This window comes from Strix aluco, chromosome 2 (genome assembly GCF_031877795.1).
Source record: "Strix aluco isolate bStrAlu1 chromosome 2, bStrAlu1.hap1, whole genome shotgun sequence".
Classification (NCBI taxonomy): Eukaryota; Metazoa; Chordata; class Aves; order Strigiformes; family Strigidae; genus Strix; species Strix aluco.
This window is the reverse complement of record NC_133932.1, coordinates 137,391,929-137,513,824: the sequence shown is the minus strand read 5'-3', so window position 1 is coordinate 137,513,824 and position 121,896 is coordinate 137,391,929. Positions and strand designations below refer to the sequence as shown.

At 55.8% G+C, this 121,896-nt stretch overlaps 3 protein-coding genes across 22 annotated transcripts; 2 read left to right on the top strand and 1 right to left on the bottom strand.

The window, feature by feature from the left end:
• Window positions 1-902: 902 nt before the first annotated feature.
• Window positions 903-19,480, bottom strand: PGAP2 (post-GPI attachment to proteins 2). 17 transcript variants are annotated; one of them, XM_074816622.1, is made up of 6 exons: window positions 17,223-17,585; window positions 16,844-17,018; window positions 14,309-14,579; window positions 10,663-10,757; window positions 2,547-2,655; window positions 2,036-2,444 (listed from the first exon to the last, which is right to left on the bottom strand). In XM_074816622.1, exons 1-6 carry the CDS (start codon window positions 17,459-17,461, stop codon window positions 2,314-2,316), a joined length of 1,020 nt encoding a protein of 339 aa, XP_074672723.1. In that variant the 5' UTR covers window positions 17,462-17,585; the 3' UTR covers window positions 2,036-2,313. The 17 variants fall into 17 exon arrangements, with proteins under 17 accessions (XP_074672717.1, XP_074672714.1, XP_074672720.1 ...); XM_074816621.1 differs by having other exon boundaries at window positions 10,651-10,757; window positions 17,223-17,584; XM_074816624.1 differs by having other exon boundaries at window positions 14,309-14,561; window positions 17,223-17,582.
• A 293-nt stretch (window positions 19,481-19,773) lies between these two features.
• On the top strand, window positions 19,774-62,859 carry NUP98 (nucleoporin 98 and 96 precursor). Of its 4 annotated transcripts, none has more exons than XM_074816606.1 (34): window positions 19,783-19,934; window positions 20,809-20,934; window positions 23,447-23,550; window positions 24,300-24,401; window positions 24,607-24,786; window positions 25,509-25,648; window positions 26,739-26,846; window positions 27,486-27,669; window positions 29,019-29,179; window positions 29,973-30,110; window positions 30,692-30,779; window positions 33,398-33,490; window positions 33,903-34,043; window positions 36,203-36,336; window positions 38,643-38,830; window positions 40,041-40,157; window positions 41,656-41,960; window positions 43,113-43,226; window positions 43,961-44,099; window positions 44,378-44,555; window positions 44,892-45,056; window positions 49,263-49,439; window positions 50,835-50,988; window positions 52,305-52,722; window positions 54,086-54,315; window positions 54,620-54,889; window positions 55,480-55,637; window positions 55,825-55,968; window positions 57,046-57,188; window positions 57,731-57,952; window positions 58,867-59,108; window positions 59,880-60,034; window positions 60,515-60,626; window positions 61,568-62,859. In XM_074816606.1, exons 3-34 carry the CDS (start codon window positions 23,478-23,480, stop codon window positions 61,765-61,767), a joined length of 5,373 nt encoding a protein of 1,790 aa, XP_074672707.1. In that variant the 5' UTR covers window positions 19,783-19,934; window positions 20,809-20,934; window positions 23,447-23,477; the 3' UTR covers window positions 61,768-62,859. The 4 variants fall into 4 exon arrangements, 3 of the variants coding, with proteins under 3 accessions (XP_074672705.1, XP_074672707.1, XP_074672706.1); XM_074816605.1 differs by having other exon boundaries at window positions 20,809-20,938; XM_074816604.1 differs by lacking the exon at window positions 20,809-20,934 and having other exon boundaries at window positions 19,774-19,934.
• Window positions 62,860-63,872: 1,013 nt separating this feature from the next.
• On the top strand, window positions 63,873-67,545 carry LOC141920077 (neuronal acetylcholine receptor subunit alpha-10-like). The gene is made up of 7 exons (XM_074816760.1): window positions 63,873-63,954; window positions 63,999-64,185; window positions 64,232-64,491; window positions 64,777-64,922; window positions 65,693-65,847; window positions 66,146-66,678; window positions 66,824-67,545. The coding sequence occupies exons 1-7, from the start codon at window positions 63,873-63,875 to the stop codon at window positions 67,306-67,308; spliced, it is 1,848 nt and encodes a 615-aa protein (XP_074672861.1). The 3' UTR covers window positions 67,309-67,545.
• The last annotated feature ends 54,351 nt before the right edge of the window (window positions 67,546-121,896 follow it).

Here is a 121,896-nt window from a genome sequence, read left to right as displayed (position 1 = left end):
CGCCTTTGTTCGCTGGTGCCATTCCGGGGGGGCTGCGGGGGGCCGGCGTGGGCGAGGGGGCCGCCAGGCAGGGTAGCCACGGCCACGGCCCGTCCCTGTCCACCCTCCCACGGCCGTGGTGCCCTGTGAAGTGGGGGGGCCCCCCCTTGGACCCAGGGGACCCCCGTGACGCATCCCAGGGGGGGGCTGCACCAAACCCTGTGCCACGGCCACGTCCTGGCTTCTGCTCCCCGGGGGCTGCATTGGCCACCAGCCCCTGTTGGCCACAAGCCCCCGTAGCATCCGTGGCCCCCCCTGCCCCCCCACGTCGGGGGGGGGCTGGGCTGGGGTGCAGGATGTGGCCCCCGGGGCTGGGTGGGGAGCGCAGCGGGTGGACACACACCCCAGCGCTGGGGCTTGTGTCCCACAGCCCAGCCCCAGCCCCCGGGAGCCGCATCCTGCACCCCCCAGCCCCGGGGGGGGCCACATCCTGCACCCCAGCACTCAGGATCCGCACCCCGCACCCCAGTGATCTGCATCCTGCACCCCAGCACCCGGGATCCGCACCCCATACCCCAGCCCTCCACTCCCCAGCACCCAGGGGCCAAATCCTGCACCCCAGTTCCCCAGGATCTGTACCCTGCATCCCAGCGATCCACATCCTGCACCCCAGCACCCAGGATCTGCACCCCAGTCCCTGGGATCCACACCCCACACCCCAGCCCTCCACTCCCCAGCCCCCAGGGGCCAAATCCTGCACCTCAGCACCCACACCCTGCACCACAGTGATCCACATCCTGCACCCCAGTTCCCCGGGATCCGCACCTCACACCCCATCCCCCAGGGGCCACATCCTGCACCCAGCCCACCCCCACGCTGACCCGGGGTGCCAGGGTGGAAGCACTGTAGAGTTTGCCGAGAGCTCACAAAAATACTCAGCACTTTATTTCAACCTCCAACACCACACGCACGCGGGGAGGCGGGGGGGGACACAGCCGGAGCCCGGCACAGTGCCGTGGGGACACGCGTGACGGGGACACATGTGATGGGGACACACGTGGCCAGGGCCACCACGAGGCCAGGAGGCTCCGTTGAGCCCCGGGAGCGCAGGGACGAGCGTGGAGACATCCCGGGGGGGACGGGTGGTGGCATCTGCCTGCGCTGAAGGGCCGTTGCAGGGCCCTGTGTTGGTCCTGGGTGGCCCAGCGTGGCGCGGGGTGAGTCCTGGCACGCCCAGAGCCCCCCAGATTCCAGACAGTGCCAACAGGCTCAGCCCTCCTGCCCGTTCTGCTGGGAGTGAGCCCTGGGCCACCTCTCCCAGCAAGTCCCCTGTAAGTCCCCTCCCATCCAAGCCCCCCGCCCCGGCAGCCACAGCCCGCCGATGGGGGGGTCCCTGCCAGCACCCGGGGCAGCAGCAGCACGGCTGAACCCCAAAAGTCACCAGCTTGAGCCCAGCGGCACGGGGGAAGCCGTGCGGGCCTCATGGCGAGGACCTCCAGCACCAGCCCACTCCCCTTCCTGCCCAAACTGGGGCACCCTTTACTTGCCGGGGGGGCTCCCGGGAAAGGCAGAGCAGGAGAGGGGGGATGCTCCGGGCGTCCGCTGCGCCCCTGCGCTCCCCTGCCTCCCGCGCAGCCTGTGCACAGGCCCACGCCTTCCAAGACGCTCCCGTTCCCGGCACCGCGGGCACGGATGGGCCAGGATGCTGCCCCAGCCCCGTCCTGGCCCCCCCAGGGCCAGCCCCCCACCACGGCTCCCGGGCTCACCCCAGGCTCGGGAGGAGCCTGGACCCAGCCCCGTTGCAGCGGCTCCAAGTGCTCCGCTTTGGGGGTGAAACCAGAGGGATGGGGGGGCAGCAAGTGCTCCTTCTCCCGAGGCTGCTTTAAGCTTCGAGGCCTCAAAAGGCACCAGCCCTTTTTTGAGGCCCTTGGCCAAGGACCCCCAGCCCCGAGGAGGAGCCGTGAGAGCACCCGGGCAAAGCAGGGGCAGGGTAAGGCCCCCCCCATGCCCCGACGCTGGGGGCAGAATCCTGCTCTGCCCGGAGCACCCCCCCAAGACACAGGCAGCGGGTACCTGCCCCCCTCCTCTGTCCTCCTGCCCATCCCAGTAGCTGGCAGGGAGCCAGGGCAGGGGGTACCAGCCTCGGGGGTCCCCAACAAGAGCCCCCAGCTCCCCCATAAGAGAGCTCCGGGCGCAAGCAGGGACCACGCACAGATTTGCGGGGCGCAGGACTCTGGGACGATCCTTGCGGCAGCTCCACGGCAAACACCCCGGTCCCAGGGGCAGCAGGAGAGGGAAGGGGGGGTCTCTGCCTCCCCCAGGGGAAGAGCAGCCCTAGAAGTGCTTGTCCTCCAGCAGCGAGCTCACCACCAGCTCCTTGTTGCCGAAGTCCCAGAAGGCCGTCATGTGGAAGGCCATGTTGGAGAGCACAACCAGGTACTCCAGGAAGGCGAAGATGGTATAAACTGGTGGAGAAAATGCCGCGGGTGAGGGCGAACCCACGGCCAGATCGGCCCCAGGAGCCGGGGGGGGAATCTCCTGGGGCACCCCCCAGCCCCCTGCCTTACCTCCGGGGCCGCAGTACCAGTTGTGGTGGAAGTAGACGCACACGGCAAATGCAAACGTGATGAAGGTGAAGAAGAAGAGCAGCTGCTTCCACTTGTACGACTTGCGCTCCTGGAACAGACCAAGAGCTGGGTCACAGCCCCCACTGGCCCCGGTGTCCCCCCCAGCCCTCTCCCTCCTGGCCCCTGTGGACCCCTGAGACACCGGAGCAACCCCCCCCCGCCCCATCCCCAGGGAAGCTCTGCCCCCGCCCTGCCGCAGCCCTGGGGGCCCACAGGCACTGGGAGCCCCCCTGCACCCCGATTCCTTGGGCGCAGCCGCCTGGGGAAGGACCGTGGCTGCTTTGGGATTGGGCGGCACGCGGGGAGGGGGGGTCACGCCCAGATCAACTGAGTGGCTGCTGGGGTTCCTGGTGGCGGGGGGCTGCGGCGTTGCCAAGCGAGAGGTAATGGGAGCCACGGGGGCCTCCGGGTGATCCCGGCCGCCTGTCGCGGTGCTGGGACGCGCTCGGGGCCGCCGCAGTGCCCCGAAGACGGGCCGAGGGCTCTACCAGACGGTAAATCCTCCCGGCTGCGGACGGGGTGGCTGCAGGTTACCCCGGCTGCCCCCCGGGGTGCTGCCCAACCACCCTGGCACGGGGAATTCACCGGCGGCGTGCGCAGGCAGTGAGAGCACCCCACTGCTCGCAACTGCGCCGGGGAAGGAGGAAACCACATGAAGGGGCAGCAGCCCGGGCGGGCGCCGTGCCGGAGACATCGCACAAGCCGCCCTGGCGCCTTGGGGGGGGCCCCCATCCTGCCCCCCAGCACCACCTCCGACAGTGCAACGGGCGGGAGCAGAGCACGGGGGTGCCCCCCCCGTTTGCTGCTTCTGCGCTGGACCCCCCAGAAAAGGGGGCAGCTCTCTCCCCCCTCAGGGGGCTCCCCCCAGGCCAACACCCCAACCGCAGGCTGCCCCCCAAAGCTGGGGGGCTGCGGTGGGGTGAGCAGGGGCCCCCCCAAACCGTGGGAGGACGCCCCCAGCATCTCCAGCCCAGCTCAGGGTGGCCGACACGCTGGGGCAGGGGGTCTGGAAAAGAGGGGGTCACCCCCAAAACCAGGGGGCTGAGGATGCCGTGGACGGCCCAGACACGGGCTGTTATTTCTGTTTCAGGGTGGGAGGGGAATTTCCCCCTCGTCTGACGTTTCACGTGAGACAAAAACCTCCATTTTCAGGGACTGCTGAGAATAAGGAAAATTTAAATTGCCCCGTCACACTTTCCATCGCCCTGTGGAAAGCGCCGGGGCAGGCCCAGCCAGCACCCCGCGAGCGCAAACAGGTCACGGCAGGGAGGAAAACCCAGAGAGGATGGACGGGCTCGTGGTGGCCATCTGGGGCCACTGGGCCACCCCCACCTCCACCCCGCGGGGCCCGGGGAAGGCCCCTTCCCTCTCCCCAGCAGCTCGGGGACCCTCTGGAGTGCGGTTTCCCGCAGGCAGGAGCAGGCAGCCCTGCCTGCCAGGAAGGAGGAGGCAGCAGGGCTCAGCCGTGAGGGTGCGGGGCCAGTGGCGCGGGGTGGGGGCCAGTGGCAGGGGGTGGGGCGAGCAGCGGTGCCAACCCGGGAGTTAAATAACAGCGGGCGGCCGGGGCCGGGGCGTTATGTAAAGTTTCACAGCGGAAAAGCGGGTCACAAACAGCCCTGTTTTCACCCCGGTCCCACGGCGGCGGAAACGCCTGTGTGGCGCAGCGGCAAGAGTCCCGCTGTGCTCCCATGCACTGCACAACACTGCACGGTGTGATACAGCTCTGCACTGCATCGCTCTGTGCTGTACTGCACAGCACTGCACCCTGATACAGCACTGCACTGCATCGCTCGGTGCTGCACTGCACAGCACTGCACCCTGTGATACAGCACTGCACTGCATCTCTCCATGCTGCACTGCACAGCACTGCACTGTGTCATACAGCACCATGCTGTGCTGCACTGCATCGCTGTGTCATACAGCATCACACCGTGCTGCACTGCACAGCACTGCATGGTGTGGTACAGCACCATGCTCCCCTGCACTGCATCTCTCCATGCTGCACTGCACAGCACTGCACCGCACCATGTGATATAGCACCATGCTGTGCTGCACTGCACTGCTCCGAGCTGCACAGCACTGCACGGTGTGATAAAGCACTGCACCATGCTGCACTGCACAGCACCACACCGTGTCATATGGCACCATGCTGTGCTGCACAGCACCACACCATGTCATACAGCATCACGCTGTGCTGCACTGCACTGCTCCATGCCACGCTGCACAGCACTGCACGGTGTGATATAAGCACCACGCTCCTCTGCACGGCATGACACCATGCTGCACTGCACAGCACCACTGCACAGCAGTGCACCGTGCGATATAGCACTGCACCCTGCTGCACTGCACAGCCCCGCACCATGTCACACTGCACCACACCGTGTCATACAGCATCACACTGTGCTGCACTGCATGGCACTGCATTGCGCCGTGCTGCACCACGCAGCACTGCACCGCGCTGCACTGTACGGCGCTGCAGTGAGCTGCATCGTGCAGCACTGAACCGCACGGCGCTGCCCCACGCAACTGCACGGCGCTGCCCAGTCCCCGAATCCACGCCCTGCAGGTGGATTTAAGACACCCCCAGATTCCTTGCGAGGGGCTCCCCGTGAGCTGGCGGCCGAAGGCTGGGGGGTCCCAGGCAGCCGAAACTCCCTGGGTGTCCCCGGGCCCCCCGGCAAAACCTGGCATTAGGGATTAACACAATTATCCGCTTGCCCCTATAATCCTCGGTCAGGCTGGGCCCAGCCCAGGGGATCGCAGAGGGCACCTCTCCAGCCACAAGACCCCAGAGATGCAGGGTCAGGGTGGCCATTCCTGCAGGGACACCCCTGGGGGTTCCACAGCAGGACGAGGGGCAGGAGACCCCCAGGTTAGTGCCCTAGGTGGTGGTGGGGGAGCTGGCGGCTCTAAGCAGCCTGGCAGGAGGCTGAAGCTCCCCCCCACCTCCAGCTCCCTGTGAGGAAGAAAAGAGGGATAAGAAAATCCCAAGGACGTGGGATGAGTGGCTGTGAAATGCTCCAGACAGGTGCTGAGGCGGGGAGGGTGGTTTTACAGCCTGGCAAACCCCGAGGGAGAGCGGTGCACCCCTCCTTCCCCAGGAAGGGAGAACCTTGACCCTAAGCCTGACACTATCCCTAAGCCTGACCCAGCGCAGTGCAGTACAGAACCTGCTCCCCGCGGAGCTGGGGCAGAGGGACACACTGGGGCTGCTGGGCTGGCACAGCTGCAGCTGGCACTGCTCAGCTGCCAACCCTGGCTCTGCAATTTCCTCCTGACAGGACAGACTGGGGCACCCGGTGTCCCCTGCAAGCCCCTCTGCTTTCACACAGCACCCCCCCGAGCCAGCCCTGTGTAGCTGGATGCGTGTCTGGCCCAGAAGACCGCAGGCAAATTATATTTAGTCCGGCAGCTCGCAGGCTTTGAGCTGAGGCACGTTCCCCGTGCACACGGAGGTGAGTCAGGAGAAGGAGGCCAAATGATGAGGGAGAGGAGGAGACGCTGCCCCGAGCCTGCGGAAGGCTCCTGGTGTCTCCTTCCCCTGTCCCAGGGGAGCCCTCAGCCCCACAAACCCGGCTCCAAGGGCTGGAGGATGGCTGCTATGAGCAGGTAGGTAGGAAACACAGAGCCTCCTGCTTCTTCCACCGCCTCCAGAGAGGAAGAGGAGGGACCCTGCGGAGTTCACCCCCCAGGAATGGAATGGCAAAGCGATATTAATTCAAACCGCAACAGCGATGCTCGCCGGGGACCTCCCGACCACCTCCCGCGGGGCACGTGGCACCCTCAAAGCTATGTGTTGCACATGGGTCCCAGCTCCCCCTCAAGCTTTTCTGGCTCCTTTGTGGTGAACCCGAAGACAAACTGCCCCAGCACTGAGAGCACGGCGCTGGGATATTTATAGAGGGCTTGTGCGAGCTACCGCAACCGCCCCCATGGGCCAGTGTCACCAGTGCTGGCTAGGCAACGGTGCTGCCGAGGAGGGGGGCTGAAACCACACGTGCTCACCGACCGCACTCGTGGTACCCTCTGCACGGCTCCAGCAGCAGCTGGAAACGCAGCTTGGCTGTCCCGCTGCGGCAGCGCGAGCAGGAACGGCTTAACGGCGCTGAGGGCGACGAGCGGCCGCAGAGCGAGCAGGGCGCCGGCCTGGCGACGGCCGTGCGTGTGTGTCTGTGTGTGTGTGTGTGTCCCCGTCCACTGGCTGGGGCAGGAGGCAAAGATGTTTGCAAACAAGAAGCGAAAGCGCTTCGCTCTGCTGCCCCGCTCGTCGCCCTTGCGGGGGCAGCGCTGGCTGCGGAAGGAGGGTTTGGGAGGGCGCGCAGTCGGCGCTGAGGAGGTGCCAGCCGGGGCAGCACCACGCCAGCCCCAAGGCCTGGGGGTGCTCTGATTGAGCCACAGCTGGAGGCTCTCCGTTTCCCTTTTTCCCCTGAGCTCTCTTCTCCGCTTTGCCCCTTCCCCTCCTCCTTTCCTGCTTTCTCTTTTCTTCCCTCCTGTGGCGCTTTATTTTCCTTTCTCTCACTCTGTGCCACCTTGCAACTGGAAACCGTCTGTACTTCCCCATTACGAACAAGTTCCTCAGCACCTTCCTGCCCTTGCCAAAAGGCAGTTGCAACACAAGCTCCGATGAACGTGAGGCTTTTGCAAGACCAATTCCTGTCACTCACATGCAGAAACTCCAACAAACCTGGGGAGCTTTGCCCCCTCCAGCAGCACTACAAAGTGGGGCCTGAGCGCAGACCCCCTGCTCTCTCTCCGGAGCAAGCGGGAGGAAGGCTGGGTCCAGCCTTCCAGCTCCTCGCATGGTGTTTGTCCTGGAGACGGTCCCAGGTTTGGTCGTGGAGAACCTGAACCCCCCAGGGGACCCTCAGTGGCTTCCTCTGCTCCAGTGTGGAGGGAAGGATGGGAAACTGCAGCGCCAGAGTCGTCCCCCTCTCCCGTCCCCTCTTGCCACCGCCGGCTCCAGGGCTGGGGGTAGCAAAGGTGAACCAAAAAACCCCCCAAAACCCGACAGGAACAGAGCCAGAACCTGGCCCCGAGACGCCGTGACCCGCAAGAAGAGATCACTTGTGCCCTGACCTAAAACAGCCCCACGAGCCTCCGCCTTGGCCACTTCTCCCTGCTCCTGCTGAGGCCGGCAGTTCCTGCTGGCCACTGGGCTCGGGGCAAGGAGGATGTGGCGGCGGCAGAGCCAAGCAAGCCACAGTGCTGCAGGAGCCGGGCCAAGCCCGCCAGCGGCCCCGTGGAGCCCCATGTGCAGCCCAAGGAACCCAAATCGTGGGATAAGCCCCAGGAGAGCCTGTCCGGCCTGGAGGAGCCGTGGCCCTGCGGGATTCGTGGCCCCGCGGGTGTGATTCACAGCAGGAGCCCAACTCGCCCATCACGGGACACTGACGGAGCGACAAGGTGGATCAGCAGCACAGAGATAAGGGCGAGCGGCCACTTATCAGAGGATGCCAGTCGCGGCCGCGGGCCCAGCGGCGTGTCAAGCCCTGGGCCCGCTTCATCCAGATACATCCAACCCAACGGCTGTGCTGCCACCCCGCTTTCCTTTTCGGAGGAACTCACCCGTCGCCCTCGCTGCCCGGGCGACAGCTCCATCTGCCGACACAGCTGGCCCTGGGGTGACAGCCAGCTTTGGGGGGGCCCCGTGCACCGCTGCAGGCAGCTCCCCTCCATCAGCAGGAGGAGGAAGCTGTGCCGAGTGATGACACCAGGCATCACCGTGCCCCCCCGCCCCACCCTTCCACCCCAGGACACATCCTCCAAGGGGACAAACGCTGCTTTGCTGGGCCTGGGCACGTGCCGTGGGAGCTCCCCAGCACCGCTCAAGCCCCGCGGCATCAGGGAGCAGGCAATGAGGGCAAGCTGCTGCCCTGCCCGCTGCAGCACATGGCTGGAGCTGCTGTGGCTTGGCAGCAGCCCCCAACCCAAGCAGGATGGCAGGGGGGGAACAATGACACAGGTTCGCTGTGCCCCTCATCCCATGCTCAAACAAGCCGCCCAGCAGCACCAGGGCAGGAGATGCACAGGCTGCTCTAGTGCCAATGGGCACATGAGGGCCCTGGTGACAGCACCAGTGACACCATAGGCTTTGGGGGCGCAGGCTGCTCCTCCAGGGCAGCCCCGGCAAGGCCACCACACCCCAGCAGCTTCACGGAGCAGCCCTGGACCTGCAGACAGACGGGACGGGCTCTGGACAACCATGCCAGCACCTCCCGCCTCGGGAGCGGGTGATGAACCGGCCCGGGCAGGTGACACAGAGGAGGAGGGCAACCTGAAGTGCTGCCAGATGGCCTAGGGCACACGGGGTCAAAACACTGCCACGGGACTTGGCTCCTGGTGCTCCAAAGCATGAACTTGGGAGAAACCCACCCAAATGACTCCCTGATGTGATCCTCCGGCTCTGATAGGTCAGGGTTAGGCTGGAGCTCTCTGCCTGCAGCCCCTGCGACAGGCAGTGACGCGTAGCCACTGCCAGCAGGCTCAGAGCCCAGCCCAGGGAATGGCCACCCTGCCCAGCTCACAGCCAGAACATGGTTTTTTAGCTCCTGTGAGCTGACAGCGGGACTAAGGCTGCCGCTAACATGCTGCAACCCCAGCTCAGGGGCTTGCTGCAGCACTGCAGCCTGCAGAGGTGCAAGAGGGCTGCTCAGGGAGCCGGCGTCTGAGGTGCAGCACTGCGGGAGGAGATGCAGGGGCTTGGAGTTCTGGGGGAAAAAAAAAAAACAACCAAACAAAAAAAACCCCCCAAAAACCCAACAACAAGGTAAAGAAGATGAAATAAAGGAAGCTGCAGGAAAACTGCCAAGGAGCAGCTGCTGAGCTCCCATTATCCCTGTATCACCAGAGATGCTTCCCAGCAAGAGAGGGGAACCCCACGATCTCCAAAAGCCCCTTTCCTAGGGAATCTTGCATCCAAACTGCTGGAAAGAGGCTTTTCCAGGTCTGAAACGAGCCAGCGAGGGGACGGGCTCGGTGAATTGCCGGAAGTGGATGATAAACAGCCAGGATGGAGCAGGAACCTCAGCTCTGTAACTGTCCAAGCAGACCCCACGCCCAGCACTCATCCTGCTGGGACACACGTGGCATGTGTGGGCAGACCCCGAGCACAGCACCCACCCTGCCCTGTACCCCAGTATCCCTTTATCCCTATATCCTGTCCCTTTGGAGAGACTTGCTCCCAGCCCACACCAGCTTCCCGGCCCCAGCTAAGGGCACACACCTCCGACAGTTCCCCCTGAGCATCTCTGCTTTGCAAAGTGATCACCTTCGTGGGGTGTCACGGCCCAGGGAGCCCCACGGACCCTTCCCCATTTGGGAACGGGGACTGCGGGACTCAGACTGGGAATTAGCTGGGTGAGATGCTTCCCCGAGGGGAAAAGGGCAGAGCAGTGCAGGGAGCCCGGAGACTCAGCAGTGCCGAGCATGCCAGGGGCACACAGGGGCAGAAACAGCTTTCACACAGGGAGTTTCAAAGCTGCGTGTCCTGCCCTGCCCTGCCCAGTGGTGGCTGCGCTCATGGCACAGACCAGCATCCAGGTGACGGAGCCAGAATTCCCAGCTGGATCCTGACCGGCAAGTCCCCGAGCCCACCAGGCCCCTCGCAGAGACAAGACCCCCAGCCCCGCTCGGTGCAGCAAGTCCTGGAGGTATCACAACATCTGCTGCTGCCAGCCGTTCCCCATTTGTGAGACCGGCAGATTCCCCAGCACAAAAAAAGGTGATTTCAGCTCAGAAACGGGCCTCTGTGGGCAAGGAGAAGGGGCAGCAAACCTGACCCACGGGGACACTAATGGGGCAGTTTTCAAATGTCAGCTCCAAGCGAAAACCAGAAAATAGGAAAAGAAAAGATTCCTCTCCACTTTGTTTTGGCAAATCGTGAATTCTGGTGGCCAGGTTTCCCAGTTTCACCTGGTGGCGTTCACTTTCCTCCAGGTTGTGTCACAAGCCAGTGACAACCAAAACCGTCCCCCCCGCCGCCAGCCGGGAGCCGCCTCCCCAGCACCCAGCACTGCACGGAGAGAAGAAAGAAAAGTTTCTGTACCTCGGGACTTACTGTGTGTTTCTTAGTCATTCTCCAGAGGATGCACGTCAGGAGCATGTGGCCCAGAGCCGACGTGATAAAGACGATGAAGGCATTTTCGTGGATTGCTGAATCAACGAGACAACAGGTTTCCTGTTACACCCGAGCCAAGAGCACGAGGGGAACGCGGGGCTTTGGGGATCGCTTTCTGCGGGACGCGGTCCCGCTGCGAGTCCCAGCACGCGGGAGATGCTGGGTCCCCAGTGCGAGCAGCCAGCCGGGGCCCCGGGGACTTTGTGGGAGCCAGAGCCCGCTCCCCCCGCAGAGGAGGGGAAGGGGGATTTAAACAAAGCTGCTCGTGCATGTCTCGGGGCTCCCTGTAAGCCCGGGGCTGGAGGGGGGATGCGGGCTGCTGGAAGATTTATCCTAAATATGTCAGGAGGGTGATTATGTGCTTCAGCACCCGGTCTGAGCATCTCCACTGCCCCACACGGCTCTGAACCTTGGGCACCCCTGAGAGCAGCTCAGCATCACCGCTGTTCTCCTAGGGACGGGGAAACTGAGGCACGGAGTGGGGGGGGTTGCGGAGTGAGCCAGTCCGAGATGCAGGAAGGGCCATTTTCTGGCCTCCTGCATTATCTACCTGCCAATTAACAGCTGCCATCAGCCTCCTCGCCAGCACCGAGGCCGCCTCTGCATCACTGAACCAGCACAGATGGAGGGTCAGGCTGGAAATGCAGCACGAGCAACACAGCTCACGGAACCCCAGAGCCACACACCAAGCCCACGCGACTTCAGGCGAGTTATTTTCAGAGGAGTGCTTTGACTGAAGAGACTTTCCCAGCCTCTTCTCCAAGAACTGAACCACAGGCTGAATCCCCAACCACCTGAATGTAAGAAACGATCTTCCCTGCTTCCCCTCTTGGTACCAGGGGACGGGAAACCGCGCAAGGAGCGACGGTAAAGGCAGCAGCTCTCAGAGGTGAAGGTGTGAGCCATGTCCTGCCAAGGTGATTAACCTGAGCCTGGTTCTCATCTCAGCACGGCAGCTGAGGATTGAAACTTTCCCCACAAGCCTGAGATTAGCCTGTAACAAGGATCCGAGAAAACTGGGTTAGCCTCAGCTCTCAGCGCGGCTTTTGCCCAGCCGCTCTGCCGCAGCTCGGCCTCCTCCTCGCAAAGCTCTGCCAGGCAGCGCCGTTGGCCACAAAACGAGGTGCAGGCAGAGCCATTCGGGTGACAGTGGGGTTTGAGGTACCCAAACCTCAAAAGAGCATCTGAATTTCTAAGGCCACACTCCCTGAGGGGTCGGAGAAGCCCCATGGGCAGGTCTGTCTGCAGTTCTGGGCCACGGTGGGGCAGCTGGGGACACCGGCCTCGCCGTGGGGGACAGGGAGGGCTGGCAGGAGATGAGGAAGGTGAGCTGGGACAGGAAGGTCCCATAGACCATCAGCTGGAGGTTCATGTCCAGCCATCCCAGGTCATTGGGCTCCACTACAGATGTCCAAACGCACCCTAAAGATTAGAGGAGGTCCCAGGGCTCTGCTCGCGACACTGCAGCCTTGAAACCAGTGGGTATACTGGTGAAGGCTTACTGGTGAAGAGCCAGTGGAAGCCAGTGAGCACCCGATCGGTGGGAAGCATTGTTAGACCGACAGCCGGTGTGCCAGTGACACAGACTGCTCTGGGTACGGCTCCTGAGCGACGAGCGGGGGAGCAGGGAGGCAATAACCACCCCACGGCAAAAGACAGAAGCATTTGGGCACGGGAGAGCTGTCAGCTGCCTCGCCAGCCCCAGAGGTGCCGGGGCTCACGCTCTCATCGGCTGTTTTTCCTGGACAGACTGTCACGTTGGTGGGCAAGACACAACGTCTCCAGACACCCACTTTGGCAGGGAATCGGGACAGCACCAGCGCTGCTCCACACTCTGGATGTGGAACCCTGCTCCGACGGCAGCTGGGGGGAGCCTCAGAAATCATTTGCTTGGTTGTCCGTGCTGGGGCTGGCCCCTCAGCCCCATGGGCACATCCCCAGCCTTCCTGGAGGGCTCCGGTGGCCGCAGCCCGTTCCAGTCCGTTGCTCAAAGCAGTCGCAAGGTGCCCTGACCTCCTCCGCATCTGCCTTTCGAGAGCTTGTTTCACAGAATCCCAGAATCACCAAGGCTGGAAAAGCCCTTGAAGCTCCTCCAGTCCAACCATGAACCTCACCCTGACCGTTCCCAACTCCACCAGATCCCTCAGCGCTGGGTCAGCCCGACTCTTCAACCCCTCCAGGGATGGGGACTCCCCCCCTGCCCTGGGCAGCCCATTCCAACGCCCAACAACCCCTTCTGCAAAGAAATCCTTCCTAAGAGCCAGTCTGACCCTGCCCTGGCGCAGCTTGAGGCCATTCCCTCTTGGCCTGCCGCTGGGTCCTTGGCTCAAGAGACTCATCCCCCCTCTCTGCACCCTCCTCTCAGGGAGTTGGAGAGGGCCAGGAGGTCTCCCCTCAGCCTCCTCTTCTCCACACTAAACCCCCCCAGTTCCCTCAGCCGCTCCCCATCACACCTGTGCTCCAGACCCTGCACCAGCTCCGTTGTCCTTCTCTGGACACGCTCGAGTCATTCAATGGCCTTTTTGGAGTGAGGGCCCCACCTGTTGTGAGTTTCCCTCACCCACTGTGAGTAGGAAGATACTCACGGCACAAAACCAGCTGCACCCCTGCCCCCCCTCAGCTCCCTTGCTGCGAGGAGACAACCCCTCAGCTGTCAACCTCCCCTCACCAGCACCGCTCCAAACCTTCTCAGAGCTCTGGCCTGGCCTCTCTTTGCAAGACTTTGTGACTACATCCTCCAGTGTGGTCCCACAGCCAGACACAATGTCTATCATCATCATCAAACTGCGCACAGGGACAACGCAATGTCCATCACCATCGTCAAGCTGCGCGTGGGGACAGCCAACACAGGGCTCTCCTGCTGACAAGTCCCAGAACTGGGTTTGTTTCTGCTGCAGCAGCACCACTGTGGTGGCTCAGGGCTTCGAGTCCTCTCAAGTCAAGCCCCGGTGCCTCCTCCAGATCTTGGGATTAAGCAGCGGCTGGCTATCATCACCAGCGCTTCAATTCATTTCAGATGAGACCATGTGGGAGAAGAGCATTGCCCAGCCTATCGTGACTGTATTTCACACACGCTGACTTAACCTGAAACATTCTGATTTTGTTTTCAGGTCAACAGAAGAAATTTTACCCAGCCAGTTTTGCAGGAGGGTATTTAAACCGCAGCTGGAACAGAGCGCGGGCTGGAAGCCAGCAGCAGCGGAGACAGAGCGGACAGCAGGGGCGAGTGCTAACCTGCCTGCGCTCAGCTGCGGTGAGACGCGTTAAGCTGAACCAAGCACTAAAGTCTGACCTAGGCTTGATACAAAATTTCAGCCTACGGTTTCGGCCAACGATCAGCAACCAAGAATTCTGGGAAGAGCACGGCTATTTGCACATTATGGATGTAACTTCGCTCAATAAATACTAGTTTTAGAGTTATTAATACTAACTAATAGTGCTTTTTTTTTTCTTTTACTGTTTTTTTTCCCTCCAAACTGACTACTTCCACAAGACTGGCATGAAGCAGAGCTCTGCTAAGCCTCGCCAGCCACGAGCAAGCCCACCAGCATGATGGTCAGCGCAGAGCGAGGGAGGAGACACCTACCATAGTTCTCCGAAGAGGACACGTACGTCAGGAGAAGGAGGGCGAAGTTCTCGAGCAGGTTGAGCAGCAGGTTGAAGTGGCACAAGCACAGGTAGCGGGGGTGCGAGCAGTGGCAGCTCTGGTAGTGGTTCCAGTAGGCGAGGGCCACCAGGAAGCGGGGAGCTGAGTGGAGGCCGATGCAGAGGCGCCAGACGTAACGCTGGGGGGTCTCGCCCCCGATAGCGGCGCTGATGGAGGGGAGGTAGTTGGGTACCTGGAGGAGAGACAGCACCTCGTGGGGAGAGGCACAGGGAGCGTGTCATATTGTCAGATTTACAGCTCTCCAAGACGCTAAATTTTTTTCTTTTTTTCCTAAATAAGTTTATTCCTATTTCAAAAGCCAGGTCACGTACCGTGGCAGCAATGCTGGTTCATGCCCCAGGACCCTGCAGCCCCCGGCCCTGCCAGGACAATCTGGTGACAGAATCCCAGAATCATCCTGGTTGGAAAAGACCTTGAAGATCATCGAGTCCAACCATTAAGGTCACACTGACTGTTCACAGTGACAGCTTTACACTTTTAACCCTTATTCTTTCCCTTTACTCACTCGCGGCCCCCTGCGCGTTCTCTGCCCCCGTGTTTGCGGAGAGAGGAGAGAAGGGTGAATGGTTCTGTCAGCCCAGCACTGACGGGGAGAACCAATAGCAACAGCCTGTAGAAGAATTTTAAATACAACCTCTGGTATATTTGAAATAGATTTTAAGGCCCAGTGAAACGCGTTCAAGACTGAGGGATCTTGTAAGGCAGCCAGAACGCTGCTCCACAGGCCTGAGAACTGTTCTTAGCCTGCTGCTTGGATAGTCCCAACCCAAGGCTGGCTTAAAACCCAGTCAAGCTGATCCTATAGAGACAGTTTTAACAAAGGAGGATTAATTGACTAAACACAGGTGCTTTGCTAGATTAAGAGAATTTAGTACATAGAAACTGCTCCCTCTACCCCAGCATTTCACAGAACATCCTGAAGTCTCTCAGAATTGCACGAGATGAAAACTAGTGGAAGAAAGATGAAGAAGATGATGACCCAAAAGATGACCCTGAAACTGAAGTAAGAATTGGAACAGAACGATGAGAATCAGCTGGAGCTGGGGAATAAAATGGACTTTGGAAACCGAGGAAGAATTCTGAGAGTTCGGGGGAAAACACCAAAGACTTTTGTATTGCAGAATGTTATGTAGAATCATATACAGAGGGTGGTTTTTGTCAGGCACGGCCACTCCCTGAGGTGCTGGCCCAACTCTGAGATAGAGATACCCACAGGCTGGCGAAATTCTTTAACAAGCCAGCAGAGACAGTGTTCAAGGACAAACATAAAAGCAGGAAAACCATCAATGCAGCCCTGGAATAAACTCCCGACCTCGAGTTTCACAGCTCAGGGAGCTCCTGAGGCAGCCACAGTTCCTATGCACCGGGTAATTCACTCTTCCACCATCCTGCTGGGTCTCCCCTGGAGCCCCCGCAGCACTGTGCCCCACTCCGTGTCCTGCGGAGGGACATTCCCCACAACGGCTGCTCTCACGGCATCCAAGGAGCCGGTTCCTCCAGCAGAACCTGCCACCTCCACATGACATCCTCTGCTCCTCACCCTGGCAGAGGGGCACAGTGGATCCCTGCTTGCCCTCTCCAGCCCAGCCAGGACCTCAGAGGTCTCTGTCCCACCTCTCAGCCCACCGCCCCTTCCCGTGGGCAGTTGAAGATACCCCACCCACCACCCCAGGAGCTGCCTGACACCTTGGAGCATCCCTGTGGCCCTGCCCCAGGCACCCACATCACGAGGCGGAGACGGAACCGCGCGCTGGGCATGCACATTACTTATTTCTCCAAATCAAACCACCCTGACGTTTCATCGCTCCATCCCCCGCCACCGCCTCCCCCTCCCTGCGCCAGGAGCTGGGCATGGCCATCAGCCTGCATCACCTCACTGCGTACGGCCCCGGGAACAGCACAGACCCCAGAAAGCCCCAGGGGCAGCTCCTGCTGGTGCGAGGATGACTCCTGCCCTCTCTTCCCAGCTTGTAACCACGCTTGTGCCGTGGCTGCTTGAAAGCCCTGGGCAGGGGGGACCCCAATCACATCCCTTTTGGAAATCCAGGTGGTCCCTCTGAACCTGAGCCCACCAGGCACGTGCTTGTGACTCCTCTAAAGAACTCCAGTAGATCTGAGGGCAGCAATTCCTTTTATAAAAGCTGGGCTAACTCTTCCACAAGACATCTACCTGTAGCTTCACTAGTTTTATTCCTTATCACAATCACCACCAATGTCAGTGCAGACATCGGCCTGACCAGTCTGCATTTCCCCAGGTCCCTTTTAAAAAGCCAAAAACCTCAGTTGCCTGTCCCAAGGCATCACAAACGCAATAAAATAAAGCAGCTCGTTCAAGACTCTGTAACACTTCTGGTGGGAAAGCCCAGAAGAAGAGAGGAGCCCTGCCACCCCACCTGCTGCCCCAGCCGAGCAGCTGCCACCTCGGAGGACATTTTGCTGATGAGAGTCACTTACCCCGCAATGGGTTGCTGTCGTCGCCTGGAAATGGAACAGCAGAGACCAGATCACACAGAAAAGGAAACCAAAGAGCGGGCAAAACACAGTCCCAACGGCCAGCGTGGTAAAACGGAGCCGGAAGAGGATCCCGTCTCGATCCAGGGGCAGCGGTACCTGTAACATCTTGATGGACCTGAACACAAACAAACAAGTAAAGGTTTGATGGGGATTCTCTGTCCTCCTGCAAGGTCCAGCCCCAAGCGGCCCTGGGCAGGGATGCACACACAGGGCTGGCAGAGACAGCCTCTCACCCCCGAGTTTAACCACCGCGCAGCCCTAGGACGGGCATCAAGGACAGGCAGCACCTTTGAGGAGACGCAGCGAGCCCGAGACTCACGTACAACAGCGAGCAGGGTCAGAGCAGCGGCCCGCACGCAGCGGGGAGGAGCAGGCAGCGGGACGTGCAGGCAGCGGGACGTCCTGCACGGTGCTGCGGACCGCGACACCGATCTGGCTGGAAAGGCACGTGAGCGCTTCTCGGTGGGTCACGTCTATCCAGACGGTTCCCGGGCTGTGCCCAGAGCTGCCCGTGCTGACGTAGCAAGGGTGCTGCCTGCTGCCGCTCCTCCACCGCATCCACAACCGCCCACCGCACCGTCCTCGCTCGCTGCCACCACACGCACGGCCAGCACCGTCCCAGCCGAGCGCTCAGCACCTTTACAGGCAAGACTCCGGCTGCAGGATCAGCACCTCGCAAGCCCCACACCTTGCACAACCGTAAAGCCGTTGCTCATCAGGTCGGGCAAGCCGGGACAGGCGGTTTATCAAGCCCAGCAGCTCAGGGCTCTCCATCAGCTCAGTCCCAACACTCGCTGGCTGCGATCGCGCCCTCAGCCACGACTGTTCATTCTTGAACCGTCCCACCGCCCTTGGCCGCAGCCCAGCTGCCCTCAGACCACCGGGGTCAAAGCCACGTTAAATCAGGTCCGATCATCACACGCGTCTTCCTTTGAGCTCTCCTCCTGCCACGCCTGGCCCCGACATCTCCTGTCCCCTGTCCTGGCAGGCTCCCCCCTGTCCGGGGACAAGGGCCACCCTGCAGCCCCAACGCAGGACTGCGACGTTCCGCTCTGGTTCTGGCTCCCTGCCCTCACCTCACACACCGCTCCAGGACAAATCCGATTTATAGACAATCCCACAGAAGCCAGTTACCAGTCTGGGCAGCTGCCCCCAGGCAGCGCAGCCACCCCCCTTCTCCAGCACCACAAGCCCCCCTCCCTCGGCGCAGGGACGGTCCCCACCAGCACTGTGCCCCCGCCCCAGCAGTGACAGGCTATGAAAAACACAGCTCAGCCCCCTCGCCCGGGGTTTTGTGTCGCTGCTTCACAGGCTGCTGCGGCGGCAGGTGGGGGGGATTTATTTGCAGGATGAAAGCAAAGCACAAGGGCAGCTCTACCGTGGCTCTGTCGGAGCCCTTTGGGGCCGGGATGGCAGCAAGCTGGCCCGAGGAGATGGGGAGGGGGATCCCCCAGCCCCCCAGGAGCAACCCCAGCCCCGAGGGTGTCGGACTAAGGCCCGGGGTGGGGGACCGGGACCCCCAGCACCCTGTACCTCCCTCGAGGGGGGGGCTCAGCTGGGGGGACACACTGCACACCGTGTCATGGGGATGGCCCTGTGCGGGGGGCACGCACGGTGTCCCCGCCATCCCCAAAAAGGGAGCCCCCGATTAGTCCCCATCCTCCTTTCACAAGCGTCTTACCCAAAGGGGGCAAATAAAAAAAGCAAATCTTGTGTCACGTGCTGAATAGCCCCCAGGCTGCCCCGCACCAGAGGCCCCAGCACCCCATACCCCTTAGAGACCCCCCCGGGCCAGGCTCCAGCACCCCTGGGACCAGACTCCTCCCGAGACCCCCCCCCGGGCACCCCACATCTCCCCCAGAGACACCCCGAGGGGACCTCACAGTGCTGTGACCCCTCTGGGCACCCCATATCGCGCCCCCCGCGGCTGCCCCGCGCCCCCACCAGAGACATCACCCCCCACCGTGCAGCCCGCATTCCCCCGAGCCACCCCCCCCTCCAGAGCCCTCACAGTGCTGTGACCGCTCTCAGACACCCCACATCCCCCAGAGACACCCCCCGGGGCATCCCCCCACCCCCGAGACCCCCAGGACTTCACAGTGCTGCGAGTGACCCCCCCCTGGGCACCCCTCTGCTTCCTCAGACCCCCAGAACTGCACCGCCCCCCCCCCCCCCAACCCCGGTTCCCCCCCAGCCCCGCACCGCTCAGCCCCCGCCGCGCCGCTCCATGACCCGGCCCGGCACAGCCACCACGCCCCCCCCGCCTTCTTCTTCTCTCTCCTTCCTCCTCCTCCTCCTCCTCCTCCTCCTCCTCCCTCCGCCCGCCCCTTCCTGCGGCTGCAGTCAGGCCCCCACCCACCCCGCACCCCCACTCAGGGCCTTGCAGCTCCACGCCGGGGCCGGGGCCGGGGCCGGGGCCGGGGCCGGGGCCGGGGCCGGGGCCGGGGCCTCACCCCGCCTCAGGGCCGCCCCCTACCGACCACGCTACCTCAGCGCCTCCTCACGGTCCCTTTAAGGCTCTTGGCCCCGCCCTCTGCGCCGCGCTACGTAAGCGCTCGCGCGCTGTCGGATTGGACCGATTGGGACCCGGTTGGGAAAAGTCCCGCCTCCAACGCCCCGGATGTCGGGGCGGGGCTCCGTCGCGGCGTTCCGGACCCTTCCGCAGAATCAGCCCCACCCACTCCGCCGCGTCAGACCAATCGGCGCTCAGGGCGCGGCGGACATACAGCGCTCTTCACCCAATCAGCGAGAAGCACTCTCTGTGCCCCGAGGGGCGGGAGCTGCCTCGCTTTCAAAGGGCGGCAGCCAATCAGCGCCGGGCGCGCGGGGGCGGGGTCAGCCCGTGGGGCGGGCGGCGGCGGGCGCGCGCGGGGGCGGTTGGGAGGCGCGCGGGGCCGAGTGACGCAGCTTCCCTCCCCCTGCGAGGCGGCGGCGGCGGCACCACGGGAGCGGCGCGGTGAGGTCCGGCCCGGCCCGGCCAGGCCCGCGCTGCCGTCACCTCCTCTCCTCTCCCCTCCCCTGGGCGCCGGCGGTGAGCAGCGAGGGTGGGGAGGGGGCGCAACGGTCGGGGGGGGCGCCTCGCGGCCTTTGTTTTCGTAGCGCTGCTCCGGGAAACCGGGCCGGCCTGGGGCCGCCGGAGGTTGGAGGGGCGCGGGGTGGCCCCGGTTTGAGAGGCCCGGAGCGGGAGGGAGGGCTGAGGGTGAGCGTTCAGCAAGGGGGGAGCCGGGGGAAAGGGGCGGGTGGGAGCCTGCGGGCCCCGCTCCGCCTGCTTCTTTTTTGGGGGGGGTGTCCCCGCGGGTGCGTGGGGAGCTGGCTCCTGCCGCCCCCTCCCCCTTGTTTGGGGGCTTTCGGTGGTTTCGGTTTCTGGTATCGGGTTGTGGAAGAGGTGCCGGGGTGTTCATGAGAAGGGGAGCGAGAGGGGGCCCGGGCTGGGGGTGATGGCGGCAGGAGAGCCGGTAACGCTGAGGGGGGCTTTGTTGGGGGGAGGGCGCGGGAAGCGGCGTGGTGTGTTTGGTGAAATGCCGGGGTAACGGCGGGCCTGTCTCCAGCGTGTTAACTGCCGTGGGTCTCCGGGGGTGTAAAGGCTAGCTATCGGGAGAGTTATTTAAAGTTATGTTAATGAATTAATTGCGTTCTTTGGATGTGGGTGGAGGTTTATGTAATATTACTGTAAAACTGTAATTAGAGCCCATCAGGAGTGAGGGGATGTCTCCTCTTCGCTGGGGATGGTGTTCAGCAAGTGGGAGAGGACCGCTGGATAAAAAATCCCCAACTTCTATTAATCCTGCGCCAGTAGTTCTTCAGTTCTCAGCTGCTGCTGGTGTTCCTGCAGTCAGGGGCTCTGAGTGGGTTTTCATGGCACGGCTCGGAGCCCGTTTGATTAACACAGCGTTTTATGTGTGCAGTTGTGAGCCCGGTGTCTGCCAGCAGTGTCCGCCTGTTACTGGCCTGGGTTAAAGGGGCTCCGGTGTGTCTGTGGCATCAGTGACCACCTCAGGCCCACGTTGTGTTTTGGCTGAACCTGAGGGTCGGTAGGTAAGGACGGGCGGGTGTCAAAGGAAAACAAAGCTTCAAACCCCCCGGGAGGGTGAAATCTGTTAATAACTTGTTTGCGCATTAGAAAATTACGCTTCGGGTTTTTTCTGAAATAGAAGTTGGTATTTAACAACCCTCGGTGTGCTGACTTGGGAAAAGCAGTGGCATAAATCAGGGGAGCAGTGGAAGGAGAGGGGTTTTATGAATTGCAGGTAAGGTTGAGAGTAACAGGATTGAACAAGAACTGAAAACTGTGTGGATCCTTTGTGGCTGGCCTTTGGGGAGACTTGCTTTGGGGCAAGGTGACTGAAAATAGCTTATGGAAATGGAGAAGAACATAGCTGAGGTGGGTGTGAGGAGTTCAAGCAGTGTGCTTGCATCAGGCACTGGGATAAAATTTATCTTACAAGTGTAAAAGAGTAGGTAGAGTTTTGAAGGCACCCTCGTAGGTGAGGTGTAGTGTAAGGGAGAGCAAGTCGTGAAGTTTGGGGTATTGGGAGGTGGGTGGGGGTGATGGATGTTCTCGGAAGCCACATACAGTCCTGCTGGAGCAGAAAGGTTGGATTTTGAGGGAGCGAACGGGAGGTGGCTCAGCGATTTGTCCTGTGATCCAAAGCCAGGTCCTGCTGGAAAATAAAAAGCAGCCGTGGCACCGCCAAGGCGAGGTGCTTAAGGGAGAGTTGGAAGCGCAGCTGGGGGTATGCGTGGCACGGGGAGGGATGCAGCATTGCCCTGTGTCCCGCAGAAGGAGCCTGTTGTGTGGCAGGCAGTGTGCTCTTCCAGGAGGCAGCTCTGGGCTTGGGGTGCTCTGACAGTGTGTCATATCCGCTTTTTCTTTCTTATATACCAGAATCTTTTTATTTAAAATACTCTTAATGTGTGTAAGAAAGTCTGTAACGACTCGTGTGTATGAGTGGGCAGACTCTTAACACCACAAAGTCGTGACATACCTGCTGTTCTGAGTAGCTGAATATTACCCAAAACATCTTTTGAGTTACTCTCTAATATAAGTGTCAGGTAGTGCTTTGCTCTTGCCTGTTTTAGTCTCCGGTAGTGCTGGGATGGCTGCAGAGGTGTGGGTAGCTACGAGTGCTCAAAATCCAGATTTGACTGTTCCCAGAAGAGATGGGATGGGGTTTTGGGAAAATAAATACTTAGGTATTTCATGGATGGGCAGATAGATTTAGTGATTTTGCTCTGGAGGGGTTGTGCTGGGCTGCACGCTGAGTACACGCATGCTTCCTTTGGGTTAGGAGGATCTAAAAGGGGTTGGAATTGGGGAGCTCTGGAGAAGCTGTCAAACCTGGGCAGGGGTAAAGGTTTTGAGTTTGACTCAAACTGTTGGCAGCCAAACAGAGAATGCCTGATAGGAGTTTATTGCTCTCCTGGAAAACCTAAACAGAGTTTAAAAAAAATGCCAAAATGCTAAAAGTTAGTGTGTCGTTACATAAAACAGTGTTATTCTAACATGATAGTTTTGTAAATCTCCTTGGTATGGGCCGTGTCTTACAGTTTTCTAAACTTATTAGTTCTGCACGGCTGTGGATTAGCTAATGCTGCCAACAATGGATTTTTTTTTTCTGGATAATATTGGCATTTTCAGTGGTGGGGCTAACAGGTGTTAGCCCCAGTACAGAAAAAGACTACAGATTTCTCTGGAGTATGGCTAAGGATCTGTCATGATTTTATTTTAGCTTGTTTGCTTTTGTTGTAAAAAGCTGTAACATTGTGTTTGTCCTTGGAGAAGAGATTGGAGTGAGGTTGCATTACTAAATGTGTCTGTAACTGAAAGGACAGGTGTTGTAAAGATAAACGGGGCCCCTGCCTAAATGGGTAAAACTCTGATGAACAAGTATTTAAAAACAACTTTTAGAAAGTTAAAATCCCGGTGCAGCCCCGTGAGCAGTCGATGGGAAGCAGATGGAAGGTGTATTCCTGTAATTCTTGTGCAGAGCATTTGCACTTCTCTTGTTTGAGGGAGTTGGCAAGTCGGGTTTAACTGCAGATCAGCCCTGGGAGCGTCGTGGAAACGGCTGTAGCCCCGTGCAGAGCCCTGTGTGTGTTCTCGGAAGCGTTCCGGCGTTGGAGCATCTTCCAGGCCTTGGGATGGCTGAGCACAAATGAGTCTGCGTTACCCAGCGTGCATCAAACGTGGTAGAAAGAGATGTGGGAAGCGCTGTTAGTGTTAGATGTTCTAGAGGGTTTTGTTGAACACACGGATCAGGGGAGTAGTTGAATTTATTAGTGTTTTCAGTCTGTAAGGCGTACAGAAAATCTAGCCATCATTAAGGGTGGAAGGCAGCTTACTTGTGGTGTCACGAAAGTATTCGTGTTCTTGCCCTGTTTAGGGTTCTGACAGTGTTTTAAATTGCTTAATGTGACTTAAACATGCTGTCATGCGTTTTATGGCTTAATTACTCAAATTAGATTGCTTACATCAACAACGAGGAGGATGAGGAATGAGTTTGCAAGATAAACTTTAACTAAAAGCTGAATTCTTCTTTCTAGGTTTAGGGGAATATCCTGATACATCTTGAAAATGTTTAACAAATCCTTCGGAACTCCATTTGGAGGCAGCACTGGCTTTGGGACAACCTCAACTTTTGGTCAAAGTAAGTAATACATCTACGCTGAGCTTTCCATGAGTCGGGTATTTTTTCCTGGAGGTGCAGCCAGAGGGTCAGACAGAGGCGGTGGTTCTTGGTGTGGGCTGGAATTGGATGCAGCTGGGCTGTCCAGCTCGCTCGCTTTGCGATGAATCAGGTTCAGGAGCCCTGGGCTTCTCCACTAACCAGGCTTTTAATTTGGGTAGATACCAGGATGCCATGTACAGTCCTTGAAACTTCCGTTTATAAAAGGAGTGGAAACTCAGATGGTTAGTTCAAGGCTGTCTTGAGATTCTTTCAGTCAGGACTGGAGTACACTGGGAAAACTTGGAAGGGAAAAGCATGTAATCTGAGGAGTGTCTTCTGGAGATGCACATTGTGAATACCCCAATGAATGAGGTTTTAGCCATTAAAGCAGACTATAAACTGGTCTGTGTGCTCTCTTCGTTAGGAGGGAAAGGCAATAATTCTGTTTATATTGCTCCTAAACCAAGGTATGAGAAGACCCGCTTCCAGGTGCCATAAAAAGTGTCAGAGCAGTGTCTTTACCTTCTGTAGAAGTGGCTGCCTCAAATATTGTAGTCTTTTGCTTCGAGAGCTCTGTATGAATTGTAGCACTTCACGTACCCCAGCCTCTGGTGTAGCGGCAGTGATGCACAAGCTTCTTTGGGGAAGCTAAAGAGGCGGTGACAGTGTTTAGTTTCTAGTACCTGTTTGGTTTAGATGGAACCACGTTCTAAATGCTGATTTTTCAGATGCTGGCTTTGGCACTACGAGCGGAGGAGCGTTTGGAACATCAGCCTTCGGGTCGAACAGTAATACTGGAGGCCTCTTTGGGAGCACACAAACAAAACCAGGTATTGCTGGGTTAGGGTTGTAGGGGAACGCAGTCCTGAAAGAAGGATGTTATAAAAAAAGGTGGAGGAGAAGGAAAAGGGGGGAAAAAACAAATGCAAGCAACTGTCAACAAAAGTAACAGAAAAACCCAACCAAACAGAAAAAAAAAAAACCAACCAAGGAACTGATGATTGCAAATGATGATTGGTCTGTTTCTGTCTTCAGGAGGGTTATTTGGCTCAACTACCTTTAATCAACCAGCCACCTCCTCCACAAGCACCGGCTTTGGCTTTGGAACATCAACGGGGACATCAAACAGCCTCTTTGGAACGACCAGCACTGGTGGAGGCCTTTTCTCATCTCAAAATAATGCTTTTGCCCAGAATAAGCCGGCCGGGTTTGGAAGTGAGTAAAAGTGCTGCGTCTCTCTTGAACGTTGCTTATTTTCTCGGCTTGAAAAGCACCGAACGCTGGGTGTACGTGTGGACCTGGCCCCAGCGTTAACGTGGGGCTTTGGTGGGTTTGTCTCCTGAAGGATATAGGGACGTTATTGCGGGCCACGGTAGCCAGGAGTGAGCCAGGTGTGCTGCAAAACCTGGAGCTGCCGTTCTAGCCGTGGGTGTTAAGTTGAAAAAGGTGGTCGGCTGGCATTTTCTATTCCTAAATATCTTTTGGCGCTGCTTGGTTTTAGCTTTTTATTCTACTGTTGTAGAGCAGTTACTGGTTTTGCTTCTGGCACTAGAATGCTTGAAATGCCTCTTAAACTCTGCTGTAATTCCCCGAAGCAGAAGCAACTGCTTGCAGACCCCTCTGAGAAGAAAAACGAAACCTCCCTGATTCCCTTTATACACATCGTTTTCTTAGCATTGTCAGGAGTAGAACGAAGTGGCTGCCGTGGTTATTCTGGTGTTCCCTGGGGTGATGAGTTAGGGACAGACTTCTACAGCAGAATATTGCATGAGCAGACTATTGGTTTCCAGCACTGCTATAAACTTTTTTTTTCCTAGCCATTTCTTCCACTTCTAAACTATTTTGTAATTTGAACAAAATATTAGGGTTTAAGTTTTAAAATTCAGGTTTCTTATAGTACTGATGCTTTTGTTTTGTTTATTTTTTTTTATTTTCAGATTTCGGAACCAGTACCAGCAGTGGGGGTCTCTTTGGAACCACGAACACTACTTCCAATCCTTTTGGGAGTACGTCTGGCTCTCTTTTTGGCCCAACTAGTTTTACAGCTGCTCCAACTGGCACGACCATTAAGTTCAACGTAAGTTCTAGCTTTCCTTTCTTAATCAAGCCTGTTTGCTGTAGGAAGCATTATGTTTTGGAGTTATTTGTGTAGTGTCTTGGTCACTGAGCTGAAAAAAATGAGCAGTTCACATGCAGGTGTGCAGTGTTCTGAAATGATTTGAAAACATCCCCTTTAGTGGAACTGTTGCAGTGGAAATAGGGTGTATAATTAACTCTGAAGAACTAGACTTTTTTTTAATTCTGAATTTGACAAACTTCTCAAATGCTGGGGAGTGATGCCCTCTCCAGACTTGGTAGGTTCACTGCTGTCTTAAAGCTGAAGAGGTAAAGCAGCTTTTAAAATGGAGCCCTCTCAGGAAGGTAGGAAGTGCCATTGAATTCAGGGTGAGCAGCACTGACAGCAGTGAGGGTTAAAGACGTCTTGGATTGGGTCAGAATAAATTTAGTGCTCTTATAAGTCAGCATGACTTTGGAAATGTAAAGTGAAACGTGAGGACTGATCCCCTGTGTTTGCTGGGTGAGTTCCCTTTAAGAAAGGGTTGAATAACGGAAGTCCTGTGGCAGTTGAAACTAGAGGATGGCCAGGAAAAGCCATCGTGGAAAAGGTGTAACTGGTATCTGCTGGGAAGAGGCTGCCTCTTTCCCAAATACTGGCTCCTGCCAGTCTCGGCCCTCTTCATGTCTAGATTGAGCTGATTTAACAGACCGAGACTATTATGGGTTGTAGACAGAACTGTGACGATAACTTGGGCGGCTGGAGCGCCGTTGAGGCCTACTTTCATAGTGCGATTTAAAAAATGGGGGATAACAAAATCCACGCATCGCCGGAGGATCTGGATCACAGATTTACGTAAACTACTTTTAAAGTGAAACTGAAAAATAACTGCACTGTGTTTTGAGTGTCACTGGGGTAAATTCCACTGCTGATTGCTACCGAACGTGCCTCGTCACTGGGTGAGGCCAGTGCTGCCCAGATGACAGTAACACCCCACTTCAGGTCCTGTGCTAAATTTAGGTTTTAACAGCATCTGCCCAGAGAGTACTAATTGTATTAACGAAAGTCTGTCTGGATTTTAAATTTGATATTGTAACCTCTTCTCTTGCAGCCACCAACCGGTACAGATACTATGGTAAAATCTGGAGTTAGCACCAACATCAATACCAAGCACCAGTGTATCACAGCTATGAAGGAATACGAAAGCAAATCTCTCGAGGTCAGTCGATGAGTGTTCGGACATGCTTCCCCTTAGCGGGGGTTTAGTAGAAGTTTTTTTGACTGTAATAAGTACCTTCTGTGCTCATTAATACCAGTACAACCTTCGACATCTGCATCGCTCGCAGAAGAGACATATCAAGTAAATCACTTAATGCATCGCCGTATTAATGACATTTGTTTTTAAATGCTTAACACTGCAGTTTTGGAAGAGCTGAAATTCCATCTCGCTGTATAGCAGAAGGGCGAGAGCTCCTGTCGGGAGCGATCCTACACTGCTGAGATAATGGCAGAATCTCATACAAAACTCAGATGTTTAATAAAAACTGGTGTTCCCAAACATTTAGCCATGAAGCCTTTCCATTCAGGTTGACTGACTTGAGACTTCAAAACAGGTCTTCTATTCAAAAGATCTGAAAAAGCTCTGAGAAGTAAAATTGAAGCCCAGGCATGAACTGCAGAGCTGTGTCTAAGTTTAGGTCCTGTTTATGGTGTCCATTTTAAAAATTGAGGCGTTACAGCTTTCCTTGATATCCTCACCCTGGAGCTGGCTCAAGTGCTGTGTGCACGTGCTAATGACGCTGTTCTGACCTTACCCTGTGTAAAAGAATGTGTAAAGAACTGGATTTCCCTTTACTAGGAGCTGCGTTTGGAAGACTACCAGGCAAATAGGAAAGGGCCCTCCAATCCCGTCGGAGCAGGAGCGGCTGCAGGCTTGTTTGGGTCTTCCACTGCTACATCAAGTACAGCTACAGGACTTTTTGGCTCTTCTACTACTAATACAGGCTTTTCGTACGGACAGAATAAAACTGCTTTTGGAACCAGTAAGTACTGCCTCTCCCCTGTCATTACTATGACCGGATATGCAAATAGTCTGTTAAGCTATTTAAAATTCTGTCATTAAAAAAGACGAGGAAACACTGGTGTGAGCTCCAACTTTTACTAGTTGCATTATCAACGTGCAATAATCGGGTTCTTTGCTGTAGAAATTTCTGTTTACTCTGCAGGGGTTGCAGACTTCCTCTGCATCCCCCAGGTTTTGCGGAAGCCAGTTCATTAGGGCAGCTGGCTTTACAAGGAAGTCAGCTAGTTCCCACGGGTGGGTAAAACAATTTGGAGTAAAACCACCAGAGTGTTGCTAATGATCAGTAGGGTGATGGCATCAGGTGGTTAATGGTGGAGTCAAGATTCTGCTTCCGCTAATGAGCGAACATAAATTCCCTGGAACTGGACAAGTTAATTTATAGTGGCTTAACTAGACTTTGCAGAGCTTTTCTCCGCAGTGGATCAGGGTTGGGATGTGGACTTGTTATATGTTGTGTCGTCCTGGTTCCATGTTGTCTGTTTTGACATCATTGCTCAAAAAGTAGAAGGTATGAAGTAATTAATTTACATAAATGTGTAGTTGCAGGTCAGTTGTGCCAACCAGTTAGTGCACCTTTTTGAACTTAGTGTAAAATAGTGCTGAAAAGCTCAAACACAACTGATAATCTAAAAGTAAGTGAGTATTTGTCTTTGTGGAGTTACTGTGAACAGAAGATCAAAATCCTGCAGTCTGCAGGAACAGAAGCGACTGTCTGCTGTAAGAAAGGCTCTGCTCTCTTGGGTTAGGATTGTGTCTGTTCTTAACCATGGGCACTGCTGGGCTTGCTTGAGACTTGTGTGGGTTGAGCTGAGCTGCTGTCCTCGAGAAAGACCAGCGTGAGGAGGAGCAGAAGCTCTGGTCTACGTTTATACCTTTTTTACCACACGTAAACAGCCCTCCTCCTTTGGGGAGGAAAAGGGAGGCGGTGTTGAAGTTGAGGTAGAAGTTTCTGTAGCGGGAGTTGTGCAGGTTTTAGAGCAGAGCCACTGCCTCCCCAGCGAGCTCTTTCCAGGCGCTCGTGGCACAATTTGCTTTGCACAGTGGAGACCAAACAGGCCGTATCAGAGCTGGAGCCTTTCTGGTCAGCTCTGTTTGTGAGGGAAACTTGCTGGTCGTGCTCGGGTGTTGTGCTCACGCTGGCTGTGGGACAGGGAGGACCCGATGCAATAACCAGTAATGACGACGCTGAGTGTTTTGCTGTTCTGTTGAATTGAAACATCTTTTCTCCTGTTTGAATCGAGGGTGGAAATACAGTGGGTTTGGATAAACACTCGAGGGTTTTCTGACCAATGTGTTTATGTGTTGTAGGTACGACTGGCTTTGGAACAGGAACAACAGGGGGGCTTTTTGGTCAGCAGTCTCAAACTACAAGTCTGTTTAACAAACCATTTGGTCAAGCCACAACAACACAGAACACTGGCTTTTCTTTTGGGAATACCACTCTAGGGCAGCCGAACACGAACACAATGGTAAGATAAATTGTTTGAACCCTTAAAGGTGTGAGTTGTGGGTAGGTACTCCAGCCAGGCACAGGGGGCTGCGATACAGTGATTTAGATCTTCCTCAAATTGTAGTACAGCTTCATAAAACAGGGATGCAGAGCTTTGAACGCCACTGGCTGAGCTAGCAGCTTCTTGCCAGTCAAAGTTTTTCATTCATGAGTGGACAGCATTACAGCTTTTAACAAGTAACTTTTCCTGTTCCCTTCTTTAAGCAGTCTGCTCTCTATCAATTCAAGTATTTCCGATCACGTTCACACAGATAATATAATTCCATTATTAACATTCTGTGGGAACTCGTTAACAATTCTGTACTTTCTGGTGACTACTGAGCAGCATTCATGGACTCTTTGGATGGAGACGTGCTACATAGCTGTAACCTGTTGCATAGCTAGGGGCTTTGGCTCCAAATATTCTATATTCTCTCTGAATATATTGTGACTTCTCCCAGAAAACCCTGTGAAATGTTTCTTTCCCATCTCCCTCACTCAAAGTGATGAGGAAATTCCAATATCTTTTTAAGCTTGGAGCATAAACTCTCTGATTTTTATTATTATTTTTTTTTAAATTTCCTTTTTGTTACTGATTTCTCAGAGAGTGACTAAAGCTTCTGAAATGCTTTTCACCCACCTTCTTCCCCCAGCAAGAGGGATGATGTTGTAGCATCATTTTATTAACTGACTCTGTGTGTGTGTTCTGTTATCATCAGTGCTCGGCTTCGAAAAGCTCTGCGGCGTTATCTTAACCTAGTTCCTGTTTGTAGGGTCTCTTTGGGGTAACCCAGCCCTCGCAGCCTGGAGGCCTTTTTGGGACAGCTGCCAATACAAATGCTGGTACTGGATTTGGAACCGGAACTGGTCTTTTTGGACAAGCCAACACAGGATTTGGTGTTGGCGGTTCGGTATGTCTGTACCTTAATGATAAAAAAAGATGAATAAAATGAGAAAGGAAAATAAAACCAAATAGCTCAGAGTCCTCTTGCTGGGTTTTGGCCTCCATGAAAGTCACTTTGTCTTAAGAGTTAAGATGCCCAAGATGCAAAAATAGTGTGGTTTTGTGTAAACTGAAGGGTACAATAGAAGCATGTGTAATAAAACTAATGTTGCAGAAATAATTTTTTTAGCAAGTCATGTGTTGAGTGATAAAAGACAGCAAGAGGGATGGAACATCTCACTGCCTGTGTATTGCTGGGGATGCCTCAGTGCGGTGTTGAAAATACAGGCGTTTAAATTGTGATGATGACTTACCAAGAATCGAGTTCATTCTTGGTTATTTAGTCTTTTTTGTTTTAATAAAGTGAAAATACTTATTTCCAGAAGGTGCTTGCCATGTACTAGTGCATGCGGCTTGTGAATAACACACCCCTCTTGGGAGTCTGGGTTGTGTGCTCCGAGTTGTGCTTGGTGTTAGTTCTGCTTTCACACTACTGCAGGTTTAACGTCAGTCTGTCAGGTTTAGAAATTCGTGTTTTCTTCCTTTCAGACCCTGTTTGGTAACAAACCTGCTGGATTTGGAACCACCACGACCAGCGCTCCCTCGTTTGGAACAACCACTGGTGGCGGGCTCTTTGGTAACAAACCAACCCTGACTTTAGGAACCAATACAAATACTTCTCATTTTGGTACATATTTAAAAAAGTGGGATTTCAGTCACTTAAAGCTATACTGCATATACCACACACCTGGCTGCTGAATATCGCGTGCTAAATGATTGTGAATGTTAAGATTCTCAGGTAAGCCGTGCTTCTGATGCATGTTGCTGCAGGGAAACATCTTGGGTGCTGTTCTACACCTTTCCTCTTGGTGTACTCGCTGCCTTGAGAAGGGAGATAGCTAAGTAAAAGTACTGCTCTTCCAGTGAGTGCGTAAGGGAGACTGTAAGCTGTAGTTGACAACTCTTCAACTCAAAGAATTCATACAACATAGGGGTTTGTTAAGAGGCTGCACATGCACTCTGGTCGCCAATCACAGAATCACCGAATCGTTCAGGCTGGAAAAGACCTTTGGGATCATCGAGTCCAACCCTCAGCCCAACTCTACAAAGTTCTCCCCTACCCCACATCCCCCCACAGCTCATCCAAACGGCCCTTAAACACACCCAGGGATGGGGACTCCACCCCCTCCCTGGGCAGCCTATTCCACTCTCTGACCACTCTTGCTGGGAAACATTTTTTCCTCATGCCCAGTCTGACCCTCCCCTGTTGCAGTTTAAAGCCGTTCCCTCTTGTTCTGTCACTAATTCCCTGGGAGAAGAGACCAGCACCAACCTCTCTACAACGTCCTTTCAGGGAGCTGTAGAGAGTGATGAGGTCTCCCCTCACCTTCTCCTCCTCACACTGAACAGTCCCAGCTCCTTCCATCGCTCCTCACAGGATTTATTCTCCAGGCCCTTCCCCAGCTCGTTGCCCTCCTCTGCACTCGCTCCAGCCCCTCGAGATCTCTCTCGGATTGAGGTGCCCAAAACTGGACACAACCCTCCAGGTGTGGCCTCACCAGTGCAGAGCACAGGGGGAATGTCACCTCCCTGCTTCTGCTGGTCACACTATTGCTGATCCAAGCCAGGATGCTGTTGGCTTTCTTGGCCACCTGGGCACACTGCTGGCTCCTGTTCAGCTGCTTGTCAATGAGAACCCCCAGATCCTTCTCTTCCAGACAGCTCCAGCCACTCCTCCCCAAGCCTGTAGCCACGCAGGGGGTTGTTGTGTCCCAAGTGCAGGACCTGGCACTTGGTCTTGTTGAAGCTCATCCCGTTGACATTGGCCACCGATCCAATCTATCCAAGTCTCCCTATCTTCATGCAGATCGATACTCCTGCTTCACTTGTTGTCATCTGCCAATTTACTAATGATACATTTTAAGGAGGCAAAGGAGGGCTGAAGGAAATGGGGTAAAACCAGTGATACCTGTAGCTTTATGGCAGGGACAAGGAGATCCTGCACTGGAGTGAGGGTAAAATGAAACAGTTCTGGTTTCACTGGTAGCTGGTGTTGTCCTTCATGGTGTGAAGGATCAAAGTCCTGAAGAACTGGGTCTGGTGCTAATGTTGGCCTCTGATGCTGCTGTTAGAGAGCTGGTGTGGACTGGGCGTGTGGTTGAGCAGGAGAAAGGGGCAGTGACAGCTCAACTAAATGACAGGCTTCCTTCACTGGACTTCTGTTGAAATCTGCTTTGTTTTGGTTTTTTTTCCTTGACTCAGAGCAACAAAACTGTATTCCTGAAAGCGAGCAGGAGTGGGGTTAGGACATCTGTCCTTTGGTGGTTTTTCTTTTTTATATTTTAATATCAACAATAAAGTAAAAAATGCAACTAGCCTGCCAGAATAGAGGGAAGAAATGGTAAATTCTGGCTGCCAGGGCAGCAGCTCTGCGAGTGCAGTGTCATTGTGGTGACCAGCCTTGGGCAAACTGTTATAACTGTATTTGTGACAGTCGCTTCCAGGTCCCTTGGGCTAGTGTTGTCCGAGATCTTCACAGCCACCTCAGTGTGCTGACATGGTTTGGTAGGGAACCAGACTGCTGCAGTGTGGTTTTGTTTGCCTGCGTTACTTGCAGTGGTACAGTTTATAGGAAAAACGGAGTTTGGTCCTGAGGTGATTCTGCTGTTGGTCCACGACTGCAGTTTTCTAGTTTAATTCTGTCTTTGCATACTAAGCAGCCATAGGATGGCTTCAGAGTTTCCGTTTAAGAGCTGGTCTGGCTCATATTAGATTTGGATTGTATTTGGTTACATTAGAGGTGTGCCTTTGAACTGTGTGCTTGTACAAATCTGAGTTGTTAGCCGCTTTGTGGGCGCGGATCAGAGACGTCCGTGTGTGGTATAAACAGTATAAAATGGGATTTGTTCCTTCCAGGCAGTTGAGGAAACTTAATACATTTTGTTGCCAGATATGGCATCACGTTCGTTCTGTCTTTCAGTAAAACCCTGAAGTTTGTAACAAATCGAAAAGCTTAAGAAGGCAAAGCAGTATTTTCCTGTACTGATGTTTTCAGTATTATGTTAATGACTCAAATACTTTTTTTTTACCATTGCAGTCCCCCCTTGCCACTTTACCTTGCACTGTTGTGTCAGATTTGACCTTAGCTGTGGCAGGGCTGTCTTTGAGCCGGTGATGCTTATTTATTTGAATACTTGTTTTTAATTTCATCTCTAGTAGTGTTAGATTAACGAGCTACTGCTTCTGTTCTTGAAGGTTTTGGTGCCAACACTGCTGGAAATAGTTTGTTTGGAAATAAGCCTGCAACTGGGACTCTGGGAACCGGACTTGGAACAGGGTTTGGAACAGGTAAATGGTTTATCAGCTTATTTCACGTCAGCCTAAGCACAGTCCTCAAACTTCAGGGAAAATACAGCCTTGGATTACTTGCTAACTAATGTGTAAAGGCTGTAGATGTTTTAGCCTGAAGCCTTGAATCTCAGCCTCAAATCGGAGCCAGGCAGAGCTTGCTAACACAATGCTAAGTAACCGTTCAGAAATGGCAGGCAGCGCTGCTTATGGGGTGGGCAGTGGCTCAGAAAACTGGTGGTGTCCTCTGTGCTTGAGGCTTCTCATCACACGAGTCTTGAGTGTCTGCAGCGTTCATGAACATGTTGAATGTTTCTTGCAATTTAATCAATAATTGATTCTTTGTCACAGGATAAATTAGCTTGTAAGTTTGTCACGGTCTTGTAAATGTTGGTCATCTCTCCTGCTGCAGCTCTTGGGGCAGGACAGACTTCTTTATTTGGGAACACCCAGCCTAAACTCGGGGGAACACTGGGAACGGGAGCGTTTGGAGCACCAGGGTTCAATACATCAACAGCTACTCTGGGCTTTGGAGCCCCTCAGCCTGCTGTGGGTAAGTACATTCACCCGCGTCCGATTGCTGCTTCCTCCATGTTTCAGATGTGCCCGATCCCAGGAGCACATCCCACCCCAATGCTTTGCTTCGGAGGGGAAAAAATGTTTGAGTGTCTGTTTGAGGCCACTTCTGTTCTCAGTAGCAGTGCAGACCACATTAATAACATCTTTTTGTGCTAATTGTATGTATATATTTTTAATTCAGACTTGCTTACCATTACTAATAGTTGCAGCTATTTTAGAGCTTTGTCTTCAAGATTACTGACATATTTCCCATCATTGAATTTGGGGCAGCAACAGTAGGTGCTTACAGGGAAAAAAAAAAAAAGGGGCAGTGAAGGGTTAGCTTCTCCAGTGTTTCCTGATAGGATAGCTAGAGGGACTTAACTATCAGGTATGCTGTGCTATTGGGGAAATTAACAGTCTTTAGCTTCGGGCGCTTGCGCTAACATTTTGTAAGTGAAAATGTCTGCCACGTCCAGCAGCGTTCCCCTCGTTTGGCAGATGTGAGCACTTTGAATGGCCCCTGAGGCTGCCATTTCAGGAAAGTGATTTTAAACATGGGGCAGGGGAACAGTGATGCACATGTGGCACGCAACACTGTGTGGGAAGACAGGCCCAAGAAAACTGGGGGATGTTCAGGGATCCCCTCCTCTGAGCTCAGGAGTGTTCCATCCCAGTGAGTGTGAAGTCAGGTAAAGTGGCAGGTCCCAGCAAAGCTCCAACACAAAAAGGAGGCTTAAAGGAGGTGCAGACGGGAGCAGGTAGTCTGGGAGGAATACAGAAACGTTGTCTGAGCATGCAGGGGTGGGTTTAGGAAAGCCAAAGCCCAACTGGAACTGAATGTGGCCAGGGATCTCAAAGGCAACAAGGAGAGGGCTTCTCTAAGTGACAAAAGAGGTGTGGGGGTGGCTGATGGGCCTGAGGGTCATGTTGCCATGCAGAGAGACCTGGGTGGGCTGGAGAAGTGGGCTGGCGGGAGCCTTGTGAAGTTCAGCAAGTGCTGAGTCCTGCCCCTGGGGAGGAACAAGCCCAGGCACCAGCACCTGCTGGGGGCCGATGGGCTGGAAAACAGCAGCCAGAGACGGGCCTGGGGGGCACCGAGGTGGCCACGAGCAAAGGTGGCCAAGGGCGTCCTGGGCTGCAGCAGGAGATGGCTCAGGGGGTCCCACCCATGTACTGCAGGGAGGGTGCCAAGAGGACAGAGCCAGGCCCTTCCCAGTGGTGCCCAGTGCCAGCAGCAGAGGCCGTGGGCGGACGCTGGAACACGGGAGGGTCCCTCTGAACATCAGGAAACACTTTTCAGTGAGGCTGCCCCAGCCCTGGTGCAGGTGGCCCTGCTTGAGCAGGGGGCTAGGAGAAAGGTGACCTTCAGAGGTGCCTCCCTGCTCCTGGAAACACCCCTGAAAGTAACTTCTATACCAGTTACGACAGGCAGAATGTGATTGAGGGGAGGTACATTCTCATAGTGATGAAATACTCGGTGTGTTGCAGTCAGATTTTATATATTTCTGTCTTGCTTTCATCATACATCTGTATTTCTCATGCTTGTATCTCCCTTGATGTAAATCATTGTTTCTCAGATTGGTTGTGGTGTTCTTTGGGAATGCACAGATTCAATCTGGTTTTCTTAGAATTAAGCTGCTTTAGGTTACTCGAGGCACTTCATAGCGTGAACACTTAAAAGTATTTTAATGGGAGTTAAAAATAGTTGCTAGAAGACAGACAAAATTAAGAGGCCGTTGTTGTAGAGGGGGCTCTAGATCTGTAAGTTTGATTGCGATAGCAAGAACATCAAAACTTAGCATCACAGGTTTTTCTTTTTTCCTTAAAAGATGTTTCAGAAGTCAGATGTATTAGTGAAAGGTTTTGGCAGGCCAGGCTCGTTCTGCCGATCTGTAGCTCTCCATGTCCTCAGCTTTTCACAGATAAAAACTTACTGAATGTGGTTGCAGATTCTAATGAAGGAATAATGGGATTTCTTCCTTCAGACTGCTGCAGAAATGGCGACTGAAGAGCAGGGGAAAGGAATGCTGGAGGTTGTGTAGAAATTTGAGTTCCTGTGAGGAGATCCTCTGATTGGAGGCGTGTCTGTTCTACCTACCCTGGTTCTATTAGGAAAACAGTTAAACCTCAAAAATTATGTTCTTTTTATAGCACTGACAGACCCAAATGCATCAGCTGCCCAGCAAGCCGTCCTTCAGCAGCACCTCAATAGCTTGACTTACTCACCCTTTGGAGATTCTCCGCTCTTCAGAAACCCCATGTCAGACCCAAAGAAGAAAGAAGAGGTAAGCGCACGTAAACGTTAAACTCACTTTCGGAGTGAGATTTGAAACAAATTCATGTTCTGTGCTCACTGTCTTCACTTAAGTACGCAGTGAGCAGCAAAACAAGTTGCCGTCTGTACGCTCATACTGGTGCAGTGGCCTTTTGTGCCCTCTAGGATGCAAACTGCTTATCCTGTGGCTTTTTTACTGCTTTTGACTACATCAGAGCCTTGGCTTTGGGGTTTTATGCTCACTGCTGCTGGTTGAGAATAGAGATGGGTAATTGTGCTTGGAATATTTTCAGTGCTTAGCTTGAGCTTTGCTTATGACATCTCTTATGACAGTCCTGTTGGTTTGTTTTAAAAGACAACAAAACAAATCCTTTTCAGACTTTTTTTAAGTGTTAAGGGAGGTTGTAAATGGTGCATTCCAGGGACTAGAGATTACTGCTGCCCAGCACAGAGCCCACCAGCACAGCTGGCTGCCTTCAGCAGCACCCACGTGTAATGCTACCAGGGCTCCTGTAAAACATAACTGTACACAGCCACCTCCCCTCCCTCCTCTTTGGCTAATAAGAGTTGAAGTTCCCTGGTGAAAACACATGTGGTCACGCTCTCTAGACTCACATTTGTGGACCCCTCCAGCACTAGTGTGGCCCCTCTGTTCATCCCATAGCCCTGCCCAGGTCATGAGCCCTCTTACCTGCTCCCCAGCGCAGGCTGGTCCATCCTGATGCTGCAAAAAGATGCATGTGCTCACTCATTTCATGAGCACCCTGTACTCACAGATCCCTCAACGCCAGCATGAGCCTTCTGCCTCTCCAGTAGCCCTGCTGGGACCCAGGACCTCCTCCTCGTGGGCTAGTTCAGCTTGAAGCCTGCCAGTGAATTCCATATGCACACTCCCCCCCCCCCCCCCCCCGCTTGAGGTCTGGGGACAATGGAGGTTCTGTGGATGTTGCAGACACCTTCGCTCACCCCAGTCCACCACCAGTAGCTACACCTGGGGCACACACTGGTCCCATCCCAGGGACTGGAGCACAGACCTTCACATGCTCCAGGCACCGAGGCTTCCCCTCAGGGTGCCTGCACCCGCCCGTGGGACCCCAGTAGCTGTCCCCAGATTCACTCAGCCCGGACAGGAGGTCACAGAATCATTCAGGTTGAAAAAGCCCCTCGGGATCATCGAGTCCAACCCTCAGCCCGATTCTGCAAAGTTCTCCCCTACCCCACATCCCCGAACAGCTCATCCAAATGGCCCTTAAACACACCCAGGGATGGGGACTCCACCCCTCCCTGGGCAGCCTATTCCACTCTCTGACCACTCTTGCTGGGAAAATTTTTCTCCTGATGTCCAGTCTGAACCTCCCCTGTTGCAGTTTAAAGCCGTTCCCTCTTGTTCTGTCACTAATTCCCTGGGAGAAGAGACCAGCACCAACCTCTCTACAATGTCCTTTCAGGGAGCTGTAGAGAGTGATGAGGTCTGCCCTCACCTTCTCCTCCTCACACTGAACAGTCCCAGCTCCTTCAATCTCTCCTCACAGGATTTATTCTCCAGGCCCTTCCCCAGCTCGTTGCCCTCCTCTGCACTCGCTCCAGACCCTCGAGATCTCTCTCGGATTGAGGTGCCCAAAACTGGACACAACCCTCCAGGTGTGGCCTCACCAGTGCAGAGCACAGGGGGACTGTCACCTCCCTGCTTCTGCTGGTCACACTATTGCTGATCCAAGCCAGGATGCCGTTGGCTTTCTTGGCCACCTGGGCACACTGCTGGCTCCTGTTCAGCTGCTTGTCAATGAGAACCCCCAGACCCTTCTCTTCCAGACAGCTCCAGCCACTCCTCCCCAAGCCTGTAGCCATGCAGGGGGTTGTTGTGGCCCAAGTGCAGGACCTGGCACTTGGCCTTGTTGAAGCTCATCCCGTTGACGTTGGCCACCGATCCAACCTATCCAAGTCTCTCTGTAGAGCCTCCCTTGTAGTCCAGGGTGGCCCTCTCCAAAGCTCTGCCTGTAGCTGCTTAACGGCCTATCAGTGAGTTGACTGGAGACTTTTGGTCTTCGGTGTTGTTTCCGCTACCTGTTGTCAACCAGCTTTGGGTCTCTGGTTTGGTTTGTTGCTTCCCCTTTATCCCTTTTGCATTTTTGTGTAGTTGAGAACGGTTGGTGTGAGGTTAATGGTTGGACTAGATGATCTTCAAGGGCTTTTCCAACCTCGATGATTCTGTGAAAAGGTCCTTGACTGGAGAGCCTTGAAGTGGGCGCTCTCACCCTCCGCAAACCCTTACAGTAACTGGAATGAAAACTCCAATTCTTCATCTTTTTGTTTCAGAGGCTGAAACCAACTAACCCAGCAGCTCAGAAGGCATTAACAACACCCACCCACTACAAACTGACTCCGCGTCCGGCGACCAGAGTGCGACCGAAAGCCTTGCAGTCAGCTGGCTCTGCTAAATCTCATCTCTTTGATGGTCTTGATGATGACGAGCCATCCCTGTCCAATGGTGCATTCATGCCAAAGTTAGTTTTTCTTTTGTGTATGTTGGAGGGAGGAGGCGGTGCGAGAATCTTCTGATCGGATTAAGTAAACTGCATAGTGTCCTAAATTTCATGACTGTTTTGTAACCTGGTTCAAATATGAATAGGGATAACAGTTTTTGTGTAACATTTGAATAGAAATATTTTCTGTAGGGGAGGTGGAAATGGTCAGCTTAAACTGTTCAGGCCAAATAAGCTGTAAAATGAGGTCAGCCCGTGATTGGAGCGAAGCTTCTATGAAGTCATGGAGGAATATTACAAGGAGAGCCCGTAGGGTGTCATACTTCCTGCTTCTGAAGGAGAAGTGTCACTGGGTTTGCTAATGCACCTCGTATGAAGAAGGCAGATTTCTGACGTTTTCATAGCCCGGCACTGGTTCTGGTTCAGATACACAGATGTTTGTGAGAAGGGAATGGTGCTGCTGTGGGTCTGCCCTGCTGAAGCTTTTGGTTTCAGTCTTCAAGAGCACCGGTGGCAATCGAATTGAAAAGGGGTTTGGAAGGCTTTGGGGTTTAGTTAAAAACAACAACAACAAAACACCTTTGGAGAAAGATGCATCAGTCCTTGAAAGTACTTCTAAGCATAGGCTTTTTTAAAAACATTTAGTGACTTGGGTGAACTTGGTTTGTCTTTAATTTAGCCTGAACCATCTGTTCACTTCCCTGGGAGAGAGCGGGGTATGGAATTACTCGGGTGTTTTATTGAAAAACACCAAATGAACAAAAGATCAGAGCAGAGGGGTACTTGGATGACTCTGAGTGTAAGTGGTGATGTTCGGTGGTCTCCAGCCTGCGGGCAGCGAGCCCTAGCCTAGCCCTTGACTTGCTCCTGAAGGGACCCTGGAGTGAAGAACCCCCGGCATCCATGGGCCAGACTTCCTCTGCAGGGTTCTGTGCTTCTGGGGAGAAGCTGTTTTGTAAAACAGTTAATACTGTGCTTTACTGAACTTGGGTTTTGAAGCTTTCAATGACTTGTGGTTTTCATTCTTACTGATAAACCAAAGCCTTGAATTGAATTCTTAGAAGAGTTTTTATACCTCAGCTACTGCAGTGCTCTTACAGAACGCTTGATACGTTCTGAGTGCGGGAACAGGTCACACAGCTGGTTCCTGGTCCCTGGAGCATGTGAATTAACACGAAATACAGATTTATGCAGTGGATATATCCAAATTTCTCTCTGGTGTTTTATTTAGGAAGAGCATCAAAAAGTTGGTTTTGAAGAATCTCAACAGTAGCAATCTCTTCTCACCTGTTAATCGGGAAAATGAAGACCTGGCTTCTCCTTCAGAGTATCCAGAGAATGGAGATCGGTATGTTGAGTCATCATGCAGGTGTTTATACTTAGGAGAATGCAAACTGGTTATGCCTGTCTCTAAATTATTTTTAATAGAATAGGTAGTTATTTTCAGGGATGTCGTCTCAGCTGTTCTTTGGAAGCAGCTTGACCTATTGTGAGATTCATTTCCTCTTAAGCTGTATATTCTTCCTGTGTGGTCACATACCAGTGGTATCCATTCAAAATGAGGAGTTCCGAGAGGAATGAACTCTTTTCTGGATATTTTCTCTTCATTCCCTGTAGCAAGAAACTAGGCCATTTCTTGAGGAAGCGATAAACCTGACCCTGAGGTGAGAAGAACCTCTCCTGCTTAGTCCTCAGTAATGTGGGAACTGCAGGGAAGCTCCACTGATCCAAATGTCTCATAACAGTGTTTCCTACATATTAAAAGGAGGAATATCTAAGGCCGTATGTGTTCTCTGCATGCTAAAATGAGGACTCTCTAAGGCCATCTCTTCCCCCCAGATGCCTGAATACTGACTTCCTCTAAAAACCTGTGGCCATATTTCAGATGAACTCCTTTTTTTTTATTATTTTTTTAAATCAGAGGCTGGAAAAATTCCTGACCAGCTCACCATTTTGATTTTATTTAAAGCAACTAGAAGAAGTGATTATGGGAGGGGGAACCTTGTTTCTGATCACCTTAGTCCTGACCTGGGCGGTTCATGACGGGGCAGAGGTGTTTGACTGCGGTGCCAGCAACCGGGCACAGCAGGCAGCTCTCTGAAGCTGGAGTTTTGGACCGACTGTCACTAGAGTGTCCTCAAGTTTGATTTGATCACGGTGCCTGCAAGACTTAATGATCCCATTCTTCTAAAGCTGTGTGTATTTTGGGCACAAAAGTCAGTGACAGTCTGGTTCACAAGTTGTTGAGTTGTTCAGGTTGAGGTGACCTGGGGAGGTCTCTGTGCCTCATGCAGTCTCGGTGCTGAATTCAGACCTGTTGTTGGGGACTTTGTCCAGTTGGGGGGGTCTCAAACCTCTGTGGATAGAGATTCTGCAGCCTCTCTGGGTCCCTGTTCCAGTTCTTGACTGTCCTCATTGATTTCCCTGTTTTAATTTGACTTGTTTTTTTTCTCATCCTTCTGCCACACCTATCTGTGGAGAGCCTGAATTTTGTCTGGGCTGTTGGAAGGCTGCTATTACACCCCGCTGCAAGCCTTTTCTCCAGGCTGAGCAACCCAGTTCCCTCAAGCTCTCCTCATGGGGCATGTGCTTTAGTCCCCCAGCCATCATGGTACCCCTTTCTCAGTCTTACCACTATCTTGTAGTGGGAGCCCAGATTAGATGCAGAATGGCAGAGGGTGTCTAACAAGGGCAGAGGGAAGAGAGCAATTGCTTCCCTCAGTCTGCTGACTCTGCAGTTCGTGTGGTGATCCTGTTTGCTTTCTCTGTGAAAAGCCAGCAGAATTGTAATGTTGACATAAGTCCCTTAGAACTAAATAATTCAACTTTATTCTTCATTTCTTCAGGTTCTTTTTGTCGGTACCTCCCGATGAAAACCACAGACAAGATGGTGAGCGAGAGGAGGAGGAGGACCATCATGAAGTGACGAGGTTTTACACTAACCCCATTGCCAAGCCCATCCCACAGAGCCCAGAGAACACGGTGCAGAGGCACCAGAACAACGTGGATGATAGCATTGTGGCTCTGAACATGCGGGCGGCCTTGCGAAATGGCATGGAAGGCAGCAGTGAAGATGCCTCGTTTCATGACGATTCCCTCCAGGATGAGCGTGAAGAGGAGCCTGAGACCGTGCATCATCTGCATCCTGCAGGTTAGACTCTGCCTGGGCACCGGGCGTGTAGTTCCTGACAGCTCTTCGTGCACGCCTCAGTAAAGTTCTCTTTTGCTGTTTTAGACCCTGAGCTTTTCCTCTTTTCCCTTCCCTCCTCTTCAGAATACAGATCTTGCTTTTCAGTCTCTTACCTAGTGCAGAAATTTTCTCTGCTGAATGAATGAGCAGTTAAATTTCATCACCCAATTTTATCTTAGATTGAGGTAGTGAGATGCATGAGAGGGAGGAGGAGGAGGACCCAATCTGTAAGTGTTCTGCGGTAGTAGACTGAGTTGACTGTCATTCCGGAGCAAGATCTATCTTAGAGTTAGAAGTCTCATACCTGGTAGTTACCAACGTGCAAACTGCCCTGTAGGGTTTGCCGGGAAAGGAACGTGGTTGTGTCTCTATAGACCCATCGTGCGTGTGTTTTCAGTCCTCTCAATTCAGTCTCAGGGTTTAGTAAAACTGGAAGTGATGGAGAAGTGTGAAAATGTGATGAGGGGTCTTGAGTACCTTTCCCTTAACTAAGACTTAACAGCTGTTGAAGAGGTGGGGACATATGTTAGAGGGTTGTTTGGTTTTGGTTTTTTTTTTTAAACTCGTGAGTGATCTGGAGAAGGTGAAGAGGAAAAGCTTTGTTCATCCTTTTAGGTAATATGTGGCATCTGATGAAACCAGCAGGTGACGTGTTCAAAAGAAAGGTCTTCAGGCATTTTGTAGATGCAAAAAGCTTTTTGTGAATTTTAAAGATCATTAGGCAGGTTAATAGATAAAAAAAATCATTGGAGGCTGTTAAATGTAAAAGATGCCGCATCTTGGTCAGCAGGTGCTTGAGCCCCCAAATTATTAAAGCTGGGAGAGTGTTTCTGACAAGTGTTGATGTATGTGTTTGCATTTTTCCCTTTCCCTGCACACCTACTGATCCCTGACAGGTTGCTAGGCTGGAGGAAGCTGGCATAGCAACTGTCTGAACTTTCTCTGAAGGCTGTGGAAATAAGGCAGTTTGATTTCTCTGGGTTTGTTGTGCTCATTCTCAGTTCATTCGGGACCTTCAGTTCAGGCTTGCAAAAAGAAATGGGATGAAACTCTGGAAATGTTAAAGTTGACAGCTTGCTGTGAGCCCGGTTCTCAATGGATTTTCTGGTGTAGGAATTGTTCTGACGAGAGCTGGCTATTACACCATCCCGTCCATGGAGGAGCTGGCCAGATTTACCAACGACAGAAACGAATGTATTGTGACAGATTTCACCATCGGCCGCAGAGGTAAGTGCTGGCAGCTCTTCTAGGGGCTTGAAGGGTGATTTTACAGCCACGGAACCCAAATCTGAGTGCTGTGCCCTCGGTAGGATTGTAAACGGTGCAACGGTGCCCTTGCACTGTGAACAACTCGCATCAAAGGTTTGTAAAGTCTCAGTGTGTGGTACTAACAACCAGTGTTACGGGGCGGCTTGAGAAACCTGACTATGAACAGAACAAAAGCACCTGCAGCTTTTGAGGTGCTGCTTGTTCTTAGACACGAGAGTTGTAAAATCCAAACTTGCTGGAGCACCGAAGCAAACCTGAGTTTTCAAATCTTAGTTGCTATCTACGCTGAAGCTGACTGAGCTGTAGTGAAGAGCCTTCAGCCCAAACTCCATTCTTTACTGCTTTTACTTTAAAAAAAAAAAAAAAAAAATCACGTGGTGTATACTATTTTTTAAAACACTTTTTGTAAATATGCTACAAAGCTGAGGGTACACTTAATATTTGTGTTGGCAATACGAATAGCCAAGTGATAACAAAAAGCTTTCTGTGCAAAAGAAATGACTATAAAGTGGATAATGCATCTTCAGTATTTTCACACTGGGAAGGAGGAGTTGCTTGTACGTTGTTCTGGAGACATGACAGAGCCAGGAGTGAGGTGGGGAAAGGAGGAGTACAGGAGTACAACAGGAACGGGGATTCTCTGCCATGAGATCCTCCGTGGACAAATTGGGATGGTTTGTTTTGTTTTGCAGGTTATGGATCAATTTACTTCGAAGGAGACATAAATCTGACTAACTTAAATCTGGATGACATTGTACATATCCGTAGAAAAGAAGTTATTGTTTACCCCGACGATGAAAGGAAACCACCTATTGGTGAAGGTTTAAATAGGTAATTTTTAAATGTGTGTGGGGCCAGTGGCTAGTAAGGGTGTTTTTTATAGTACTGACAATCTACTGTGTTTGCAGGCGGCCACCAAGAAATCTAAATCAGAGATGTGCACTCAGATTGCAGCATTACACAGTTATTAGATACTTGCAAGTTTCTGAACCAGAAACAGGGTTTAAAAGCTGGTTTGAGCCCACGTTTTCTTTTTTTTTTTTGTTGTATACTCCAGTAGCTTTGTGCTGAACCTTCTTGTCTCTTACACTTTTGCCTGTCTTTAACAGACGAGCAGAAGTTACCTTAGATGGAGTCTGGCCTACAGATAAAACGTCTCGTTGCCTGATCAAAAGCCCTGAACGACTGGCAGAGATGAATTACGAAGGCAGACTGGAGTCTGTGTCTCGGAAGCAGGGCGCTCGATTCAAGGAATACCGCCCAGAGACCGGATCCTGGGTCTTCAAGGTAATGCCTTGCTCTAGCTAGAGTGACTTACAGGAATACTGGAAGTACTCTGAAGTTAGAATCTCCTGAGAACTTGTAATTCAAACTTTGCTCAGCTTCTGTAAAGTATCTCACATCCTTCAGCTGGGTGCAAACTGTCCTCACCGAGGTGATCACAACTTCTTTGGGTGGCCAAAGACCTGCCTATGGCGGATGTTCTTGGTCTGTCCAAAAGCTGAATTTGTTCCGGCTGTGTCGGGTGGACAGTTACCCCAGCTCCTTGTTCAGACCTTTCTGAAATGGCTGCCTGAAATCTCTTCTCCAAGCTGTGACCTGTCTGCCCTTCTCGTTGCGCAGGTGGCACACTTTTCCAAGTATGGCTTGCAGGATTCAGATGAGGAAGAGGAAGAGCATCCTTCCAAAGTGGACACAAAGAAGCTAAAAACTGCGCCTGTGCCGCCCCCAGGGCATCTGCCACCCCAGCAAATGACCCTAAACGGCAAGCCAACGCCTCCGTCTCAGGTAGAAGGAGGACAGTGACTAAAAGGGAATTCATAAAATGAAATTTGAAGAATAGCTGGTGCCGAGGGAGGGGTTGTTGAAGTAAGGAGTAGCCTGGAAACCGAAGAGCAAAACCTTACCCAAAGTTGCACTAGTAGTAGCTCTTCTGACCTCTTGATGAGTGTTTGCATGTTCTTTTTCATTAAGATACTTGACATCTCATACTGGGGATATGTGGGGGATGGGAAGGCTTTAAACCCTTGTTTCTTGTTTAACTTCTGGTCTAGATTGAGTTTGGCATATTTGCACCACTTACAGAAGAAAAGTTGGTTTTTGTGAATATTGAGTATATGCTATAGAATTATAACGCCTTGTGCTGCCTGCCTTGAGAATGACATTGTGCGCTAATTTGACTCGACCATCATTTAGTATGCAAGACTGTACGCTTTATATTTTAAGAATGTGCTCTATTTTTATTAAAAATTACTTTTTTAAGGCTGGTTATATGCTGGATTTTTAAGTGTATTTGGGTTGGATGTGACCGCTTCTAAAGCTCTGTAAAACATCCCCAGCAGTACGCCTCTGTCTGACCCAGGGAAGGTAGTGCTTTAGCCAGTTCATTGGTAACCCCTTTAAACCTCTCAAATCTTCACATTCCGTTTCGTGCAGTCTCTCAAATCTTACATTTCGTTCTGTGCAGTCTCTCAAATCTTACATTTCGTTCCATGCAGTCTCTCAAATCTCTACATTTTGTTTAATTTAAAATCAAAATTTCATTTTTAAAAAAATCCCTTTTACATGAGTTTAAAGGTTAGTCTAGCTGCAGCTGATGCGCTTTTCCAAATGTGACAATATCCAAATGGCAATATCCAAACTAATTACATTTTCCAAACGTAAGTAGTTTGGGGATTGTCAAGGTAAATTAGGAGCTGCTTCATTGTGGGTGAAAAAACAGCCTATTTGGAAAGCATCCTGGCATTGAGGGGATGGAATATCCTCTTTATACCAGGTGTTAATGGTAAATGTTTGTGAACTACCTGTAGCTTTTTGAAGTAACTTGTTAGAAAACACAAAGCAAGTGCAGAAAGCAGAATATTTTTTTCCTTTTTTTTCCAAAACTGGATTCTCGATTGCCTAGGTGTGAAAGTTAAACCTTCAGCAGGTTAGGCGTGCTGGAGGGCTGAGCAGCTGGCCAGGACGTGCTGAGGGGGTTTTGTTGCGGTGTGTGAGCAGGCTTTCTGCTTTACCCTTCGGTACTCCGGGAGCGCGGCGCAAGGCGATCTCCGAGCTGGCGGCTCGCCGAGGCGTGGACCACGTGCCACCGTGCCGCTTGGCGGGTGCCCAGTGTTCGTGATGTCTCATAGCACGGGGAAGCAGAGGAGGAGGGTTTTATTTCTGCATCTCCAGAGTCAACAGCTTAAGAGGCAGTACTGTCACATAGGTCAAACACTTTATTTTTTTCCTTTTTGTTGTTTGTACGGGGTCTCGTTCTTTCGAAACCAGGAGGTGTTACAGTAGCGTTTCCCTTCGTTGGCTGATGGTTTTGTGTAACTTAGAGCCCTCTGGACAAGGGTCTGTTCCTAGTGTTGGGAGACAGAACAAACCACACTTCATCACTGCTTGTGCAAAACAACAGTTTCATGACTGTTGTGGTAGGACGATACTAAATAACTGAGAATTGGTTTTAATCTTACGTAGTCTGCGAGCTAGTTATAACCACTGCAGAAGTGGCTCTGTGTGAGCCATTCCAGCCCCACCGCTTTGGGTCGGAGGGCCTGAAGCGAAGGTCTGGCGGCAGCAGTTCACTGAAACACCTTTCGGTAGAGCCAGCGGCGCGAGTCCTGACCCCCACTGACAGCACAGTCCACTGTTGGTGCAGAAGGTTCTCCTGTAGCCACAGCTGAGGTGAGCTGCCACCTCTCCTACGGATTCTGCTTCGGCAGGACCCCGCATAGCGCACCGCTGCTGCTTTATTGCTCCTCCTGCCTCAACCGGCTAATTAAAACTTGCCAGTTTATCCCACTCTCGTAAGGTAGATGGCTGAAGTATTTGCATTTTGAGCTGAACGCGTGGCTGTTGAACAGCCTCGCCTGTCTGTACCGCTTCCCAGTTTCCCTTCTTGTTCAGATTACTGGGGACCAGAGCTGATGTTTTAAGCAGTCAAAAATATTGGGAATATGTGTCACTTATTCAGACCTGTCTTACAGATTCAAAAGTAGTTGGCAAAACCTTGCCCGGGTTAATTAACCTCTTTGACTTGCATACCGTTAACTAAGGTTTTTGTTTCTGAAAATAGGAAAAACATCAGCTTCGTTGCCCAAACCCCTGAGAAACAACATAGCATGGCTTAAAAGCTTGCCAAACTCTTGGCATGTAAAGCATCTGAAAATAACATTATTTAGTCTGTAGGAAGCATTTAGGATCTAGAGTTGAGGTGTTTTTCTTCCCTCACTAGCTTGAATATTAATGAATTTATTAATGTTGCAAGGTCCCCGGGAAATAGTTACACCAGGGACCTGGCTGCATTAAAGCACAATGAAGGGAGTAGTGAAACTTTTGTGTTTCTAACCATATTTTGACTTGTAAATCTGTTCCACATACTGCTGGCATGCTCAGATACCGCCAGCTAATGCTCCTGCCGTGTCTGCCGTTAAGTTCTATCTTTACAGAACCCCCAGTCTAATTTTATCTGCCTCATCGGATAACCTTCATCGCGTTTCTTGGCAGATTCTAATGAGCTAAGAAGCAGCCATTTGAATATGCTCTTAAATTCCTCAGCATGATTTCCAGTGACCTGTCTGCCGCGGTTTCCTTGCTCATATATTTGCATCGCTCCAGAGTGTTGCTTCAGCAGTCTGTTCGTGGTTGCTTCTGGAAGCCGCGTGAGCTCTAAGCATGAATTTTTCACAGGATGCTCATATCTAAGCAACAGGCACTGGTTAGTCTGGTGCACGACCAGCGTGTGCTGGTTTGGGATTTGACCCCCTTGGGAACCACCCCAAGGCCATTCCGCTAACGTGGCCTGGGCCAGTTCCTCTCGGACCAAGTGCCTTTTTTCACCTGGCCTGTGAGCTGCACAATACCAGCAAGGACTGGCCCCCTCCAGGGTTTTTTGTCCTGTCAGACAGTTCCTGACACCCGGTTGAGTGGCTCACGGCGTGCTTGGTGCCACTGAGGGGGCTCCCCACTGTCCCTGCGGTCGGCGAGCTGGGCGGAGGGGGCATGAGGACAGCAGCCAGAGTTCATTTCTGATGTCTGCTCCTTGGTTGTGCCAGCTGAAGGTTTTCTGGCCCTGCCTGGAGTGTGACTCCAAGTTGTCCAGAGCGATGAAAGGTGCGCAGAGGTCACCTCCAGCTCATCGCAGAGGTGATGCCCTGTGATTGCCTTCAGAAAACTCATCAAGCTGATTCTTCCTCCTGCCTTGGACTAGCAGTAGAGTTGTGAAATTGAGCTGCAGATTGGGAGAGAACTACTGTATTTAACTTTTGAACTGCTCACATGCTAGCAATAAGTAGAATATCATTGGAAAATCCCTACAATTTTCCAGTCCAATGTCAGTTATGTCCTGGTTTAAAATATAAAAAAAAATAGTTTGACACATGCGTGTGCGTGCACACACCCTCTGTGACAGTCTTATGTGATCTTGAAGGGACTCAAGTCTTAAAAACTTCTACTAAGTTCTCTGTGAAATATAGACTCGATGTTTTTAACTTGTGCTACCTCACAGTTGGGGAGACAAAGCAGGTATTACAGTGACTCATCTGCTCACCAGCACCAGTGGTACCACAGTTAATGCTGGAGAATTGCTGCTTTTAAACTGGTTTCTCAGTCGTCTTAAAACATCCGAGGCACAGGAAACTTTGTGTAATAGCATCTTGAGTGAGAAGGGGAGGAAGGCAGAATGCACAAAACTCTTCCTTTTTGTTGGTCGTATGCGAAGTGGAAAGCTGAAGAATAGTTTCTTAAACTGAATGGCAGAACTCTGTAAACTTCAGGAGGGCGTCCCTAAACCGTGACTTCTCCTTCGCTTTAACTTGCACTGTTACAACTCTGAAGAAAGCGGGAGTAGGTTATAGATACTCATCCCTAAACTTAATGTGGAGTCTTGACACAAGCAAGGGAGTACTCCGCTTCGTTTGCAGGTGATTGTTGAAACTTCCAATACTCTTTCTCGGGGAACTGTTGCAATGTGGTGTTGTCTGACGTGGCCTCTGCCTGTGTCCACAGAGCCCGGAAGTGGAGCAGCTGGGCAGGGTGGTGGAACTGGACAGCGACATGGCGGACATCACCCAGGAGCCTCCCCAGGACTTTGCTGTGGAGGAGAGCACGGTAGAAGAGCAGGAGGCAGTGCCTGCCTCCACTCACATCGCGTCGACCCTGGGGATTAACCCCCACGTCTTACAGGTGAGGCTCCTGCAGTTTCCCTTCCCTTTCGGAGAGGAACATGAGCCAGCAGTGTGCCTGGGTGGCTAAGAAAGCCAACGGCATCCTGGCTTGGATCAGCAATAGTGTGACCAGCAGAAGCAGGGAGGTGATAGTCCCCCTGTGCTCTGCACTGGTGAGGCCGCACCTGGAGGGTTGTGTCCAGTTTTGGGCACCTCAATACGAGAGAGATCTCGAGGGGCTGGAGCGAGTGCAGAGGAGGGCAACGAGGCTGGGGAAGGGCCTGGAGAATAAATCCTGTGAGGAGAGATTGAAGGAGCTGGGACTGTTCAGTGTGAGGAGGAGAAGGCTGAGGGGAGACCTCATCACTCTCTACAGCTCCCTGAAAGGACGTTGTAGAGAGGTTGGTGCTGGTCTCTTCTCCCAGGGAATTAGTGACAGAACAAGAGGGAACGGCTTTAAACTGCAACAGGGGAGGTTCAGACTGGGCATGAGGAAAAAATGTTTCCCAGCAAGAGTGGTCAGAGAGTGGAATAGGCTGCCCAGGGAGGGGGTGGAGTCCCCATCCCTGGGTGTGTTTAAGGGCCGTTTGGATGAGCTGTGGGGGGATGTGGGGTAGGGGAGAACTTTGTAGAGTCGGGCTGAGGGTTGGACTCGATGATCCCGAGGGGCTTTTCCAACCTGAATGATTCTGTGATTCTGTGACTCGGTAAAGTTTATCACTAACTTCTCAGTTTACCTCCCCAAATGTATTTGTATCCAACTTGTACTAAACTATACATTGCACCTGTAGTGTGATTCAGACTTACTTCGGACTCCTGTGTGTCTGTGGTAAACAGCCAAGAAAAGCTTCATGCAGAAATGAAAGTCATCTTAAGGCTAGACTTCAGTTCTCCAGATTCTGAAGGGTGGGCAACATGATAAGCTAAACTACTACCCAGCCAGGACCAGCTAAAGTACTGCCCTGCCTCAGGACCAGCTTGTGGCAACCAGGGTCATGACTGGAGGTTTGGTGATTTTATTTGTCGACAGGATGGTACCTGGAACACTTGCGGGCTTCTGCCTGTGTTTTTGATTTGTAAGGAAAAAATAGTGGAGTTATTACTTAAGCTGAAAAACAAGTAGATAGAGCTAAGATATAAGAAAACATGATTATTTTAGGACTTCACACCCATCCTAACAAGTACTGTGACACTGATTTAACGAGTAGTGTGTAGAAGGCTTATCAGCTGACGAGCTTGCCTTCGGTTCCCGACTGCGTGCCTTCGCTGTTACTTGAAATATCGGTGGCTTCGTTTGGTCACGTGCAGCACGTAGAAGTTCTCTTGGTTGGGAAAGGAGCTGATGAGATCAGCTACCTGCTGCTGTGAGTGATCGATTGCTAACGAGCAGGCTTGGCTTCCCACCTTTGTTTAGATTATGAAAGCTTCCTTGCTTGCTGATGAAGATGATCTGGATTTGATCCTGGATTGTTATGGTGGGAAGCAACCTGTGAAGATGGATACTTCTCAAGAGATCTGTTCGCCGAGGCTCCCTATTTCAAAATCACAAGGACAGAAAAGATACTCAGGTATTGTGAGAAACCACATTTTGCTTGAAGAAAGAGTTTAATGCTGATATTAACAGGCAAAATGCCATCACTGGCTGAACATATGGCAGAACAGTTGGGTACTGGGGTGGGTTAGCTTTGGCCAGCAGCCAGGTGCCCACCCAGCCACTCTCTCACCCTCCTCAACAGGATGGGGGGAGAAAATTGGATGAGAAATGGGTTGAGATTAAAACAGGGAGATTGGTTTGCTTGTGACAGTAACTGGTAAGCAGTCTTGACCTGACTAAAATGAATTTATTGCCAGTTAAAATAGTTCTGGGTAGTGAGAAACAAAGACAAAACAACACTTCCCTACCCTGCCCCCCTGCCCTTTCCCAGGCTCAACTTCCCTGTTCCTGACTCTTCAATCTCCTCCTGCCCATTCCAGGGGGGTGTCAGGGATGGGGAAGGGGGGCTGTGGCCAGCCCATAGCAGCTCCTCTCTGCCACTTCTCCTTCCCCACACTTTTATTTCCTCTGTTCCAGCAGGCACCCTGTCCCGAGGGCTGTGGGGGCAATACCTGCTCTGATGCCTGGAGCACCTCCTTCCCTCCTTCTCTGACCTTGGTGCTTCCACTCCTGTTTTCTTTTGTTTTTTTCCCTGCCTGTGTGGCATTTTCTGCCCTTCAAGATCTCACAGAGGCACCATCAGCTTTGCAGATTGGTTCAGGGCTACCACAAGTTCCCCTGATGGGCTCAGCTGTGGCCTGTGCTGGGTCTGGTGTGGACACCAGCTGTGTCCTGCACAAGGCAGCCTCTGGCCTGTTCTCACACCTGTGGCCCCCCCACTACCAAAACCTCGCCATTTACACCCAATACATCTACTAACTGGTGATGTCAGTAGGAATAATACCTCTTACAGCAAGTATGGAGTTACTTCCTGAATTAAATGGGCAGACCTGAGATATCTCTGTGGGGACAGTTTCAGGCCTGTTTGTGTTAGTAGCAAACAGCATCTGCTTTCCCCATGAGATGCTTCTGTTCCACTGGTTTAACTATGCCAATATCTGTTAAATTAGTCCCTTCTTTGGAAACTGCAGGTTTTGGGGTGAGGCTGTACTGTTCTTGGTGTAATACCACATGCTTATGTTTGGATAATGCAAAGCAGGCTGTGCACGGTGGGCTTTGCAGTTCTCGGTACTGCAAGTAATCCCACTTAGCTATGCCTTACCATCACAAACCGGCAAATGTTTTCCCTGGCTGCTCAAGAAGTACTGAAATACCTTAGAAATACCAGAAACGTACTGAAAAGTGACTACCCCCATCACTTAAAACGTTCTTCCTGCTTCTTCCCTCTAGTTGGTGGGCTGCTGCAATCCAAATTTGCTAACATCATTTTCCAGTCACCGAGTGCTACTCTGCAAGATTTGAAGGGACCGAGGACTTTGAGCAGCCCCCCCGCTGCCCCTTGGTCGGCGATTTCTCCGTTAGCGCCCGCGTTCCCCGTGCCACCGGCGGTGCCTGAGGTACAGATGAAAACTGTTGGTGTCCGCAGGCAGCAGGGGCTGGTACCCCTGGAGAAGTCCATCACCTACAGAAAGGGGAAGCTGCTGATGGACATGGCGCTCTTCATGGGGCGCTCGTTTCGTGTCGGTTGGGGACCCAACTGGACTCTTGTCAATTGTGGAGATCGGCTGAGTAGATCAAGTGAAATGGAAGATCTTCAGTGTGAGTCGGTGGAATATGGATTCCTGCCAGTGCCTGTTGTTCCAAAATCGTGAGTAGTGGTTTCCTTTGGGATGGTTCTGACATACTCTCTCCATTTCTGACAGAATTGTAGGTCGATAATCCTTCTGATTTGCACAAGTGGTGCAAGATGTGTGACCAGCAGAAGCAGGGAGGTGACAGTCCCCCTGTGCTCTGCACTGGTGAGGCCACACCTGGAGTGTTGTGTCCAGTTTTGGGCACCTCAATCCGAGAGAGATCTCGAGGGGCTGGAGCGAGTGCAGAGGAGGGCAACGAGCTGGGGAAGGGCCTGGAGAATAAATCCTGTGAGGAGAGATTGAAGGAGCTGGGACTGTTCAGTGTGAGGAGGAGAAGGTGAGGGGAGACCTCATCACTCTCTACAGCTCCCTGAAAGGACGTTGTAGAGAGGTTGGTGCTGGTCTCTTCTCCCAGGGAATTAGTGACAGAACAAGAGGGAACGGCTTTAAACTGCAACAGGGGAGGTTCAGACTGGGCATGAGGAAAAAATGTTTCCCAGCAAGAGTGGTCAGAGAGTGGAATAGGCTGCCCAGGGAGGGGGTGGAGTCCCCATCCCTGGGTGTGTTTAAGGGCCGTTTGGATGAGCTGTGGGGGGATGTGGGGTAGGGGAGAACTTTGTAGAGTTGGGCTGAGGGTTGGACTTGATGATCCCGAGGGGCTTTTCCAACCTGAATGATTCTGTGATTCTAAGATTATGTTAGTTGTGAAGATTTCCTTCAGGTTGGTACTTTACAAAAAATCTGTATCTCAAAGACCTGGAATACCGGAGTAGTCATTTTCTTAACAAGGCAATAGCACCATCGTCCAGCAAAAGGTTAAAGAGAAAGTTCAAAATTGTCCAGGAAACATCTAATCTGCCACTGATTCTCCCTGAGGATATCTGCCTTAGCTAAGAAATTACTTGTTTAACATCTGAATTCTCAGATACCTTCAGTTCTGCTTGTCTGTAAAGCAGCACATGGGCCTTCTCTGGGCTGTGGAACTCCTACCTGAACTGGGCTGGAGCGTAACTACAGATGTTCTCCCCTTTCAGTCTTCCAAAAGGCTTGTTGGGTCGATGTTCTCCAGCATACCTGGTTTGCTGGCAGATTGAGGCACTCTCACAAACGCGCTGGGCTGTGGTAAGGTGTGCTAATTGCCTTTTGAGAGCTTGAAGCACTGGGTGGAATGAGGTTTATGTGCCAAAGTCTGATTTTTTTCAGTCCCAGACTGCATAGGCAGGTTTTTCGTATGTCACTGTTGACCTTGGATCACACTGTCATGGTGTTAATTAGGACAGGCTGCACAATGCAGCCGCTCAGTGATGGCTGCAGCTCACTTGCGTGGAGAACAGTTCAGAACATGACTACCTTTTTTGATGATCTTTTTTTCTCCAGGCTCTCGGAATCCTCTTTCAAGGTTCATGTGGAGAAGCTGAGCTTAGAACAACGGAAGATGGACCGACGCAAAGAGCTGTACCTCATCCCTCTGGAGATAAAGCTGAAACACAGCACTGTCCATATGGATGAGCACTGTCCTCTCCTGGCGCCCAACCCAGGAGTTTCTGCCATCCACAACTACGCTGACTGGGTTAGGAAGGCAGCCGAGGATCCCGCTGGGACCGAGAGTGAGTATGGAATAACTCGTTTCACAATGGGGATAATCTGGAAAACTGCCGAGTTCAGATGAATTCCAAGTTGCATCTGAGCGGTGAAGTGGGAATAAAACAGAAAAACTGACTGTACCTCAGCGTTCTTTCTGAAAGCATAAACATGGTTGGTGGCATCTGGGGGCTCGCTGACTTCCCGCATCAACTGGTGACTGTGGGATATCCTTTAAGATATCCTACAAGGTTGCGCTCGTAATCTTCCATGAGTCCTCTCTAAATATTCTTCTGTACATTTCCCCTCCTGATGACTCTGTCCTGACAGCTGTTGTGAAACACTGGTGCTTGGCATGGACTTTATGTGAAGCGATTTGGGGGAACTTGAAGGAGTTAGAAGCCAGCTTGGAGGAGCCCAGCGAATACATCCTGGCCCTGGAGCGCAGGAAAGCCTTCTCTCGCTGGCTGTCGGAGACGGCGGCGGCACGGATTGAGGAGGAGGTCTCTCTGTCCCGCCACGGCAATCACGTGGAGGCTGTGTTCAGCTGCCTTACTGGGAAGAGAATCGGTGAAGCTTGCAGGCTGGCGCAGCAGTCAGGTAAGATGCTTAAATCTCTCGGCTTTTTGGGAGAGGGAGACACATGAAGAGAATTTAAACTTTGAGAGCCGATAGTAACCGACCACTCTGTGGAGTTTTCCCTCGTCAGACAGGGGTTAAGGTGGGGGCTCTCTGCTCCCTGCCTGAGTCACACTTGCCTGTCAGCTCTCCTCTTAGGAAGCGATGCTGTGTTGCATTTGGAACTGTTTTTTTTGTGTCTCCTTTGGATGGTTTTTAATTGGCTGTTATTCTTAATTGAGCTCCTGTTAAGCTACTTCATGTTTGTTTTAAAACTGTACGTTTCCAGAGCCTAATGGCTACTTGCATCTTGGTCTTTTATGTCACCTCAAATCTTAAAACTTCTCTGTTCATTTGTGTCCTTTGGGGAGTCTGTCCTTCCCATTCCTTTGCTTTCCCCCCCCATCCCCATTCTAGTAGGTGCATGAGTGCTTTATTTGATAAGAAATTGTGCACAAAACCCCGTGGTGCAGCTGTAGGCTGATGGGAGGGTGCCCCACGACTCGGGAGGAGGTAGCTGTGGCCCTGCTTGGTGGGAGGATTTGCCTGACACTCTGCTGTCTCCTGTGCAGGCGACCACAGGCTCGCTCTGCTCCTGGCCCAGCTGGCCGGTAGCCAGCCCCTCCGGGACCTCCTCACCATGCAGCTGGTGGACTGGCACAGGCTGCAGGCGGACTGCTTCATCCAGGAGGAGAGGCTGCGCATCTTCGCTCTGCTTGCTGGGAAGCCGGTGAGTTCTGTCACTCAGCTGTTCTGTCTTCCCCTTCCTGACAGCAGCACGCTCGAGCTCTAACACTCCACCACAGCACGTGCTACGCAGCAGGAAAGGTGTACAGGACCTGTCTGTTTTATTAAATAACCTTGCGCTGTTGTATCGTGTGATAAATTTAACTAAACTTGGTGATTTGTTTCTTCAGGTGTGGCATTTATCAGAGAGAGTAAGTGTCAACGTGTGCTCGCTGCTGGACTGGAAGCGTTGCATGGCTGTCCACCTCTGGTACCTGCTTCCTCCCACAGCTTCCATTTCCAAAGCACTTGCCATGTACGAGTCAGCGTTTCAGGTAGGTCGGTCATGCCTGGGTGAAGGGAGATCTTACTCGGTGCCACCGACTGTCCCATGCTGCCCCGAGACCTCTGTGAGCAGCCAGGGATCGCTGCGGAGGTGCCGAGCGTGGAATTGCATACGGGTTTGTTATTTCAGTTGTCGTAGCATCAGATTCCGTCCCTGGCTTTAAGGATGAGCTTTTCAGCAGCGCAGTTTGATAGGAATGCTCCTTCCCCTGCTGGAATTGGGAGTAAAGCACTGGGGTTGAACTTGCTGGTAATTCTGGTCACTTGAGCAGCTTGGGCCCTGCTCTTCAGGGGTGCTTCAGGGTGTTCCAGTAGCGACTTACTTGAAGCGACTTACATGAGCCAGCAGTGTGCCCAGGTGGCCAAGAAGGCCAATGGCATCCTGGCTTGTATCAGCACTAGCGTGGCCAGCAGGGACAGGGAAGGGATCTTACCCCTGGACTCAGCACTGGTGAGGCCGCCCCTCAATTCCTGGAGGAAAAGCAGCTCCGGCTCGTTTCCAGAACTCTCCGTAGGAGGGCTGAGAAGGAAATCAGCAGGATGCGGAATGCTCTTCCAAACCCAGATCTGTGAAAATCCCAAGAGGATTTTGGTGACCCCCGAGTGGTTAGGTGGTGTGAAAGACAATAGTTCTGCAGTTCAGCGCCCTGGAAAACGGTTCTTGTCGACTCGGTGCGTTCCGTGCCGCTCGCTTGGGCTGTCCAGGCTCTGCTTAGCCCCAGAGGGAGCGAGAGCTTGCAGGGCTGCGCTGTGCTTCCATCCCTCGGCTCACGTATGGTTTTCCAGCTGTAAAATCATTCAGGAAACATGCTGTGTGTATGGGAGAGCTGACTATACCTCCACGTGGCAGCTTTCAAGAGCTCAGTGGGGGATGAAACGAAGCCTGCTGAAGCATTCTGGGTTTAGTTTTTTTCTTTTTAGGGTTCATGTTAGTAAGTTTTAACTGCAGTGCAGTAGGATGCACCACGTTGGAGCAGAAAGCGTGCTGCTGAGCCTGCCGAGCTGGGTGGGATTCAGATCTGTCCAGAGCACTGGCTTTAAACTTGCTCTTCAAATTATTTCTTTAGAACACACCGGAGTGTGAAAAATACGCCTGCTGTCCTCTGCCTCCTTACCTAGAAGATTCTGGTTGTGTAACTGAAGACGACGATAACGCAGGAAGACCTTTGAGAGACGTCTGTTTCCATTTGTTAAAACTCTACAGTGACAGGTAAATGGGTAAATAGTTCAAAGACGACTTAGAAAAGCCCTGATCAGTCAGTGACTTGTTGAATTCACAATCCAGGGGCATGAAATCAGCTTCAGTGTTTACCAAACCACTTGCAGTAGCCAAAAATCTGCCTTGTGTGGACACTCATGGTGACGCTGTCACTGCTGGCAATGGTACAGATGATGAAACTTAAGCTTTGGAGCGTGTTTGTGGTTTTATTTCCTTACGTGTTTTCTGTGTCTGAAGAGCGCCGTAATCTTGCTTCACCGTAGTTGCCTTTGAGGCACTGAGGAATCTGCAAGAAGAACACATACAAAAGAAAAGATTGTGACAGTCTGGCTGCAGACCTAAGAGCAAAAGGATTTTAGCAGTTACTCCTATCTTTTTAAAACAACCAAGCAAACAAAAAAACCCAAAACCCCACATAAATCACATACATGGAATAACTGGAGGTGGGTGAAGGGCAAGAGCTAAGCAGCACCGATTTCTGATTTTATGTGGACACAATTAGCTCTTTCTGTTACAAATCTCTTTCCCTACAGGCACTATGATCTTGACCAGCTGCTCGATCCCAGGAGCATAACGTCTGACCCTCTGGACTATCGCCTCAGCTGGCACCTGTGGGAGGTGCTCAGGGCCCTGAATTACACCCATCTCTTCAAGCAGAGTCAGGGCGTGCTCAACGCCAGCTACGCCGCCCAGCTGGAGAGCGAAGGCCTTTGGGAATGGGCTGTCTTTATACTGCTGCACGAGCCTCACACGCAGTGAGTAAAAGATTGTATTTTCCTTGAAAATAATGCGATTGCTGCTTTATGGACCTGCTGCGTAGACCGTAACTGTCACGGCTTCTCTCACCTTGAATTGGAACTGCGTGGCTGGAGAACTTCATGCCATGAGTGAAAATTGTGTGCTAGGATTACAAAGGGGCATGAATAATTCTGCTTAGTTAAATGTCTTGGTAGATGTTGAATCGGGTTGTATTGTAATGAATGACTGTAACTCCTGAACTGTGCCACAGAAGCAGATCTCCTCGTCGTTTTGATACCCGGTGGCCGCGTGGCTCGTCTCCGGCTCAGTGAGCTCGCCACGTTCAGGAACGTGTCCTGAAAACATCATTAAAGCAAAATATCGTCAGTGTTCCCACTGGAGCTGAACAGATGGAAGTGTGTTTGAGAGGAAAGCTTGGGAATCGCCAAAACGCGCATTCGGCTTCTGTTGTGAAATACAGACTTCACAAAGAGTTGTTTTAAACTTGTGAATCGTACATCTTCTGTGCAGAGGTGTCTCCTGCTGTTAATGTTGACAGCCACCATTAACACATGGAAATAGAATTTTTTCCAACCGATAACTTCAAGTAGAGCCTGTATATTGCTTCTAGGGGCCTGGCTTATACTTAGATGTTTTTAAGCTTAGAATATTTAAGATCTTACAGAACACTGGTGATGGGTTTTCTTAGTGGTTAACCTGTACTGAAGGAATTCAGCTGATTTTAGAGCTTTCCTTAACGTCCTACAGTAGGGCTGTTGGCGGCATGGCGAGGCTGGCGCTTGCTACGCCCGTGCCTCCCCCGTGGCCAAAAAATACAGTGCAGCCCTCAGCTGCTGGTATCGAAGTGTCTTCTGATGGAGGGATGTGAAGGATTGCTTGCTGGGGTAACGCCTCGTCCTCTCTTCCCCAGCACACGGGAGAAAGCAGTGCGGGAGCTCCTAAACCGGCACTGCGCGCTCGCCGAGACCCCCGAGTCCTGGGCCAAGGAGACGTTCCTGACGCAAAGGCTCTGCGTCCCCCCGGAGTGGATTCATGAAGCAAAGGCGGTTCGAGCGAGGATGGAGGGTGACAAGCATAAAGAAGCCCTCTTCTTGTTCAAGGCTGGGCACTGGAACCAGTGTCACAAGCTGGTTGTCAGGCACTTAGCCTCAGGTGAGTCTGCTCTCCTGATTTGTTTTATTCTCCTCCGAACGGCGCACACAGCTGCAGCCAGAGCAGATGTCGCTGGGTGTTTGGTGACAGGAAGGGGTAGGGCTGTGCTGCTAGCAAGGGGGTTAGAGTGGCTGGCTGTTCCACAACAGCTCTTGCTTGCTGCCTGGCGTGATAACTCCCTGAGAGGAGGGTGCAGAGAGGGGGGATGAGTCTCTTGAGCCAAGGAACCAGCGGCAGGCCAAGAGGGAATGGCCTCAAGCTGCGCCAGGGCAGGGTCAGACTGGCTCTTCGGAAGGATTTCTTTGCAGAAGGGGTTGTTGGGCGTTGGAATGGGCTGCCCAGGGCAGGGGGGGAGTCCCCATCCCTGGAGGGGTTGAAGAGTCGGGCTGACCCAGCGCTGAGGGATCTGGTGGAGTTGGGAACGGTCAGGGTGAGGTTCATGGTTGGACTGGAGGAGCTTCAAGGGCTTTTCCAACCTCCATGATTCTGGGATTCTGTGATGGTTCTTCACTGCAGCCGCATGAGAAGGGCTCAGCCTCTGCACATCCCCCTTCCTGGGCCAGAGGTGCCTCAGGGAGCGAGGGCAGCAGTGGCGTTCTCGCAGCCCCCATCCTGTGGGTGCCCCTGCTCCAGGGAATGGGGTGCCCTTACACTGGTGGGGTCAGGGAGTTACAAAACTACCCGAGAGTGTAGTCCCTCGGTTGCTTTTTCTTTAACAATGACTTGTAAGAAACTTTTCTGCTCTGTTACTGATGTGCTTGTTCTCTCTAGATGCTATTATTAATGAAAACTACAAGTACCTGAAAGGATTCCTGGAAGATCTTGCTCTTCCAGAGCGTAGTGCACTCATCCAGGACTGGGAGGTGGCAGGGCTGGTCTACCTGGATTACATCCGTGTTATTGAGATGCTCGATAGGATTCAGCAGGTAACAAACTAAAACAGTTGTGGGTTGTTTTTTTTCCCTACAGTTTGGAAGCTCACAGGGAGTCTCGCTTTTGGAACAACCTTTTACTCGCTGCTCAGTGCCCTTTGGCGTTTCCCTTTGGCAGACGCTGGCAAACAGAATATGGTGCATCTCTGAAAAGACAGAGGTTTGGTGATGCTGTCCAGATCAGGTGTGGGCTCTGTCCTGCAGATGGGCTCTCTGGAGCATGACGGGTTAGTGAAGGAGAAGAAACACGATCAGCGGTTAACTAGCTAGTTAGCGGGGAGTCTGCCTGTCAGTCCCCTCTAGTTGAGTTCCAGAATTCCCATTTCCCCCACTCCAAGTGGTAACTTTAAGCAGGTTTTAGTGTAGACCGCCTTCTCTTGGATGGATTTGGTTTAGAGCACGCTCGGCCGTCCGCCGGCGGTTCTGCTGAACCTTTGGGTGACGCGGAGGCTGATTTTTCTTCTTTGCTTCCAGCTGGATTGTTCCACCTACGAGCTGGAGCGGTTACATACCAAAGTGACGTCGCTGTGCAACAGGATAGAGCAGATCCAGTGCCACAGCGCCAAGGACCGCCTGGCTCAGTCGGGTACGGTGACACGGGGACACTGATAGCCAGCAGCCCCCTGGGGACGCTGGTTTTACAGCCTCACCCCGCCCCTGCGGGCTGTCGGTGTGGCTGTTCCTCAGCCTGTGGGATGGGGAGGCTGTGGGTGGGGAGGTGAGCCGGGGGCTGCTCCAGTACTTACCCTGCCTGCAGCTCTGCCAGGCAAGCTCCTGTCCTTGCTCCCGAGGAATTTCCCCTTGAATCGCTGATAAACTCACTCCAATTTCTGTGAAAAACAAAAAAAATCCTGCCACACTCACTCCTGTGCTTGCTCCCAAGAAATTTCCCTTTGAATTGCTCCTAAATTCACCCCAAATTCTGTGAAAAGTGAAAAAAGAATCCTGCCAGGCGAGCTGCCATCCTTGCTCCTGCGCTCGCTCCTGTGGAATTTCCCCTTGAATTGCTGCTAAATTCACCCCAAATTCTGCAGTAAACAAAAAAAAATTCTGCCAGGTGAGCTCCTGTGCTGGCTCCGGTTGAATTTCCCCTTGAATCGCTGCTAAATGAACCCCAAATACTGCAAAAAAATAAATCCTGCCACGCTCGCTCCTGCGCTTGCTCCCAAGAAACTTCCTCTTGAATTGCTGATAAATTCACCCCAAATTTTGTGAAAAATGAAAAAGAATTCTGCCAGGTGAGCTCCTGTCCTCGCTCTTGCGGAATTTCCCCTTGAATCGCTGCTAAATTCACCCCAAATTCTGCAAAAAAAAAAATCCTGCCACACTCACTCCTGCGGAATTTCCTCTTGAATTGCTGCCAAATTCACCCCAAATTCTGTGATAAATGAAAAAAAGTCCTGCCACGCTCACTCCTGTGCTCGACTTTCCCCTTGAATCACTGCTGAATTCACCCCCGATCCTGCCGTACCCGAAACCGAGCTGTGCCGCCGCCGACGCTCCCTTTTCTCCTTTCTCTCCCCGCAGACATGGCCAAGCGCGTGGCCAACCTGCTGCGCGTGGTGCTGAGCCTGCAGCCCCTGGCCGAGGCCACCCCCGACCCCCAGCGCGTGCCCCTGCGCCTGCTGGCCCCCCACATCGGGCGCTTGCCCATGCCCGAGGACTACGCCTTGGAGGAGCTGCGCGGCCTCACCCAGTCCTACCTGCGCGAGCTGATCACGCACTGAGCGCCCATCCTTCCACCGAGGGACAGGTTTTGGTTTTTTTTCCACCCTTCGTTAACCCTTTCCCTTGTCTGGAGGACGAACCACCTCTCTGGCCGCACAGGTTTTTCTGTTGAAGTTTTTTAAAAAAAAAAAATTTATTCCGTGGGCTGACGCAGGATTTTTTTTTTTTGTGTAACCTGGGGGAGCGGTGAGACACGTTGGACCTTCCTGCCTGGCGCCGTGCCCCACCCAGCGCTTTCTAGAACCGAGAAAGCCCATCCTGCCCATCCTGCCTGCCCAGAGCTGCTACCTGGGGAGGGGGCAGGTCCTTCCCCTCCCGCGGTGGCGGCGCCGAGGACATTTCAATGAATTCTGGGATGGTTCCATGGGCAGATCCCCCCTCACCGCGCACCCCACCTGACCACGAGTGGGCTTTGAGCAGGGCTTTGTGGTGAAAATGTGCTGGGGGGGGTGTGGGGAGGGAGGGAAAAAAACCCCTTTCGGAAGCGTCTTTTCATCTTGGTAAGTGGGGAGCCCGCTGCGGCGTTTTGCTTCTCTGTCTCCTGAAGCGAAGCTCCTCGGGGCAGGTGACACCCTCCCCGCTGGCCCTGCTGCGCTCTGGGGCTCCGGGTTTCTGCTGGGAGGGGGCAAATTCTGCGCCGAAAGTGGGGGAAAAAAAAAAACCACCAAAAGTGATCACACACCCCCCCAACTCCGTTGACATCAAGCAGAGCCGCTGTCCCCCCCAGGACCATCCTGCCCGTGACCCCCCAGCCGCCTCCCTGTGCTCCGCTGTGTCCAGCCTCTACTCTTGCTCTGTTTAGAAACCGACTATTTTTGGAAGAAGAAGAAGAAAAAAAAAAGACACAAAACCAAACCTGTCTGTCGGTCTGCTCTGATTTCAGGGTTACTGCAGCGGCCCCTCCTGCCACGGCTCGCAGTAGCCAGCGGCTTCCAGCCCGCCTGGTGCTGCTTTGTGTTGGCTCACCGAAGGTCTTGATGCATGAGGGTTATATAAAGGTTTTTATTAAAAAAAAAATATAAATAAATGATCTAGATTATTTTCCTGTCTTTTTGAAAACAATAAATAAAATGTTTATAGTATTCTCACTGTTTCCTTTGCTTTTTACGCAGGATTTCTGGTTGGGAGCCCCGTGGCTGTGTCTCGTGGCTCTTACTGGTTAGACTGGGTTTAAGCAGACTTAAAGGATGGGCTGAGCCAGGAAGACCCTTTGGGAAGGCTGCGGCACCCAGGGAAGCTTCCTTTGGAGCTGTGGAAGAAAGTGGGAACAGCAGGAAGAAAAGCGGAGAAGGAGGGGGGGAGCTTGTGGGGAGCCCCAGCCTGGTGCTGGGCACCTCCTGTGGTGTGAGGGAGAGGAGGGGGTGGAGGCCGGGGGGGTGCTGAGAGGGGATGGTCGTGGCTTGGAACAGGGATTTCTGGAAAGGGGAGGGGTGAGCTGGGGTCCAGCTTCATGGCAAAGGGTGAGAAGCACTTTTCTGTGCAACACAGAACGGCTTCAGGCTGAAAACTGGTGGGGGGTGGTGTCCAGAAATGGGTTAAATAAACCACAGACGATTATCCTGGGCTGGGCACAAATCCACACCCCAAGGTGGGGCGACAGCGGGTGCCCGGCCCTCGCTTCTGGAGAGGGGGCTGGGGGGGTCCTGCCCCCCAGTGAGGGGCACGAAGCAGCAGCAGTAGGTGGCCCCGGGCGTGCGGCGCGGTGCGGGGAGCCAGGGCAGCCCGGCTGCGCCTCTTCCATTACCCTAATTGCGTCTCTGCAAACCCAGCTGCTGCCCTGAGCCGAGGCTGGGACACGGGGCCGGGGATCAATAATTCACCACCTGGAAACAAAACCTCCAGCCTTAAAACCTATCAGCGCCTTGCTTGGCATCTGCTGCCAGGGATCAGTGTGGGAAAGGTGCCAGGGAGGGGCCGGGGGGGAGCGGGAGTCAGTGGCCTCTCCCACGGTCGGAGCTGGGGAGACGCTTCTGCACCCCTGCGGCAGGGACCTCTGCCACTTGCTGCTTCGTCTCCTGGGTCATGTCCCTTAACCTCCCAGGATTTGTCCACAATGGGAATAATCTTCCCTTTCCTTGCTCTTTAACTGAGACCGGAGACCGGGATGTCCGGCACCACGGTCCCTCCGCCCTGGGCCCCACAGCATCCGCCCTCAGCTCTTCCCACCACCCCCTGCCAAGGCCTCAGTAGGCTTCAGCGCCCCCCACGTCTCCCTGATTTCCACCCTGAGGTTTCCTTTTCCAGCTTGCTCTGAGCCAGGATCGTGGGGAGCAACCCCCAAACCCTGCAGCCCCCCAAGCCCTGAGGCACCTGGAGACGGTGGTTTCCAGAGCACGAAGCCGCTGGCGGCTCCAGGCAGGCAGAAGCTCCAACAACGCGGCGAGGAGCGACCTCGTCCCTGCCTGCTCCAGCCCACGGCACGGTCCTTGTCACCACCCAAACCCCGTCCCCGCCCCCTGCCAGGTCCCAGCTGGAGACCCTCCATCCTCCCCCCCACCACCACCTCCACCACCACAGGGCTCGCTGCACCGAGACCGTCGGTCCCTGGGGGGGGCCCTGTCCCCCCCCGCCGTGTCCCAGCCCTGACGTCACCCTGGCGCTCGCAGGCAGCACGGCCCCCCCCGTGTCCCCCGAGATCTGCACGGGGCGGGAGCGCGGCGGGATGAAGCCCGGAGCTGGCCCTCTGCTCACCCTCTGCCTCGCCGGCTGCCTCCTGGCCCCGGGTAAGCGGCGGAGGGGGTGGCGAGGGGTGCTGACCGCCCCCCCTCACCCTGGGCCCGGGGAGAGGGTCCCCCGAGCCCTGCGAGCAGCGGCAGCCCCGCACATCGGGCAGCCCTGAGTGGGGGACGGGGTCGGAGGGGTTGGGGAGCTCGGGCTGGTGGCGAGGAGGGACGGGGGTCCCCGCATGCTCCCCTAACCCCGCTCAGCTGGTTCCTGGGGGTCTCTAGGGAGGGGTCTGGCTGCACCCTCAGCTGCAGCCCCTCCAGCCCCGCTCTGGGTCCCTGCAGGCTGCCAGGGGGCTCAGGGCAGATTCGCCTACAAGCTGCTCCACGACCTCTTTGCCAACTACTCCAGCGCCCTGCGGCCCGTGGAGGATACAGAGCGGGCGCTCAACGTCACCCTCCAGGTCACCCTCTCCCAGATCATCGACATGGTGAGTGCCACTGGCACTGGCGGCCCAGTTCGGCCAAACTGGGACCCTCCCCGTCACACACCTGGCCATGGCTTAGCGGGGCTCTGCTCTCCCACAGCGGGTCCTGCTCATCCCTCGAAACTAGCCAGGACCCCTCAAAACCAGCCCAGCTCCCCTCGGGTCAGCTCAGACCACTTGAAGACAGCTCAGGCCCCCCCAAAACCAGCAGAGCCCCCCTGCAGCGTGGGCTTGCATGAGGGAACTGGGGGGTTTAGTCTGGAGAAGAGGAGGCTGAGGGGAGACCTCATGGCCCTCTCCAACTCCCTGAGAGGAGGGTGCAGAGAGGGGGGATGAGTCTCTTGAGCCAAGGACCCAGCGGCAGGCCAAGAGGGAATGGCCTCAAGCTGCGCCAGGGCAGGGTCAGACTGGCTCTTAGGAAGGATTTCTTTGCAGAAGGGGTTGTTGGGCGTTGGAATGGGCTGCCCAGGGCAGGGGGGGAGTCCCCGTCCCTGGAGGGGTTGAAGAGTCGGGCTGACCCAGCGCTGAGGGATCTGGTGGAGTTGGGAACGGTCAGGGTGAGGTTCATGGTTGGACTGGAGGAGCTTCAAGGGCTTTTCCAGCCTTGGTGGTTCTGGGATTCTGTGACTCAGATCTCTCCACCCCCACCCCAAAAGCAGCACCCTTGAAGGCAGCTCAGCCCCTCCAGAACCCTCGCAGAGTGTTGGGGACTGACGGGGGGGTGTGGGTGGCACCAGGGTCTGTCCCCTGCACCCACCCGCTGCCCTCGGCAGGACGAGAGGAACCAGGTCCTCACCACCTACCTGTGGGTCCGCCAGGCCTGGCTGGACGCCCACCTCGCCTGGGACAAGGACACCTACGGCGGCATCGACAGCATCCGCATCCCCAGCAGCTACGTCTGGCGGCCGGACATCATCCTCTACAACAAGTGGGTTGTGCTGGACCCCCCACCCCCTCCCGCCCCCAACGGCTCCCGGAGCTGGGAGGGCTCAGGCTGGGACTGGGGAGGGGCTGCACGGGAGGTATTTCCAACCTTGGGGCTGCACGGGGCGGGTCCCAGTGTGGGTGATGAGGGTGGGGGGGGCCAGCACCACCGAGCCCACACTTTGGGGGGCAGGGTGATGCAGGGAGGGGACACAGCGTTGGGGGCAGGCGCTTGGCCCTGCAAAGCCCTGGCCCACGTGGGGCTCGGGGCCATCCCGGCCCTACGGCCGTCCCTCCCCCAGCGCTGACGACCGCTTCGGTGGCTCAATGGAGACCAACGTGGTGCTGCGCTCTGACGGGCTCATCATGTGGGACTCGCCTGCCATCACCAAGAGCTCCTGCAAGGTGGACGTCTCCTACTTCCCCTTTGACGGGCAGCGCTGCCGCCTCACCTTCGGCTCCTGGACCTACAACGGGAACCAGATTGACCTCCACAACCGCCTGGACACCGCGGACCTGACGGATTTCGTGGAGAACGTGGAGTGGGAGGTGCTGGGCATGCCGGCCACGAGGAACGTCATCACCTACGGCTGCTGCTCCGAGCCCTACCCTGATGTCACCTACACCCTGCTCCTCCGCCGCCGCGCCTCCTTCTACATCTTCAACCTGCTCCTGCCCTGCATCATGGTCTCCTTCCTGGCGCCGCTCGGCTTCTACCTGCCAGCCGACTCGGGGGAGAAGGTCTCACTGGGGGTGACGGTGTTGCTGGCCCTCACCGTCTTCCAGCTGTTGGTGGCAGAGAGCATGCCGCCCTCGGAGAGCGTCCCGCTCATCGGTGAGCCTCGACAGCACCCAGAACCCTCCCATGGGACCCACGAGGGGATGGATGGGCAGCACCCATGCGAGGGTGGCTGCGGCGTGGGGAGGGGAGGGTGGGGGTCTCTACCCCTTCGCAGCATCCCTGTCCGTTGCCCACGCAGGGAAGTACTACATCGCCACCATGACCATGATCACGGCCTCAACCGCGTTGACAATCTTCATCATGAACGTCCACCACTGCGGCCCGGGGGCCCGGCCCGTGCCCCCCTGGGCCAGGCGGCTCATCCTGCACCACATGGCCCGGCTCTGCTGTGTCTACGAGGTGGGCGAGAGCTGCAAGAGCCCCCGGCGGGCTCTGGGCGAGCGGGCAGACGGAGGGGACGCTGCAGGGCTGGGGGAGAGCCCTGGCGAGGGGGAAGTGGGTGCTGAGGCCAGAGGTTGTCCCCGGGACCGCTGCCTGTGCCACCACGATGGGCTGCTGAGGAACGTTGGCTACATTGCCGGCTGCTTCCGACGCCACCGAGCCGCCCAGCGCCGGACCGGCGAGTGGAAGAAGGTGGCCAAGGTGATGGACCGCTTCTTCATGTGGGTCTTCTTCCTCATGGTCTTCCTCATGAGCGTGCTGGTCCTGGGCCAAGCTGCCTGACGGCCCCCTGGACGCATCACCCTGATGCACCCACTGCCCACAACCCCCCCGCCCGCTCTGGGGACGATGGTGGCCATGGGTGTCCCACGAGAGTGGCTCGTCCCTGGCCCCCCCATAGCTGCAGGGTGGGAGCTCCACCAGCACCAGGCAAGAGGAACCTGACAGCGGGACCGCCACCCCAGCCAGGGCCACATCATCCCATTCCACGTCCCACCCAAGAAACCCAACAAAAACCAAATAAACCCTGGACTGTGTCCTCCCTCTCCTGCCGGAGGGCTGGGGAGGTTGCGGGGTGTCACTGCCCTGAGGGCTGGCGGGATCCTTCCATGAATGGGGCTGTGCCCAGCCCTTGTGGCGCCATCTGGAGCTCTGCAGCGGGGGGGGGGGGGGGGGGGGGGGGGGGGGGGGGGGGGGGGGGGGGAGTGGGCAGAGCATTTCCCGCGAGGATTGGTGCAGCTCAGGGGGGTTTCCCATCCCCCAAAACAAAGCCCTGTGGCACCCCGAGTTCTAGCTGCTGCTCCCGGGGGTGCCGGTCCCTGTCTGGCCCCGCTCCGTGTCCCCCCAGCATCTGCTGCCCTGCCCAGCCAGAGAGACGCTCCGCTGCATGGTACCTGGGGGCATATAGCTGGTGAGGGCATAGCAGGGGGTCGGCCCCTGACCCGCAGAGGGGGTCAGGAGGCAGGGCGCAGGCAGGCACAGTCCCTGCCTGCTCTGGCAGGAGCAGCTCTGGGCCAAGCAAACGTCCCCCTCGTGGTGCTTACGGACGCGGGGCCGGACCAAGGGGACGAAGCCCCGGGGGAGCTGGGAGCCAGGACCTGGGGGAGACCCGGCAGAGGAGGGGGGGGTCAGCAAGGGACCCAAAGGGGAGGTTTGGCAAAGGGACGGGGAGAAGACGCGTCAAGGTCTGGGTGGAAGAACCACGGCACCAGGGATGGAGAAAAGATCATTTTAATTTTTTATGATATCAGGGAGGTTCCCAGCCTTACACCCCCGTCTGCTGTCTCTGGGGTGCCCGTTGCTCCTCTGGGACCAGCGTTGTCACCTCGGGGGCTTGGGGAAGCAGCAGCAGCAGCAGGACTGTAAGCACTGTTACCAGCAGGCCTTGAGACACTGTGGTGGTTTAGCCCCTGCCGGGGTCTGAGACCACGCGGCCACGCTCTTCCCCCAAAAAGGGAGTGAAATACAAAGCCCCGAGGCTGAGGTAAGGAGAGGTTTAATACGACAGTGCAACAGCAACATAAAAGTAATAGTGATAACAATGAACAGAGCAAAATATCTACCAATACAGCAGTGAGAGGATGGGTTGTACAAAACCACGCGCTCCGCTCTCTCGCGCCAGGATGTCACATCCGCATGGTGTATGAATAGCCGGGATAGAGGTCCCCCGCACTGCTAGGGAAACTTAACCCTATCCTGACTACACCTCCAGAGCCGGGCACTCCTGTCCGGTGCCACGTTGTTCCTGCTGATCTTGTCCCAATCCACAGCCTCGTCTGTGTCCAGGAGCCCCCGTGGCAGCTCCACTCTCTGCCCATTGAGCCACATTTTGGCTCCTGGCCGCAGCAGCTTCGCCTCCACGTCCCTGCAGGTGGGGGGCTGGATGCCCTCCTTGGGGAGGGTCTCATCGCCGCCCGCTGTTGCGACCAGCCCGATTGTCCTCGGGGCACTCCGGGATGCAGAAGCAGCTGTCCCCTGATGAAATGGAGCCACTCGTTGAGGAGTGAATCCAATGCGGCAGATACAAGCGCTGCCTGGGTGGGACACAGAAGAAGCTGTCCAAGGAAATGGAGCTGGACATCAAGGGGGGGCTTGAGGAGTACATCCTCCTGGGTAGCCGCTGCCACAGGTCGCCCGTGCTTGGCGCCTTCGCGATGGCACTGCAGAGGAGCAGAGGGAAGTGAACCTGCTGCACCCCACCGGCCCCTCTGGCAGGACAGGCAGGGCACGGGCTGAGGGGCTGGGACAGGATCTGGGGTCTCCCCCGGCACTCACCATGTCTCCAGGGTCGGTGCGGGCTCCTTCATTCCTCTCTTTGTTGGTGGAGAAGCCGCCCAGGAAGGAGATGGAGTTTGCTCAGGCCTGCCGTGGGGTGTCGGCTGTTTGCAGGGTGCTCGGGGCCGCGACCGCTCAGCACTTGGCTTCTGCCTCTGGGCTTTCGCTCTCCTTCTGCAACGTTTCTCCTTTTTCCTCATCCCCTGCAGGACCCCAAGAGCTGGGTGAGACGGGAGCAGCTCTCAGGCCCACACCACAGCCCCCACCACCACCCCACAGCATCCCACCCCCCCAGCACAGTGCGGTGCAGCGTCACCTACCCAGAAGCTCTTGGCCCTCGACACAGTATTGCTCAGGACGAGCAAGCAGGTTGAGCATCAGTAGCGGGAGCCTCTGGGCCAGGGTGGGCCCCTTGCCACGTGCCATGACTGAGGCCCAGTGCGACTGTGGCCTTCTATATTGGGGCAGGCGGGCGGACCCCCCTTTGTGACATCACAGGGTGGGCAGAGCCCCCTTTGTGATATCACAGGGCGGGCACAGCCCCCCTTTGTAACATCACAGGGTGGGCAGAGCCCCCTTTGTGACACCCGGCAGCCCCCCCTGCCACGCCCTTCCCCCTGTGAGGGGCTCAGGAGGAGCTGGAGTGTCCCCCTCGAAATCAGGGACCCCTGTGTCGGCACGGCACGCTTGGAGGCTCAGAGCCAAACCGCTCAGGTCCCCGGGGCCAACGTAGCTGAGAGACCCCGTAGCTGAGGCCAGGCCCCGGCGCGTTGGGACGTGGCGCTTTCTGCCTGCCTGCGTGTAACGCCCGAGATCCACGTAGGAACCTTCACGGGACCATTTTTGTGTCCCGTCCCAATGCGGGGGGAGCGAGTAGCGGGGCGTTGCCCGCCGATCCCTCTGTGCTTCCATACTTGCCATTTACTGATCAGCACTGGCCAAAGGAACGACTGCATCCGCTCCAGCTGAGGGACCTCTGACTCTTGTGCCACAGCGACGGCGGCTCTTTTTCTGCCGCAAACTGAGGTTTGGGTGTTGAGTGCTGAAAGCTTGGATTTGTGAGCTCAAAGTCTCAAGAAAAGGGGGGAGCGCATGCCTGCTAGCCGATGGCTGCCAGCAGTTGGTGCTCATTGCTGTGAGGGGCCTCGGACAGGATTGTGCCCAAGGACGTCATTTTTGCAGCTCTGATGGGTCTTGATACTGGGCCTGGGGTCTCCATACTGGGCCTGGGGTTCTGTCACTGGGGCTGGAGTCCGGATAGTGGGGCTGGGGTCTTGCTCCTTGGGTGGGGCCCGATCCTGGTGCTGGGGAGCACCCACCAGAGCCAGGGGGTGGCAGCTGGATTGTGGGGCTGGATTTGGGGGTGGGGGTGCAGATTTTAGCGGGGGCTAGATGCTGGACTTGGGGGGGAGGATCCTGAACTGGGGGTTGGGTGCTGTGCTGTGGAGTGGGTGTTGGGCTCAGGGAGCCCCTCCCCCTTACTCCCCAGCCTGCCGTGAGCTCTTGGCTGGGGTATCCCTGCAGCCCCCTCCAGCACAGCGGGGATCAGCCCCTCTGCCTGCCGCCCTGTATTAAATGTAATAAGTTGCTTTAAATTCTACTGAGTTGTAGTAAGTTGTATTAACTTGTAGCGGCCAAAATAATTCACACGTCACAATGTTCTTCTTTCTTTCTGCAGGGCAGGGGCTGTTTATGTTCTTTAATATCTCTTTTTCTCTCTTCTTACATTAATTAAGCACCATTAAGCACCACCAGCAAGAACGTGGCGACCCAGACAGAGCAACCACGCAAACATGCAGCAGTCCAGGTCCCAGGCTGCAGGGAGTGCCTGAGCCTGTCAGTGCTGTTGGAGGGCCGCAGTGACAGCGCCTGTGTGCGCTGCGACCAGCTGGATGACCTGCTCAGCCTGGTGGCAGAACTCAAAGAAGAGGTCGAGAGATTAAGAAGTATTAGGGAATGTGAAAGGGAGATTGATTGGTGGAGTTCCACCTTGGCACCCATGAATCAACAGGAGCAAGTAGAGGCTCCAGGCAAGGCAGGTGATCCCTCACCCTCATGCTACCAGGCAGAAGGAGGGGACCTAAGAGATGAGGGAGACTGGAAACAGGTCCCTGCTCAGGGAGGCAAGAAAATTCTCTCCCAACCTCCCTCACGCTCCATGGTGTCCCTTCACAATAGATTCGGGGCCCTGGAACTTTTGAATGAAGACATGGAGGAAGAGAATGAGACAAACAATGAGGAAGACCAAGGACCACCAAGGCCAGGTCACTCTAGAAAAGGTATTAAAACCAGCTCTGAAAGGAACCCCAGAAGAGTCATTGTAGTGGGGGACTCCATTCTGAGGGGTGTCGAAGGCCCCATATGCAGACCAGACCCGTATCATAGGGAAGTCTGCTGCCTCCCTGGGGCCCGCGTCAAGGACCTCACAAGAAGACCCCTCTCTAGTCAAACCCAAGGACTATTACCCTCTTCTGGTTTTTCAGGTAGGTAGCGACGACATTAGCAGGAGAAGTATTAAATCAATGAAGAGAGATTTCAGGGCCTTGGGGAAACTGATCAAGGGGTCGGGGGCACAGGTTGTGTTCTCCTCCATCCCTCCAGCTGGGGGGATGGATGAGGATGAACACCGAAGAACACAGCAGATGAATTCGTGGCTTCAAGACTGGTGTCACCGTCAGGGCTTTGGTTTTTTCGATCATGGGTTGGTATACAGGGCACCAGACCTCTGGGCGTTAGATGGGATGCACTTGTCCCAGAAGGGGAAGAGGATCTTGGGGCAGGAGTTAGCTGGGCTCATTGACAGAGCTTTAAACTAAATTTGAAGGGGGAAGGGGGCAAAACACCAGCCCATCTGAAGTGCATGTATACCAATGCACACAGCATGGGTAACAAACAGGAGGAGCTTGAAGCCGTGATGAAACAGGAAAATTATGATGTTGTGGCTACCACAGAAACATGGTGGGATGCCTCCCATGACTGGAGCACGCCAGTTGATGGCTACAAGCTCTTTAGAAGGGATAGACAAGGTAGGAGAGGCGGTGGGGTAGCACTGTATGTTAGGGACTGTTATGATTGCCTTGAATACAAGCGCAGTGAAGACAGGGTGGAGTGTCTTTGTGTTAGAATCAGGGGGAAGGCCAACAGGGCAGATGTTGTAGTAGGAGTCTACTATAGGCCACCCACCCAGGACAGAGAGGTGGATGAAACATTCGATAGGCACTTGGGTGAAATCTCACGATCGCTTGCCCTTGTTCTTGTGGGGGACTTCAACTTCCCAGACATCTGCTGGAAATACAACACAGCAGAGCGTGACCAGTCCCGAAGATTCCTGGAATGTGTGGGGGACAACTTCCTAACACAGCTGGTGAGAGAACCAACCAGAGAAGGTGCCCTGCTAGATCTTCTCCTTGTGAACAGAGAAGGACTGGTGGATGAAGTGGCGGTTGGAGGACGACTAGGGCACAGCGATCATGAAATAATAGAGTTCTCTATTCTTAGAGAGGCCAGGAAAGGGCTAAGCAGGACTGACATCCTGGACTTCCAAAGGGCTGACTTTGTCTTGTTTAGGCACCAGCTTGACAGGATCCCTTGGGAGATGGTCCTGAAGGGTATAGGGGTCCAGGAAGGCTGGGCGCTCTTTAAGAAGGAAGTGTTTATGGCTCAGGAGCAGGCAGTCCCCAGGTGCTCTAAGAGGAGCGGGAGGCAGAGAAGACCACCCTGGCTGAACAGGGAGCTTTGGCTGCAACTCAAGGAGAAAAGGAGAGTTTACAGCCTTTGGAGGAAGGGGCTAGCCACTCACAGTGAGTACAAAGAGGCTGTGAGGCTATGCAGGGCAGAAATCAGGAGGTCCAAAGTCCAGCTGGAAATTAATCTGGCTTCAGCAATCAAAGGTAACAAGAAATGTTTCTATAAGTATGTCAATAGCAAAAGAAAGACCAGGGAGAGTCTCCATCCCCTGCTAGATGCTGAAGGAAACTTGGTAGCAAGTGATGAGGGGAAGGCTGAGGTCCTTAATGCCTTCTTTGCCTCAGTCTTTAATAACAAGACTAGTTGTATTGAGGGAATCCAGCCCCCTCAGCCAGATGATAGAGACTGGGAGAACGACCCCCCCGCAATCCAGGAGAGAGTCAGTGACCTGCTACATCACATAGACACACACAAGTCTATGGGACCGGATGGGATACACCCGAGGGTGCTGAAGGAGCTGGCTGGGGTGCTCGCCAAGCCGCTTTCCATCATTTACCAGCAGTCCTGGCTGAGCGGGGAGGTCCCGACAGATTGGAAATTGGCCAATGTGACGCCCATCTATAAGAAGGGTCAGAAGGATGATCCAGGAAATTACAGGCCTGTCAGCTTGACTTTGGTACCCGGGAAGCTGATGGAGCAGCTCATCCAGAGTACCATCTTACAACACATGCGGGACAACCAGGGGATCAGGCCCAGTCAGCATGGGTTTATGAAAGGCAGGTCCTGCTTGACAAACCTGATCTCCTTCTACGACAGAGTGACCTGCTTATTGGATGAGGGAAAGGCTGTGGATGTTGTTTACCTTGACTTCAGTAAGGCCTTTGACACCGTTTCCCACAGCATTCTCCTGGCAAAACTGGCTGCTCGAGGCTTAGATGGGCACACGCTTTGCTGGGTGAAAAACTGGCTGGATGGCCGGGCCCAAAGAGTTGTGGTGAACGGAGTTAAATCCAGTTGGAGGCCGGTCATGAGTGGTGTCCCCCAGGGCTCGGTTTTGGGGCCACTCTTGTTGAACATCTTTATTGATGATCTAGACGAAGGGATCGAGTGCACCCTCAGTCAGTTTGCAGACGACACCAAGCTGGGTGGGAGTGTTGATCTGCTCGAGGGTAGGGAGGCTCTGCAGAGAGATCTGGCCAGGCTGGAGCGATGGGCTGAGGCCAGCTGGGGGAGTTTCACTAAGGCCAAATGCCGGGTGCTGCACTTGGGTCACAACAACCCCCAACAGCGCTACAGGCTTGGGGAGGAGTGGCTGGAGAGCTGCCAGTCAGAGAGGGACCTGGGGGTGTTGATTGACAGCCGGCTGAACATGAGCCAGCAGTGTGCCCAGGTGGCCAAGAAGGCCAATGGCATCCTGGCTTGTATCAGCACTAGCGTGGCCAGCAGGGACAGGGAAGTGATCCTGCCCCTGTACTCGGCACTGGTGAGGCCACACCTCGATTACCGTGTTCAGTTTTGGGCCCCTCACTCCAAAAAGGCCATTGAATGACTCGAGCGTGTCCAGAGAAGGGCAACGGAGCTGGTGCAGGGTCTGGAGCACAGGTGTGATGGGGAGCGGCTGAGGGAACTGGGGGGGTTTAGTGTGGAGAAGAGGAGGCTGAGGGGAGACCTCATGGCCCTCTACAACTCCCTGAAAGGAGGTTACAGAGAGCTGGGGATGAGCCTCTTTAACCAAGTAACAAGCGATAGGACAAGAGGGAATGGCCTCAAGTTGCGCCAGGGAAGGTTTAGACTAGATGTCAGGAAGTATTTCTTTACAGAACGGGTTATTAGGCAGGGGAATGGATTGCCCAGGGAGGTGGTAGAGTCCCCATCCCTGGAGGTGTTTAAGAGTAGGGTCGACATAGCGCTGAGAGATATGGTGTAGATGGGAACTGGCAGTGTTAGGTTAATGGTTGGACTAGATGATCTTCAAGGTCCTTTCCAACCTAGTTGATTCTGTGATTCTGTGATTCTTATAGACAACAAAAGAAACACCTATTCCTGTCATTTCCCAGCAGTACACACCTATTTCCAGAGAATCTACTGCCTATGTCAGTACATTGTTTGGGGGAGAGTCCCTGAGGGGCTTCCACAGGTGTCTGCTGGTTTCTCTGCCCTCGCCGGGATGGGCCCATCAGAGCTGCAAAAATGACGTCCTTGGGCACAATCCTGTCCGAGGCCCCTCACAGCAATGAGCACCAACTGCTGGCAGCCACCAGCTAGCAGGCATGCGCTCCCCCCTTTTCTTGAGACTTTGGGCTCACAAATCCAAGCTCTCAGCACTCAACACCCAAACCTCAGTTTGCGGCAGAAAAAGAGCCGCCGTCGCTGTGGCACAAGAGTCAGAGGTCCCTCAGCCGGAGCGGATGCGGTCGTTCCTTTGGCCAGTGCTGATCAGTAAATGGCAAGTATGGAAGCACAGAGGGATCGGCGGGCAACGCCCCGCTACTCGCTACCCCCCGTGAAGGTTCCTACGTGGATCTCGGGCGTTACACGCAGGCAGGCAGAAAGCGCCACGTCCCAACGCGCCGGGGCCTGGCCTCAGCTACGGGGTCTCTCAGCTACGTTGGCCCCGGGGACCCGAGTGGTTTGGCTCTGAGCCTCCAAGCGTGCCGTGCCGACACAGGGGTCCCTGGTTTCGAGGGGGACACCCCAGCCACTCCTGAGCCCCTTGCAGGGGGAAGGGCGTGGCAGGGGGGGCTGCTGGGTGTCACAAAGGGGGCTCTGCCCGCCCTGTGATGTCACAAAGGGGGGCTCGGCCACCGCACGAGGTCACAAAGGGGGGTCCGCCCGCCTGCCCCAATATAGAGGGCCGCAGCCGCACTGGGCCCACAGTCATGACGTGTGGCAAGGGGCCCACCCTGGCCCAGAGGCTCCTGCTACCGATGCTCAACGTGCTGCTTGTCCTCAGCAATGCCGTGTCGAGAGCCAAGAGCTTCTGTGTAGGTGACGCTGCACTGCGCTGTGCTGGGGGGTGGGATGCTGTGGGGTGGTGTGGTGGAGGCTGTGGTGTGGTGTGGTGGAGGCTGTGGTGTGGGGGCTGTGGGGGTCTGTGGCCTTGGCCCGCGAGCTGCTCGCATCTCAGCCAGCTCTTGGGGTCCTGCAGGGGATGAGGAAGGCGGCGAAACGTTCCCGAAGGAGAGCCAAGGGCCAGACGGAGAAGCTGAGTGCTGAGCAGTCCCGGTCCCGAGCACCCTGCAAACGGCTGACACCCCACGGCAGCCCTGAGCTCACTCCGTCTCCTTCCTCGGCGGCTTCTCCACCAACAGAGAGAGGAATGAAGGAGCCCGCACCGACCCTGGAGACATGGTGAGTGCCGGGGGAGACCCCCAGATCCTGCCTCAGCCCGTGCCCTGTCCGTCCCGCCAGAGGGGCTGGTGGGGTGCAGGAGGTTCACTTCCCTCTGCTACTCTGCAGTGCCAGAGCGAAGGCACCAAGCATGGAGGACTTGTGGCGGCTGCTACCCGGGATGATGTACTCCTTGAGCCTCCCCTCGATGTCCAGCTCCGTTTCCTTGGACAGCTTCTTCCGTGTCCCGCCTAGGCAGCGCTTGCATCCGCCGCATCAGATACACTCCTCGACGAGTGGCTCCATTTCATCAGGGGACAGCTTCTTCTACATCCCGGAGCGCGGGCTTGCTGCCATTGTAGAGCTGGTGGCACAAGAGAGCTCGGGACACACCCTGTACCCCAAGGACGATCAGGGGCTGGTCGCAACAGCGGGCGGCGATGAGACCCTCCCCAATGAGCGCCCCCAGCCCCCCACCTGCAGGGAGGTGGAGGCGAAGCTGCGACAGCCAGGAGCCAAAATGTGGCTCAATGGGCAGAGAGTGGAGCTGCCACGGGGGCTCCTGGACACAGACAAGGCTGTGGATGGCGACAAGGAGAGAAAGAACGTGGCACCGGACAGAAGCAGCCGCACGGAGAAGTACACGAGGGGCCCCACGGAACCAGGAAGCATCAGCCCCGTGGACGTGGCCATTACCATCCCCGAGGCTCCAGGCAGGAGCAGCCCAGTGCAGCCCAGTCCCCAGCAGCAGGTGCCCGCAGGCAGGACGTGTGCCTGGGCAGCCCCGGGGCTGTGCAGGGTGTCACGGTGCCGGCGGGAGGGCTGTGCCCGGCTCTGGGGGTGTATCAAGGCCTGGTGGCAACAGTGCTTCCAGTCCTGCAGCTGCAGGTCAGGAGGTGCATCACAGTGCTGCTCTGAGGTGCGATGCACCTCCTCACCGAGCCCCCGAGGTGACAACGCTGGTCCCACAGAAGCAACGGGCACACCGGAGACAGAAGACTGTGGGGGATATAGGGATGGGAACCTCCCTGGGCTGACCCCACCTTATACCATAAAAAATTAAATGATCTTTTCTCCATCCCTGGTGCTGTGGTTCTTCCACCCAGTCCTTGATGTGCCCTCTCCCCCGTCCCTTTGCCAAACCTCCCCTTTGGGTCCCTTGCTGACCCCCACCTCCTCTGCTGGGTCTCCCCCAGGTCCTGGCTCCGAGCTCCCCCAGGCTTTGTCACCTCCGTCCGGCCCCGCGTCCGTAAGCACCACGACGGGGACGTTTTCTTGGCCCAGAGCTGCTCCTGCCAGAGCAGGCAGGGACTGTGCCTGCCTTCACCCTGCCTCCTGACCCCCTCCAGAGCCCAGGGGCTGCGGGGCACCAACTGCAGTAACAGGGTGATTGGACAGGTCAGCTCATTGGCTCTTTTCACCGAAAATCCAATCCCCTGAAGGCGCACAGCTGACTTCTCCATCCTCCTGCATTACCCACCAAGGGCACCCGGGCCCTGGGACAAAAGCAATCCCACGCATGGCTTTACCTTTCCCGATGCACGAATAACCCAGACTGTCTGCCCCAGCACAGCTTTAATGCCCACTGCGGGGACTTTATCCCCATCTACAGTACGTCGGGGGGTTGGTGGAGCGGGGCCACCCTGCTTGGCAGATCCTCTGCCATTGACTCACCAGGGGGCTTTTGCTAAATGCACCTCCCAGGGTTTGTTCCCAGTTCCTCGGTGAGAGAGGTCAGCTTTTGGGGAGCTCAGTCAGAGAGCTCGGTGAGAGAGCTCGGTGAAGGTGGATCTGCGTAGGCCCGCAGAGGCCTGGAGAAGCGGCAAGGCTTGGAGGAGAAGCAGGCCTTGGAAGAGAGATACGAAGCCGTGCTAGTGTGAAGAAGATGGCAGCACCGAGACTGCCTGCGTGGTATGGAACTGTTTGTGGGGTAAGAGTATTGATGACTGTCTAGTTGCTGATTTGCGTATTATGAAGTAAGAGCTTGGATGAGAGCAAAAGTATGTATTATTGTATGAGTATGTATTAATGTAAGAAGAGAGAAAAAGAGATATTAAAGAACATAAACAGCCCCTGCCCTGCAGAAAGAAAGAAGAACATTGTGACGTGTGAATTATTTTGGCCGCTACAAGTTAATACAACTTACTACAACTCAGTAGAATTTAAAGCAACTTATTACATTTAATACAGGGCGGCAGGCAGAGGGGCTGGTCCCCGCTGTGCTGGAGGGGGCTGCAGGGATACCCCAGCCCAGAGCTCACGGCAGGCTGGGGAGGAAGGGGGGGTGCTCCCTGAGCCCAGCACCCACCCTGCAGCACAGCACCCAACCCCCAGTCCAGCATCTAGCCCCGCCTAACATCTGCACCCCCACCCCCAAATCCAGCCCCACAATCCAGCTGCCACCCCCTGGCTCTGGTGGGTGCTCCCCAGCACCAGGATCGGGCCCCACCCAAGGAGCAAGACCCCAGCCCCACTATCGGGACTCCACCCCAGTGACAGAACCCCAGGCCCAGTATGGAGACCCCAGGCCCAGTATCAAGACCCATCAGAGCTGCAAAAATGACGTCCTTGGGCACAATCCTGTCCGAGGCCCCTCACAGCAATGAGCACCAACTGCTGGCAGCCATCGGCTAGCAGGCATGCGCTCCCCCCTTTTCTTGAGACTTTGGGCTCACAAATCCAAGCTTTCAGCACTCAACACCCAAACCTCAGTTTGCGGCAGAAAAAGAGCCGCCGTCGCTGTGGCACAAGAGTCAGAGGTCCCTCAGCTGGAGCGGATGCGGTCGTTCCTTTGGCCAGTGCTGATCAGTAAATGGCAAGTATGGAAGCACAGAGGGATCGGCGGGCAACGCCCCGCTACTCGCTACCCCCCCATTGGGACGGGACACAAAGATGGTCCCGTGAAGGTTCCTACGTGGATCTCGGGCGTTACACGCAGGCAGGCAGAAAGCGCCACGTCCCAACGCGCCGGGGCCTGGCCTCAGCTACGGGGTCTCTCAGCTACGTTGGCCCCGGGGACCTGAGCGGTTTGGCTCTGAGCCTCCAAGCGTGCCGCGCCGTGCCGACACAGGGGTCCCTGATTTCGAGGGGGACACCCCAGCCCCTCCTGAGCCCCTCGCAGGGGGAAGGGCATGGCAGGGGGGGCTGCCGGGTGTCACAAAGGAGGCTCTGCCCGCCCTGTGACGTCACAAAGGGGGCTCTGCCCGCCCTGTGGTATCACAAAGGGGGCTCTGCCTGCCTTGTGATGTCACAAAGCGGGGCTTGGCCACCCTGCGACGTCACTAAGGGGGGTCCACCCGCCTGCCCCAATATAGAAGGCCGCAGCCGCACTGGGCCCACAGACATGGCGCGTGGCAACGGGCCCACCCTGGCCCAGAGGCTCCCGCTACTGATGCTCAACCTGCTGCTCTTCCTGACCAACACGTCGAGGGCCAAGAGCTTCTGGGTAGGTGATGCTGCACCGCGCTGTGCCGGGGGGGTGGGATGCTGTGGGGTGGTGTGGTGGAGGCTGTGGTGTGGGAGCTGTGGGGGGCTGTGGCCTTGGCCCGCGAGCCGCTCGCGTCTCACCCAGCTCTTGGGGTCCTGCAGGGGATGAGGAAGAAGGCGAAACGTTCCCGAAGGAGAGCCAAGGGCCAGACGGAGAAGCCGAGTGCTGAGCAGTCCCGGCCCCGAGCACCCTGCAAACGGCTGACACCCCACGGCAGCCCTGAGCTCACTCCGTCTACTTCCTGGGCGGCTTCTCCACCAACAGAGAGAGGAATGAAGGAGCCCGCACCGACCCTGGAGACATGGTGAGTGCCGGGGGAGACCCCCAGATCCTGCCCCAGCCCCTCAGCCCGTGCCCTGCCCGTCCCGCCGGAGGGGCCGGGGTGCAGAACGTTCACTTCCCTCTGCTCTGCAGTGCCAGTGCGAAGGCGCCAAGCATGGAGGACCTGTGGCAGCTGCCTGACATAGACTCTGTGGGAACCCACTCGTCAAGTGTCTCTGTTTCCTCGGGGAGTTCTTATTATATTGACACCCCGGAGGGCCGCATACGGATGCCCAAGGTATGCTCTGTGGGCTCCCCGTCATCAAGAGGCTCTGCTTCATCGGGAAGTTCCTATTATATTGACACCCCGGAGGGCCGCATACGGATGCCCAAGGTATGCTCTGTGGGCTCCCCGTCATCAAGAGGCTCTGCTTCATCGGGAAGTTCCTATTATATCGACACCCCGGAGGACCGCATACAGATGCCGAAGATATGCTCTCCGGGCCCCTTCTTGTCGAGCAGCTCTAGATCCACAGACACCCTCCTGGAGCGCAGGCTTGCTGCCATGTCGGAGCAGGTGGCGGCACAAGAGCGCTCGGGACCCGCCCAGTCCCCCGAGGATGATCAGGGGCTGGTCGCAAGAGCGGGCGGCGATGAGACCCTCCCCAAGGAGCGCCCCCAGCCCCCCACCTGCAGGGAGGTGGAGGCGAAGCTGCGGCAGCCGGGAGACAAAATGTGGCTCAATGGGCAGAGAGTGGAGCTGCCACGGGGGCTCCTGGACACAGACGAGGCTGTGGATGGGGACCAGATCAGGAGGAACAATGTGGCCCCGGACAGGAGTGCCCGGCTCTGGCAGTGTCTCAAGGCCTGCTGGCAATGGTGCTTACAGTCCTGCTGCTGCTATTGCTTCCCCAAGCCCCCCAGGTGACAGCACTGGTCCCAGAGGAGCAACGGGCACCCCGGAGACAGCCGACGGGGGTGTAAGGCTGGGAAACTCCCTGATATCGTAAAAAATTAAATGATCTTTTCTCCATCCCTGGTGCCGTGGTTCTTCCACCCAGCCCTTGATGCGCCTTCTCCCCCGTCCCTTTGCCAAACCTCCCCTTTGGGTCCCTTGCTGACCCCGCCCTCCTCTGCCGGGTCTCCCCCAGGTCCTGGCTCCGAGCTCCCCCGGGCTTTGTCACCTCCGTCCGGCCCTGCGTCCGTAAGCACCACGACGGGGACGTTTTCTTGGCCCAGAGCTGCTCCTGCCAGAGCAGGCAGGGACTGTGCCTGCCTTCACCCTGCCTCCTGACCCCCTCCAGAGCCCAGGGGCTGCGGGGCACCAACTGCAGTAACAGGGTGATTGGACAGGTCAGCTCATTGGCTCTTTTCACCGAAAATCCAATCCCCTGAAGGCGCACAGCTGACTTCTCCATCCTCCTGCATTACCCACCAAGGGCACCCGGGCCCTGGGACAAAAGCAATCCCACGCATGGCTTTACCTTTCCCGATGCACGAATAACCCAGACTGTCTGCCCCAGCACAGCTTTAATGCCCACTGCGGGGACTTTATCCCCATCTACAGTACGTCGGGGGGTTGGTGGAGCGGGGCCACCCTGCTTGGCAGATCCTCTGCCATTGACTCACCAGGGGGCTTTTGCTAAATGCACCTCCCAGGGTTTGTTCCCAGTTCCTCGGTGAGAGAGGTCAGCTTTTGGGGAGCTCAGTCAGAGAGCTCGGTGAGAGAGCTCGGTGAAGGTGGATCTGCGTAGGCCTGCAGAGGCCTGGAGAAGCAGCGCCTTGGAAGAGAGATACGAAGCTGTGCTAGTGTGAAGAAGATGGCAGCACCAAGACTGCCTGCGTGGTATGGAACTGTTTGTGGGGTAAGAGTATTGATGACTGTCTAGTTGCTGATTTGCGTATTATGAAGTAAGAGCTTGGATGAGAGCAAAAGTATGTATTATTGTATGAGTATGTATTAATGTAAGAAGAGAGAAAAAGAGAGATTAAAGAACATAAACAGCCCCTGCCCTGCAGAAAGAAAGAAGAACATTGTGACGTGTGAATTATTTTGGCCGCTACAAGTTAATACAACTTACTCCAACTTAGTACAATTTAAAGCAACTTATTAAATTTAATACAGGGCGGCAGGCAGAGGGGCTGATCCCCGCTGTGCTGGAGGGGGCTGCAGGGATACCCCAGCCCAGAGCTTACGACAGGCTGGGGAGGAAGGGGGAGGGGCTCCCTGAGCCCAGCACCCACCCCGCAGCACAGCACCCAACCCCCAGTCCTGGAGCCCACCCCCCCCAAGTCCAGCATCTAGCCCCGCCTAACATCTGCACCCCCAACCCCAAATCCAGCCCCACAATCCAGCTGCCACCCCCTGGCTCTGGTGGGTGCTCCCCAGCACCAGGATCGGGCCCCACCCAAGGAGCAAGACCCCAGCCCCACTATCGGGACTCCACCCCAGTGACAGAACCCCAGGCCCAGTATGGAGACCCCAGGCCCAGTATCAAGACCCATCAGAGCTGCAAAAATGACGTCCTTGGGCACAATCCTGTCCGAGGCCCCTCACAGCAATGAGCACCAACTGCTGGCAGCCATCGGCTAGCAGGCATGCGCTCCCCCCTTTTCTTGAGACTTTGGGCTCACAAATCCAAGCTTTCAGCACTCAACACCCAAACCTCAGTCTGCGGCAGAAAAAGAGCCGCCGTCGCTGTGGCACAAGAGTCAGAGGTCCCTCAGCTGGAGCGGATGCGGTCGTTCCTTTGGCCAGTGCTGATCAGTAAATGGCAAGTATGGAAGCACAGAGGGATCGGCGGGCAACGCCCCGCTACTCGCTACCCCCCCATTGGGACGGGACACAAAGATGGTCCCGTGAAGGTTCCTACGTGGATCTCGGGCGTTACACGCAGGCAGGCAGAAAGCGCCACGTCCCAACGCGCCGGGGCCTGGCCTCAGCTACGGGGTCTCTCAGCTACGTTGGCCCCGGGGACCTGAGCGGTTTGGCTCTGAGCCTCCAAGCGTGCCGCGCCGTGCCGACACAGGGGTCCCTGGTTTCGAGGGGGACACCCCAGCCCCTCCTGAGCCCCTCGCAGGGGGAAGGGCATGGCAGGGGGGGCTGCCGGGTGTCACAAAGGAGGCTCTGCCCGCCCTGTGACGTCACAAAGGGGGCTCTGCCCGCCCTGTGGTATCACAAAGGGGGCTCTGCCTGCCTTGTGATGTCACAAAGCGGGGCTTGGCCACCCTGCGACGTCACTAAGGGGGGTCCACCCGCCTGCCCCAATATAGAAGGCCGCAGCCGCACTGGGCCCACAGACATGGCGCGTGGCAACGGGCCCACCCTGGCCCAGAGGCTCCCGCTACTGATGCTCAACCTGCTGCTCTTCCTGACCAACACGTCGAGGGCCAAGAGCTTCTGGGTAGGTGATGCTGCACCGCGCTGTGCCGGGGGGGTGGGATGCTGTGGGGTGGTGTGGTGGAGGCTGTGGTGTGGGAGCTGTGGGGGGCTGTGGCCTTGGCCCGTGAGCCGCTCGCGTCTCACCCAGCTCTTGGGGTCCTGCAGGGGATGAGGAAGAAGGCGAAACGTTCCCGAAGGAGAGCCAAGGGCCAGACGGAGAAGCCGAGTGCTGAGCAGTCCCGGCCCCGAGCACCCTGCAAACGGCTGACACCCCACGGCAGCCCTGAGCTCACTCCGTCTACTTCCTGGGCGGCTTCTCCACCAACAGAGAGAGGAATGAAGGAGCCCGCACCGACCCTGGAGACATGGTGAGTGCCGGGGGAGACCCCCAGATCCTGCCCCAGCCCCTCAGCCCGTGCCCTGCCCGTCCCGCCGGAGGGGCCGGGGTGCAGAACGTTCACTTCCCTCTGCTCTGCAGTGCCAGTGCGAAGGCGCCAAGCATGGAGGACCTGTGGCAGCTGCCTGACATAGACTCTGTGGGAACCCACTCGTCAAGTGTCTCTGTTTCCTCGGGGAGTTATTATATTGACACCCCGGAGGGCCGCATACGGATGCCCAAGGTATGCTCTGTGGGCTCCCCGTCATCAAGAGGCTCTGCTTCATCGGGAAGTTCCTATTATATTGACACCCCGGAGGGCCGCATACGGATGCCCAAGGTATGCTCTGTGGGCTCCCCGTCATCAAGAGGCTCTGCTTCATCGGGAAGTTCCTATTATATCGACACCCCGGAGGGCCGCATACAGATGCCGAAGATATGCTCTCCGGGCCCCTTCTTGTCGAGCAGCTCTAGATCCACAGACACCCTCCTGGAGCGCAGGCTTGCTGCCATGTCGGAGCAGGTGGCGGCACAAGAGTGCTCGGGACCCGCCCAGTCCCCCGAGGATGATCAGGGGCTGGTCGCAAGAGCGGGCGGCGATGAGACCCTCCCCAAGGAGCGCCCCCAGCCCCCCACCTGCAGGGAGGTGGAGGCGAAGCTGCGGCAGCCGGGAGACAAAATGTGGCTCAATGGGCAGAGAGTGGAGCTGCCACGGGGGCTCCTGGACACAGACGAGGCTGTGGATGGGGACCAGATCAGGAGGAACAATGTGGCCCCGGACAGGAGTGCCCGGCTCTGGCAGCGTCTCAAGGCCTGCTGGCAATGGTGCTTACAGTCCTGCTGCTGCTATTGCTTCCCCAAGCCCCCCAGGTGACAGCACTGGTCCCAGAGGAGCAACGGGCACCCCGGAGACAGCCGACGGGGGTGTAAGGCTGGGAACCTCCCTGATATCGTAAAAAATTAAATGATCTTTTCTCCATCCCTGGTGCCGTGGTTCTTCCACCCAGCCCTTGATGCGCCTTCTCCCCCGTCCCTTTGCCAAACCTCCCCTTTGGGTCCCTTGCTGACCCCGCCCTCCTCTGCCGGGTCTCCCCCAGGTCCTGGCTCCGAGCTCCCCCGGGCTTTGTCACCTCCGTCCGGCCCTGCGTCCGTAAGCACCACGACGGGGACGTTTTCTTGGCCCAGAGCTGCTCCTGCCAGAGCAGGCAGGGACTGTGCCTGCCTTCACCCTGCCTCCTGACCCCCTCCAGAGCCCAGGGGCTGCGGGGCACCAACTGCAGTAACAGGGTGATTGGACAGGTCAGCTCATTGGCTCTTTTCACCGAAAATCCAATCCCCTGAAGGCGCACAGCTGACTTCTCCATCCTCCTGCATTACCCACCAAGGGCACCCGGGCCCTGGGACAAAAGCAATCCCACGCACGGCTTTACCTTTCCCGATGCACGAATAACCCAGACTGTCTGCCCCAGCACAGCTTTAATGCCCACTGCGGGGACTTTATCCCCATCTACAGTACGTCGGGGGGTTGGTGGAGCGGGGCCACCCTGCTTGGCAGATCCTCTGCCATTGACTCACCAGGGGGCTTTTGCTAAATGCACCTCCCAGGGTTTGTTCCCAGTTCCTCGGTGAGAGAGGTCAGCTTTTGGGGAGCTCAGTCAGAGAGCTCGGTGAGAGAGCTCGGTGAAGGTGGATCTGCGTAGGCCCGCAGAGGCCTGGAGAAGCAGCAAGGCTTGGAGGAGAAGCAGGCCTTGGAAGAGAGATACGAAGCCGTGCTAGTGTGAAGAAGATGGCAGCACCGAGACTGCCTGCGTGGTATGGAACTGTTTGTGGGGTAAGAGTATTGATGACTGTCTAGTTGCTGATTTGCGTATTATGAAGTAAGAGCTTGGATGAGAGCAAAAGTATGTATTATTGTATGAGTATGTATTACAGAATCCCAGAGTCACAGAATCAGCTAGGTTGGAAAGGACCTTGAAGATCATCTAGTCCAACCATTAACCTAACACTGCCAGTTCCCATCTACACCATATCTCTCAGCGCTATGTCGACCCTACTCTTAAACACCTCCAGGGATGGGGACTCTACCACCTCCCTGGGCAATCCATTCCCCTGCCTAATAACCCGTTCTGTAAAGAAATACTTCCTGACATCTAGTCTAAACCTTCCCTGGCGCAACTTGAGGCCATTCCCTCTTGTCCTATCGCTTGTTACTTGGTTAAAGAGGCTCATCCCCAGCTCTCTGTAACCTCCTTTCAGGGAGTTGTAGAGGGCCATGAGGTCTCCCCTCAGCCTCCTCCAAAGTAAACAACCCCAGTTCCCTCAGCCGCTCCTTGTACGACCTGTGCTCCAGAGCCTTCACCAGCTTCGTTGCCCTTCTCTGGACACGCTCGAGTCATTCAATGGCCTTTTTGGAGTGAGGGGCCCAAAACTGAACCCAGGAATCGAGTGGCGGCCTCACCAGTGCCGAGTACAGGGGCAGGATCACTTCCCTGTCCCTGCTGGCCACGCTAGTGCTGATACAGGCCAGGATGCCATTGGCCTTCTTGGCCACCTGGGCACACTGCTGGCTCATGTTCAGCCGGCTGTCAATCAACACCCCCAGGTCCCTCTCTGACTGGCAGCTCTCCAGCCACTCCTCCCCAAGCCTGTAGCGCTGTTGGGGGTTGTTGTGACCCAAGTGCAGCACCCGGCATTTGGCCTTAGTGAAACTCCCCCAGCTGGCCTCAGCCCATCGCTCCAGCCTGGCCAGATCTCTCTGCAGAGCCTCCCTACCCTCGAGCAGATCAACACTCCCACCCAGCTTGGTGTCGTCTGCAAACTGACTGAGGGTGCACTCGATCCCTTCGTCTAGATCATCAATAAAGATGTTCAACAAGAGTGGCCCCAAAACCGAGCCCTGGGGGACACCACTCATGACCGGCCTCCAACTGGATTTAACTCCGTTCACCACAACTCTTTGGGCCCGGCCATCCAGCCAGTTTTTCACCCAGCAAAGCGTGTGCCCATCTAAGCCTCGAGCAGCCAGTTTTGCCAGGAGAATGCTGTGGGAAACGGTGTCAAAGGCCTTACTGAAGTCAAGGTAAACAACATCCACAGCCTTTCCCTCATCCAATAAGCAGGTCACTCTGTCGTAGAAGGAGATCAGGTTTGTCAAGCAGGACCTGCCTTTCATAAACCCATGCTGACTGGGCCTGATCCCCTGGTTGTCCCGCATGTGTTGTAAGATGGTACTCTGGATGAGCTGCTCCATCAGCTTCCCGGGTACCAAAGTCAAGCTGACAGGCCTGTAATTTCCTGGATCATCCTTCTGACCCTTCTTATAGATGGGCGTCACATTGGCCAATTTCCAATCTGTCGGGACCTCCCCGCTCAGCCAGGACTGCTGGTAAATGATGGAAAGCGGCTTGGCGAGCACCCCAGCCAGCTCCTTCAGCACCCTCGGGTGTATCCCATCCGGTCCCATAGACTTGTGTGTGTCTATGTGATGTAGCAGGTCACTGACTCTCTCCTGGATTGCGGGGGGGTCGTTCTCCCAGTCTCTATCATCTGGCTGAGGGGGCTGGATTCCCTCAATACAACTAGTCTTGTTATTAAAGACTGAGGCAAAGAAGGCATTAAGGACCTCAGCCTTCCCCTCATCACTTGCTACCAAGTTTCCTTCAGCATCTAGCAGGGGATGGAGACTCTCCCTGGTCTTTCTTTTGCTATTGACATACTTATAGAAACATTTCTTGTTACCTTTGATTGCTGAAGCCAGATTAATTTCCAGCTGGACTTTGGACCTCCTGATTTCTGCCCTGCATAGCCTCACAGCCTCTTTGTACTCACTGTGAGTGGCTAGCCCCTTCCTCCAAAGGCTGTAAACTCTCCTTTTCTCCTTGAGTTGCAGCCAAAGCTCCCTGTTCAGCCAGGGTGGTCTTCTCTGCCTCCCGCTCCTCTTAGAGCACCTGGGGACTGCCTGCTCCTGAGCCATAAACACTTCCTTCTTAAAGAGCGCCCAGCCTTCCTGGACCCCTATACCCTTCAGGACCATCTCCCAAGGGATCCTGTCAAGCTGGTGCCTAAACAAGACAAAGTCAGCCCTTTGGAAGTCCAGGATGTCAGTCCTGCTTAGCCCTTTCCTGGTCTCTCTAAGAATAGAGAACTCTATTATTTCATGATCGCTGTGCCCTAGTCGTCCTCCAACCGCCACTTCATCCACCAGTCCTTCTCTGTTCACAAGGAGGAGATCTAGCAGGGCACCTTCTCTGGTTGGTTCTCTCACCAGCTGTGTTAGGAAGTTGTCCCCCACACATTCCAGGAATCTTCGGGACTGGTCACGCTCTGCTGTGTTGTATTTCCAGCAGATGTCTGGGAAGTTGAAGTCCCCCACAAGAACAAGGGCAAGCGATCGTGAGATTTCACCCAAGTGCCTATCGAATGTTTCATCCACCTCTCTGTCCTGGGTGGGTGGCCTATAGTAGACTCCTACTACAACATCTGCCCTGTTGGCCTTCCCCCTGATTCTAACACAAAGACACTCCACCCTGTCTTCACTGCGCTTGTATTCAAGGCAATCATAACAGTCCCTAACATACAGTGCTACCCCACCGCCTCTCCTACCTTGTCTATCCCTTCTAAAGAGCTTGTAGCCATCAGCTGGCGTGCTCCAGTCATGGGAGGCATCCCACCATGTTTCTGTGGTAGCCACAACATCATAATTTTCCTGTTTCATCACGGCTTCAAGCTCCTCCTGTTTGTTACCCATGCTGTGTGCATTGGTATACATGCACTTCAGATGGGCTGGTGTTTTGCCCCCTTCCCCCTTCAAATTTAGTTTAAAGCTCTGTCAATGAGCCCAGCTAACTCCTGCCCCAAGATCCTCTTCCCCTTCTGGGACAAGTGCATCCCATCTAACGCCCAGAGGTCTGGTGCCCTGTATACCAACCCATGATCGAAAAAACCAAAGCCCTGACGGTGACACCAGTCTTGAAGCCACGAATTCATCTGCTGTGTTCTTCGGTGTTCATCCTCATCCATCCCCCCAGCTGGAGGGATGGAGGAGAACACAACCTGTGCCCCCGACCCCTTGATCAGTTTCCCCAAGGCCCTGAAATCTCTCTTCATTGATTTAATACTTCTCCTGCTAATGTCGTCGCTACCTACCTGAAAAACCAGAAGAGGGTAATAGTCCTTGGGTTTGACTAGAGAGGGGTCTTCTTGTGAGGTCCTTGACGCGGGCCCCAGGGAGGCAGCAGACTTCCCTATGATACGGGTCTGGTCTGCATATGGGGCCTTCGACACCCCTCAGAATGGAGTCCCCCACTACAATGACTCTTCTGGGGTTCCTTTCAGAGCTGGTTTTAATACCTTTTCTAGAGTGACCTGGCCTTGGTGGTCCTTGGTCTTCCTCATTGTTTGTCTCATTCTCTTCCTCCATGTCTTCATTCAAAAGTTCCAGGGCCCCGAATCTATTGTGAAGGGACACCATGGAGCGTGAGGGAGGTTGGGAGAGAATTTTCTTGCCTCCCTGAGCAGGGACCTGTTTCCAGTCTCCCTCATCTCTTAGGTCCCCTCCTTCTGCCTGGTAGCATGAGGGTGAGGGATCACCTGCCTTGCCTGGAGCCTCTACTTGCTCCTGTTGATTCATGGGTGCCAAGGTGGAACTCCACCAATCAATCTCCCTTTCACATTCCCTAATACTTCTTAATCTCTCGACCTCTTCTTTGAGTTCTGCCACCAGGCTGAGCAGGTCATCCAGCTGGTCGCAGCGCACACAGGCGCTGTCACTGCGGCCCTCCAACAGCACTGACAGGCTCAGGCACTCCCTGCAGCCTGGGACCTGGACTGCTGCATGTTTGCGTGGTTGCTCTGTCTGGGTCGCCACGTTCTTGCTGGTGGTGCTTTTGAGGCGAGTGGAGACCATGGCTCAGGCTACCGGTGGCTGACAAGTACTATCAACCGGTGGTTCACAGGTACTCTCTGATCACCGTGAGCTCAGTGGGCAGCGACCAGGTTCTTATCACCGAATTAACGGTGGGTGGTGCTGGTTCCACCCACGCTAACTAGGAAGCCCTCCCAGCTCGTTACCGAGGGGTGGGTGTGAGCTGCTCTCCTCGGCGAGTGACCGTTGGTGTGTTTACACCTCTCTCGAAACAGGCGCCAGCGGCCCTGAGCTCTGCCCACAGCCCACGCCTCCTCAGCTGCCCGCCCACTGGCTTGCCAGTCCAGAAGTGTGCCCTTGTCTTTGGGCATGGCCGTTGGGTGGAATGATCCCCCGTGCACCCAGCGCTGCAGCACAGACTGCCTGCCTTCTAAAACTTCCAACTAAGCCTTAGAGGGTTCTTCTTCTGAGACCGAATTTACGGTAACATTTGGCGACCCAGGTGGGACACTGCTTCTGAGTCTCGACGGATCTGTGGGATCACAGGACCTGCAGCCGGCACCGAGGGATTCTCGGGGAGAGCCTCTGATCGCTGGGCCGAAGAGCTCGGAGCAAATCCCCTGGTAAGATGAAAGGCATTCTGTCAGGCTTTCCGGCTGCCTGCTGTCAGACGTGGCGAAAGCCTCGCCAGGTTGGGCCAGAAGGGTACCGAGGGCTTCGAGTCCCTCCTGCACAAGTTCTCCCAGACGAAAGTTTGGAGGACGCCTGCTCTGAAATCCTGTGGGTTTGAGTGTCAGCTGGTCTGAAATCCTGTGGGTTTGAGTCCCACGAGGTCTGAAACTGGAACAGGGGTTTCAGTCCCCTCTGGGAGAATTGTGGGTTCGGGTCCCACCCGTTGGTCTTGGTAATTTTGAATTCTGTGCTTTGTGTACTGGATCACGGTTTTTGGATTCCGTGCTCTGTTTACTGGATCACGGTTTCTGACTTTGTGCATTGGATTAGGCTTGTGGCTTTGTATATTAATAAGGTTTAACTCAGATGGGCGTATCATCGGGGTGTATTTTAAGGAACTGCCTGCTCTGGCAGGAGCAGCTCTGGGCCAAGAAAACTTCCCCGTCGTGGTGCTTACGGACGCGGGGCCGGACAGAGGGGACAAAGCCCGGGGGAGCTCGGAGCCAGGACCTGGGGGAGACCCGGCAGAGGAGGGGGAAGTCAGCAAAGGGGAGGTTTGGCAGAGGGACGGGGGAGAAGGCGCATCAGGGGCTGGGTGGAAGAACCACGGCACCAGGGATGGAGAAAATATCATTTAATTTTTTACGATATGAGGTGGGGTCACCCCAGGGAGTTTCCCAGCCCTACACCCCCGTCTGCTGTCTCCGGGCTGCCCGTTGCTCCTGTGGCACCAGTGTTGTCACTTCAGGAACTTGCGGATGCAGCTGCTGCAGGACTGGAGGCACCATTGCCACCAGGCCTTGAGACGCTGCCAGAGCCGGGCACAGCCCTCCCGCAGGCACTGTCCCACCCTGCACAGCCCCGGGGCCGCCCAGGCACTCGTCCTGCCTGCGGGCACCTGCTGCTGGGGACTGGGCTGCGCCGGGCTGCTCCTGCCCAGAGCCTCAGGGATGGTGCTGCCCAGGTCCACGGGGCTGCTGCTGCCTGACTTTGTGGGCCTGGTCATGTGTGGTGCCATGTTCTTGCTTCTCTCCTTGACCCCACGCATAGCATTGTCTGTGTCCAGGAGCCCCCAGGGCAGCTCCACTCCACGGCCCTGGAGCCACAGTTTGGCCGCCAGCAGCCCCAGCTGGTCCTGCACCTCCATCCTGGAAGGGGGCTGTGGGGGCTCCTCGGGGACGGTCCCACCAGAGTCCATCGATGCCAACAGCAACTTCAACAGCTCCTCCTGCAGCACCTTGTAGAGCTGCTCAGTCATGGCCTGGCTGGTGGAGATGACGTAGATAGCCTCCAGGACGCGCTCCCACTTGACCATGGCATGGGCCAGGGGACTGTTGTGGGCACTGCAGAGGAGCAGAGGGAAGTGAACCTGCTGCACCGCGGCCCCTCCGGCGGGACGGGCAGGGCACGGGCTGAGGGGCTGGGGCAGGATCTGGGGGTCTCCCCCGGCACTCACCATGTCTCCAGGGTCGGTGCGGGCTCCTTCATTCCTCTCTCTGCCGGTGGAGAATCCGCCGAGGAAGTAGACGGAGTGAGCTCAGGGCTGCCGTGGGGTGTCGGCCATTTGCAGGGTGCTCGGGGCCGGGACTGCTCAGCACTCGGCTTCTCCGTCCGGCCCTTGGCTCTCCTTCGGGAACGTTTCACCTTCTTCCTCATCCCCTGCAGGACCCCAAGAGCTGGGTGAGACGCGAGCGGCTCGCGGGCCAAGGCCACAGCCCCCACACCACAGCCTCCACCACACCACCCCACAGCATCCCACCCCCCCGGCACAGCGCGGTGCAGCATCACCTACCCAGAAGCTCTTGGCCCTCGACACGTTGGTCAGGAAGAGCAGCAGGTTGAGCATCAGTAGCGGGAGCCTCTGGGCCAGGGTGGGCCCGTTGCCACGCGCCATGTCTGTGGGCCCAGTGCGGCTGCGGCCCTCTATATTGGGGCAGGCGGGCGGACCCCCCTTTGTGACCTCGTGGGGTGGCCGAGCCCCCCTTTGTGATATCACAGGGTGGGCAGAGCCCCCTTTGTGACATCACAGGGCGGGCAGAGCCCCCTTTGTGAAGTCACAGGGTGGGCAGAGCCCCCTTTGTGACACCCAGCAGCCCCCCCTGCCACGCCCTTCCCCCTGTGAGGGGCTCAGGAGGGGCTGGGGTGTCCCCCTCGAAATCAGGGACCCCTGTGTCGGCACGGCGCGGCACGGCACGCTTGGAGGCTCAGAGCCAAACCGCTCGGGTCCCCGGGGCCAACGTAGCTGAGAGACCCCGTAGCTGAGGCCAGGCCCCGGCGCGTTGGGACGTGGCGCTTTCTGCCTGCCTGCGTGTAACGCCCGAGATCCACGTAGGAACCTTCACGGGACCATCTTTGTGTCCCGTCCCAACGGGGGGGTAGCGAGTAGCGGGGCGTTGCCCGCCGATCCCTCTGTGCTTCCATACTTGCCATTTACTGATCAGCACTGGCCAAAGGAACGACCGCATCCGCTCCAGCTGAGGGACCTCTGACTCTTGTGCCACAGCGACGGCGGCTCTTTTTCTGCCGCAAACTGAGGTTTGGGTGTTGAGTGCTGAGAGCTTGGATTTGTGAGCCCAAAGTCTCAAGAAAAGGGGGGAGCGCATGCCTGCTAGCCGATGGCTGCCAGCAGTTGGTGCTCATTGCTGTGAGGGGCCTCGGACAGGATTGTGCCCAAGGACGTCATTTTTGCAGCTCTGATGGGTCTTGATACTGGGCCTGGGGTCTCCATACTGGGCCTGGGGTTCTGTCACTGGGGTGGAGTCCCGATAGTGGGGCTGGGGTCTTGCTCCTTGGGTGGGGCCCGATCCTGGTGCTGGGGAGCACCCACCAGAGCCAGGGGGTGGCAGCTGGATTGTGGGGCTGGATTTGGGGTTGGGGGTGCAGATTTTAGCGGGGGCTAGATGCTGGACTTGGGGGGGTGGGCTCCAGGACTGGGGGTTGGGTGCTGTGCTGCAGGGTGGGTGTTGGGCTCAGGGAGCCCCTCCCCCTTCCTCCCCAGCCTGCCTTGAACTCTGGGCTGGGGTATCCCTGCAGCCCCCTCCAGCACAGCGGGGACCAGCCCCTCTGCCTGCCGCCCTGTATTAAATGTAATAAGTTGCTTTAAATTCTACTGAGTTGTAGTAAGTTGTATTAACTTGTAGCGGCCAAAATAATTCACACGTCACAATGTTCTTCTTTCTTTCTGCAGGGCAGGGGCTGTTTATGTTCTTTAATATCTCTTTTTCTTTCTTCTTACATTAATACATACTCATACAATAATACATACTTTTGCTCTCATCCAAGCTCTTACTTCATAATACGCAAATCAGCAACTAGACAGTCATCAATACTCTTACCCCACAAACAGTTCCATACCACGCAGGCAGTCTCGGTGCTGCCATCTTCTTCACACTAGCACGGCTTCGTATCTCTCTTCCAAGGCCTGCTTCTCCTCCAAGCCTTGCCGCTTCTCCAGGCCTCTGCGGGCATACGCAGATACACCTTCACCGAGCTCTCTCACCGAGCTCTCTGACTGAGCTCCCCAAAAGCTGACCTCTCTCACCGAGGAACTGGGAACAAACCCTGGGAGGTGCATTTAGCAAAAGCCCCCTGGTGAGTCAATGGCAGAGGATCTGCCAAGCAGGGTGGCCCCGCTCCACCAACCCCCCGACGTACTGTAGATGGGGATAAAGTCCCCGCAGTGGGCATTAAAGCTGTGCTGGGGCAGATAGTCTGGGTTATTCGTGCATCGGGAAAGGTAAAGCCATGCGTGGGATTGCTTTTGTCCCAGGGCCCGGGTGCCCTTGGTGGGTAATGCAGGAGGACGGAGAAGTCAGCTGTGCGCCTCAGAGGATTGGATTTTCGGTGAAAAGAGCCAATGAGCTGACCTGTCCAATCACCCTGTTACTGCAGTTGGTGCCCCGCAGCGCCCAGGCTCTGGAGGGGGTCAGGAGACAGGGTGCAGGCAGGCACAGTCCCTGCCTGCTTTGGCAGGAGCAGCTCTGGGCCAAGAAAACGTCCCCGTCGTGGTGCTTACGGACGCGGGGCCGGACGGAGGTGACAAAGCCTGGGGGAGCTCGGAGCCAGGACCTGGGGGAGACCCGGCAGAGGAGGTGGGGGTCAGCAAGGGACCCAAAGGGGAGGTTTGGCAAAGGGACGGGGGAGAGGGCACATCAAGGACTGGGTGGAAGAACCACAGCACCAGGGATGGAGAAAAGATCATTTAATTTTTTACGGTATAAGGTGGGGTCAGCCCAGGGAGGTTCCCATCCCTATATCCCCCACAGTCTTCTGTCTCCGGTGTGCCCGTTGCTTCTGTGGGACCAGCGTTGTCACCTCGGGGGCTCGGTGAGGAGGTGCATCGCACATCAGAGCAGCACTGTGATGCACCTCCTGACCTGCAGCTGCAGGACTGGAAGCACTGTTGCCACCAGGCCTTGATACACCCCCAGAGCCGGGCACAGCCCTCCCGCCGGCACCGTGACACCCTGCACAGCCCCGGGGCTGCCCAGGCACACGTCCTGCCTGCGGGCACCTGCTGCTGGGGACTGGGCTGCACTGGGCTGCTCCTGCCTGGAGCCTCGGGGATGGTAATGGCCACGTCCACGGGGCTGATGCTTCCTGGTTCCGTGGGGCCCCTCGTGTACTTCTCCGTGCGGCTGCTTCTGTCCGGTGCCACGTTCTTTCTCTCCTTGTCGCCATCCACAGCCTTGTCTGTGTCCAGGAGCCCCCGTGGCAGCTCCACTCTCTGCCCATTGAGCCACATTTTGGCTCCTGGCTGTCGCAGCTTCGCCTCCACCTCCCTGCAGGTGGGGGGCTGGGGGCGCTCATTGGGGAGGGTCTCATCGCCGCCCGCTGTTGCGACCAGCCCCTGATCGTCCTTGGGGTACAGGGTGTGTCCCGAGCTCTCTTGTGCCACCAGCTCTACAATGGCAGCAAGCCCGCGCTCCGGGATGTAGAAGAAGCTGTCCCCTGATGAAATGGAGCCACTCGTCGAGGAGTGTATCTGATGCGGCGGATGCAAGCGCTGCCTAGGCGGGACACGGAAGAAGCTGTCCAAGGAAACGGAGCTGGACATCGAGGGGAGGCTCAAGGAGTACATCATCCCGGGTAGCAGCCGCCACAAGTCCTCCATGCTTGGTGCCTTCGCTCTGGCACTGCAGAGTAGCAGAGGGAAGTGAACCTCCTGCACCCCACCAGCCCCTCTGGCGGGACGGACAGGGCACGGGCTGAGGCAGGATCTGGGGGTCTCCCCCGGCACTCACCATGTCTCCAGGGTCGGTGCGGGCTCCTTCATTCCTCTCTCTGTTGGTGGAGAAGCCGCCGAGGAAGGAGACGGAGTGAGCTCAGGGCTGCCGTGGGGTGTCAGCCGTTTGCAGGGTGCTCGGGACCGGGACTGCTCAGCACTCAGCTTCTCCGTCTGGCCCTTGGCTCTCCTTCGGGAACGTTTCGCCGCCTTCCTCATCCCCTGCAGGACCCCAAGAGCTGGCTGAGATGCGAGCAGCTCGCGGGCCAAGGCCACAGACCCCCACAGCCCCCACACCACAGCCTCCACCACACCACACCACAGCCTCCACCACACCACCCCACAGCATCCCACCCCCCAGCACAGCGCAGTGCAGCGTCACCTACACAGAAGCTCTTGGCTCTCGACACGGCATTGCTGAGGACAAGCAGCACGTTGAGCATCGGTAGCAGGAGCCTCTGGGCCAGGGTGGGCCCCTTGCCACACGTCATGACTGTGGGCCCAGTGCGGCTGCGGCCCTCTATATTGGGGCAGGCGGGCGGACCCCCCTTTGTGACCTCGTGCGGTGGCCGAGCCCCCCTTTGTGACATCACAGGGTGGGCAGTGCCCCCTTTGTGACATCACAGGGCGGGCAGAGCCCCCTTTGTGACACCCAGCAGCCCCCCCTGCCACGCCCTTCCCCCTGTGAGGGGCTCAGGAGTGGCTGGGGTGTCCCCCTCGAAACCAGGGACCCCTGTGTCGGCACGGCACGCTTGGAGGCTCAGAGCCAAACCACTCGGGTCTCCAGGGCCAACGTAGCTGAGAGACCCCGTAGCTGAGGCCAGGCCCCGGCGCGTTGGGACGTGGCGCTTTCTGCCTGCCTGCGTGTAACGCCCGAGATCCACGTAGGAACCTTCACGGGACCATCTTTGTGTCCCATCCCAATAGGGGGGTAGCGAGTAGCGGGGCGTTGCCCGCCGATCCCTCTGTGCTTCCATACTTGCCATTTACTGATCAGCACTGGCCAAAGGAACGACCGCATCCGCTCCAGCTGAGGGACCTCTGACTCTTGTGCCACAGCGACGGCGGCTCTTTTTCTGCCGCAAACTGAGGTTTGGGTGTCGAGTGCTGAGAGCTTGGATTTGTGAGCCCAAAGTCTCAAGAAAAGGGGGGAGCGCATGCCTGCTAGCCGATGGCTGCCAGCAGTTGGTGCTCATTGCTGTGAGGGGCCTCGGACAGGATTGTGCCCAAGGACGTCATTTTTGCAGCTCTGATGGGCCCATCCCGGCGAGGGCAGAGAAACCAGCAGACACCTGTGGAAGCCCCTCAGGGACTCTCCCCCAAACAATGTACTGACATAGGCAGTAGATTCTCTGGAAATAGGTGTGTACTGCTGGGAAATGACAGGAATAGGTGTTTCTTTTGTTGTCTATAAGAATCACAGAATCACAGAATCAACTAGGTTGGAAAGGACCTTGAAGATCATCTAGTCCAACCATTAACCTAACACTGCCAGTTCCCATCTACACCATATCTCTCAGCGCTATGTCGACCCTACTCTTAAACACCTCCAGGGATGGGGACTCTACCACCTCCCTGGGCAATCCATTCCCCTGCCTAATAACCCGTTCTGTAAAGAAATACTTCCTGACATCTAGTCTAAACCTTCCCTGGCGCAACTTGAGGCCATTCCCTCTTGTCCTATCGCTTGTTACTTGGTTAAAGAGGCTCATCCCCAGCTCTCTGTAACCTCCTTTCAGGGAGTTGTAGAGGGCCATGAGGTCTCCCCTCAGCCTCCTCTTCTCCACACTAAACCCCCCCAGTTCCCTCAGCCGCTCCCCATCACACCTGTGCTCCAGACCCTGCACCAGCTCCGTTGCCCTTCTCTGGACACGCTCGAGTCATTCAATGGCCTTTTTGGAGTGAGGGGCCCAAAACTGAACCCAGGAATCGAGTGGCGGCCTCACCAGTGCCGAGCACAGGGGTAAGATCCCTTCCCTGTCCCTGCTGGCCACGCTAGTGCTGATACAAGCCAGGATGCCATTGGCCTTCTTGGCCACCTGGGCACACTGCTGGCTCATGTTCAGCCGGCTGTCAATCAACACCCCCAGGTCCCTCTCTGACTGGCAGCTCTCCAGCCACTCCTCCCCAAGCCTGTAGCGCTGTTGGGGGTTGTTGTGACCCAAGTGCAGCACCCGGCATTTGGCCTTAGTGAAACTCCCCCAGCTGGCCTCAGCCCATCGCTCCAGCCTGGCCAGATCTCTCTGCAGAGCCTCCCTACCCTCGAGCAGATCAACACTCCCACCCAGCTTGGTGTCGTCTGCAAACTGACTGAGGGTGCACTCGATCCCTTCGTCTAGATCATCAATAAAGATGTTCAACAAGAGTGGCCCCAAAACCGAGCCCTGGGGGACACCACTCATGACCGGCCTCCAACTGGATTTAACTCCGTTCACCACAACTCTTTGGGCCCGGCCATCCAGCCAGTTTTTCACCCAGCAAAGCGTGTGCCCATCCAAGCCTCGAGCAGCCAGTTTTGCCAGGAGAATGCTGTGGGAAACGGTGTCAAAGGCCTTACTGAAGTCAAGGTAAACAACATCCACAGCCTTTCCCTCATCCAATAAGCAGGTCACTCTGTCGTAGAAGGAGATCAGGTTTGTCAAGCAGGACCTGCCTTTCATAAACCCATGCTGACTGGGCCTGATCCCCTGGTTGTCCCGCATGTGTTGTAAGATGGTACTCTGGATGAGCTGCTCCATCAGCTTCCCGGGTACCAAAGTCAAGCTGACAGGCCTGTAATTTCCTGGATCATCCTTCTGACCCTTCTTATAGATGGGCGTCACATTGGCCAATTTCCAATCTGTCGGGACCTCCCCGCTCAGCCAGGACTGCTGGTAAATGATGGAAAGCGGCTTGGCGAGCACCCCAGCCAGCTCCTTCAGCACCCTCGGGTGTATCCCATCCGGTCCCATAGACTTGTGTGTGTCTATGTGATGTAGCAGGTCACTGACTCTCTCCTGGATTGCGGGGGGGTCGTTCTCCCAGTCTCTATCATCTGGCTGAGGGGGCTGGATTCCCTCAATACAACTAGTCTTGTTATTAAAGACTGAGGCAAAGAAGGCATTAAGGACCTCAGCCTTCCCCTCATCACTTGCTACCAAGTTTCCTTCAGCATCTAGCAGGGGATGGAGACTCTCCCTGGTCTTTCTTTTGCTATTGACATACTTATAGAAACATTTCTTGTTACCTTTGATTGCTGAAGCCAGATTAATTTCCAGCTGGACTTTGGACCTCCTGATTTCTGCCCTGCATAGCCTCACAGCCTCTTTGTACTCACTGTGAGTGGCTAGCCCCTTCCTCCAAAGGCTGTAAACTCTCCTTTTCTCCTTGAGTTGCAGCCAAAGCTCCCTGTTCAGCCAGGGTGGTCTTCTCTGCCTCCCGCTCCTCTTAGAGCACCTGGGGACTGCCTGCTCCTGAGCCATAAACACTTCCTTCTTAAAGAGCGCCCAGCCTTCCTGGACCCCTATACCCTTCAGGACCATCTCCCAAGGGATCCTGTCAAGCTGGTGCCTAAACAAGACAAAGTCAGCCCTTTGGAAGTCCAGGATGTCAGTCCTGCTTAGCCCTTTCCTGGCCTCTCTAAGAATAGAGAACTCTATTATTTCATGATCGCTGTGCCCTAGTCGTCCTCCAACCGCCACTTCATCCACCAGTCCTTCTCTGTTCACAAGGAGGAGATCTAGCAGGGCACCTTCTCTGGTTGGTTCTCTCACCAGCTGTGTTAGGAAGTTGTCCCCCACACATTCCAGGAATCTTCGGGACTGGTCACGCTCTGCTGTGTTGTATTTCCAGCAGATGTCTGGGAAGTTGAAGTCCCCCACAAGAACAAGGGCAAGCGATCGTGAGATTTCACCCAAGTGCCTATCGAATGTTTCATCCACCTCTCTGTCCTGGGTGGGTGGCCTATAGTAGACTCCTACTACAACATCTGCCCTGTTGGCCTTCCCCCTGATTCTAACACAAAGACACTCCACCCTGTCTTCACTGCGCTTGTATTCAAGGCAATCATAACAGTCCCTAACATACAGTGCTACCCCACCGCCTCTCCTACCTTGTCTATCCCTTCTAAAGAGCTTGTAGCCATCAACTGGCGTGCTCCAGTCATGGGAGGCATCCCACCATGTTTCTGTGGTAGCCACAACATCATAATTTTCCTGTTTCATCACGGCTTCAAGCTCCTCCTGTTTGTTACCCATGCTGTGTGCATTGGTATACATGCACTTCAGATGGGCTGGTGTTTTGCCCCCTTCCCCCTTCAAATTTAGTTTAAAGCTCTGTCAATGAGCCCAGCTAACTCCTGCCCCAAGATCCTCTTCCCCTTCTGGGACAAGTGCATCCCATCTAACGCCCAGAGGTCTGGTGCCCTGTATACCAACCCATGATCGAAAAAACCAAAGCCCTGACGGTGACACCAGTCTTGAAGCCACGAATTCATCTGCTGTGTTCTTCGGTGTTCATCCTCATCCATCCCCCCAGCTGGAGGGATGGAGGAGAACACAACCTGTGCCCCCGACCCCTTGATCAGTTTCCCCAAGGCCCTGAAATCTCTCTTCATTGATTTAATACTTCTCCTGCTAATGTCGTCGCTACCTACCTGAAAAACCAGAAGAGGGTAATAGTCCTTGGGTTTGACTAGAGAGGGGTCTTCTTGTGAGGTCCTTGACGCGGGCCCCAGGGAGGCAGCAGACTTCCCTATGATACGGGTCTGGTCTGCATATGGGGCCTTCGACACCCCTCAGAATGGAGTCCCCCACTACAATGACTCTTCTGGGGTTCCTTTCAGAGCTGGTTTTAATACCTTTTCTAGAGTGACCTGGCCTTGGTGGTCCTTGGTCTTCCTCATTGTTTGTCTCATTCTCTTCCTCCATGTCTTCATTCAAAAGTTCCAGGGCCCCGAATCTATTGTGAAGGGACACCATGGAGCGTGAGGGAGGTTGGGAGAGAATTTTCTTGCCTCCCTGAGCAGGGACCTGTTTCCAGTCTCCCTCATCTCTTAGGTCCCCTCCTTCTGCCTGGTAGCATGAGGGTGAGGGATCACCTGCCTTGCCTGGAGCCTCTACTTGCTCCTGTTGATTCATGGGTGCCAAGGTGGAACTCCACCAATCAATCTCCCTTTCACATTCCCTAATACTTCTTAATCTCTCGACCTCTTCTTTGAGTTCTGCCACCAGGCTGAGCAGGTCATCCAGCTGGTCGCAGCGCACACAGGCGCTGTCACTGCGGCCCTCCAACAGCACTGACAGGCTCAGGCACTCCCTGCAGCCTGGGACCTGGACTGCTGCATGTTTGCGTGGTTGCTCTGTCTGGGTCGCCACGTTCTTGCTGGTGGTGCTTTTGAGGCGAGTGGAGACCATGGCTCAGGCTACCGGTGGCTGACAAGTACTATCAACCGGTGGTTCACAGGTACTCTCTGATCACCGTGAGCTCAGTGGGCAGCGACCAGGTTCTTATCACCGAATTAACGGTGGGTGGTGCTGGTTCCGCCCACGCTAACTAGGAAGCCCTCCCAGCTCGTTACCGAGGGGTGGGTGTGAGCTGCTCTCCTCGGCGAGTGACCGTTGGTGTGTTTACACCTCTCTCGAAACAGGCGCCAGCGGCCCTGAGCTCTGCCCACAGCCCACGCCTCCTCAGCTGCCCGCCCACTGGCTTGCCAGTCCAGAAGTGTGCCCTTGTCTTTGGGCATGGCCGTTGGGTGGAATGATCCCCCGTGCACCCAGCGCTGCAGCACAGACTGCCTGCCTTCTAAAACTTCCAACTAAGCCTTAGAGGGTTCTTCTTCTGAGACCGAATTTACGGTAACATTTGGCGACCCAGGTGGGACACTGCTTCTGAGTCTCGACGGATCTGTGGGATCACAGGACCTGCAGCCGGCACCGAGGGATTCTCGGGGAGAGCCTCTGATCGCTGGGCCGAAGAGCTCGGAGCAAATCCCCTGGTAAGATGAAAGGCATTCTGTCAGGCTTTCCGGCTGCCTGCTGTCAGACGTGGCGAAAGCCTCGCCAGGTTGGGCCAGAAGGGTACCGAGGGCTTCGAGTCCCTCCTGCACAAGTTCTCCCAGACGAAAGTTTGGAGGACGCCTGCTCTGAAATCCTGTGGGTTTGAGTGTCAGCTGGTCTGAAATCCTGTGGGTTTGAGTCCCACGAGGTCTGAAACTGGAACAGGGGTTTCAGTCCCCTCTGGGAGAATTGTGGGTTCGGGTCCCACCCGTTGGTCTTGGTAATTTTGAATTCTGTGCTTTGTGTACTGGATCACGGTTTTTGGATTCCGTGCTCTGTTTACTGGATCACGGTTTCTGACTTTGTGCATTGGATTAGGCTTGTGGCTTTGTATATTAATAAGGTTTAACTCAGATGGGCGTATCATCGGGGTGTATTTTAAGGAACTGCCTGCTCTGGCAGGAGCAGCTCTGGGCCAAGAAAACTTCCCCGTCGTGGTGCTTACGGACGCGGGGCCGGACAGAGGGGACAAAGCCCGGGGGAGCTCGGAGCCAGGACCTGGGGGAGACCCGGCAGAGGAGGGGGAGGTCAGCAAAGGGGAGGTTTGGCAGAGGGACGGGGGAGAAGGCGCATCAGGGGCTGGGTGGAAGAACCACGGCACCAGGGATGGAGAAAATATCATTTAATTTTTTACGATATGAGGTGGGGTCACCCCAGGGAGTTTCCCAGCCCTACACCCCCGTCTGCTGTCTCCGGGCTGCCCGTTGCTCCTGTGGCACCAGTGTTGTCACTTCAGGAACTTGCGGATGCAGCTGCTGCAGGACTGGAGGCACCATTGCCACCAGGCCTTGAGACGCTGCCAGAGCCGGGCACAGCCCTCCCGCAGGCACCGTCCCACCCTGCACAGCCCCGGGGCCGCCCAGGCACTCGTCCTGCCTGCGGGCACCTGCTGCTGGGGACTGGGCTGCGCCGGGCTGCTCCTGCCCAGAGCCTCAGGGATGGTGCTGCCCAGGTCCACGGGGCTGCTGCTGCCTGACTTTGTGGGCCTGGTCATGTGTGGTGCCATGTTCTTGCTTCTCTCCTTGACCCCACGCATAGCATTGTCTGTGTCCAGGAGCCCCCAGGGCAGCTCCACTCCACGGCCCTGGAGCCACAGTTTGGCCGCCAGCAGCCCCAGCTGGTCCTGCACCTCCATCCTGGAAGGGGGCTGTGGGGGCTCCTCGGGGACGGTCCCACCAGAGTCCATCGATGCCAACAGCAACTTCAACAGCTCCTCCTGCAGCACCTTGTAGAGCTGCTCAGTCATGGCCTGGCTGGTGGAGATGACGTAGATAGCCTCCAGGACGCGCTCCCACTTGACCATGGCATGGGCCAGGGGACTGTTGTGGGCACTGCAGAGGAGCAGAGGGAAGTGAACCTGCTGCACCGCGGCCCCTCCGGCGGGACGGGCAGGGCACGGGCTGAGGGGCTGGGGCAGGATCTGGGGGTCTCCCCCGGCACTCACCATGTCTCCAGGGTCGGTGCGGGCTCCTTCATTCCTCTCTCTGCCGGTGGAGAAGCCGCCGAGGAAGTAGACGGAGTGAGCTCAGGGCTGCCGTGGGGTGTCGGCCATTTGCAGGGTGCTCGGGGCCGGGACTGCTCAGCACTCGGCTTCTCCGTCCGGCCCTTGGCTCTCCTTCGGGAACGTTTCACCTTCTTCCTCATCCCCTGCAGGACCCCAAGAGCTGGGTGAGACGCGAGCGGCTCGCGGGCCAAGGCCACAGCCCCCACACCACAGCCTCCACCACACCACCCCACAGCATCCCACCCCCCCGGCACAGCGCGGTGCAGCATCACCTACCCAGAAGCTCTTGGCCCTCGACACGTTGGTCAGGAAGAGCAGCAGGTTGAGCATCAGTAGCGGGAGCCTCTGGGCCAGGGTGGGCCCGTTGCCACGCGCCATGTCTGTGGGCCCAGTGCGGCTGCGGCCCTCTATATTGGGGCAGGCGGGCGGACCCCCCTTTGTGACCTCGTGGGGTGGCCGAGCCCCCCTTTGTGATATCACAGGGTGGGCAGAGCCCCCTTTGTGACATCACAGGGCGGGCAGAGCCCCCTTTGTGAAGTCACAGGGTGGGCAGAGCCCCCTTTGTGACACCCAGCAGCCCCCCCTGCCACGCCCTTCCCCCTGTGAGGGGCTCAGGAGGGGCTGGGGTGTCCCCCTCGAAATCAGGGACCCCTGTGTCGGCACGGCGCGGCACGGCACGCTTGGAGGCTCAGAGCCAAACCGCTCGGGTCCCCGGGGCCAACGTAGCTGAGAGACCCCGTAGCTGAGGCCAGGCCCCGGCGCGTTGGGACGTGGCGCTTTCTGCCTGCCTGCGTGTAACGCCCGAGATCCACGTAGGAACCTTCACGGGACCATCTTTGTGTCCCGTCCCAACGGGGGGGTAGCGAGTAGCGGGGCGTTGCCCGCCGATCCCTCTGTGCTTCCATACTTGCCATTTACTGATCAGCACTGGCCAAAGGAACGACCGCATCCGCTCCAGCTGAGGGACCTCTGACTCTTGTGCCACAGCGACGGCGGCTCTTTTTCTGCCGCAAACTGAGGTTTGGGTGTTGAGTGCTGAGAGCTTGGATTTGTGAGCCCAAAGTCTCAAGAAAAGGGGGGAGCGCATGCCTGCTAGCCGATGGCTGCCAGCAGTTGGTGCTCATTGCTGTGAGGGGCCTCGGACAGGATTGTGCCCAAGGACGTCATTTTTGCAGCTCTGATGGGTCTTGATACTGGGCCTGGGGTCTCCATACTGGGCCTGGGGTTCTGTCACTGGGGTGGAGTCCCGATAGTGGGGCTGGGGTCTTGCTCCTTGGGTGGGGCCCGATCCTGGTGCTGGGGAGCACCCACCAGAGCCAGGGGGTGGCAGCTGGATTGTGGGGCTGGATTTGGGGTTGGGGGTGCAGATTTTAGCGGGGGCTAGATGCTGGACTTGGGGGGGGTGGGCTCCAGGACTGGGGGTTGGGTGCTGTGCTGTGGGGTGGGTGTTGGGCTCAGGGAGCCCCTCCCCCTTCCTCCCCAGCCTGCCTTGAGCTCTGGGCTGGGGTATCCCTGCAGCCCCCTCCAGCACAGCGGGGACCAGCCCCTCTGCCTGCCGCCCTGTATTAAATGTAATAAGTTGCTTTAAATTCTACTGAGTTGTAGTAAGTTGTATTAACTTGTAGCGGCCAAAATAATTCACACGTCACAATGTTCTTCTTTCTGCAGGGCAGGGGCTGTTTATGTTCTTTAATATCTCTTTTTCTTTCTTCTTACATTAATACATACTCATACAATAATACATACTTTTGCTCTCATCCAAGCTCTTACTTCATAATACGCAAATCAGCAACTAGACAGTCATCAATACTCTTACCCCACAAACAGTTCCATACCACGCAGGAAGTCTCGGTGCTGCCATCTTCTTCACACTAGCACGGCTTCGTATCTCTCTTCCAAGGCCTGCTTCTCCTCCAAGCCTTGCTGCTTCTCCAGGCCTCTGCGGGCCTACGCAGATCCACCTTCACCAAGCTCTCTCACCGAGCTCTCTGACTGAGCTCCCCAAAAGCTGACCTCTCTCACCGAGGAACTGGGAACAAACCCTGGGAGGTGCATTTAGCAAAAGCCCCCTGGTGAGTCAATGGCAGAGGATCTGCCAAGCAGGGTGGCCCCGCTCCACCAACCCCCCGACGTACTGTAGATGGGGATAAAGTCCCCGCAGTGGGCATTAAAGCTGTGCTGGGGCAGACAGTCTGGGTTATTCGTGCATCGGGAAAGGTAAAGCCGTGCGTGGGATTGCTTTTGTCCCAGGGCCCGGGTGCCCTTGGTGGGTAATGCAGGAGGACGGAGAAGTCAGCTGTGCGCCTCAGAGGATTGGATTTTCGGTGAAAAGAGCCAATGAGCTGACCTGTCCAATCACCCTGTTACTGCAGTTGGTGCCCCGCAGCGCCCAGGCTCTGGAGGGGGTCAGGAGACAGGGTGCAGGCAGGCACAGTCCCTGCCTGCTCTGGCAGGAGCAGCTCTGGGCCAAGAAAACGTCCCCGTCGTGGTGCTTACGGACGCGGGGCCGGACGGAGGTGACAAAGCCTGGGGGAGCTCGGAGCCAGGACCTGGGGGAGACCCAGCAGAGGAGGTGGGGGTCAGCAAGGGACCCAAAGGGGAGGTTTGGCAAAGGGACGGGGGAGAGGGCACATCAAGGACTGGGTGGAAGAACCACAGCACCAGGGATGGAGAAAAGATCATTTAATTTTTTACGGTATAAGGTGGGGTCAGCCCAGGGAGGTTCCCATCCCTATATCCCCCACAGTCTTCTGTCTCCGGTGTGCCCGTTGCTTCTGTGGGACCAGCGTTGTCACCTCGGGGGCTCGGTGAGGAGGTGCATCGCACCTCAGAGCAGCACTGTGATGCACCTCCTGACCTGCAGCTGCAGGACTGGAAGCACTGTTGCCACCAGGCCTTGATACACCCCCAGAGCCGGGCACAGCCCTCCCGCCGGCACCGTGACACCCTGCACAGCCCCGGGGCTGCCCAGGCACACGTCCTGCCTGCGGGCACCTGCTGCTGGGGACTGGGCTGCACTGGGCTGCTCCTGCCTGGAGCCTCGGGGATGGTAATGGCCACGTCCACGGGGCTGATGCTTCCTGGTTCCGTGGGGCCCCTCGTGTACTTCTCCGTGCGGCTGCTTCTGTCCGGTGCCACGTTCTTTCTCTCCTTGTCGCCATCCACAGCCTTGTCTGTGTCCAGGAGCCCCCGTGGCAGCTCCACTCTCTGCCCATTGAGCCACATTTTGGCTCCTGGCTGTCGCAGCTTCGCCTCCACCTCCCTGCAGGTGGGGGGCTGGGGGCGCTCATTGGGGAGGGTCTCATCGCCGCCCGCTGTTGCGACCAGCCCCTGATCGTCCTTGGGGTACAGGGTGTGTCCCGAGCTCTCTTGTGCCACCAGCTCTACAATGGCAGCAAGCCCGCGCTCCGGGATGTAGAAGAAGCTGTCCCCTGATGAAATGGAGCCACTCGTCGAGGAGTGTATCTGATGCGGCGGATGCAAGCGCTGCCTAGGCGGGACACGGAAGAAGCTGTCCAAGGAAACGGAGCTGGACATCGAGGGGAGGCTCAAGGAGTACATCATCCCGGGTAGCAGCCGCCACAAGTCCTCCATGCTTGGTGCCTTCGCTCTGGCACTGCAGAGTAGCAGAGGGAAGTGAACCTCCTGCACCCCACCAGCCCCTCTGGCGGGACGGACAGGGCACGGGCTGAGGCAGGATCTGGGGGTCTCCCCCGGCACTCACCATGTCTCCAGGGTCGGTGCGGGCTCCTTCATTCCTCTCTCTGTTGGTGGAGAAGCCGCCGAGGAAGGAGACGGAGTGAGCTCAGGGCTGCCGTGGGGTGTCAGCCGTTTGCAGGGTGCTCGGGACCGGGACTGCTCAGCACTCAGCTTCTCCGTCTGGCCCTTGGCTCTCCTTCGGGAACGTTTCGCCGCCTTCCTCATCCCCTGCAGGACACCAAGAGCTGGCTGAGATGCGAGCAGCTCGCGGGCCAAGGCCACAGACCCCCACAGCCCCCACACCACAGCCTCCACCACACCACCCCACAGCATCCCACCCCCCAGCACAGCGCAGTGCAGCGTCACCTACACAGAAGCTCTTGGCTCTCGACACGGCATTGCTGAGGACAAGCAGCACGTTGAGCATCGGTAGCAGGAGCCTCTGGGCCAGGGTGGGCCCCTTGCCACACGTCATGACTGTGGGCCCAGTGCGGCTGCGGCCCTCTATATTGGGGCAGGCGGGCGGACCCCCCTTTGTGACCTCGTGCGGTGGCCGAGCCCCCCTTTGTGACATCACAGGGTGGGCAGTGCCCCCTTTGTGACATCACAGGGCGGGCAGAGCCCCCTTTGTGACACCCAGCAGCCCCCCCTGCCACGCCCTTCCCCCTGCAAGGGGCTCAGGAGTGGCTGGGGTGTCCCCCTCGAAACCAGGGACCCCTGTGTCGGCACGGCACGCTTGGAGGCTCAGAGCCAAACCACTCGGGTCCCCGGGGCCAACGTAGCTGAGAGACCCCGTAGCTGAGGCCAGGCCCCGGCGCGTTGGGACGTGGCGCTTTCTGCCTGCCTGCGTGTAACGCCCGAGATCCACGTAGGAACCTTCACGGGACCATCTTTGTGTCCCGTCCCAACGGGGGGTAGCGAGTAGCGGGGCGTTGCCCGCCGATCCCTCTGTGCTTCCATACTTGCCATTTACTGATCAGCACTGGCCAAAGGAACGACCGCATCCGCTCCGGCTGAGGGACCTCTGACTCTTGTGCCACAGCGACGGCGACTCTTTTTCTGCCGCAAACTGAGGTTTGGGTGTTGAGTGCTGAGAGCTTGGATTTGTGAGCCCAAAGTCTCAAGAAAAGGGGGGAGCGCATGCCTGCTAGCTGGTGGCTGCCAGCAGTTGGTGCTCATTGCTGTGAGGGGCCTCGGACAGGATTGTGCCCAAGGACGTCATTTTTGCAGCTCTGATGGGCCCATCCCGGCGAGGGCAGAGAAACCAGCAGACACCTGTGGAAGCCCCTCAGGGACTCTCCCCCAAACAATGTACTGACATAGGCAGTAGATTCTCTGGAAATAGGTGTGTACTGCTGGGAAATGACAGGAATAGGTGTTTCTTTTGTTGTCTATAAGAATCACAGAATCACAGAATCAACTAGGTTGGAAAGGACCTTGAAGATCATCTAGTCCAACCATTAACCTAACACTGCCAGTTCCCATCTACACCATATCTCTCAGCGCTATGTCGACCCTACTCTTAAACACCTCCAGGGATGGGGACTCTACCACCTCCCTGGGCAATCCATTCCCCTGCCTAATAACCCGTTCTGTAAAGAAATACTTCCTGACATCTAGTCTAAACCTTCCCTGGCGCAACTTGAGGCCATTCCCTCTTGTCCTATCGCTTGTTACTTGGTTAAAGAGGCTCATCCCCAGCTCTCTGCAACCTCCTTTCAGGGAGTTGTAGAGGGCCATGAGGTCTCCCCTCAGCCTCCTCCAAAGTAAACAACCCCAGTTCCCTCAGCCGCTCCTTGTACGACCTGTGCTCCAGACCCTTCACCAGCTTCGTTGCCCTTCTCTGGACACGCTCGAGTCATTCAATGGCCTTTTTGGAGTGAGGGGCCCAAAACTGAACATGGTAATCGAGGTGTGGCCTCACCAGTGCCGAGTACAGGGGCAGGATCACTTCCCTGTCCCTGCTGGCCACGCTAGTGCTGATACAAGCCAGGATGCCATTGGCCTTCTTGGCCACCTGGGCACACTGCTGGCTCATGTTCAGCCGGCTGTCAATCAACACCCCCAGGTCCCTCTCTGACTGGCAGCTCTCCAGCCACTCCTCCCCAAGCCTGTAGCGCTGTTGGGGGTTGTTGTGGCCCAAGTGCAGCACCCGGCATTTGGCCTTAGTGAAACTCCCCCAGCTGGCCTCAGCCCATCGCTCCAGCCTGGCCAGATCTCTCTGCAGAGCCTCCCTACCCTCGAGCAGATCAACACTCCCACCCAGCTTGGTGTCGTCTGCAAACTGACTGAGGGTGCACTCGATCCCTTCGTCTAGATCATCAATAAAGATGTTCAACAAGAGTGGCCCCAAAACCGAGCCCTGGGGGACACCACTCATGACCGGCCTCCAACTGGATTTAACTCCGTTCACCACAACTCTTTGGGCCCGGCCATCCAGCCAGTTTTTCACCCAGCAAAGCGTGTGCCCATCTAAGCCTCGAGCAGCCAGTTTTGCCAGGAGAATGCTGTGGGAAACGGTGTCAAAGGCCTTACTGAAGTCAAGGTAAACAACATCCACAGCCTTTCCCTCATCCAATAAGCAGGTCACTCTGTCGTAGAAGGAGATCAGGTTTGTCAAGCAGGACCTGCCTTTCATAAACCCATGCTGACTGGGCCTGATCCCCTGGTTGTCCCGCATGTGTTGTAAGATGGTACTCTGGATGAGCTGCTCCATCAGCTTCCCGGGTACCAAAGTCAAGCTGACAGGCCTGTAATTTCCTGGATCATCCTTCTGACCCTTCTTATAGATGGGCGTCACATTGGCCAATTTCCAATCTGTCGGGACCTCCCCGCTCAGCCAGGACTGCTGGTAAATGATGGAAAGCGGCTTGGCGAGCACCCCAGCCAGCTCCTTCAGCACCCTCGGGTGTATCCCATCCGGTCCCATAGACTTGTGTGTGTCTATGTGATGTAGCAGGTCACTGACTCTCTCCTGGATTGCGGGGGGGTCGTTCTCCCAGTCTCTATCATCTGGCTGAGGGGGCTGGATTCCCTCAATACAACTAGTCTTGTTATTAAAGACTGAGGCAAAGAAGGCATTAAGGACCTCAGCCTTCCCCTCATCACTTGCTACCAAGTTTCCTTCAGCATCTAGCAGGGGATGGAGACTCTCCCTGGTCTTTCTTTTGCTATTGACATACTTATAGAAACATTTCTTGTTACCTTTGATTGCTGAAGCCAGATCAATTTCCAGCTGGACTTTGGACCTCCTGATTTCTGCCCTGCATAGCCTCACAGCCTCTTTGTACTCACTGTGAGTGGCTAGCCCCTTCCTCCAAAGGCTGTAAACTCTCCTTTTCTCCTTGAGTTGCAGCCAAAGCTCCCTGTTCAGCCAGGGTGGTCTTCTCTGCCTCCCGCTCCTCTTAGAGCACCTGGGGACTGCCTGCTCCTGAGCCATAAACACTTCCTTCTTAAAGAGCGCCCAGCCTTCCTGGACCCCTATACCCTTCAGGACCATCTCCCAAGGGATCCTGTCAAGCTGGTGCCTAAACAAGACAAAGTCAGCCCTTTGGAAGTCCAGGATGTCAGTCCTGCTTAGCCCTTTCCTGGCCTCTCTAAGAATAGAGAACTCTATTATTTCATGATCGCTGTGCCCTAGTCGTCCTCCAACCGCCACTTCATCCACCAGTCCTTCTCTGTTCACAAGGAGGAGATCTAGCAGGGCACCTTCTCTGGTTGGTTCTCTCACCAGCTGTGTTAGGAAGTTGTCCCCCACACATTCCAGGAATCTTCGGGACTGGTCACGCTCTGCTGTGTTGTATTTCCAGCAGATGTCTGGGAAGTTGAAGTCCCCCACAAGAACAAGGGCAAGCGATCGTGAGATTTCACCCAAGTGCCTATCGAATGTTTCATCCACCTCTCTGTCCTGGGTGGGTGGCCTATAGTAGACTCCTACTACAACATCTGCCCTGTTGGCCTTCCCCCTGATTCTAACACAAAGACACTCCACCCTGTCTTCACTGCGCTTGTATTCAAGGCAATCATAACAGTCCCTAACATACAGTGCTACCCCACCGCCTCTCCTACCTTGTCTATCCCTTCTAAAGAGCTTGTAGCCATCAACTGGCGTGCTCCAGTCATGGGAGGCATCCCACCATGTTTCTGTGGTAGCCACAACATCATAATTTTCCTGTTTCATCACGGCTTCAAGCTCCTCCTGTTTGTTACCCATGCTGTGTGCATTGGTATACATGCACTTCAGATGGGCTGGTGTTTTGCCCCCTTCCCCCTTCAAATTTAGTTTAAAGCTCTGTCAATGAGCCCAGCTAACTCCTGCCCCAAGATCCTCTTCCCCTTCTGGGACAAGTGCATCCCATCTAACGCCCAGAGGTCTGGTGCCCTGTATACCAACCCATGATCGAAAAAACCAAAGCCCTGACGGTGACACCAGTCTTGAAGCCACGAATTCATCTGCTGTGTTCTTCGGTGTTCATCCTCATCCATCCCCCCAGCTGGAGGGATGGAGGAGAACACAACCTGTGCCCCCGACCCCTTGATCAGTTTCCCCAAGGCCCTGAAATCTCTCTTCATTGATTTAATACTTCTCCTGCTAATGTCGTCGCTACCTACCTGAAAAACCAGAAGAGGGTAATAGTCCTTGGGTTTGACTAGAGAGGGGTCTTCTTGTGAGGTCCTTGACGCGGGCCCCAGGGAGGCAGCAGACTTCCCTATGATACGGGTCTGGTCTGCATATGGGGCCTTCGACACCCCTCAGAATGGAGTCCCCCACTACAATGACTCTTCTGGGGTTCCTTTCAGAGCTGGTTTTAATACCTTTTCTAGAGTGACCTGGCCTTGGTGGTCCTTGGTCTTCCTCATTGTTTGTCTCATTCTCTTCCTCCATGTCTTCATTCAAAAGTTCCAGGGCCCCGAATCTATTGTGAAGGGACACCATGGAGCGTGAGGGAGGTTGGGAGAGAATTTTCTTGCCTCCCTGAGCAGGGACCTGTTTCCAGTCTCCCTCATCTCTTAGGTCCCCTCCTTCTGCCTGGTAGCATGAGGGTGAGGGATCACCTGCCTTGCCTGGAGCCTCTACTTGCTCCTGTTGATTCATGGGTGCCAAGGTGGAACTCCACCAATCAATCTCCCTTTCACATTCCCTAATACTTCTTAATCTCTCGACCTCTTCTTTGAGTTCTGCCACCAGGCTGAGCAGGTCATCCAGCTGGTCGCAGCGCACACAGGCGCTGTCACTGCGGCCCTCCAACAGCACTGACAGGCTCAGGCACTCCCTGCAGCCTGGGACCTGGACTGCTGCATGTTTGCGTGGTTGCTCTGTCTGGGTCGCCACGTTCTTGCTGGTGGTGCTTTTGAGGCGAGTGGAGACCATGGCTCAGGCTACCGGTGGCTGACAAGTACTATCAACCGGTGGTTCACAGGTACTCTCTGATCACCGTGAGCTCAGTGGGCAGCGACCAGGTTCTTATCACCGAATTAACGGTGGGTGGTGCTGGTTCCGCCCACGCTAACTAGGAAGCCCTCCCAGCTCGTTACCGAGGGGTGGGTGTGAGCTGCTCTCCTCGGCGAGTGACCGTTGGTGTGTTTACACCTCTCTCGAAACAGGCGCCAGCGGCCCTGAGCTCTGCCCACAGCCCACGCCTCCTCAGCTGCCCGCCCACTGGCTTGCCAGTCCAGAAGTGTGCCCTTGTCTTTGGGCATGGCCGTTGGGTGGAATGATCCCCCGTGCACCCAGCGCTGCAGCACAGACTGCCTGCCTTCTAAAACTTCCAACTAAGCCTTAGAGGGTTCTTCTTCTGAGACCGAATTTACGGTAACATTTGGCGACCCAGGTGGGACACTGCTTCTGAGTCTCGACGGATCTGTGGGATCACAGGACCTGCAGCCGGCACCGAGGGATTCTCGGGGAGAGCCTCTGATCGCTGGGCCGAAGAGCTCGGAGCAAATCCCCTGGTAAGATGAAAGGCATTCTGTCAGGCTTTCCGGCTGCCTGCTGTCAGACGTGGCGAAAGCCTCGCCAGGTTGGGCCAGAAGGGTACCGAGGGCTTCGAGTCCCTCCTGCACAAGTTCTCCCAGACGAAAGTTTGGAGGACGCCTGCTCTGAAATCCTGTGGGTTTGAGTGTCAGCTGGTCTGAAATCCTGTGGGTTTGAGTCCCACGAGGTCTGAAACTGGAACAGGGGTTTCAGTCCCCTCTGGGAGAATTGTGGGTTCGGGTCCCACCCGTTGGTCTTGGTAATTTTGAATTCTGTGCTTTGTGTACTGGATCACGGTTTTTGGATTCCGTGCTCTGTTTACTGGATCACGGTTTCTGACTTTGTGCATTGGATTAGGCTTGTGGCTTTGTATATTAATAAGGTTTAACTCAGATGGGCGTATCATCGGGGTGTATTTTAAGGAACTGCCTGCTCTGGCAGGAGCAGCTCTGGGCCAAGAAAACTTCCCCGTCGTGGTGCTTACGGACGCGGGGCCGGACAGAGGGGACAAAGCCCGGGGGAGCTCGGAGCCAGGACCTGGGGGAGACCCGGCAGAGGAGGGGGAAGTCAGCAAAGGGGAGGTTTGGCAGAGGGACGGGGGAGAAGGCGCATCAGGGGCTGGGTGGAAGAACCACGGCACCAGGGATGGAGAAAATATCATTTAATTTTTTACGATATGAGGTGGGGTCACCCCAGGGAGTTTCCCAGCCCTACACCCCCGTCTGCTGTCTCCGGGCTGCCCGTTGCTCCTGTGGCACCAGTGTTGTCACTTCAGGAACTTGCGGATGCAGCTGCTGCAGGACTGGAGGCACCATTGCCACCAGGCCTTGAGACGCTGCCAGAGCCGGGCACAGCCCTCCCGCAGGCACTGTCCCACCCTGCACAGCCCCGGGGCCGCCCAGGCACTCGTCCTGCCTGCGGGCACCTGCTGCTGGGGACTGGGCTGCGCCGGGCTGCTCCTGCCCAGAGCCTCAGGGATGGTGCTGCCCAGGTCCACGGGGCTGCTGCTGCCTGACTTTGTGGGCCTGGTCATGTGTGGTGCCATGTTCTTGCTTCTCTCCTTGACCCCACGCATAGCATTGTCTGTGTCCAGGAGCCCCCAGGGCAGCTCCACTCCACGGCCCTGGAGCCACAGTTTGGCCGCCAGCAGCCCCAGCTGGTCCTGCACCTCCATCCTGGAAGGGGGCTGTGGGGGCTCCTCGGGGACGGTCCCACCAGAGTCCATCGATGCCAACAGCAACTTCAACAGCTCCTCCTGCAGCACCTTGTAGAGCTGCTCAGTCATGGCCTGGCTGGTGGAGATGACGTAGATAGCCTCCAGGACGCGCTCCCACTTGACCATGGCATGGGCCAGGGGACTGTTGTGGGCACTGCAGAGGAGCAGAGGGAAGTGAACCTGCTGCACCGCGGCCCCTCCGGCGGGACGGGCAGGGCACGGGCTGAGGGGCTGGGGCAGGATCTGGGGGTCTCCCCCAGCACTCACCATGTCTCCAGGGTCGGTGCGGGCTCCTTCATTCCTCTCTCTGCCGGTGGAGAATCCGCCGAGGAAGTAGACGGAGTGAGCTCAGGGCTGCCGTGGGGTGTCGGCCATTTGCAGGGTGCTCGGGGCCGGGACTGCTCAGCACTCGGCTTCTCCGTCCGGCCCTTGGCTCTCCTTCGGGAACGTTTCACCTTCTTCCTCATCCCCTGCAGGACCCCAAGAGCTGGGTGAGACGCGAGCGGCTCGCGGGCCAAGGCCACAGCCCCCACACCACAGCCTCCACCACACCACCCCACAGCATCCCACCCCCCCGGCACAGCGCGGTGCAGCATCACCTACCCAGAAGCTCTTGGCCCTCGACACGTTGGTCAGGAAGAGCAGCAGGTTGAGCATCAGTAGCGGGAGCCTCTGGGCCAGGGTGGGCCCGTTGCCACGCGCCATGTCTGTGGGCCCAGTGCGGCTGCGGCCCTCTATATTGGGGCAGGCGGGCGGACCCCCCTTTGTGACCTCGTGGGGTGGCCGAGCCCCGCTTTGTGATATCACAGGGTGGGCAGAGCCCCCTTTGTGACATCACAGGGCGGGCAGAGCCCCCTTTGTGAAGTCACAGGGTGGGCAGAGCCCCCTTTGTGACACCCAGCAGCCCCCCCTGCCACGCCCTTCCCCCTGTGAGGGGCTCAGGAGGGGCTGGGGTGTCCCCCTCGAAATCAGGGACCCCTGTGTCGGCACGGCGCGGCACGGCACGCTTGGAGGCTCAGAGCCAAACCGCTCGGGTCCCCGGGGCCAACGTAGCTGAGAGACCCCGTAGCTGAGGCCAGGCCCCGGCGCGTTGGGACGTGGCGCTTTCTGCCTGCCTGCGTGTAACGCCCGAGATCCACGTAGGAACCTTCACGGGACCATCTTTGTGTCCCGTCCCAACGGGGGGGTAGCGAGTAGCGGGGCGTTGCCCGCCGATCCCTCTGTGCTTCCATACTTGCCATTTACTGATCAGCACTGGCCAAAGGAACGACCGCATCCGCTCCAGCTGAGGGACCTCTGACTCTTGTGCCACAGCGACGGCGGCTCTTTTTCTGCCGCAAACTGAGGTTTGGGTGTTGAGTGCTGAGAGCTTGGATTTGTGAGCCCAAAGTCTCAAGAAAAGGGGGGAGCGCATGCCTGCTAGCCGATGGCTGCCAGCAGTTGGTGCTCATTGCTGTGAGGGGCCTCGGACAGGATTGTGCCCAAGGACGTCATTTTTGCAGCTCTGATGGGTCTTGATACTGGGCCTGGGGTCTCCATACTGGGCCTGGGGTTCTGTCACTGGGGTGGAGTCCCGATAGTGGGGCTGGGGTCTTGCTCCTTGGGTGGGGCCCGATCCTGGTGCTGGGGAGCACCCACCAGAGCCAGGGGGTGGCAGCTGGATTGTGGGGCTGGATTTGGGGTTGGGGGTGCAGATTTTAGCGGGGGCTAGATGCTGGACTTGGGGGGGGTGGGCTCCAGGACTGGGGGTTGGGTGCTGTGCTGTGGGGTGGGTGTTGGGCTCAGGGAGCCCCTCCCCCTTCCTCCCCAGCCTGCCTTGAGCTCTGGGCTGGGGTATCCCTGCAGCCCCCTCCAGCACAGCGGGGACCAGCCCCTCTGCCTGCCGCCCTGTATTAAATGTAATAAGTTGCTTTAAATTCTACTGAGTTGTAGTAAGTTGTATTAACTTGTAGCGGCCAAAATAATTCACACGTCACAATGTTCTTCTTTCTGCAGGGCAGGGGCTGTTTATGTTCTTTAATATCTCTTTTTCTTTCTTCTTACATTAATACATACTCATACAATAATACATACTTTTGCTCTCATCCAAGCTCTTACTTCATAATACGCAAATCAGCAACTAGACAGTCATCAATACTCTTACCCCACAAACAGTTCCATACCACGCAGGCAGTCTCGGTGCTGCCATCTTCTTCACACTAGCACGGCTTCGTATCTCTCTTCCAAGGCCTGCTTCTCCTCCAAGCCTTGCTGCTTCTCCAGGCCTCTGCGGGCCTACGCAGATCCACCTTCACCAAGCTCTCTCACCGAGCTCTCTGACTGAGCTCCCCAAAAGCTGACCTCTCTCACCGAGGAACTGGGAACAAACCCTGGGAGGTGCATTTAGCAAAAGCCCCCTGGTGAGTCAATGGCAGAGGATCTGCCAAGCAGGGTGGCCCCGCTCCACCAACCCCCCGACGTACTGTAGATGGGGATAAAGTCCCCGCAGTGGGCATTAAAGCTGTGCTGGGGCAGACAGTCTGGGTTATTCGTGCATCGGGAAAGGTAAAGCCGTGCGTGGGATTGCTTTTGTCCCAGGGCCCGGGTGCCCTTGGTGGGTAATGCAGGAGGACGGAGAAGTCAGCTGTGCGCCTCAGAGGATTGGATTTTCGGTGAAAAGAGCCAATGAGCTGACCTGTCCAATCACCCTGTTACTGCAGTTGGTGCCCCGCAGCGCCCAGGCTCTGGAGGGGGTCAGGAGACAGGGTGCAGGCAGGCACAGTCCCTGCCTGCTTTGGCAGGAGCAGCTCTGGGCCAAGAAAACGTCCCCGTCGTGGTGCTTACGGACGCGGGGCCGGACGGAGGTGACAAAGCCTGGGGGAGCTCGGAGCCAGGACCTGGGGGAGACCCGGCAGAGGAGGTGGGGGTCAGCAAGGGACCCAAAGGGGAGGTTTGGCAAAGGGACGGGGGAGAGGGCACATCAAGGACTGGGTGGAAGAACCACAGCACCAGGGATGGAGAAAAGATCATTTAATTTTTTACGGTATAAGGTGGGGTCAGCCCAGGGAGGTTCCCATCCCTATATCCCCCACAGTCTTCTGTCTCCGGTGTGCCCGTTGCTTCTGTGGGACCAGCGTTGTCACCTCGGGGGCTCGGTGAGGAGGTGCATCGCACATCAGAGCAGCACTGTGATGCACCTCCTGACCTGCAGCTGCAGGACTGGAAGCACTGTTGCCACCAGGCCTTGATACACCCCCAGAGCCGGGCACAGCCCTCCCGCCGGCACCGTGACACCCTGCACAGCCCCGGGGCTGCCCAGGCACACGTCCTGCCTGCGGGCACCGGCTGCTGGGGACTGGGCTGCACTGGGCTGCTCCTGCCTGGAGCCTCGGGGATGGTAATGGCCACGTCCACGGGGCTGATGCTTCCTGGTTCCGTGGGGCCCCTCGTGTACTTCTCCGTGCGGCTGCTTCTGTCCGGTGCCACGTTCTTTCTCTCCTTGTCGCCATCCACAGCCTTGTCTGTGTCCAGGAGCCCCCGTGGCAGCTCCACTCTCTGCCCATTGAGCCACATTTTGGCTCCTGGCTGTCGCAGCTTCGCCTCCACCTCCCTGCAGGTGGGGGGCTGGGGGCGCTCATTGGGGAGGGTCTCATCGCCGCCCGCTGTTGCGACCAGCCCCTGATCGTCCTTGGGGTACAGGGTGTGTCCCGAGCTCTCTTGTGCCACCAGCTCTACAATGGCAGCAAGCCCGCGCTCCGGGATGTAGAAGAAGCTGTCCCCTGATGAAATGGAGCCACTCGTCGAGGAGTGTATCTGATGCGGCGGATGCAAGCGCTGCCTAGGCGGGACACGGAAGAAGCTGTCCAAGGAAACGGAGCTGGACATCGAGGGGAGGCTCAAGGAGTACATCATCCCGGGTAGCAGCCGCCACAAGTCCTCCATGCTTGGTGCCTTCGCTCTGGCACTGCAGAGTAGCAGAGGGAAGTGAACCTCCTGCACCCCACCAGCCCCTCTGGCGGGACGGACAGGGCACGGGCTGAGGCAGGATCTGGGGGTCTCCCCCGGCACTCACCATGTCTCCAGGGTCGGTGCGGGCTCCTTCATTCCTCTCTCTGTTGGTGGAGAAGCCGCCGAGGAAGGAGACGGAGTGAGCTCAGGGCTGCCGTGGGGTGTCAGCCGTTTGCAGGGTGCTCGGGACCGGGACTGCTCAGCACTCAGCTTCTCCGTCTGGCCCTTGGCTCTCCTTCGGGAACGTTTCGCCGCCTTCCTCATCCCCTGCAGGACACCAAGAGCTGGCTGAGATGCGAGCAGCTCGCGGGCCAAGGCCACAGACCCCCACAGCCCCCACACCACAGCCTCCACCACACCACCCCACAGCATCCCACCCCCCAGCACAGCGCAGTGCAGCGTCACCTACACAGAAGCTCTTGGCTCTCGACACGGCATTGCTGAGGACAAGCAGCACGTTGAGCATCGGTAGCAGGAGCCTCTGGGCCAGGGTGGGCCCCTTGCCACACGTCATGACTGTGGGCCCAGTGCGGCTGCGGCCCTCTATATTGGGGCAGGCGGGCGGACCCCCCTTTGTGACCTCGTGCGGTGGCCGAGCCCCCCTTTGTGACATCACAGGGTGGGCAGTGCCCCCTTTGTGACATCACAGGGCGGGCAGAGCCCCCTTTGTGACACCCAGCAGCCCCCCCTGCCACGCCCTTCCCCCTGCAAGGGGCTCAGGAGTGGCTGGGGTGTCCCCCTCGAAACCAGGGACCCCTGTGTCGGCACGGCACGCTTGGAGGCTCAGAGCCAAACCACTCGGGTCCCCGGGGCCAACGTAGCTGAGAGACCCCGTAGCTGAGGCCAGGCCCCGGCGCGTTGGGACGTGGCGCTTTCTGCCTGCCTGCGTGTAACGCCCGAGATCCACGTAGGAACCTTCACGGGACCATCTTTGTGTCCCGTCCCAACGGGGGGTAGCGAGTAGCGGGGCGTTGCCCGCCGATCCCTCTGTGCTTCCATACTTGCCATTTACTGATCAGCACTGGCCAAAGGAACGACCGCATCCGCTCCGGCTGAGGGACCTCTGACTCTTGTGCCACAGCGACGGCGGCTCTTTTTCTGCCGCAAACTGAGGTTTGGGTGTTGAGTGCTGAGAGCTTGGATTTGTGAGCCCAAAGTCTCAAGAAAAGGGGGGAGCGCATGCCTGCTAGCTGGTGGCTGCCAGCAGTTGGTGCTCATTGCTGTGAGGGGCCTCGGACAGGATTGTGCCCAAGGACGTCATTTTTGCAGCTCTGATGGGCCCATCCCGGCGAGGGCAGAGAAACCAGCAGACACCTGTGGAAGCCCCTCAGGGACTCTCCCCCAAACAATGTACTGACATAGGCAGTAGATTCTCTGGAAATAGGTGTGTACTGCTGGGAAATGACAGGAATAGGTGTTTCTTTTGTTGTCTATAAGAATCACAGAATCACAGAATCAACTAGGTTGGAAAGGACCTTGAAGATCATCTAGTCCAACCATTAACCTAACACTGCCAGTTCCCATCTACACCATATCTCTCAGCGCTATGTCGACCCTACTCTTAAACACCTCCAGGGATGGGGACTCTACCACCTCCCTGGGCAATCCATTCCCCTGCCTAATAACCCGTTCTGTAAAGAAATACTTCCTGACATCTAGTCTAAACCTTCCCTGGCGCAACTTGAGGCCATTCCCTCTTGTCCTATCGCTTGTTACTTGGTTAAAGAGGCTCATCCCCAGCTCTCTGCAACCTCCTTTCAGGGAGTTGTAGAGGGCCATGAGGTCTCCCCTCAGCCTCCTCCAAAGTAAACAACCCCAGTTCCCTCAGCCGCTCCTTGTACGACCTGTGCTCCAGACCCTTCACCAGCTTCGTTGCCCTTCTCTGGACACGCTCGAGTCATTCAATGGCCTTTTTGGAGTGAGGGGCCCAAAACTGAACATGGTAATCGAGGTGTGGCCTCACCAGTGCCGAGTACAGGGGCAGGATCACTTCCCTGTCCCTGCTGGCCACGCTAGTGCTGATACAAGCCAGGATGCCATTGGCCTTCTTGGCCACCTGGGCACACTGCTGGCTCATGTTCAGCCGGCTGTCAATCAACACCCCCAGGTCCCTCTCTGACTGGCAGCTCTCCAGCCACTCCTCCCCAAGCCTGTAGCGCTGTTGGGGGTTGTTGTGACCCAAGTGCAGCACCCGGCATTTGGCCTTAGTGAAACTCCCCCAGCTGGCCTCAGCCCATCGCTCCAGCCTGGCCAGATCTCTCTGCAGAGCCTCCCTACCCTCGAGCAGATCAACACTCCCACCCAGCTTGGTGTCGTCTGCAAACTGACTGAGGGTGCACTCGATCCCTTCGTCTAGATCATCAATAAAGATGTTCAACAAGAGTGGCCCCAAAACCGAGCCCTGGGGGACACCACTCATGACCGGCCTCCAACTGGATTTAACTCCGTTCACCACAACTCTTTGGGCCCGGCCATCCAGCCAGTTTTTCACCCAGCAAAGCGTGTGCCCATCTAAGCCTCGAGCAGCCAGTTTTGCCAGGAGAATGCTGTGGGAAACGGTGTCAAAGGCCTTACTGAAGTCAAGGTAAACAACATCCACAGCCTTTCCCTCATCCAATAAGCAGGTCACTCTGTCGTAGAAGGAGATCAGGTTTGTCAAGCAGGACCTGCCTTTCATAAACCCATGCTGACTGGGCCTGATCCCCTGGTTGTCCCGCATGTGTTGTAAGATGGTACTCTGGATGAGCTGCTCCATCAGCTTCCCGGGTACCAAAGTCAAGCTGACAGGCCTGTAATTTCCTGGATCATCCTTCTGACCCTTCTTATAGATGGGCGTCACATTGGCCAATTTCCAATCTGTCGGGACCTCCCCGCTCAGCCAGGACTGCTGGTAAATGATGGAAAGCGGCTTGGCGAGCACCCCAGCCAGCTCCTTCAGCACCCTCGGGTGTATCCCATCCGGTCCCATAGACTTGTGTGTGTCTATGTGATGTAGCAGGTCACTGACTCTCTCCTGGATTGCGGGGGGGTCGTTCTCCCAGTCTCTATCATCTGGCTGAGGGGGCTGGATTCCCTCAATACAACTAGTCTTGTTATTAAAGACTGAGGCAAAGAAGGCATTAAGGACCTCAGCCTTCCCCTCATCACTTGCTACCAAGTTTCCTTCAGCATCTAGCAGGGGATGGAGACTCTCCCTGGTCTTTCTTTTGCTATTGACATACTTATAGAAACATTTCTTGTTACCTTTGATTGCTGAAGCCAGATCAATTTCCAGCTGGACTTTGGACCTCCTGATTTCTGCCCTGCATAGCCTCACAGCCTCTTTGTACTCACTGTGAGTGGCTAGCCCCTTCCTCCAAAGGCTGTAAACTCTCCTTTTCTCCTTGAGTTGCAGCCAAAGCTCCCTGTTCAGCCAGGGTGGTCTTCTCTGCCTCCCGCTCCTCTTAGAGCACCTGGGGACTGCCTGCTCCTGAGCCATAAACACTTCCTTCTTAAAGAGCGCCCAGCCTTCCTGGACCCCTATACCCTTCAGGACCATCTCCCAAGGGATCCTGTCAAGCTGGTGCCTAAACAAGACAAAGTCAGCCCTGTGGAAGTCCAGGATGTCAGTCCTGCTTAGCCCTTTCCTGGCCTCTCTAAGAATAGAGAACTCTATTATTTCATGATCGCTGTGCCCTAGTCGTCCTCCAACCGCCACTTCATCCACCAGTCCTTCTCTGTTCACAAGGAGGAGATCTAGCAGGGCACCTTCTCTGGTTGGTTCTCTCACCAGCTGTGTTAGGAAGTTGTCCCCCACACATTCCAGGAATCTTCGGGACTGGTCACGCTCTGCTGTGTTGTATTTCCAGCAGATGTCTGGGAAGTTGAAGTCCCCCACAAGAACAAGGGCAAGCGATCGT

What these genes read in the sequence shown, in the direction of transcription:
- PGAP2 (XM_074816607.1), bottom strand. Translation starts at nt 17,461, where the DNA reads ATGCGGTGGAGGAGCGGCAGCAGGCAGCACCCTTGCTACGTCAGCACG. An exon ending in GACCCTGCTCGCTGTTGTAC is followed by an intron (nt 17,019 to 17,222) that starts GTGAGTCTCGGG and finishes GTTTGTGTTCAG; the next exon opens with GTCCATCAAGATGTTACAGG. An exon ending in CGACAGCAACCCATTGCGGG is followed by an intron (nt 14,580 to 16,843) that starts GTAAGTGACTCT and finishes TCTCCCCACGAG; the next exon opens with GTGCTGTCTCTCCTCCAGGT.
- LOC141920077 (XM_074816760.1), top strand. Translation starts at nt 63,873, where the DNA reads ATGTCCGGCACCACGGTCCCTCCGCCCTGGGCCCCACAGCATCCGCCC. An exon ending in TCTCCCAGATCATCGACATG is followed by an intron (nt 64,923 to 65,692) that starts GTGAGTGCCACT and finishes TGCCCTCGGCAG; the next exon opens with GACGAGAGGAACCAGGTCCT. An exon ending in GGAGAGCGTCCCGCTCATCG is followed by an intron (nt 66,679 to 66,823) that starts GTGAGCCTCGAC and finishes TTGCCCACGCAG; the next exon opens with GGAAGTACTACATCGCCACC.
- NUP98 (XM_074816604.1), top strand. Translation starts at nt 23,478, where the DNA reads ATGTTTAACAAATCCTTCGGAACTCCATTTGGAGGCAGCACTGGCTTT. An exon ending in ACCCAAAGAAGAAAGAAGAG is followed by an intron (nt 36,337 to 38,642) that starts GTAAGCGCACGT and finishes TTTTTGTTTCAG; the next exon opens with AGGCTGAAACCAACTAACCC. An exon ending in ATTGGTGAAGGTTTAAATAG is followed by an intron (nt 44,100 to 44,377) that starts GTAATTTTTAAA and finishes TGTCTTTAACAG; the next exon opens with ACGAGCAGAAGTTACCTTAG.